This window comes from Urocitellus parryii, chromosome 15 (assembly GCF_045843805.1).
Source record: "Urocitellus parryii isolate mUroPar1 chromosome 15, mUroPar1.hap1, whole genome shotgun sequence".
In the NCBI taxonomy this organism is placed as follows: Eukaryota; Metazoa; Chordata; class Mammalia; order Rodentia; family Sciuridae; genus Urocitellus; species Urocitellus parryii.
The window spans coordinates 27,301,148-27,411,330 of NC_135545.1; the positions used below are offsets into that span (position 1 = coordinate 27,301,148).

The window sequence follows — 110,183 nt, forward strand, 5'->3', positions numbered from 1 at the left end:
AGATAGGGGAAGGTCTTATCTCTTCAGTGTTCCTGTTTACCCAGCTCTGTTGTGGGCTTGCTCCTGCCTTGTTGAAATTGCATGGGCCAATACTGATTGGATTTTATCCATATATAGAACATCAACAACTTCAGAACTCTCTGCCACATCCAGAAATCCTGTGGTAAAGTTATGTAAGAGTATTTTAAAGCATTTACTTTGGAAGGTCATTTTATAAAGAATGAATCTTTAGTTTGTGTGAGAATTCTTTTTTTTTTTTTTTTCTTTTTTCTTTTGAGACATCTGTCTCACTCTGTTTTCTGAATTGGCCTTGAACTGCCTGCCTCAGCAACCTGAGTAGCTGGAATTACAGGTGCATGCCACCACCATGCCAGGCTCCATAGTGTATATTTAGTTCAGATATTTTATCCCCTTCAAATAAAGTCTGTCCTTGTCTCTATCTTGTTAATGCTTAGATGTGAGTCTTCTGTTTTAAGTAGACTATGACACTATTAGATTGTCTGTCACCAAGATAATTCTGCTCCTTCGGATGCCTGTGCCCCAAGACTTGGAGTGTTGTAGGAGCACTGCAAAGTTGTTAGGTGACCTGAGATGTACATGGTAGTAACAAGGTCTGTGATTGTTATGGTGTTTCTTTTTTCTTCTTTTCATTTTCTTTTTTCTGTGTGTGTGTGTGCTGGGGATTGGACCCAGGGCCTCGTCCATTGCTAAGCACACACCCTCACTCTAAGCTACACCCCTATCCCTGGGGCAGCTTCTTGCTAGACCATGCCCATGTCTGTACTGAATCCATACTGAACTGTGTTCCATAGCCTACCTATTTTCAGAACCTTATTCTCCTACCCTATCCTCAATCTCATTTTGTGAGCTCTATACCTTGATAATCAACTCTTTGTTGTTGTTGTTGAGGTGGTTGTTATGCTGGGGATTGACAACACAACATGCACAGGGCTTTGTGCATGCAAGGCAAGCACTCTACCAACTGAGCTGTAATCCAAGCCCTAATAAACTCATTTTTTATCACCATGATGAATTTCTGCTGCTTGTAGCCAAAACCCTGATTAGTAAGTAGCATTCTGGAACTTTTTCAGAATACATTCATATCTTAGTCTGTTTCGTGTTGCTATGACTAAGTACCCAAGGCTGGGTAACTTTTTAAAGGAAAGATTTACTTAGGTTCAAAATTATAGTTCAGATTTGAGGGTCTGCGTCTGGTGATGGCCTTCCTGCTAGCAGAGTCCCAAGGTAAGAGACAGGGAGCAAGTCTGAATTACCTCTTCAAGGTCCCACCATCTCCTAACACTAACTTTGGGAAATTTAGTCCAATACAAATTTTGGCAGGTCAAACCACAGCTAAATCATAGCAGTCCACCTATACATACATACATTGTCATGGAAACAATGTTCTGAAAATTGGCTTTTTTTCCCCCCTTTAACAGTAATTCATGGATGTAATACACATGAGAATCATGTTTAGGTCTTAGGATGGATCTTTTTTCCTTGAACACTGGAAATTACTTCATCTCTATTTGCTATTTTGTTACATCTTAGCTTGATAAGATTGAAGTGAACTTGTTTTTCTTGGCCTGTTCTTGAGACAGCACTTTGAAACATTCTTTTGAGCCTTCCAGCAGTTTAAAGAATGGAATCTGGCTGGGCTCCATCCATTGGGCATGCCTGTGATCCCAGGAGCTCAGGAGGCTGAGACAGGAGGATCATGAGTTCAAACCCAGCCTCAGCAATTTAGCAAGGCCTTTAGTCACTCAGCGAGACCCTGTCTCTAAATAAAATACAAAAAGGGGCTGGGGATGTGGCTCACTGGCTGAGTGTACCTGAGTTCAATACCCGGTACCCAACAAAACAAAATGTCCTCTTAAAAAAAAGACAAAAAAAAAAAAAATTATACACACACACACACATCAGATTGGGGATGGAGATTACATCATAACAGAGACTGGTCCTTCTCAAAGATCACCTGGCTGGCCTCTCTTTCTCACTTCCCTTCCAGCCTCTGCCAGAGGAGGCCAGCTCCACCCCTCCACCCCCTGCTTCCCTGACCCTGCATTTCAAGGTCCCCTGGGTGCTTCCTGTGTCAGCACTTACCTGCCTTCCTTTCTGTGAATTTTTCTACATTTTGGGCTCCTCCCTCCACGAAGCTCCAGATTGGCTCTGCTGATTTCCCTTTGGGTCACACTGCGGTCCTCGGCCTGCTTCTGAACTCTTCATGTTCCCCAGAGTCCATCCTCAGGCAGGGTCCCCTTCCCTCTCACCCCACTTGTTCTCCACGGTGTCCACTCTAACGCCTGTCTTCAGGGACCTCCTACAGTCAAGGACTCCAGAGTCCATGTTCCAGCTCGGCTCCCCGGAGCACAGCACAGAAAGTCCTTCTAGGGGCTGGGCTCAGTGGTAGAGCACCTGCCAGCACTCAGAGCCCTGGGTTCCATCCTCAGCACCCCATAAAAATAAGTCAATCAAATAAAGGTATTGTGTCCATCCACAACTGAAAATATTAAAAAAAAAAAAAAAAGTCTTCCAATGCCACTGGGTTCTTATTCCGAGTTATCACAGGAATATACGTTTTTTTTTCTGAACACTTGAAAAATGCAATAGTGTATTTGCAAATTTCCTCATTCAACATTTGATTTTTTTATAAAACAAATATTGCCCCCCATTTTACCTTCTCTCCACATTGGAATAAAAATAATCTATTTTGGGTTGGGATTGCGGCTCAGTGGCAGAGTGCTTGCCTGGGTTCGATCCTCAGCGCCACATAAAAATAAATAAGATAAAGGTATCTGTGTCCATCTACAACATACACACACACACACACACACACATACATATACACATATATGTATTTGAAAAAAAAAAAAAAAGGATGATCTTTTTCAAACCAGGCATGTGGTGCATACCTGTAATCCCAGCAACTAGTGGGGCTGAGGCAGGAGGTTGGCCAAATTCGAGGCCAGCCTCAGCAACTTAGCAAGACCCTGTCTCAAAATTAAAAACTTAAAAGGGCTGGGAATGTAGCTCAATGGTAAAGAGCTCCTGAGTTCAACCTCAGTACCAAAGAAATGATGATAACCCTTTTCAACTTTTAATCCAAGTAAATCCACAATAAATTGCATATATTCATGATGTACAACATGATATTCTGAAACATGTAGAATGGTAAATTCTTTGTGGAATGGTAAATCAAGCTAATTAACATATAAATTACCTTACTCATTTCTGGTGAGAACACTTAAAATCTACTCTCTAAGCAATGTTCAAGTACATGCTATATCGCTGTTCACGGCAGTCACCATGTTGTGTAACAGACCCCGGGAACAAACCAGTAACCTTTTTGAAATAAACTTTCTTGCTTTTGCATTGTAGCTGTCAGTGGTTCCCGTTACCCACAAGATGAAGTTCAAAACCCTTCCAGGAAAATCACCTGCCATGTTGCCTGAGATAGTGCAACTACTTTTTTCTCTTTTCTTTCTCTCTCTCTCTCTCTTTTTTTTTTGGTGATGGTACTGGGGATTGAACCCAAGGATGCTCTACCACTGACCCACATTCCCAGCCGTTATTATTATTGTTGTTATTACCATTTTTTAAGGTTGTTTTTTTTTTTTTTTTTTTGAGACACAGTCTTGCTAAGTCACTCAGACTGTCCTCAAACCAGGGATCCTCCTGCCTCAGCCTCCCAAGTCCTTGGGGTTACAGGTTTATGCTACTGCCCGGCTCAGCCTTTCTCCTCCTCGGTTGTTTGAATGCCCCATGCTCCTCCACACGTGACTCCCCCCCCCCGCCTGCCTTCTTTTCCCACTTCATCTAGTTAATTCCTATTTGTCCTTCAAAATTCAGCTCAAACGGCAATTCATAAGGGAACATTCTCCAACTCCCCAGACAAGATCAGGAGTCACTGTTTTGGACACGCATAGCATCATGAGTGCATTGATGAGGACCCTGACTAAGTAGGCAAGAATGACGTGGTTCTTGTCTCTGCAGAATTCATGGCCAGTGGGAGAGACATCATCAATGTCAAATAACCAAAACAACAAATGCTACCAAGAAAGGGTCGATGCTGCTCAGGCTATAGGAGGCTTGACCCAGGCAGGGAGGTCAGGAAAGGCTTTCCCAGAGAAGTACAGAAGCAGTGGACTGAGTGAAAAGGTAGCGTTGACCTGGAGGGACTCAACAACAAATGGTGAAGGGTTAACGTGAGGGGGGACCATAAGAGGAACTGTCAAGGTTGACTCAGGTTGTGGCTCTAGGGTTCATTGGATGATGTTCCGTTTACCAAAATGAGAGTGGGGGAAGCCGGTGGGCTTCTTTTTGGTACGTAGCTGTATCCGTGATAAAAGAAAAATTCTCCTAAGGTTCATTTCAACGGCCAGAGGGAGAGGAGAGAAGAGATAAGGAAGTCAATCAGTGAACAGCTGCAGGAAATTAAAAAAAAAAAAAAAAAAAAAAAAAAAAGAATGTTTAAGTTGAAACCTGGACGTGACCTCCAGGACCACCGCTTGGTTCTGTAGAACCTTCCTGGACCTGACAGTTGACTCCTCCTTACAGTCGCCCTGCTGTCCCAGAGCTCCCCCCGTTCTTCCCCACGCCCCATGTCTAGCCAGAGCAGGGCACAGAGCTGTCCTTCCCCAGAGCTCACAGGACATGTCCTTAGCTCTGGTCCTGAGGACGTTCCGTGGTGCCCCCTCACCCTCCAGCTGGGAATCTGCAGACCCTGTCCCAGGACCTGGCCCTTTGGCTGGCTAGCCTCGGAGCACTCCATGAACCCTTTTATTCCAGAGATTCCTTCCTCCCAAGAGTTTCGGTTTAATATCAAGATGATTTGGAGGGCAAATAACAAAAAGTGCGGTTCCATGATCTTAAATTGTTAATGAATTTGTTCTCTTACAGGGAGGGAAAAAAAAGGAGAGAACTGGTTAATCTAGCGACTCACTGGTCTCACCAAGTGCGTGGATCCTCGCTGTGTTCTCCCTGGGCCTCCATTCACACACGGGCCACTCCCCTCCACGGCAGGAAGATGAGAGCAGGAACTTTTCTTTTTTCTCATTATGCCGCTCTTTCACTTTCCCCCACCTTCTGGTACTGGGGGTTAAGTCCAGAGGCGCCTTTCCATCAAACTACCTCCCCAGTCCTTTTTATTTTTATTTTGAAATTGTAAGGCTGGTCCCACTTCCGTCCTCTGGATAGCTGGGGTTACAGTAGTTTGCCACCACACCTGGCCTTGACTGTCCTTTTTTTGGTACTGGGAATTGAACTCAGGGCTGCTTAACCACTGAGCCACATCCTCAGCCCTTATTATTTTTTTATTTCCAGATAGAGTCTCACTAAGTTGCTGAGGCTGGCCTCAAATTTGCAATCTTTCTGCCTTAGCCTCCTGAATGATTGGCAAGACAGGTGTGTGCCACCATGTCCAGTCAGTAAGTGTCTTGTTAAGAACTAAATACGTTTCCTAGAATCTCTTCCAGAGAAACCACTCGGTTTTTGTCATGGTCCCTAACGTTATGTTCTATAACAAACAACCTGAATATAAAGTAGCTAACCCAATGCACATTTATTCCCCATTCAAATCACAGTCCTATGCAATTTGAGTCTCTCTTTGAAGGATCTAGGAACCTTCTTTTGCAGGCTTCTGCCACCTTGGAGTCATTCTTATAGCCTCGTGGCTGGGAAAGTAGAAGAAAGTGACTTAAGGATCTCATTCAAAATTTTGAAGCCAAGCTGGGTATGGTAGCACATGCCTATAATGCTAGAGACTCAGGAGGCTGAGGCAGGAGGATCCCAGGTTCAAGGCCAGTCTGGACAGCTTAATAAGACCCTGTCTTAAAAGAAAATTGAAACAAAAAATAGGACTGGGGTTAGAGCTCAGAGGTAGAGCACCCCTGGTCAAATCCCTAGTAACACACACACACACACTCACACACACTCACACTTGAAGCCAAGCTCCAAAGTGGCAAACACCGTTTTAGTTTACATTCTGTTGGCCAAGAACTAGCCTCTCAGCCTAACCTGACAAGAAGGGAGACCGAGAAGTGTGGTCTCAGTCTGTGCCCAAGAGGAGCAGAAAGGATTCCCCAGCAGCGGCCACTGAGCTATGCCTGGCATACCAATGGCCGGGATTAGGTCAGATACCTTTTCCTACTTCTACCACTAAAAAAGGGAGTGGGGTTACCATGACAGCATTTAGAGTCTGTGGGAGGCTAGGTCTCCCTCCTCGACTTCAACCAAACCAGGTGAGGCTGGGGATGGAGCTCAGGGTAGAATGTGGGCCAGTGGGTGCCCAGCCCAGGGTTCAGTCCCCGGCACTGCAAAAGCAGATCCCAAGAGCTCAAAGGCAGATATCGCATTGCCCCCTTTTCAGGCCTAGAGAGGATTTTGCCACTTCATCATTAATTTTTTTTGAGACAAAAAAAATTTCATTTCCATTCAAGTCCATTGATTCCTTCGCTGTATAAAATGAAAGTGAAAACCAGACGACCATCTTGACAGATGCAGAAAAAGTGTTTAACAGAGATCTAATACTCTTGGCAAACTGGTAACCAGTCTCAGCCTTCTAAAGATCTCCACAAACTCACAGCTAACTGTACGCTTACAGATGAAAGACTCGAATTAGGTCTGCCCAAGATCAGAAACAAGGAAAGGATTTCCATTCTCTCCTGGTTTATTTATTTGGACTGGGATTGAATCCAGGGTTGCTTTACCACTGAGCTACATCCCCAGACCTTTTTTTATTTTTTGTTTTGAGATAGCATTTCTCTGAGTTGCTGAGAGTCTCCCTAAATTGTTGAGGCTGGCCTCTAAGTTGGGATCCTCTTGCCTCCCAGCCTCCTGTGTTGTTGGAATTACAGGCATGCACCATTGCACCCAGCAACTCACCACTTTTATTCACTATTATAGTAGAGATCGTAATTGGTGTAATCAGGCTAAATAAATACATAACGGAGAGAGAAAAGTTCAAGGCCAGTCTGGAAAACTTAGTGAGACTCTGTGTCAAAATCAAAATATTTTTTAAAGGCCTAGGGATGTAGAGCACCCCTAGATTTGATCCTCAGTACTACAAACAGAACTACAAAACATTGTGGAAAGAAATCAAAACCTAAATAAGTGAAGAAGTATACCATGTTCATGGGTGGGAAGATGTCGGCTCTGCCCAAACTGATCTGTCTTGGGTCTTGTTGCTCTTTTTCATTGTGGGGGGTTGAACACAGGGCCTTGCCCATGTAAGTACTCTAACAATGGTCTACAGCCCTAACCCCAGATATCAACCTATAGGTTCGACACAACTCTAGGCTTTTTAGAGGAATTAACAAGTCAGACTAAACTTTACATGGAAATGCAGAAGGCATGGAATATTCAAAACGACTTTTTTTTTTCAAAACAACCTTCATTGCTTACAATACTGGGGATTTAACCCAGTGATGCTGTACCATTAAGCTATATCCCCATTCCTTTTTTTATTTTTTATGTTTTAATTTTTTGGTAGTTGTAGATGCACAGAATGCCTTTATTTATTGTTATTGTTATTTTTTTTATGTGATTCTGAGGATCGAACTCATACACGCTAGGCAAGTGCTCTGCCACTGAGCCCCAGCCCCAGCCCCCGAGTCCTTTTTAAAATACTTATTTATTTAGAGTTGCCCAGACTAGCCTCGAACTCCCAGGCAGCTGGGATTACAGGTCCATGCCACCGCAGCAGGATCAGAACAACTCTTAAAAACTAAAACAAAATCGGAAGATTCACATTGCCTGATTTTATTTTATTGATTTTATTTGTACAAAGAATCGACTTTATTGGCCATTCTGGGCTGCTCTTCTTCTTGCCCTTGCCTTTGACCTGAGGACCACAGCTGTTGTCTGATACTGAGGAGAGGAGATTTTACTGATGTCCCACAGACCAAGTCTGGGGAAGATGGAGGTGCTGACGCACACTCCGTGGATGAGTCTGGATACAGAGAAAAATGCCGATTGGGGGCAAAGACGAATCCCGGGGAAGAACTCTGGTTGGAATCCTTTGCCAGGTGAGATTCTGCAGATCATAGAAGGCAGTAATAAGGAAGACGAGCCTGTAGCCAGGCAGGCCCTCTGTGTGGTGAGTCCCCCAGTGTAGGCCTGCTGGCAGCTGAACATCTGCATTCCAGCGGGGAGTAGCAGGGACAAGAGGGAGGGAGGGAGTGGCTCCAAGGGGCCCAGACCCACCACCATCATGTCCTGCCAGCACTCCCAACAGCACCCCTGGCAAAGAAAGAGGGGAGCCTCCTCTATACCTGTTGCACGCTATGCACACGCACCCCGCTGCCTGATCTTAAAACTTACTATGAAGTGAGTGAGTCCATGTGGCATTGGCATAAGGAAAGACCCAGAGATCAATGGGACAAAATTGAGTCCAGGAGCAGACCCCTAATTATATGATCCATTGATTTTTTTTTAATTAAGGTACAAACTAATTCAATAGAAAAATAATAGTCTTTTCAAAAAATGGTGCTAAAATAACATATCTAGATGGGGAAAGACACCGACTTAAGAGTCAAGGCTTAATAAAATGAATTTTTTACATGTGTGAGGTGCTGGGAATGGAACTCAGGACCTTGCACATGCTAACCATACACTCCACCACTGAGCTACATCCCAAGCCTCTAATATTGATATGAAATTTAATATTTTTAAGCACATTCTTCAGCATACATGTTGATTTTTTTTCCCCTGTGAATATATGGTGTGTTAGCTTTCCATGCTGTGACGAAATACCCAAGAAAAGTAACTTAAAGGAGGAAAAGTTCTTTGGGCTCCCAGTTCCAGAGGTTTGACCCCATGGTCAACTGGCTCTCCTGCTTTTAGGGCTGTGGCAAGGCAGGAACGTCATGGTGGAAGGGCATGGTGGGGGGAAGCTGCCGGGAAGTACAGGAAGGAGCCTGGAACCAGATACCGCCTTCCAGTTCATCCTCCGGTAGTTCCCTGGGCCCCACCTCCATCTCAAAACAATCCCATCAAGTTACAAATCCATCAATGGATTAATCCCCACCTCTGAACACTGCTGCTTTGGGGACCGAGCCTTCCACACACAAGCCTTTGGGGGACACTCCATATCCAGACCTTAACAGTGAGAAAGAAACAAGTACAACTTGGTGCCACCAACAGTTTAACCCACGATTGCTTTGGTGCTCAAGGTACAAAACACAGACAGACAAACAAAGCCAAAACCAAAAACAGGCAAGAAGCATTTCATCGTGGCTAGGAAAATAGTCTTGACCTTGTGGGCTCCTTGAAAGGATCTGTGGTTGGGCACAGGCCACACACCTGTGATCTCAGCTACTCAGGAGGCTGAGGCAGGAGGATCTCAAGTTCAAGGCCAGCCTCAGCCACTTGGCAAGACTAGAAAAAGTAGGAAGAAGAAGGAGCATTGAGGTGAAGCCTGGAAGAAATTGAGTTTTTAATGGCCTAGAGGGAGGATGAATTTGAAAAGAAACATAAAAGAAGTAACCTGAGAAGGAGGAAGAAAAAAACACCAGTAGAGTCAGTGAAGTAAAGAAATGTTTCCAGGAGGAAGTGGCCAACAGGGTGTGCTACAGTTTGATCTGGAATGTTCCCCAGAGGCCCATGTGTGGAAGGCTGGGTCCTCCATGTGGTGCTATTGGGAGGGGATGGGACCTACTGAAGGGAAGTGTGGAGTTGCCCTTGAAGGGAATTTGGGGATCTCAGCCCCTTCCTGTCTCGGTACCGAGCCTAGCAACCTCTGAAACTGTGAGCCAAGATGAATCTTTCCTCATTTAAGTTGATTGACTCAGACGTTTTATCATAGTGACAAAAAAAAAAAAAAAAAACTAACCTTGGAATTCAGACCAAAGTTAAGAGGAGATGTGACTTGGATGTCACCAGTGATTTAGCAAGAGCTGTTTCCATGGGTGACAAGATCGTAAGTCAGATCAGAGCAAGCTGGAGTGGGTGAGGTGAGGATTTGGAATGGACGACAACAGACCCGACTTCACAAAAATTTATGAACAAGAGAAAAAGACCCTGGGCAGTCGCTGGAGGAAGGAGTCACATTGTCACTGTCCCTCTTACTGAATCGTGGAGCGAATGGGCCATGCCCTGGAGAGAGCAATGGAAAATTCCACGAGGCCTGGGTTTCCAGTGCGCGGTGTTAGATGAACAGTGGGCTGGGTGGGGAGAGGGGAGGCAAGGCCCAGCCAGACAGAACACCCCTGTAGCTGGCCCTGAGGAGCCACTCAGCCATGAATTCTTAATTTCCTTTTGAAGGAAGTTGTTGGATTTTTTTTCTTTTCCCCAAACCTCGTAGGCTGCTTACTCTTTCTGTTATTTAAAAAACATGGAGAGTTTCAAGGTCTTGGTTAATGCACATTTTATCTTTTCCCTCCTTTGAGTTAAAAGCATCCATTAGTGTAATTATCTAACCAAAAAATCATATGTCTTCATATTGGGGAAGATTCTCAAATTTTGCCCAATAAGAGATTTATTTCTTTAATTGGAACTATTTTGGGCCATTTTACTGAGCTTTTTTTTTTTTTTTTTTTTTTTTTTTTTTTCTCTTTTTGGTGAACTGAATTAACTTGAGTCTTTTTTTTTTTTTAGGCAGAGACAGAAATTACAAGCAAGTTGTTTTCACTGTTTTCCTCGATGTATTTTTATCCTCCTTAATCTTACATAGGAATAATTCTAATTATGAGAACAGAGTTGCCCTGAAATTTTAATGCTTTCAGCAACATTCATGAAAAGAACAAATTCTTTCTGATTAAGGAGCTCTTGGCTTCAATTACTTCCATTTAGCAAGCGTGAAACCAGGAAAAACACTTTGTTACTCTCCTTTGTAGAATCCAATTTTCCGAGTTTGTTTAACATAAAGATAATTAAAGTTATTTAAGTAAAATAAGAAGAAATAAAGATTCTTTGAATGAATGTTGTTGAATTAAGGGAATAACAAATTTGCTTTTAGAGCCATCAGATTTTAAATTATATATAATGGAACAGGTACGGAACATGGAGAGAGAAGATTTCACAAGACTGTTTCAATTAATTTTGACTTCTCCCTTTTTTCATTTTTTTTAGAAAAAGAGTATTCAAAGATGGAAATTAAGTTAAAAGTGATTACTGTCTTTAACACATTATACCCTTCAATGAAATCGACAACTCCACATTATGCAATGATTTTCATTAAAACTTGCACACGAGCCCAGTGGCACATGCCTGTAAGAAGCTGAGACAGGAGGATCACAAGTTCAAGGACAGCTTGAGCAGGTTAACAAGACCCTGTCTCAAAATTTAAAAAATAAATAAATAAAAATAAAAACTGCTGGGGATGAAACTCAGTGGTAGCGTGCCCCTGAGTTCAATCCCAGTGCCGCCCAAAATATTATTTTTGGTTTATCAGGATATTTTATCAGGATGTGAAATGCATTAAATTCATGTGCAATTTTTGTTTCTGTACCACAGATTGAACCCAGTGGTGCTTTACCACTGAGCCACATCCCCAGCCCCTTTTTTATATTTTATTTAGAGTCAAGGTCGCACTAAATTGCTCAGGGCCTCACTTAAGTTGCTGAGACTAGCTTTGAACTTGTGATCCTCCTGCCTCATCCTCCAAAGTTGCTGGGATGTGCCACTGCACCCACCTTGATAAACTAAGTAAAAAAAAAAATATATATATATATATATTTTAAGCCATACTAAGCAGGGCTGGAGTTGTAGCTCAGTGGTAGAGTGCTTGCCTGTCATGTGTGAGGCCCTGGGTTTGATTCTAAACACCACATATAAATAAATGAATAAAATAAAGGTCCATCAACATCTAAAAAATATTGAAAAAAGAAAAGACCATATTAAGGAATGGAAATTTTTTTTCACATTGGTCTTTGACTTTCACCTTAAATTACAAAGTAAAACAATTTCTCCAAATGTTCCAAAGATGACTTAATTTCTATGCCTCAGTTTGCTCATCTGGAAAAAGGTGATAATGACAGCACTAGGTACTTTACAGATTGCCGCAGTCTTGGCTGGGCACAAGATCACGAGCCACCACACACCTTGTAGATTCAAACAGCAATTCTTTATTCCCGAACTCACACCGGCCCTGTACAAACATGTTCTGGGGAAATCCAAGTTCTGCCCGCACAATTCACGTCCCAAAAATACTTTCTCAATTCCAAGAGAACTCAATGGGAACTCAGGCAGCAGGAACGCCCTATACCCAGCAGCAATAACCTTAAACCTGGAACTTCCCTAAACCCAAATTATCTTAAACCGGGATACTTCCTAAAACCTGCAGGATACACCTTAAACCTGGATCCACCCTGGTCCTTGAGCAGGGTCACCTTTCTCAAAGACACATGCAATGTCACAACAAATTTCCATTTAACATGGGGTACGCTGGCAAGGAAATTTCGATGCGTCATTCCTACTTGGCAATGGCCCTCAGCAACAGATTAGTTGTTGAAGATGAACTTAATATTTTTAAAATACAGATAAGTACCTCAAACATATTAAAGGCTATAGAGATATAATGCTTCTTGCATAAGTACATGTCCAAATTATTTTGTCTTTTGGACTGATAGACAATACTTTGGTGAAAATTCTAGGGAATATCTATGCACTAGATCCTAGAATTTTAACTGTTAAAGGGTAAGAAAAATAGATATACTCAGGGTTGGGGATATAGCCTAGTGGTAGAGCATATGCTTAGCTTGTGCAAGGTTCTAGGTTCCATCTCCAGGAAGAGTTAATATATTTCAAAAGAGAAATACTGCTAGACATGGTGGTGCATGCCTGTAATCCCAGCAACTGTGGAGCATGGGGGAAGAGAATTGTAAGGCTGAGGCCAATCTGGACAACCTAGGGGGACCCTGTCTCAAAATAAAGAGGGCTGGAGAGGTAGCTCAGTGGAAGAGCACTTGCCTAGCATGTGCAAGGTTCTGGGTTCCATATCCTGCACCTAAATAAATAATAATAATAGAAGTGAGAATGTAGCCCAATGGTAGAGTACCCCTGGCTTCAGACCCCATTACTGCAAAGCAACATCAAGAAGAAAAGAAATACAAATAGCCAACAAATATATGAAAAAAAAGTTCAATGTCATTAGTTACCAGGAAAATACAAATCAAAATAACAATGAGGTCTGGGGTATAACTGCTGTAGAGCACTTGCCTAGCAGGTATGAGGCCCTAGATTCAATCCCTAGAACCACAAAAAAGAGAGATATCTTTATCACAGTCAGAGGAACTGCCAAACAAGTTGGTGGCACGTAAATTAGTATAGCCATTATGGAGAACAGTGTAGAGTTTCCTCAAAAAGCTAGAACAGCAGTAGGACCCAGCAAACTCTTTGGTATACTTGAAATCAGTACCAAAGAGATACCTGCATATCCATGTTTACTGGGACATGATTCATAACACCCAAGGCATGGAATCCGCTTAGGTGCCCATCAACAGATAAATGGATAAAGAAAATGTGTGTATCCACAGTGGAATAGTGTTATTATTATTCAGCCACAGAGAAGAATAAAATCCTATCATTTGCAGCAAAATGAATGAAATTAGAGTGAAATTAGTGAAATAAGCAAAAGATAGCCAAGTACCACTGCTCGGTCATATGTGGAAGCTAAGAAACATCAACCTGGATATGCAGAGTGGTTGTTAAAGGTTGGAAAGGGGCAAGGGGAGGGTGGATAACAGGAGGGCAGATTTGATCAGTGACTTCCATATGGTTAAAATTGAAACATCACACTGAATCCCAGCACCTCAGGAGGTAGAGGAGGGAGGATTGCAAATTCAAGGCCAGGCTCAGCAACTAAGCGACACCGTATCTCAAAATAAAAAATCAAAAGGGCTGAGGATGTAGTTCAATGGTAGAGCATCCCTAAGTTCAATCACTAGTCCTTCCAAAAAAAAGAAAAAGAAATATCATGAACCCTATTAATATGTACAATTAATACATGTTAATAAAAATAAACTATTTTAGGGGTGGGGTTATAGCTTAGTGGTATAGCACTTGCCTCGCATGTGTGAGGCACTGGTTTCGATCCTCAGCACCACATATAAATAAATCAGAGAAAGGTATTGTGCCCATCTACAACTAAAAACATTATTTAAAAAAAATCTTTAAATTAAAAAAATAAACTATTTAAAAAGGAATATATATATATATATATATATATATATATATATATATAAAATGTCCATTTAGCAGAGAGACTTCCCATACCCCTCATCTAAAATAGCTATTCAATTGGGCACAGTGGTGCATGCCTATAATCCCAGTGGCTTGGGAGGATGTGGCTCAATGGTTAAGCACCCCTGGGTTCAATCCCTGGTACCCCCAAAAAAGCTATACAGAGCCAGGATAGCTCAGGGGTAGAGTGCTAGCCTTGGGTTCCAAGACCAGCACTGCAAAAGAAAAAGCCAAAACAAATAAACAGCTATGCACACTCTGCACCCCCTTATTTTAGTCCATATCACCATTTGACATACATTGATTTAGAATGTTACATTTCCAATTCCATAAATTGGTGCAGATTCCTTCTCTTTACATTTGAAAGGAAAATAAGAACCAGAAACCTAAGAAACTGAGACACTCCCCCCCACCCCCCAGTGTTCTTGATTTTCTCACTGTTTTAAAGAAAGTTCTAGAAAGAACAGGGCATCTGGAAGCCGTGTGTTATTTAGCACTCACTCCTTTCCTGCTTTCCAGGGACTTGCCGACGAAACCAGAGGCCAGGCCCTTCTGTGTTTTGGGACGACATGGGCATCACATAAGTTCTGGAGGACATAGGAGAAAAGCAGCAGCTAAGCTATTTCAAAGTTGTCAGAAGCGAGACGTGGTAGATGCTATCAGAGTCTTGCTGGCCACCCTCATTCTTAGAACTTGGACCTTTATTTTATTTATTTATTTACATGCGTGCTGAGGATCGAACCTAGTGCCTCACACATGCACGGCAAGCGCTCTACCACTGAGCCCCAGCCCCAGCCCCAGCCCTTCCTCCTTCCTACTACTTGGGGAATACCACTTGGACCTCCAGCTGCCAACCCCCCTACTTCCTTGCCTGAGGACTTTCTTTGGACCCAGATGGTCTTTTTTCCCAGGATGACAGGTTAGAAGTACAGGGAATGGATAAAACTAACCTCTCCTTCTTCCATCAGCAAGAGAGGGTGTCTAAATACCAGAACTTTAGTCCCCTGGATAGGATGACTTTGGGGTGCATGTTCTACCTTGGCACCCAGAGTTCTCCCATGGGATCATGTTGTAGTAATGCAGAAGTACGTGTGAGGCACTGATTTCTTTATTTTATTTTTTTATTTTTTTTTAGTTGTCAATGAACCTTTATTTTATTTATTTATATGTGGTGCCGAGACGAACTCACCGCCTCACAGGTTAGGCAAGGGCTCTTCCACTGGGCTACAACTCCAGCCCCAAACACCCTTGATTAATGCCTTTCCTTCCCTGTCTTGCCCTCTCTCTGAGGGTATTTCCAGGGATCACCTCGCACATAAACTGGTTGCTCTTGAACCCTTGCTCACTGACCGGTCATCCAAAGCAGCACAAGACATATTTGAGTTGTATTTAAATTGTGCTTTAAGAGGGTGTGTAAGAAATAAATATTTGGAAATCCAGACACTTACATTCTGGGTGACAGTTCCATATATTAGTCACACCTGTAAAGCAGTGCTTGTCAATACAAAGAGTGTTTGTCTGAGATTTCTTGCTTTGGAATAGAAGATAATTCTTGTTTCTATTTATCAAACTCATTTCCTTCTACAGAACCAGAAATTATTTGTCAGACCAAATTTCTGTTTGATGGAAATTAATTGGATCCTGGATTTAATTCTATTTAGATGTATTTAAGATTAGAACAACACAGTCCTTTGAATTGAAAAAATATATATACATTAAAAATGCCAGTGGGAAAATACACTGTCCCTCCCCCACTCCTGCCACAAAAGTCATTGCCGATTACACGGTAAAGAAATTCAAAAGAGAAACCTTTCGCCCTAAAAATCAAAATTGCTGGTATGTTCTGAGATCCAAAAAACGAACTTGAAGGCTAATCTGTGAGTCGTGCTCTCAGAGTGTGTGGCTGGAAATACTCCAAACCACAGATGAAAAGCCAATGGTCGATTCTTGCCTAACAGGAATGACATAAAATGAGATACTGAAAAATCAGAGTAGTACTCTCTAGTTTGAAAAAAAAAAAAATTCATTTTCACCCAGGAAAGACAGGTATAAAAAATATAGGAAGTTGCTTATCCACACGGTGCCTCCATTTCTGCGTCTGGGGTTGAGGGGTGGGTGCAGAGGGCAGGAATCACCACTGTGTTAGCTTTTCATCCCTGGGACCTAAGCACCTGGCAAGATCAATGCAAAGAAGGAAAGACTTCTGGGGGCCCGTGGTTTCTGAGATCTCAGTTCATGGTCGACTGGCTCCATTACTTTGGGCGGGAGGTAAGGCAGAACATCATGGCAGGACAAAGCTGATGACCTCATGGTAGCCGGGGAGAAGAGGCAGAAACAGGAGGGGATGGGGGACGAGAAACACCTTCCCAGGGCTCGCCCCTGGTAGCCTACTTCCTCCTACCATGCCCTACCGCCTACAGTTCCGGCCACCTTGGGAGCCCATTCATTGATATCCACGGACGAGGTCAGAGCCATCGTTACCCCATCACTTCCTCGAAGCCCCACTTCTGAACATGGCTACATTGGGGACCAAGCCTCCAACACATGAGTCTTTGGGGGACATTTCAGATCCAAACCCAAACAACTAACATCATGATTCCTTGGATGGGCATTGAGGATTCATACATTTAAAGCAATGAAAATAAAGTTATTAAAAGACCTATTTTTAACAGGTAAAAATCATTTGAGCTTCTATAAGAATTTCCCGACAGCAGTGTTTATAATAGTGAAAGACTGCAAACATGTTCATCTACAGAGGTGTGGTTAAGTCGCTACCATATGGTGTCATGATGGAGTTCTGCTGGAGTTAAAGGAAGAAAATAGCTCTGTGCATGCTCACATGGAGAGATCTCTAAGGGATTGTTTGGAGATCAAACCCCAGAGTCTCGTGCATGCTAAGCACACACTCTACCACTCAGCCACATGACCAGACCCGTTAAGATGGCTTAGCGAAAAGAAAATTGCAGAACAAGAGGCGTTTTTTAAAAAGATACGTGTATGGCTGGGTGCAGTGGCACACACTGTTATCTCAGCAGCTCAGGAAGCTGCAAGGAGGATGGTGAGTTCAAAGCCAGCCTCAGCAAAAGCAAGGTGCTAAGGAATTCAATGAGACCCTGTCTCTAAATAAAATGCAAAATAGGGTTGGGAATGTGACTCAGTGGTGAAATGCCTCTGAGTTCAATCCCTGGTACCCTCTCCCAAAAAGAAAGATCCCTGGTACCCCCTCCCAAAAAGAAAGATACATGATATCTTTCTTTTGGGGAGGGGGTACCAGGGATTGAACTCAGGGGCATTTGATAAAAAAAGATACATTCTTTTTTTGTTACAATATATGCAACATAAAAGTTACCATTTTAAACTTTTTTTTTTTTTAATTCAATACTGAAGATAAGTCTAGGGCCTCCTAAATGCTAGGCAAATGCTGTACAACTGAACTAGACTCCCAGCCCAATATTTTCTATTCTTTTATGATAGTTATCCAGTAGTGGGCTTTTAATAAACAAACAAGTAAACATCTCTAAAATCAGGATAATTGCTACTTATTGCATTGAGTTTTGCCTAAGGATATTAAGGTTATCAAGAGACTACATATGTCCTCTTGAGATACAGTGTTTCAGCTTAATTCAACAGCGAGAACATTGGAGGGTCTATTTTATATGGGCATCTAACAGATCCAAGGCAAAATATATTGTTAAACCCAAATTACTGCTTTAATGAAGATAAATAATACCAATGGTCAATGAGAGACTTATTAAAAGAAAGTTCAAGATCCTGTCCTATGTGGTCTCATTCATGACATGTAATTATGTTTAAACACAATAGAGAGGTAATATCCATTCTCAAAAAAATTAAATGTAGAATTCCCATATGATCCAGAAATTCCATTCCCAGGTATGGACCCAAAAGAATGAAAAGACAGGTATTCACATAAAAACTCACACAGAAATGTTCACAGCAACTGGGCATGGTGGTGCATACCTGTAATCCCAGCAATTTGTAAGGCTCAGGCAGGAGGATTGCAAATTCAAGGCCAGCTTCAATAACTTAGCAAGGCCCTGAGTAACTTAGAGAGACCCTGTCTCAAATTTTTTAAAAAAGGGTTGAGAATGCAGCTCAGTGGTAAAGCACCTTTGGGTTCAATTCCTAGTAACTAACACACACACACACACACACACACACACACACACACACACACAGAGTATTTTTTACAAGTACTGTCATAAAAATAATACCTACACACACACATGGGGGTGGGCAAAATTATAGTACAGAGGGTATAAGAAACAAATCCTTTCCCATGATCCAAATCTACCCCTTCAAGGTAATGAGTGCCATTGTGTGTGTGTATTATTTCAGAAAATGTTGGTGCTTAAGATTTTATTATGATTATTACAGAAATTGGATCATAGTGCACATGCTTCCTTACACCTTGCTTTCTTCACTTGAAGTATTTCAGCAAGTTCTTCATATCAGCGTGCTGAGTGCTGGCTGGTTCACAGCAGTGGTAGTTCTTTGTTGATTGAATGGGACTTAATTTGCATAACTGGTCCCCTCTCGATGGATGCTGAGGTTGTTTCTAGTCCCTGGTTGTTGCAGACAACGTGACTTGAGGCATTCTTATTTAAAGATTTTTGTGCATATATACAAACATACATGTAGGATAAATTCCTAAAACTTGATTTACTGGTTTTATGAATAAAACTGTGTCCTTCCCAAATTCATCGGTTGAAGTCCTAACCCTCAATGTATTTGGAAATAGGGTCTTTAGGGGAATTTTTTTTTTTTTTTTTTTGTACCAAGTGCACTTAACCACTGAGCCACATTCCCAGCCCTCTTTTCTATTTTTTTTTTAGAGACAGGATCTCACTGAGTTGCTTAAGGTCTGGCTAAGTTGCTGAGGCTGGCTTTGAACTAGAAATCTCCTGCCTCGGCCTCCTGAGCTGTGGGGATTACAGGTGTGCAGCACAGCATGGGGGATTGGGGCTGGGGATTAAGGTCCTAAAGGTGGCCCCTAATCTGATAGGACTGGGGACTCATATCACAAGAAGAGGATGAGACACCAGATCTCTCTTTCTCTGCATGTGCACAGAGGTCACAATGAGTCACCAGGACACAATGAGCCCATAGCCATCTACAGGGTAGGAAAAGGCCTCATTAGCCACCAACCCTGATGGCACCTTCATCTTGGCCTTCCAGCCTCCAGAACTATGAGAAAATAAATTTCTTTTGGTTAAGTCACCCAGGCTGTGGTATTCAGTTAGGGAAGCCTGAGCAGGCTAATATATTTGGTCAAAGCAAATACACATTTTTTTTCCTTTTTTTTTTTTTTTTAAATTCGTGCATTATAGTTGTATACAATGATGTGATTTGTTGTTACATATTCGTACATGCACATATATGACAACATAATTTGGTCACTATCTTTCCCCAGCATTTCCCCCACTGTCTCCCCTCCTCCCTCCTACCAGTCCCCTCCTCTATACTGATCTCCCTTCAATTTTCATAAGATTCCCCCAATTTTTTCCTTTTCTTCTCTAGCTTTCACATATGAGAGAAAAACATATGACATTTGACTTTCTGATTTTGGTTATTTTATTTAACATAATGTTCTAAGGTTTCATCCATTTTCCTGCAAATAACATTATTTATGATTGAATGCAACTTCATTGTGTATTGTGTTCATTCGTATATACCAAGTTTTCTTTATCCATTCATCCAACAATGGATACCTTGGCTGGTTTCATATTTGGGCTATTGTGAATTGTGCTGCTATAAACATGGGTATGCATGTATCACTGTATTTTGCTGACTTAAATTCATTTTTTTTCTCTTTCTTTCTTTCTTTCTTTTTTTTTTTTTTTGTACCAGGAATTGAACGTAGGTGCTCTCAACCACTGAGCCACATCCCCAGCCCATTTTTTACTTTTTATTTTGAGACAAGATCTCCCTAAGTTGCTTAGGGCCTTGCTAAATTGCTAAGGCTGGCTTTGAACTGCTTCAGCCTCCAGAGCCACTGGGATTACAGGCATGCGCCACAATGCCTGGCTGACTTTAATTCATTAGAATAAATACCGAGGAGAAGCATAGCTGGGTCATATGGTGGTTCCTAGTCTTTTGAAGACCCTCCATACTGATCTCCTTAGTGGTTGTACTAATAGGACGTGCACATTTATTTTGATTGCATCAAAATATTACCCCGAATCTTTTGTTCCACTTTTCCTTCCCCACAGAGCAAACAAGACTCTTCTCTCCCATCCCTTCACATCCCTTCATCTTTGACATCTGCTAGACACAAAAAAGGTATTTAATTTTAACATAGTCTTGATGTTAAGCTTTTCCTGAATGTTTATGTGAAATTTAATGAGGAATTCTTTTGTTTTTGAGTTTATTTTGGTGGTGCTAGGGATCAAACCCAGGACCTCACACATGCTAGGCAAGCACTACACTGCTGAGCTACATTCCCAGTCCATAATGAATGAATTCTCTATTGCTCCTCTCTGTTCCTGGAAGTCTCCTGTGTGCTATTACATGAGAGCTTGTCTCATTCCACAGGGGCATTTCAAATAACTTTCTTATTCACTTCTTTCATATTTCATTGGTTGGAATGGCTATAAAAGAAATAAAGGTAAGAGAACATTATTTTGGGGTCTCATATTTGGTGGCAAGATATTTAATTCACAGTCACTTGGGAAAATGAACTATAAGTTATATAATATCATCAATAAGCATAAGCTTACATGGGTGTCAAATTTTCTCAAGTGCCTGATCAGAGTGTGAGACAGATTTGAACAGTTTCAGGACAGAAGTTACTACATGTGTCTCTATCGTTGTTAGAAAGATTGGGAGAGATGTCCAATATTTGTTCTTTGACATGTGTTGAGCTAGATTCTTCCTGATCATTTTTCCTTTGTCCTTCTCATCACTTGGGAGTCAGAGAGAATCTCACCAGGACACTCTGCTCCAAGGGGCTGCAGGTTTCCCATTAAGAAATGCATCCTTCAGGACCCTCCTGCCAGAGCTCCAATTCCAGCCCATAGAAAAGGAATTTGACCATAATTACATATTGACTAGTACACACCTGTTGAACATTGGACCCTAACTGAGGCCACTTTGTACCCCAATGTTAAATATTAGTAGAATGAATGAATGAATGAATGAGAAACTCAGCTATTTAGTCAAGTATCCAGATGTTTCTTGGAAAAGATGTTATTTTGACCAAGAGGCCAAGCCCAGCTTTTGGTCTTCAGAGGGTTCAAAGTCATGACCTTGTAGCTACATGCAAGATGTGTTGCTTGAACAGATTGAACAATAAAATAGATGTAGCCATACTGTCACTTGTGAGAAATTGTAGTTTTACTTACTTATACACACACACACACACACACACACACACACACGAGAGAGAGAGAGAGAGAGAGAGAGAGAGAGAGAGAGAGAGATTTAAGAAGCTATTCAGAGATATTTTACAACTCACTGTTTTTTAGTCATCAATTCATAAATATTGGTTAATCATTGAACAGTAATTATGCTTGTGTGTTTTCAGATCCAGTTTTAGAACTTTGAACAAAATCAATAAGATTTTTTTTGTGTGTGTGTGGTCAAGGTTCCTCACTAATTAATTACTGAGGGTAAATAAGTAATTAATGAGGGAACTTGGTTCCCTCCCCCCTCAGAACAATATCTAGAGAATATTCTACTTGCTGTGTCTCGAATACCCTCTCCTACCCTAAGAGAACTATTTTTTGTCATGTCTTAGGTTGGTTACATAGGCTAATTTCAAAACAGATTAGGGGTTAGCCATTTTGAACAGCTGCTATTTCTGGCCCAAGTGGTGCCCCTTCCCAGGGCAGGGCTCTGGGCCGTACCCTCTAGCTCACTTTCTCTTGCTATCTTGCTATGAATGTGTTCTGTCCATTTGCCCTCTGCATGAAAATTTTCTTTTGGGTTTTTTTTTCACATCAATCAAACAAATATAATAATTGCCCCCTACCCTGATTATTTGGACCATACTTTTCAAAGCTTACTATGAGGCCATCTCAAAATTTCTAGGTAAATCCATAACTTGTATCATTCAAATGAAATGTCTGCTATGCTGGTTACACAACAGCAGGGGACTGCCTGGCACCCTCTATTTAGCATTTTAGGCCTGGATAGGCCCTGTGGCTTGGCTTTACCCATATCTGGAAACGAAATTTGCCTTTCTGCTTCTCTGCAAGGTAGTCGGAAGCATTACGTGCAGGTGGATGAGTACAGTCTGACTCTGCCTGTGGCTATTCTTTTATTAAAGATGCTCACCACAAAACATCCTGGGGGATTTGGTAGAAGTGACCAAAGACCAGGATGCTTTTTGGAAGGCAAAGACAGAGGACTGAGGAAAGCAGAAAGAGCCGAAGAATGATTTCATTAGGAAGTCTTAAAAGTTTGAAGTTAGGGGCTCGGGATGTGGCTCAAGCGGTAGCGCGCTCGCCTGGCATGCATGCGGCCCGGGTTCGATCCTCAGCACCACATACAAACAAAGATATTGTGTCCTCCGAAAACTAAGAAATAAATACATTAAAAAAAAATTCTCTCTCTCTCTCTCTTTAAAAAACAAAAGTTTGAAGTTAGGGGACTACTTTGTTTTGGTGTTTTGTGTTTTGGTGTATTCTAGAGAGATTCTGCATTTACGCAGACACACACACACACAAATATAATAACATTATAACAGTTGTCTACTTTGTTTGCTCTATTTGCTTTTCCATAATAATACATTCATTCAACAAATATTTATTGAACTGCTAATGTGCTGGATTCTATTCTAAGTACTTAGGATAAAACTAAGGACAAAATGTGCTAGTTTTCCATGGCTGTATAACATATTACCATAAATTTAGTGATGTGAAACAAAACAAAAGTTTTTTTTTTTTCCCTCTTCCTAATGTTGGGGATTGAACCCAGAGCCTCAAGCAAGCTAGGCAATCCTCTTATTTCTGGGCTACATCCCCAGCCATCTCTCTGATATTGTGGGTCAAGAGTTGGGGACTCTGTTGCACTGAGTTATAGTAACATTATAACAGTGTTATAATGTTACTGTGTGTGTGTGTGTGTGTGTGTGTGTGTGTGTGTGTGTGTGTGTCTCAGGTTCTCACTGGGCTAAGCTCCACATGTCAGCAGGACTTCCCACTCATCTGGATGCCCAGTTGGAGACAAATCTGCTTAGGAGCCACTCCAGCTGCTGGAGGATTGTCTCCTGGTGGTGAGAGACTGACAGTTCTGGTTTTTAACCAGCTGTTGGCCAGATCTGAAGCCTCAGTCCCCAGCGGCTGCCTTTGGGCAGGTCACAAATGGAGCTCATTTCTTCCAGGCCAGAAAGAAGTTAGAGTAAATCTGCCATCAAGATGGAATCTTCCACACACAACACAGTCATGGGAATGAGAGCCCATCCCTTGGCCACAGGTCCCACCCACCCTGAAGGAGAGGGAATGGCATAAAGATGGTCACTGGGGAGTGGAATCATGGGAGACCGTCTCAGAGTCACGGCAAACCAAGGCCCTCTTGCCTTGGAGCTCCCATTTCCAGGGGGAGCAGGGGCAGCAAATGAATAGACAAATACTAGTCTGTCGGGTTCTGGAAATAAGTGCTGAAGCAGAAGGGTGAAGTTGGATAAATGCAGCAGAAAAGACAGAGTCAGAAAGGCCTCTCGGGACGGCAGCATTGGAGCAGAGACCCAAAGGAAATGAGGGGCCTGCACAGAGTTGGGAGAAGGGTGTTCTAACAGACAAGAAGAAGCACACAGGCCCTGCCTGTGAGCACACGGGAAAGTTCTAGAACAGTGAGGGGACCCGGATGCCCAGAGCACAGAGGTCACGTAGCAGGATACAAGGCCACACAGGAGACAGGATGGAACCAGGTAGGGCCTTGGGGATATGTTAATGATCTCGAGTGTGAGGCAGAGTCACTAGGAAATTTAAGGCATAGGAGAAAAATGGTTTGGCTTACCTTTTCAAAGGGTCACCTTGTGGCTGGATGGGAATAACTAGAAGGGAGGCTTGGGGGGAAGCAGGGTGGCCAGTCCTAAAATCTCAGCAAGAAACTATGGTGTTTTGAGCCCAAATGGTGCATTTGCTGGGAAGAAGGTGACTGTCACCCAAAGGCAGCTCGGAGCCCCAGTGGTGGGATGGACATGTGGCGGGAAGGAAGGAGAAAGTTCAAGTTGATGTCAAGGAGTCTGGCCTCAGCCACTTGAAGAATGGAATCACCATGTAGTGAGATGTGGAAGACAATGAGGGGAAGGGGTTTGGGGGACAAAAAGAAATCTAGAGTTTGATTTTATTATACACTTTAAGATAGTGACATGTTCAAATTGGTGGTTTGGGAAATCTAGCCTGGTGCTGGAACGAGGATTTGCAGTGTGGATGGTCCTTGACCAACAGATGGACAGGTCTGTGGTGGCCTAGGCGAGGACTGAGCAGGCAGGGAGGGCAGGGTGGGCAGTGAGTAGGTTTACTATATGTTCTGGAGGCACGTTGGGGACAGGCTGGGGATGGTGTGAATGTGGGAGGAGCAGGAAGATAATAATTGACTTAATAAAATAGAAATAAGGAAAGAAAATATAAATGGAAAATCCAGGTGTGATGGTGCACAGCTCAGTCTCAGAGACTCAGGAAGATGAGTTGGGAGGATCACTTGAACTTGACTAGGTGAGACCCCCATCTCAAAACAAGGGGAGACAAGACACAGTAATAAGAAGACTGTGTGTCATACATGGGATTGGGAAGTCGATTTTTCATGACCCAGTAACTCGTCTTTGAGAAGAAGGTTTGCCCTGCATTTCAAGCGATGTAGGCCTTAGCAAGAGAACCTCCTGGGGTAAAACTCAGAGGAGCCTTCATCTTTATAAATGGAATTTTGCTGCTTGGATTATTGAATGACAGGTGACATAGCAGTTGTCCATGAGCACCTTCTAAGGCAAGGCCACCTTGTCTGGGGTATTCTCCAGCCTCCAGTCTGCAAGCCAGGGATGTGTTTGAAAGATAAAATAGTAAAATGCACCACTTTCAGGGGTGGGGTCTTGGTGGGGTTTCTGAGTTTTTTCTCCAGTGTGGCTGCCAGGGACCATCACTACTTTGTAGGCACTGCTTAAGGACCCTGCTTCCTTCTTAACAATAAAGTTGGGGGCTGGGAGCTGGGTGCAGTAGAACATGCCTAGAATCCCACCAGACTCGGGAGGCTGAGAAAGGAGGGCCACAAGTTCAAGGTCAACCTCGGCAAATAACCAGACACGGTTTCAAAATAAAAAAATAAAAAGGGCTGGATATGTAGCTTAGTGGTAGGGTGCATTTTAGCATGAGCCAGGCCTGGGTTTGATCTCCAAAAATGATGGTAGAGGGAGTCCCCTTAACAGCTTTATGGAAACATGAATCTGAAAAATGCCTGGACTTTTATAGATTGGCCAAAATTATTAGACAATGTGCTCCTTCTTCAGTCTAACTTGCTTTTTCCCCCTCCCCTTCGGTCATTAGTCTGGGCTAGCTATTTTGTGGGACATATGATACCCACCATGTTCAAGTTCTATACAAATACCAGTCAAAACAGAGATTATGCAGAAAAGGCAAATCTAGAGAAGGTAAATTGTGGCTTCCTGGGGCTGGGGTTGGGAAAAGTGATTGACTGCATGTGTGCCTTAAAGATCTTTTGGGGGATGGAAGTATTCTAAACTTGGATGGTGGTTATGGTTGCACAATCCTGTACGTTCACTAAAAATCATTGAATGGTATGCTCCAAATGGGTGAATTTTATAGTATATAAATTAGACTTTCACTGAAGTGTTTATTTAAGTTTTTAAAATTTTGGTGCCGGGGATTGAAACCAGGGCATCACGCATGCGAAGCTTATGCTCCACCACTGAGTTATGTCCTCAGACCCAATAAAGCCTTTTTACAAAATTTGAAATTGATAAATAATGATTATATTTACCTATGGGTCCTAATGTCATATTTTGATACATTCATAATGAAATTACTGAATCAAGTTATTAACGTATCCATTACCTCACATACCCAATCCAGGGCCTCATGCAAGCAAGACAAGCACCCTGGCACTGGGCCACATCCACAGAACCTTGTTAAATTTTATTTTGAGACAGGATCTCACTAAATTGTCCAGGCTGGCCTTGAACTTTTGATCCTCCTAACATCAGCCGCTGAGATTACAAGCCTTTGCCTATAGAGTGAACATTTAGTCCACTCCCTTAGCAATTTTGAAATACCTATTACATTGTTATTAGCTGTATTTACCATAGTGTTCAATAGATCTCAAAAACTTTTGTCTCCTATCTAATTGGAATTTATTCCCTTTGAAATTTATTTCCCCAATTCTCCTGCCAATAAAGCACTTCACACACACACACACACACACACACACACACACACACACACACACAGTATTAGGATTTTCCAGAGAAATAGAATCAATAAGATCTCTATTATTATCTATGATTTATTATAAGGAATTGGCTCAGAAGCTTGTGGTGGCTGAGAAGCCCCCCAATCTGCCCAAACTGCAAGATGGAGACCCAGGAAAGCCAGTCTTGTATTCCTGTGAATCTGAGGGCTGGTGTTCCTAGTTCAGGTCTGGAAAAGTCTGACGTCCCAGCTCAGGCAGTCGGGCAGAGAGCAACTTTCCCCTTCCTCAGCTAATTTTGTTCTATTCAGGCCCTCTGTGATTTGGTTGGTGGGATTGGGTGATGCCCACTCATACTGGGGGAATCAATCTGTTTTACTCAGTCACTGATTCCAACGCTAATCTCTTTCAGAAGCAGCCGGCCAGGCACACCCAGCAATCATGTTTAATCTGGGCACCCTGCGTCCCAATCAAGTTGACACATAAAATTAATCATCCCAGGTTCACCCCTTTCAAATAGGACTTTGGCCCATCTCCTTAAACCATGCTTAATCTCTAAATAAAGGCAATAACAAGGCTATAATTCTGCTTAACATGATTCACTTATTCTGCGTAGCACTGAAAATTCACTAACCCCTTTCCCAGGAGAGATGTGTGTCTCCCTGCACCCCTATACCTCCATGAGGAAAAGGCTTGCTTCCCAGTGTCAGGAGGTATCGGAGCCTTTAGGAGGTGGGACCTACTACTGGGAGGTCTTTAGGTCATGGGGGGATGAATCTTTGAAGAGGATTTTGGTGGTGGTGAGGACTACGGATTGAACTCGGGGGTACTCGACCACTGAACCCCATCCCCAGCCCTATTTTGTGTTTTATTTAGAGACAGGGTCTCAAGGAGCTGCTTAGCACCTTGCTTTTGCTGAGGCTGGCTTTGAACTTGTGATCCTCCTGCCTCAGCCTCCTGAGCTGCTGGGATTACAGGCCTGCGTCACCTAACCTGGCCCTGAGTGTTTTTTTTTTGTTTTGTTTTTTTTTAATATTTTGTTTTTTAGTTGTAGTTGGACATAATACCTTTATTTTATTTATTTTTATGTGGTGCTGAGGATCAAACCTAGGGCCTCGCACGTTTTTAGGTGAGCACTCTACCCCCGAGCCACATCCCCAGTCCATCCGTCTCTGAGTGGTATTGATCCACCATGTATTCCCACCATGATGTGCTGTCTCACCACAGGTTAAACAGGGCCAACCCATCACAGACGGAAACCTCTGAAACTAAAACAAACTGATTCTCTTTGTAAGTTAATCTTCTCAGGTATTTATTATGATAGAAACCTGAATGACAAAGTCCTTGAGTGATATTTACTCTTCTCCTTGATAGTCCATAACTTAGATGCTGTGACGTAAAACTGACACTCAGAATCTATGATATAAGGTCAACATACCTTCTGGTGCATGATCAAGGGAAAGGAGAGTAAAAGAAACACACACTCACACACATATTCATAACAAAATAAGGAGGAAATATTCATGGACATTGTGCTCTTCATGTCCTTGGCTGGCCTGTGGCCATGGCTAGTATTTACAACTTCCTTCTTCACTACCCATTCTGTGTCCCCTTTGCCTTCAGCTGGCACTCAGCAGGTCTGGGTTCTTCACTTGGTATGGTGAGCCACACCTTCATTCCTAAGGTGTCTGGGCCCTCAGTGGCCCTTCCGGCATTAGGTAGTTGCATTTTTTTTCCCTACTGAATCTAATCACAAGGTGTGATGTTAATAACAATGATGATGGTGACGATGATGATAAATGCCCTCAGGGACCTCTTGTATTGCAAACATTCTCTTCCTTACCTCCGCTGTAGGAGAAGTCCAAGTTCCCTTTACCATACGGACCGTTGGGGAGCATTCAGAGTCCTAGTCCAAGTTTCCCTTGGTATTCAGGATCAATCACTCCAACTATTACAGAATTCCCTCCTATGTCTTTTGACTCAGGGGATTGAGGAGCCCCAGAGGGCTGGGCGTCAAGCTTGATTTCAAGTTCAATAGAATGAATCATCATTGCGTCTCTGGATGGACGGATTCCTCTCTCTGGAACTAAAATCTCTAGGCCATCAGGGCATAAGATTTTTGGGGAAAGGAAGCAAAATTTTACTAGTGAGTCACTGGGGCAGCAATGAGTGATGCCATTCCCATTTGCACCTCTGGATTCCTGTACCTCTGAACCCCATATGCAGCCTTTTGGAGAACTTTGCCGCAGCTCTGCAAGGCACTGCTGCATGTCATATATGGTGCCACAACTGAATGTTCAAAAGGCCATTTCCCACTGTTCTAACAAACCAGCAGCTGCAGAATGGTGGGAGCATGGTAAGATCCGGGAGTTCCATGAGCAGGGGCCCATTGCTGAACTTCTTTTGCTACAATCTGAGCTCCTTGGTCAGAAGCAAAGCTGAGGGGAGTACAGTGAGTGACAGTGGATAAGACGTTCTACAAGGCCACAGGATGGTGGTTTGCAGGGAAGGTGAATTCATATAGATTCTACAGTAAGAATCTATTATAGTAAGAACAAAACGCTGCCCCTTTCACAATAGAAATAGTCCATTGTAATCAACTGGCTGCTGAGTAGCTGGCTGATTACCCTAGGGAATATCAGCATCTCAGTGTTGGTCTCCACTACTTGCAGACTGAGGGCTCACCAGTGGCCATAGCTGGGTCTGCCATAGTGAGTGGATCTTGTTAATAGAAATGGGTGTGGGGGGGAAGGCATTTGCCAGCTTAACGGCCACAAACCAGGTTCAAGGGGATGTTTCAAGCAATGAAATCACACCTGGTTCAGCAGCTGCAATTAGAGTCACCTCCTGGTTAAGCATAGAACAGTCTGCTGTCTTTCTTCAAGATCCATCTATCTCTGCACAGGCCAAATAGACATATTGAATGGGGATGTGGTTAGAACTGCCACTTCTGCATCCTTCAAGTCTTTGATGGCAGCACTAATCTCTGCAACTCTTCCAGGAATGTGCTCTTTTTGGTTTACTATTCTCCTAGTTTGAGATATTTCTGGTTGGGTTCTGCTTGATCTTTCCCATCATAATAACCCTCTCCCCACAGACACAGGAGTCAATATGTGGATTCTGCTTGGTGTTGAGTATATCTATTCAAATTATGCATTCTAGAACTGGGAAAATAATGAGATGGATTTGAGAGCCAATTGGGTGCTTACCTGGCCCTGGTAAGCTTCTACTTGGTGGGCCACAGTGAGGTTTGTATGTGTTTTTATTTTGAAGGTTTTTTTTTTTCCTCTTTGTGGTACTGGGGATTGAACCCAAGGATGTTCTACCACTGAGCTACATCCTGAGCCCTTTTTTATTTTATTTGGACAGGACATAGTACCCCCCTAAATTGCTGAGGCTAGATTCAAAGTTGTGATCCTCCTGCCTCAGCCTCCTAAGTTGCTGGGATTATAGGCATGTGCCACTGAACAGGGCTTTGTTTTGAGTTTAAATGCACTTAATTTTTAGAAAGCCTACATGACCTATCTCTTTTTCTTAAAAACAAATAAACAAACAAAACACACACACACACAAAAAAAAAAATAAAAATAAACCTCACTAGGTGCAGTGGCACAGGCCTATAATCCTAAATTCAAGTTTGTCTTTGCCTGACTTCATGTCATCTTTGATGTACTCCTCATCAAAGGCTGCTTTTGTGAAGCTGTTTTTTTTTTTTTTTTTTTCCTAAGTTCTGGTTCAGGGTTTCAGCACCAGTGATGACCGTGCTTTCAGTACTTTCTTCCCTGGGGCCTTCAGAGGTTGCTCTTCCACCAATGAGCAAGTCACCAATGTTACCCTCTGTCCTACCAAACATCTTGTCCTCCACCTGCAGGCCCAACCTGTGATCTCCCAGATCTTGTAAACGTCTGAGAACATTTCATCATGGTTGATGAGGTCCAGATAGATAATCATGAAGATGGATCGAGGGGGCTGCCCGCAGTGCTCTCTAGAACCCAGACTCCAACATTGGAGCAAGTATAGTGTAGCAGGAGCAGTGCCCAAGGAGGATGGAGAGGGCAGAAAAGCCACAGTAATATTTTGGCATCTGGAATAGTGTCAGCAGATAGCCCGTTTCAGAACTTCCTGGAAGATCTGATTGTTTCCTTTTCCCCAGTGTACTGGTGCCCTGGTAGAGGATCATAGGTCCCTTTGAGGAAGACTAGGAAAAAAAATTAACACGACACATTTTTTTTTTTATTAAGCATACTGGTGTCTTTCCATAAGGGGACCAGGATTCCCTTCCATCAAGGGGCTCTGAGTCTGTAAACACGCTGAAGTCTAGGAATTCATTGAGGGGCTAAGCCAGTGTTTTGACTGAGATTAGATTTCCGTTTACTTGAACTGAAACTTTTCTGCTTACACAGATCCAGTAAGAATATGGAAGCATCCTTTCTATCTCTCTTCTCTGAACACTGCGATCGACTAGCCAGCACCAAAGGCCTGCATTAATCAGACTGTTCTGATTGCTGCCTTGATTCTGTTGGCCACTCTAGTAACTGTGCCCACCTTGCCTTGGTTGGCTGAATGCCAAAACTTGACCCCCCCACCCCGGCAGGGGTAAGATCCAATTATTCCCACTGCCTTTAAGCTTCCATATTCTGGGACCATAATTCTCATTTGGCCTGGTCTACAGAGAAGAGCAATCAGAGAGTTCTTCAAGGGTGCTGGGGCCACCTCGAAAATTTATTTCTCACAGTATTGGTGAAAGGTATGTGTTTTGGAAGTTCTTAGTGTAGGTGAGTAGGTTTTAAATGACAAATCCACTCTAAAGTCCAGTCTCTCTAAGCTTTCGAATCCCCCCTACGTTACACCAAGACAGGTCATTTCCATTTTGCTCAGTCTGCGGCTAGAGATGGAGTTCAGTGGTAGAGCACTTGTTAACATGCATGAAGCCCTGTGTTCAATCCCCAGCACAGACAGACACACACACACACACACACACACACACACACACACACACACACTAAAAAAAGCTCCACATAAATCAATTTACTCAAGTTGGGCCACAGTTTGGTCCATGTTTAAGCCAACCAATGAAACTAGCAAACTCAGAGCACTTTCAAACTCCTTAAGCTGCGACATCAAAGGCAGACTCAGCAGGGGCCCCTGCCAATCAATCCAGGCTGCTTTGCCTTTAGTTCTTTCCACCATTATATCAAATCCTTAAAATCCATTCCCTTACACACTCCTCAATTTCTGTCTTTATAACTTAGAAAACTCAAGTGGTTCTTTTGGAATGTAGCACACCTCCTTCCGGGCCACGCTTGTACTTCACCTTTAGGGGCCTTCTGGGACTTGAGTCTAGTTATCGGCCTAGAAGCAAAGAGTGGAGGTGGGGGTGGGTCCTGAGGAGAACCATCATGTCTTCTAAGGCCACTGCCTCCAGGGAGGCCATCAGAGTCTCCTCAGGCTAGGCACAGTTAATTCTTAATCTGGGGGGACAGGGGTCATGGAGGGATCCATCAATACACTGGGGTGGAGATGTTTCTTCCACTTGACACAGAAGGCCTCTTCCACTGTCATGAAGATTCATTGGGATTGAGGATCCTAAGGCCCCTCATCAGGGCCTTCCTACACAAACCCTTTCCAGTTTACAGCATCTTATTCATTCCAAATCAACAACTTCACTTTAACAGTAGACACCCTATGAGGCTGGGAATTCAGTCTGCCTGTAGTTCAGCCAGTGACAGGATGAGTTTCTGCATGTGACCTTCAGGAATCTCAGCTCTATGGCTACAGGAGATAAGGGTCTCCTTCGGGGAACACACAGAAACTCTAAGTCATTTATGCGTCCCTTGAGCTGTTGATTTGAATCCTTGACCCTATCCTTCCTCCTTCTCTTCCCCCCACTCTGTGTGGTACTGGGGATTAAACCCAGAACTTCGTACATGCCATGCAAATGTTCTTGCATCACCCAGCCCAACAACCAGAGGGCCTGAGTAGAACAAAACAAACTGAGGAAGGGGAAATTTGCTCTCTGCCCGACTGCTTGAGCTGGGACATCAGACTTCTCCTACTCTGGACTGGGACTTATCTCACTAGCCCTGAGATTCACAGGATTACAAAACCAGCTTTCCTGGGTCTCCAGCCTGCAGGTGGCAGATTGGAGGAGGATTTCTCAGCCTCTACAAGTGCGTGAGCCAATTCCTTTATAAACCTTTAATGTTTAATAAATATTCTTTAATAAAGGTTATATTCCTGGAATATATCCTATTATGCTTTTCTGCGCCCTAATAGATTTTGGTCCTGAGAGTTACCTCCCCAGTCCTTTTAAAATTTTATTTTAAGACATAGAGTCTTACTAAGTTACCCAGGCTGGCCTTGAACTTTTTTTTATTATTATTATTTTTAGAGAGAGAGAGAGAGAGAGAGAGAGAGAGAGAGAATTTTTAACATTTTTTTTTTTTTAGTTTTCGGCGGACACAACATCTTTGTATGTGGTGCTGAGGATTGAACCCGGGCCACACGCATGCCAGGTGAGCGCGCTACCGCTTGAGCCACATCCCCAGCCCCTGGCCTTGAACTTTTGATCCTCCTGCCTCAGTCTCCTAAGTAGCTGGGATTATAGATATACATCATTACAACTGGCAAACTCACCCGTTTCTTTCTTTTTAAATATGTATATATATTTTTTAGTTGTAGACAGACACAATATTTTTATTTTATTTATTTATTTTATGTGGTGCTGAAGACCAAACCCAGTGCATCATACATGCTAGGCAAGCACTCTACCACTGGGCTACAACCCCAGCCCCCATCCAGGGGGCCTTATGTCACTTTGTCCAGTGACATTAGGAGCAATTTCATTATATTCATTAAGTTTCCAAAAATGATTAAAAGTATCATATATGCAGTCACTCAGCTTTTTGCTTCTCATGAGTATTTGATTAGGAGTATCCAAAGCAGACATTCTTTGATTCTTTATTGCCAGATCACTCCATGGACTATCAGAGCTCTCCTTGCCACTAGAAATAGAGATGTTAGCATCTTTATATCTAATCGGATTAGAAAGCTAATTCCCAAAACACCGAAACCAATGTAAAAAACTCATCCATAACATTCTGCTCCTCCAGAACCACTCTCAGGACCAAAATCTATTAGGGTTCTCCAGAAAGGCATAATAGAATATATTCCAGGAATATAACCTTTATTAAAAAATATTTATTAGGGGCTGGGATGTGGCTCAAGCGGTAGCTGGCTCACCTGGCATGCGTGCGCCCTGGGTTCAATCCTCAACACCACATACAAACAAAGATGTTGTGTCTGCCGAAAACTAAAAAAAAAAATAAGTACTAAAAAATTAAAAAAATATATTAAAAAAAGAATATTTATTAAATATTAAAGGTTTACGATGGAACTGGCTCAAGCACTTGTAGAGGCCGAGAAATCTCCCAATTTGCCACCTGCAGGCTGGAGACCCAGGAAAGCTGGTTGTTATTCCTGTGAATCTCAGGGCTGATGAGATAAGTCCCAGTCCAGAGCAGGAGAAGTCTGATGTCTCAGCTCAAGCATTCAGGTAGAGAGCAAATTTCCCCTTCTTCAGCTTATTCTCTTCAGACCCTCTGTGAATTGGTTGTTGGGATTGGGTGATGCCCACCTGCTTTACTCAGTCACTGATTCAAACGCTAATCTCATTCAGAAGCAGCCGGCCAGGCACACCCAGAAATCATGTTTAATCTGAGCACCCTGCGTCCCAGTCAAGTTGACACATAAAATTAATCATCACTCACATATATACACACACCAAAGACCTCAGAGAGGCATACAACCTGAACGATTTTGTTTGTAGGACAGTGGAAATGGAAGAAAAAAAAAAAACAACACAATCTTCAACTTTGCTTATGATTTCAAAGGCTCATTGAAAAGATTTCTATAGTTGGAATCCTCTATGCATATATGAAAATAACATGGTGTAAAGATGTATATTTTGGGCAAAAAGGGGAAAGTTTGCAAATGGGGCCTATGTCCAAGATTATTAATACCTGAAGCAAATGCTTCATAACCTAAATACTGAAGGTGTAATTATCATGTAACTATTGGTCATGGTAATCATAAACTCCAGAGTGGACTAATTTAATCACACACTGTTGAAGACTTAGTTACAATGACAATTATTAATGATATTACTACCATATGGTAGTTTGTATATACAATTCCCTTTCTTTTTATTCAATTTAATAAATCAATAAAAACATTTAAATTTTGGTGATTCTTGGATAATTTTCTTTCCATTTCTCCACCCATTTATTTTTCCCTAGAGAACTTTGGTGTTTCAGTAAATCTCCAAGTTAAGACCATCAATTCAACATTTTCCCCTTCAGAAACAAGAATATTGAGAATGAATAGGGCACCAGATTATGGGAGAAAGTGCTATTGTTTTTGACTCATCAGTTTAATGCAGATGGTTCTGAAAAAATGTAATAAATGTCTGTTTTTTTTTTGTTTAAAATAGTGATAGGAAAAAAGTTGAGTAATTAAAGTTGATTACTGAAATTAGTGTAGTCTAGCTCCTTGGAGGCGGCAGTAGATTACCCCAAGGCAGAGCACTGCAGATTGGCTGGGGAAAGTGAATATATTTTTGTATATGAAATTACCCATGTGTTTTCCTTCGGGTTGGATTGTTAAAGAAGCTTCCAGAATATTTACTTTGTGATTCTATACCATGACACAAGTCAACACTCAACCATACTGCTGTATCATTTTGCACACAAAGCATATTCCTGCCTCAGGGCCTTTGGACTTGCTACCCCCTCTAATAGATCATTCCTTAGATGGTAAAGGCTCTTCCCTTGCTTAAATCCCTGCTCAAATATCACTTCCTCAGAGCAGCCTTCCTTGATTAGCCCTCCTAAAAATAGCCTATGGTCACTATCCCTTTAGCCTGCTTTCCTTTTCTCACAGCGTTCATCACTGTCTGACTTTATACTCTCACCTTACACACTGGAATACAAGGTCCTTGAAGGCAGGAACTTATCAGGATTGCTCATTGCTATATCCTCAGAATCTGGCATATAATAATTGCTCAAGACATATTTGTTGAATTAATTGAATTAGTACAATTTCAGATTAAATATTTACCTCTTTTTGCCTCCCCAACCAGACAGTAAATTCATGGAATGCAGCCAAATGCCCCAGTTGATTATTTACCTCCTCTAAAGCAATTAGCTCAGCCTGGCATGGATGATATTCATTCAACCAAAATTTGCTGAATACCTTGAAACATGGCTAAGTTACAGGGAGAGTTAACGAGTCAGCTTCTCCTGCTGCTGAATGAAAATACAGTTAAGTCTTGCCTTTCAGGCCACATTTTAGTTTACAAAGTACTTTTATATAGGTTATCTCCTTTGATCTTTGTGGAGGGCGGTTCTGGGGACGGACTCCAGGGTCTGGTCCATACTGGGCAAGCACTCTACCAGATGCTATACCCCTTAGACCTCATTCGATTGTTTTGCCAAACTTTGGTAGTTCTTAATAATGCCCTTAAATATAACAAATGCCAATTTCTGGCATGTACTATGAATAATCTTGAACACTCTGTTTTAGTGGCATATAATGTATTCTTGGACATTTGGAGAAATGATGTACCTGTATTTTGACATTTGTATGTGCATGAAGTGAATATTTAGAAGAGTGTTTAACAAAGTCTTCAGAATGGGTATTTCTGGATAGTGGGACTTTTGGTAATGATTGTTTTCTTGGTTTTATTTTGCTGGGGGGGGGGGGTTGAAACCAGGGTGCTTAATCACTGAGCCAAACTCCCAGCCCTTTTTTAGTACTTAGAGACAGGGTCTCACTGAGTTGCTTAGGGTCTTGCTAATTTGCTGATGCTGGCTTTAAACTCACAATCCTCCTGCCTCAACCTCCAGAGCTGCTAGGATTATAGGGGTGCACTACTGCACCTGGCTTGGCTTGCTTTTTTTTTTTTTTTTAATTTTCTTTTATAGGTGATAGGAATTGAACCCAGGGCCTGGTGAATGCTAGGCAAGTACTTTACTCTCAGTTTTTTATTTAAAAATTTAAACAAATTTGAAGGCATCAAATGAAATCTATTTGTATACCACGTTTTATTTTTGTTCACTAATGTGAATGGCATAAAAAATAATCATTACTTATTTTCCTGGCTTATGTAAATCTTAGCATATAGCAAATTTCACTCTGAGCAAACTTTTAATACTAATTTCTAGCAAAGCAATAACAACAAATAAAACGAACCAGCATTCTGAAAGTCTTTCTTGTGTATGTTTGTATTTATGGCCATGATATTCTTTTAGCAAGAAAAAGGGTAGAGCGATGCTTCATTCTTTGATAAATAGTTTTTCATTCTTTGCCAAAAACACTTTCCAGGATATTGAGCTCCCAAAACAGAAGGCTGAAATCAGGTGTCAGGAACTTGTTCTGTAATTTGCACCAACCTTAAAGGTCACACATTGGATGCGCTTATTCTTTTTTCCTCATGATGAACTGGAAATACTGAAAATTCTCTTTTTCTGCAGGGTGTGGTGGCGCCAAGTCTGTAATACTAGGGATTTTGGAGACTGAAGCATCTCAACTTTGAGGCCAGTCTCAGCAACTTAGCGAGGCCCTAAGCAACTTAGTGAGACCCTGTCTCAAATTTTTAAAAAATAAAACGAAAAGGGATGGGATGTAGCTCGGTGGTAAAGTGCACCAGCGTTAAATTCCCAGTTTGGAAAAAAAAAATTCCTTTTCTCTTTTTTTTGCCCTACACGGATTTTTCCTTTCGGAAAAGTCTCTAAATGAGGATATATATAATATGGTCTTCATTTTAGGATTCAAAGGTTTTGGAAACCGTTTGAGTGTAAGATTTCCGTTAAGAAACTGAACTGGAAGGATTTTCTCAGGCTGTTGGTGCACCCAGGGCAGCTCCAGTTTCTTCACAGGCTGAGCAGTCATGTGCCGGTGCATCTGTGCGCGCACATGTGTAAAGGGGGTTTTCACTTAAGGTTCGTGACCTCCCCCAACCGGAACGAAGATGTGCGTCCGTCCACCTTTGCGTTTGGGAGCCGGTTTCTCCGTCTCGGGTGGGGTGAGGGGATCCATCCTCGGCCAAGGCCTGCGGCTCACGCACCCTGGCCAGCGCGCAGCAGGGCGGGGCGCGGGGAGCCTCCGGGAACCGGCGCGGCTCGCGGGCACACTGCGGCCACGCGGGCCGGGAGGGCGAGTGGCGGCAATTTGTCCTCCCCCTTGGGGGTGTGTCCCCACGCCACCGGAAAAAGTGTTTTAGGAAACGAGCTGGGGGTGAGTTGCCGGCAGACCCCCGGAGTCCCCGAGGCCGCGGGGTGGGGGAGGGGACCGGGGCGGGGCGGCGCCTCCCAGAGTCCCTTCCCCAGAGGAGCCGGCGGCGACCTCGCGCGGCCTCCCCAGTCTCAGCGACCAGGAAGCGGAGGCCGGGCGGTAGCGCGCGCCTCGGAGGGGCCCGGACGCCAGGTACGCTGGCCCCCGCCGCGGCCGGCTCGGGGACGGTTGGCCAGGGCAGTTGCGGCCCCCGTCGCGCCGCGCCGCGGCCTCTGTGACGCACGGCGCGGCCCCGGGGGTGCGGGGCTGGCGGGCGGCGGGGGCGGGGCGAGCGCGGGCGGCGGGCGGGGCGGGGCGGAGCGAGCGGGGCGGAGCCGGCGGAGGCCCCGCCCCGGGGCCGGAGGAGCGAGGACGCTACCGAGCAGGCGCGTCCCGCCGCCGCTGCCGCCGCCGCTGCCGCCGTCGCTCGCCCTTCTCCGGAGCTGCCGCCACCGCCGCCATTTGCACGGGGACCCCAGTGACAGGGGCTCGGCGGAGGGGCGGAGGGAGGGGGGGAGGGCCCGCGGAGCCCCCGAGGGCGGGAGCGACGCCGCCGGCGCCGTCCCGGCTCCCTGCGCGACCGCGCCGCCCGCGGCGGGCCCCGAGCAGCAGCAGCGGCAGCAGCGGCAGCAGCAGCGGCAGCCGAGGCCGGGCGTGCGCCTGAGGCGGCGGCGGCGGCGGCGGCGGCCCTGCGGGCGGCCAGGAGGGGCGGGGGCAGCGGCCGCCGCCGTTTGATGGATCCGAGGATCGCCTGGTTCCAGCCAGAGCAGCTCGGACCGTCCAACAGTCTGTGGATGCAGATCTGGGAGACGACCCAGGGGCTGAGGAACCTCTACTTCAACCACCACTGTCACAGCAGCGGCGGCGCGAGCGGCGGCGGCGGCGGCAGCAGCACGGCCACCGGCGGGAGCGGCAGCAGCACCGGCAGCCCCGGCGGCGCGGCCCCGGCTCCGGCCCCGGCCGGCATGTACCGCTCCGGGGAGCGCCTGCTGGGCGGCCACGCGCTGCCCGCGGAGCAGCGGGACTTCCTGCCCCTAGAGACGACCAACAACAACAACAACCACCACCAGCCGGCGGCCTGGGCCCGCCGGGCTGCCGCGGGCCCCTCGGCGTCCTCGTCCCCCTCGGCGTCCTCGTCCCCGCACCCCTCGGCCGCCGTCCCTGCCGCCGAGCCCGCGGACCCGGCCTCGGGCAGCAGCAACAAGAGGAAGCGCGACAACAAGGCCAGCACCTACGGACTCAACTACAGCCTGCTGCAGCCCAGTGGAGGGCGGGCCGCGGGGGGCGGCCGGGTGGACGGCGGCGGGGGCGTGTACAGCGGGACCCCGTGGAAGCGGAGGAACTACAACCAGGGAGTCGTGGGGTGAGTACTGGCCCTGCGGCCTGCTGGCCTGGCCCGTGCACACGCGCAGCCGGGCACACGCCCACAGAGAGGGTGGGGGAGCCCCAGAGAGGCCACCCCCACGGCCTGCCTCGGCTGCTGCTCCACGCGGGGCGGGGGGAGAGACTGTGGCCCAGACCCCCATCCCGCAGCCATCCATACCTCCCCCCAGCCCTCTCTAGCCGTCCAGCCTTGTGGACCTCCTCTGAGCCATCCACAGCCTCCCCTCACCTTCCTTAGTCATCCACACCTCCCTCCCCTCCCTCCTAACCGTCCACACCTTCCCTGAGCCCCCTTTATCCATCGCTTGGGCCCTCCCCTTAGTCCCACCTTCTGTCCCCTAAGCCCCCCTCCAGCCCTCCACACCTTTGTCCCCACCATCATACTCCGAGATCCCTTAGCACGGTCCTATCATTCATTCCCTGAAAACATAACTGCGTTGGTGTCTTTCGATGGTTTAGGACCTGGAGGTGCTTTCCTTGCCAAGAATAGAAACATCCAGAATGCTCCTCCCCTCCCCCAATCCCAGACAGGAATCGTGTCAGCCCTGAAAGGCATTGCCTACTTTTGACCCTTTGGCCCATCTTTTAATTTTATTTAAAAAAAAAAATTTCCGGTTTTAAGGATGCCCTGTCTTTGGGGAGGGAGGGCTGAGGTGACAGCTAACTTTAGGCTAGTAGAGGTGGTAGCTCTTCTGAGGCCCTGATAGAACTTTCCAGGAGTTCATGGTCCGGGGCTCGGCTTCTCACTGTAAAGTTGTCATCTTGGCAGAGGGAGCCAGTGCTTTTCATTCTAGGGGGTAACTTTATGCTAATGGGTGAATGTTGCACCACTAGTGACTTTCTGTTTAAAGTTCAGCTCTTACAAAATGGAATCTTACCTGACCCCTGGTGAATTATGTACATAAGCCTGGAATGTTTCCATCTAGATTTCCCTTCTGGAAGAGCTCTTGTGCTGGAAAAGGTTACTGAGTCATTTTTCTTTTGTAAAATAAAGGTTTTGGACTGTGTGTGTGTGTGTGTGTGTGTGTGTGAGTGAGTATGGGGGGGGGGAGGAGACTGAGTATAGAAAACCAGCTTTCAAATTGCTTTTCATTTTTCAGGTCCTGTTTTACATTGAGGCTAGCGTACACAAATGAAATCACCAATTAGTAATCCCGAGTGAACCTTTTCTTAGATTCACCCATTCAGATCAGCCCTGTTTGGCAAGGAGAGACAGATCTGTGTACCTTTTTGAAGGTCTGGGTAAAATGAGTTGGTGGGTTCCATCTGCTTCTAGTGGGTTGGTGTCTGCTATATGCTACTATTACTACTCCCACCTTTTATGGAAAATGCAGTCATGCGCTTTAGGACTTCTGCTGGGGTATATGTCAAATCTGCCCTCACTTTCCAGAGGGGAATCCTTTAGGGTTGAGTCCTTTGTTGCTAAGCTTCAAGGGCGCTCTCCATGGTCATCACATTTTATTAAAGGCTTGTGGTTCCATCCTGTTAGCATTTCCAAGTTTAAGCATAAAGTTGTGGTTTAGTGACAAGCAAATTGATATTGAGGGGTTCTGGTAGTTTCGTTTTACAGGAATAAGCTCCAGTTAAGTAATCACTGTCAACCAAAACCTTGAAGTTCCCTAATTGCATTTTACTGAAGTCTCTTATATATGTTTTTAGAAAAGGTATATTATAAATCCGAAGTCCTGCCACCTCTTTTTTTTTTTTTTTGGTTAAATCAGAAATTGTTTTCCCCTCTACTTGCTATTTAATGTAAAGGATACTGCAAAAGGTTCACATTTGAACTTTGTAGAAGCAAAGTGTTCTTGTTCCTGATTCAAATATTATATTGCTCTCAAAGGGATTAGGAGAGGAATTTTCATTTCCCAGCGGGATTACTGTTTAAAAACTGATTGTAAAATTGTTTTAAAACAGCTTATCACTTCCTCCGACTTTCCACTTTTTTGCCCCTTCCTTTTAAGAGTGTCAGCAGTTAAAAATTTTTCAAATGTTCAATTCTGAGACCTTCCTGTTTTGAAAGATATATTAAACAGTTCTGAATAGTGTTTGTGTAAGAGTGTCTGGTTGCTTGATAATTTTTGATCTGTGGATAAGTTTTGATTTGTGGATCTTTATTTCTTTTAAGGAAGTTTTGCTGTTTTTAATACAGGTATGTACAAAGTCTGGAATCAGTGTACCTCAGTATTCACTATTCTGAGATTAAATATAGTAAAACTGTTACCAACATTTTCTGCATTCTTAGAATGTGACTGCTACTTTGCTAGTAGATTAATAAATTGTGCTGGTTCCTGGCTTCTGGCTTGGCTATTTAGATAGGAACATGAGATATCCTGGGTGCCCCCTCTTCCTCTCAGTGTGAAAAGTGGATTGTAATTCTGGGATAGTGTGTACTGCTCTTTTATATCTTGGTTTCTCAACATCAGCCAAACTGGTTGACTTATTTCCTGGACACTCCTTTGAGCTACAGTTCAAATCCTGGCTTTTTCCAATGCCCAAGTTGTTGCTGTTTGGTCCTCAGAACTCTTGTGCTTGGTTCATGTTCTTAGTAGAGCAAATGTCTGTTAGCTTCCTTTTATAAGCGTGCTCTCTCTTACCTATTGGGGGATGGAAATATCTTTAACGTAGCATAAAATATTTGGATTTCAGCGTAGTCTTTCAAAATGAAACTCCCCTGGGCGCATTTACCATCTTGGCCTTTGTCCCTGTGTAACCATAGGCCCATGGAGTTTATTTTCTTTTCTTTATCTTTTTATTCCTTCCAACATTGCTTCCATTTATCCGTTTTCTTCGACTTCAGGTTTCATTCCCCTTGAGAGCTGGCTGTAGTATAGGATGTAGTCCACCAGCTCTTTCTGCTTGTCAGTGAAAATGAGCCATAAGCCCTTTTCTTTTCGAAGATTTAATCGTTGATCACCATGGAGAAAGAAGGGATAGCAGAAAGTTGCAAACACAGAGAATTTACTGATATCCAGAGCCCTTAGTCCCGAGCCTGAGTGTCCAGAAACTTCTTGTGTAAGGCGCTTGGTGCTTGTCCAAGTTCGTGAGAACAGGTTTGTGTTGGCTACACTGTGAGATCTGTAGGTGGTTTGTCAAGGCTTGGATGACTTGTTCACAGTAATGGCTTGGAATGTGAATTTGTTTGAGGGGACATCAAGGAGACCCCATTGGGAAACTTAATTTTTCTCCCCAGTGCTAGGGGTTGAATCCAGGGCCTTGGACATGATAATGCTAGATAAATGTTCTACTTCTGAGCTGTACCCCTAGCCCTGGGAAATTTAAGTTTAATGACTAATTTCTTGAACTAGGCTGGTAGGAATTGGGGGATGGAAGGATGAATGAATGCGAGAAGTTTTTACAAGATAAGGATGAATCTTCCCTTGGTGATTTTAATGATCTATAGCTTTGAACTTGAGTGACTGGGGAAATGTTTGTGTTATTGAAAATAGGGGCTGGAAGGACTGTTGGTTTGGGGCAGAAGGTTCGGTGGTGTTTGGGTGGAAAACTGAGCAGGGGCTGAGAATCGCGGTGAGTGCTGCGCTCTGTGCTGCAGTGGACAGTGTTGTCCCACGTGTGCCGTTCTCCTAGTACTCGTGGTTCACTCGATCACAGTAAACCCGAGGTGCCGATGGCTCACTTTGGCACTGGCATTAATGGCTTATTTCTATATAATGTCATCAGGGGATTGGTGTTATTGTTGGGCTTCACAGCAATCAGGCAGATTAAGTAGGAAAGAATTTAGAGAGACCTGGTGTTTGTGTTAGGTTTAAATTATGTGCATTTGCATATGTAGCTCATAGTAATTCTTTACTGAACTGGGACCTTCAGGTTATTGACTGATTTATGTAGAGGTGTATTTTAAAGAAGGTATTAGGGTGTAGAGTCTACACTTACAGTGTAATATGTATCTGAGAATTTCCTCAAATCCGGCACACTGTTTTCAACTAACTGTTACTTTCATGCCACAGCTTGCCTCTTCCACCACTATCTGTCACCAGTGACCCTGTTACTGTCAAGAGTCATTGGCATTTCATTGTATGGACTCTTTTTTTTCCATCCCCATTACGTTTTTGGCCATTGAAAAGCCAAAGGAAACAGCGACTAGAGCTTTTTGGAGTCCACCCCTGTTCACACAGGTTTAGGACATTGCAGGAGAGAGAAGATGTGAAAGGGTACTAGGGAGTCCGAGGCAGGGAGGACTTGTGTGCTTGAACAGTTCTGATCCTAGGTGCTCAGTGCCCCACATTTCAACTCCTTCCACAAAACTGCTGCCAGAGGGCCTAGTGTTCGGAGTTCAGAGGGCCCGTAGGAAGGGGCTCCCTTGCTGATGCTGGACTGGTCAGATGGTTGTCTTACTTATTGGTTCTCACATTATCTGTGTGTCACAGGAATGGTGTAGACATGGATTGCAATGAATGGTTAGGTATTCTTATACCTGTTGAAGCTGAGAAAAATTAAAAGCAATTTTCCTGTGGGAAGTAGAAAAGCGGGGTGATGTATGCTTTCACACAGCTTTCTATTCTCTGTTCTTTTGACTCAGTTAGAGTAACATTTAGTGGAAGAAACTATTTCAAGATCACACCCACGGCACTAGAGACTATATTAACCACTTATACACACAGGTACAAAGTATTCTTGATGGGGCTGTAGATGCTGCTTTGAAGAACCAGGGTCCAGTTGCCAGCAGCTGGTCTTTGCTCTTCCCTTCAGAGCTGATAGGACAGCTCTGTAGAGAGCTGGACAGCCTCCTAGCTGCTCAGAGGCTGGCTGGCAGAATGTCCTTTCCACCCCCAGATATTTGCTAGAGACTCAGTTGCTGTAAAGACCAGAAAGTCTTCAAATTTGTTTTACTATTTTTAAGATGACACATAATTATTTTTTAAAATAAGTGATTATAGATTGAAGTTGAAGATGGCCTTGAGCTAGATTTTTCATTTTTGCAACCACACAGTAGATAATACATTTAATTCTGATAAAATTACTTGATGATGCAAAAGACTTTCATATACTCGGAAGCTTGGCCACATGGAAATTAGAGGTAAAGATTTTAGGAAAAAATTAAATGTGGAGCCATGCATGTTCCACTGGTTTCTTATTCACTTGGATAATTTCAAGTCTGAAAAAAATCTTAAAATTGTGCCTAGAGATTTTGTACAGTAAATGGTAACTAAGCTTAGGAATTCTAGCTCAAGTCTTGCCTTCTTCTGAAATATGTATTTAGTGCAGAATCCTTTGCTTCCAGGTCAGTTGATTTAATAAAAGTAATCAGTAAAATGGAAACTTTATTACCATGTTTCAAATACTGTGCTAAATCTTTTCCATTTGTTATAATTAATCTCTTTATACACAGCTCCATCTATTCTTTTTTCACTTTTTATTTTGAAATAATTTATAGATTTATAGGAAGTTGCAAAAACTAATATAGATAGCTCTCATATTTCCTTCGCTCAGTTTCCCCTACTGGTAATATCTGACATAACTCTTTCCTTCAGAGCTGATAGGACAGCTCTGTAGAGAGCTGGACAGCTGTTTTTTTCACAAAGAAACAGAAAATTGACATTGTTACAATCCATAGCCTATTTTAATTAAAAAAAAAATTAAGTTGTTGATAGGCCTTTATTTTATTTATTTATTTTTATGTGGTACTGAGGATTGAACCCAGTGCCTCATACATGCTGAGCACAGTCTCACCCCTCCATAGCCTGTTTTAGATTTCACCGGTTTCACATGTACTTATTGTGTGTGTGTGTGTGTGTGTGTGTGTGTAGTTCTGTATGATTTTCTCACATGTATAGATTCATGTAACTGCTTCCAACTGTCAAGATATAGGACTGGATTGGTTTTGGTGCTCTCACTGCTGTGACCTGAATTCATTTCTCCATGAGGGAAACAACAGTATCAAAAAAGAATGTGAAACTATTCCATCACCTTAAGGCTCCCTGGTATTGCCCCTTTGAAGTCACACACACACACCCTTCCTTCTCAAACTTAACCACTGGCAACCACTGATCTGTTCCCGGTATCTGTAATTTTGCCATTTTGAGAACACTATAAAAATCATAAAGTATGTAACTTTGTCTTTTCCCTTTCACTGTAATTCCTTTGAGAGTCATGGGAATTGTTTCATGAACGAATAGTTTATTGCCTACTTTGTTTAACCATTCACCTGCTGAGAGACATTCCAGAAAGATGGTTTCTAATTTTTGACTATTAAAATTAAAGCTGCTGTGAACATTGATGTACACAGTCTTATGTGAAATAGTTTTAATTTTTGAGAGAGAAGGTCCAGAAGTGCCAAATAAGTACATATTTTGTTTTTAAAGAAATTGCTAATCATTTTCTAGAGTAGCTGTATTATGTTATGTTCCTACCAGCAGTGTACATAAAAGAAATCCAGAGTCTCTGTATCCTCTCCAGCATTTGGTGTTATCACTCTTCATATTAACATTTTCATAAATAATCCCACCTAATTCTAATAATCGCAGTGCTGAGGGTTGAACCCCGGCCTTGTTCATTGTAGGCAAACATTCTACCACTGAGCTATATACTCAAACTTCCACCTAATTTTAATCATAATTAATTTTTATTTAAAAAACTAATGATATCTTTTCCACTTAGAAATCTCCAAGTAAAATTGTGACTGAAAAGGCCTCAGTTGGCTGGAGGTAGAGCTCCAGTGGTAGATGCTTGCCTTCTGCACACAGATCCCAGCACCTAAACAGCAACCACAGCAACAAAACCCCTCAGTGTACAAGTTTTACTTTGGTTTTATTCTTAGTAGTATCATTTAAAATTTGTCTTTAAAGTTCTTTTTAGTGTTTGTTTCTTTTTTTTATTTTTTTAGACAGGGTCTCTGTCTGTCCCCAAGCTGGTCTTGAATTTGTAGGCATAAGTGATTTTCCTGCCTCAGCCTCCCGTGTAGCTGGGATATGAGCCTGCGCCAGCCTGCCATGCTGGTGAACGGTTTTTGCAGTATTGGTATATCAGCAGACTGTGTAAATGCGTACTTCAGATCTATCCTAGGATAAATTTTTATCTGAAGTACTTTCTGGATTAAGAGTTGGGACTTGGCCCATTATTTTTCCCTTACAGGCCATGTGTAGACAGTTTTGATTCTGTCAAAATGAAATTTTTTCTTTAGCATCATCAATCATCGTAAATTAATTAGTTTGTGTTCTTTCTGTTCTGTGAATTGAATCCAGGGGCACTCTACCACTATAACATATGTATAGCCCTTATCATTTTTTAATTGGGAGTCGGGGTCCTGCTAAATTGCGCAGGCTGGCCTTGAACTTGAGATCCTCCTGCCTTATCCTGAGTAGCTGGGATTGCAGGCTTGTGCCACCATACCTGGTCAAATGGATTCTTTCACTGATATTTAAACCTTTTAATCTGTAGGTTTATCTGGCATCTGCCCCCCCCCCCATTAAAGTTATTTGTTGAATTAGGTTGTTTTTTCCTATAGATTTTCTAGTTCTTGGATTTTGCTGAGTGTATTCCCATGGCTGTCAGTTTAATATGTTCTTTTGGCCCCTTTATTTTCTGTAAATTTGTAACTAGAGCTAGAGACTTGTGTAGATTTTCTTTCTTTTTTTCTTTTTCAAGAACAGTTCTTAGGTTGTGTGATGTGTGCTCTGAAAAGACCCATAGTGTCAGAATGTTTTTTTTTTTAATGAAATGAATAATTAATGATTATTGCCTATATTTATTAATTTATTGGGATGGTAATTTGTTCTAATTCTCTTGATCCTTTTTTTAATTGTTAGCTGTAATGCTTTCAAAAGGATAAATTTTCCCTTGTTAGTTTTGGTTATCATGAGGGTATAGTTTTTTTGTTTTTTTTTTTAAAGCAGTACTGAGGCTAAGACTCAGGACCTGGTGCATGCTAGACCAACACTCTGCCACTGAGCTACATCCCCCCCAGCCAAGAGTACAGTTCTTAGGAGGGAAAGCAAGCTAATAGTAAGAATTGGCTTTGGTAATGAGCTGTTGTCCCCAGGAGGAGAAACAAGGTGGGCCACAGGAAGCAGAAGTGGGCTTTGGGATGACTGGTGCTGTTGTTTAAAGGGGAGTTCATTCCCCTTGTGGTGAACTCCGAGTTCTGGTAATGGCTGGGAGTGTCAGGGGAGTCCTTTGCTACAGCCATACACTGGCCTTTGCCTTCAGCCTGTTTTAAATGAAGGAAGCCACAGCAGACCTATGACCCCTGAGCCTCTGTTCAGGAGACAAAGTTCACACAGCTTTAGCTCAGTGGCCAGGAATAATGCATTGATTTCTTCTTGAAATTAAACTTAGATTGTGTTTCTTCTTCTGTGCTAATGTTTGTGACCTTAGTAGGAATCTTTCCCGCCTTCAGGTGAATAAACCACATAGCCTCAAAGGAAAATTTCCTACTCAGAGTAAATTTGTCAAATGCTCCCCCCATATAAATATTTATTTTAAAGGCCACTGTTTACTTAACAGAAGCTGTGGGGCAAGCATGGTGGCTGTGTAAAGGCGGCTCCAGGAAGGTATGCAGAGCTGGCCGCCTGGTGTGGGTTGGCTTGGGCTTCCCTTGGGGGTTGTGGCAGCCCCTTCTGGGGAAGACAGCAGGCAGCATCTCTGAGAAAGGGCACAATGGGCATGTGAAAGGACTTTTCTATTCTCAAGACACCCCTCCTCCATTTCCCCTTCCCAAGGCATTTAATAGTTTTTTTTTTCTTAGTACTAAGTTTCAGGTTTATGGAAATATTGAGCAGAAAATATCAATTTTCAAAGGCCCTTCCCCCTAGTTTCCACTGCTATTATGAAGTAGGGTGGAACATTAGTTAAAATTGATGAGCCAAATAGTGACACATTAATATTCACTAAAGTCAGTAATTTTACATTAGGATTCTCTCTTTGATGTTACAGATTCTCTGGGTTTTGGCAATGTTTGGAATCTGACAGTATGTAGCCTTTTAAGATTGGTTTCTTTCACTTTGCAGCATGCATTTAAGATTCTACAGTGCCTTTCGCTGGCTTGATAGCTCATTTCTTTTTAGTGCTGAGTAATATTCCATTGTAAGGATGTACCAATTTGTTTATCCATTCACCTACTGAAGGACATCTTGGTTGCTTCCGAGTTTTGGCAGTTGTGCATAAAGCTGCTATAAACAACTGTGTGTAGGTTTTTGTATGATCACATTTTTAGCTCCTTTGGGTAAATACCAAGGAGCTTGATTGTTGGATTGTATAGTAAGAGTATGTTTAGTTTTGTAAGGCTGAACCATTTTTCATTCCCACTAGCAGAAAATGAGATTTCCTGTTACTCAGCATCTTCCCTAGCATTCCTGGTGTCAATGTTTTGGCTTTTTGCCATTCTAGTAGATGTGTGGTGGTGGTGTTTTAATGTATAATTCTCTAGTGACGTGTCTGCTAGGGTTTGAATGTGTCCCCCATATGTTCATGTGTTAGAAACTTAGTCCCCAGTGCATCAGTGTTGAGATATGGGACATTTAAGAGATGATCAGGTCATGAGGACTCTGCCTTCTTGAATAGATTGACATTGTCATCTACAGTTGTCTTGAGAGTGGGTTTCTTACACAATCATACTAGACCCCTCTTGCCTTTCTCACAGTCTTACCAGGTAGTGCTTTCCTATTTGGGGGAACAAGAAGACTCTCATTAGATAAGTCCTCTGGATCTTGAGTCTTCCAATTTCCAGAACTGTGAGTGAAGTAAATTTCTACTGTTTATACTTCTGTTACAGTCCCATAAAATATGAACTAAGCTTCTTTGTTTTGTTTAGTTGGTAATGGGGATTGAACCCAGGGGTGCTTAACCACTGAGCCATATCCTCAGCCCTTTTTTATATCTCATTTAGAGACAGGGTCTCATCAAGTTGGTTAGGGCCTCGCTAAGTCACTGAGACTGGCTTTGAACTTGGAATCCTCCTGCCTCAACCTCCATGCCTTGGGGATTACAGGTGTGTGCCTCTGCCCAGCAAGACAGCATCTTTAAATCTGCTTTTTGCTCTGTATGCATTGGTTAAGTGTCTATTTTGATATTTTGACCATAATCTAATTGGATTGTTTTCTTACTGTTGATTTGTGTGTGTGTGTGTGTGTGTGTGTGTGTGTGTGTGCACGTGCACCCGCGCTGGGGATTGAACTCAGGGCCTTTTGCATGAGAGACGAGCACTCTACCAACTAAGCTATATTCCCAACCTCTTACTATTGATTTTTAGGAGTTCTTTGTATTAAAAATTGTTCTTGGTATTAAACTCTTATTTAATACCAAGTATCTTTTTTTTTTTTAAAGAGAGAGTGAGAGAGAATTTTTTTTTTTTGAGAGTGAGAGAGGAGAGAGAGAGAGAGAGAGAGGGAGAGAGAGAGAGAGAGAGAGAATTTTTTTTTTAATATTTATTTTTTAGTTCTCGGCGGACACAACATCTTTGTTGGTATGTGGTGCTGAGGATCGAACCCGGGCCGCACGCATGCCAGGCGAGCGTGCCACCGCTGAGCCACATCTCCAGCCCCAATACCAAGTATCTTAAAATTTACTATGTATTTATAGTTACTTATTATTACCATAAGTTTTTTTAAGTATAAGGATATATTTTTAAGTCAAAGTATACAACAAATAAAACCTTCAGAAAAAGATCTTCTCATCAAAATCAAATAATTAAAAAATATATTCCTTTAATCATTGTAAAGTTCTTAAAATAGAAGAAATCTGTAAGAAAGTCTAGTAGACCAGATGCTGTGTTAGGATCTATTAGTTCTGCTTTCAGTTCATCACAACCCAGTTGCCTGCCACTCATGCCACAGTCACCTCTACTGCCTCCACCACCATGGTCCTAGCCACCCAAGCCGTCAGGAGTACCGTTTCCTCCACTGTGACTGTTCCTGATTCTCCCACAAATCCATATCCTGATCATTCATTCCATCTCTGCCACAGCCTGCCATTCCAGAACTTCCCATTCCAGAGCTGCCCTGGGAGGGGAGTTGAAGAAGAGTTCAGTGTATCGCTCTTACGTATAGACGCGTATCTTCATGTGTCACTCTGTTTGCTTCTCCTGTTGCTCTGCCATCAGCTCAATATCACTATGAACTCATATTGGGTTTAGTATTGAGAAGAATCATCAGCAATGCCATCTTCAGTTGCAGGAAAAGGCAACCCTTTTGTGTACAAAATGATATCATGAAAACCTGAACTTGCTCAGCAGCTCCACCATAGCTGTGACCTCCCATACCTCTTCCATCTCATTCAGTCATTGAAGCCATCAGAGCCGCAGCCCTAATTATGATAGCTACCATCGTACCCGTCACCTCCTCGTCGCAGTCTTTCACACATACCTCCATGCTCAGCTCCATAAGAACCCCCTCTTACTCCTTTTGGCCTGTCACATGATTCCAGTGGCTCTTTGGCAGTCTTCTTGGTGGACCATGAAATCCTTTGATTTCACTTCTGCTATTTCTGAAGATTTCTGTACCCCGTGTCCTTTTCTTGTGTTTCCCCGGAGCATGTTCTGCGATCTCCTGTGAAGCAGACTGCACGAAGGCCTCTGCTGGGCTTCTCCCTGGTCGTCCATCACCAGTGTTATCCCCATTTGGCATAATTTTCAAACCTTGACAAAATGGAACTATTATCCTTTTCCTCTTTTTGCTGCAACCCAATAGTAGCCTGCAAAGTCTTCCTGTTGTGTTGCACAGCATCGTTTGGACCATTCTGTTTCATCTCAATACCATTGATTTAAACGCCCCTTTTACTTCAGATACCTGTCAGGCTGTGGAGGCTGTGGTGACACCAACTCGGTGCTCACGGTTCCAGTGGGAGGAGGGAGAAGTCGTTGCTTCTCACAAGAGTGTTTCCACCTGTCTTTGGCGGTGGTAGCTGCTAAGGTCCAGAAGTTTTTTTGTTGATCCTTTCTACATAGGCATCATTATCATCAAGAAGATTTGATTTCTTCCTTCCCAATTTGTTTGTCTTTTCTTTTTCTTATTTCATTAGCTTAGGACTTCTGGTATGCTGTTGACTAAGAGTGGTGAGAACGGACATCTTTCCTTGTTCTTAATCTTTTTTTTTTTTTTTTTTTGGTGGTGCTGGGGATTGAACCCAGGGCCTTGTGCATGTGAGGCAAGCACACTACCAACTGAGCTATATCCCCAGCCCTGTTCTTAATCTTAATGGTGGGAAAACGTAAATTTTCACCATTAAGCCTGATGTTAATTGTAGGATTTTTGTAGATGTCCTTTTTCAAGTTGAAGAACTTCTCCCCTATTTCTAGTTCACTGGGAGTTTTTGTCATGAAGGGGTCTTGGAGTTCATAAAAATTTATTTTGCATGTGTTGATATGATTGATCATAGGGTTTATTTTCTTTTCTTGGTATAATAGATTATATTATTCTTGAATTTTGAACCAGGTTTACATACCTGGAGTAATTCCACTTGGTCATGGTTTATAATTCTTTTTGTACATTGTTGGATTCAATTTGCCTAGTATTTTGTTCAGAATTTATGTAGCTATATTCAGGAGAGATTTTGGTCTATAGTTTTCCTTGTTTTTCTGGTTCTTTCCATCTGGTTTATGGGTAGGGTGATGCTAGCTTTATAGAATGAGTTAGCAAGTGTTCTCTCTGCTAAATTTGGAGAGAACTGAGATAATTTCTAACTTAAAAAGTTTGGTAGATTCATCAGTGAAGCCATCTGGGCCTGGTACTTTCTGCTGTAGAAGTTTGTTAATTATTGATTGAGTTTCCTTATTAGATAGTTAGGTCTATTGAGATGCCTTTCCTTCTTGTCTAAGTTTTGGTTTGTTGTGTTTTTCAAGGAGTTGGTCCATTTCATCTAGGTTATCAAATTCGTGGGCAGAGAATCCTTGGTAACATTCCTTTATACATTCTCTTTTAATGTCCAGAGAATCACTAGTGATTACCCTTGTTTCATTTCTGCTATTAGTAATTTGTCTTCTCTCTTTTATCTTTATCACTTTTGTTGATCTTTTCCAAGAACCAGCTTTTGGTTTTATTGGTTTTTCTCTGTTGATTTTTAGTTTTCAATTTCATTGATTTCTGCTCTAATTTTATTTTCTTCTGTTTACTGTGGATTTAATTTGTTCATCTCTTCTTAGTTTCTTAAAGTGGAAGCTTAGATTATTGATTTATAGATCTTTATTCTTTCCTGATGTTTGTATCCAGTGCTATCAGTTTTTCTGTAAGAACTTTCCCAGCATCCCACACGTTTTGAAGAGTTGTGTTTTCATCTTCATTTTAGACATACTCTTGTGACTTTTTGAACCCATCTACTGTGTAGCAGTGTGTTGTTTGATCTTTAGTATGTATTTTGGGATTTTTCGGCTTTCTTTCTGTTACTGGATTTGACTTTAATTCTCTGTGTCCTGAGAGCAGACATTTTATTATTTTTATTTTAAAAACTTTGCTAAGGTATGTGGCTGAAAATGTATGTGTGTATATGTATATCTCTGTGTGTGTGTGTATATTTATATATATATACATATATATATATATATAAATAAATAAATATATATATATGAAATGCTAATGCTAAAAGGTTCTCTCATCTTTATTATATGTGACTTCACAATACCAGATTGCTTAAAACAGACAGAGTGAGGCATCCTTAGTGTCCATCAATAGATGTATTGATAACCAGAATGTCCTCTACACATGCAAAGCCTTATTTAACTTTAAAAAGGAAGGAAATTCTGGCACATGCTGCAACATGGGTGAATCTTGAAATCATGCCAGTGAAGAAGGGTTACAAAGTTCGGAAGATGGACAGTGGTAATAGTTGAACACCAAGATGAATGTACTTAATGCCATATAATCATATACTTAAAAATGGTTAAAATGGTAAATTTTATGTAATATATATTTTTATCACAATTTATTTATTTGATACTGGGGACTTAACTTAGGGCACTTAACCACGAACCACATCCCATACCTTTTTATTTTTATTTATTTTGAGACAGGGTCTTGCTAAGTTGCTGAGGGAAAAAGTTTTGTAAACCAGAGTGGTGCTGGGCAAGGGGGCACATGCCTGTAATTCTAGCAGCTCAGGAAGCTGAGGCAGGAGGATCGCGAGTTCAAAGCCAGCCTCAGAAAAAGCAAGGTGCTAAGCAACTCAGTGAGACCTTGTCTCTAAATAAAATACAAAATAAGGCTGGGGATGTGGATTAGTGATTGAGTGCCCCTGAGTTCAATATCTGGTACCTGCCCCCTCAAAACAAAGACAAAAACAAAAAAACCCAGAGTGGTATCAACTGTGAAAAGGTTTCAAGAGTTATTTTAATGATTTACCTTATTCTGGATGTTTATACTATTTTTTGGAACTTAAGTGACCAGTTTAATTTTCATCAGTGATTGGCCTGATAAAACATAATACATTTTCAGGGTCTGGTGGTGCATGTGTACCTGTAACACCAGCTACTTGGGAGGCTGAAGTAGGAGGATGCAAGGTGGAGGCCAGCCTCAGCAATTTAGCAAGTCCTGAAACAACTTAACAAGACCCAGTCTTAAAACCTGAAAAGGGCTGAGGATGTAGCTCAGTAGTAGAGAGCCCCTGAGCTCATTCCCCAGTAGTATGAGCATATATATATTATATTTAGGGTTTTTTAAAAAAGTTTGAAGAGTAAAATTTTTGTGTAAAATCAGCATGAAATTCTGTGTTTATGATAAATCTGATACTTGTAGAAGACATATATGCATTCCTTTTAAGATCATGCTGCTTATCCACTTGACTGATTTGTAGTCATAGAGTAGAACCCTTATGGGGTTTGAGGACCTTCAGAGGCCAGAGGACCCCAGTCCTTGGTTTTGAAAATTGATAACTTTGTTGGGGATGTAACTCGTGGTAGAGCATTTGCCTACCATGCGTGACACCCTGGGTCTATCCCCAGCATTGCCAAAAGAAAAAAGGAAAGAAAAAAATTATCAATCAACCAGCCTCAGCAAAGTTAAATCACTTTATTACTAAGTTCCACAACTATCTTTTCCTACAGCCAGGGCCGCTTAGCCCTAATCTCTAACAGGTCCCAGTGCTCCACCAGAATCGGGTTTTGTCAGGCTAAGCCTGTGATACCAAATAAAACTAGGGATTGGTATTTAACCTCATCTCTTTCTGTGCCCACTGTCTCCCGCAGTCCATGCAGATAATGGTGCTCTGCTTAATGGGCTTGGTGAGTGATTTCCAGATCAGTTACTTCCACCGCAGTGGCTATCTCGGGAAGTGAAGAAAATTTGATGATGGAACCCATGCATGGAGTCACTGACTGCATGGACCTGTACAGGATGGTGGTTCTCATGTTTTTTAAAAATAATAATCATACTAAGCCCAATGGAGGATTGTTCTCAAATGATCTCTTAAAGTTTGGGTTTCTGAACTGGCCCATTAACAGGAACACCTGGGAGTTCAGGTAGCTCAGGTCCCGCTTGTGGAGGGGTGTCGACTCTGGGAGGGAGATGAGATGCTGGGAGTCTTTAAAAATGATTGCAAGAGACAGTCACTCATTTTTATATATGTAATAATTAAAACCAGATGGGCACGGGGGCTTGTGGGCAACAGACATTATTTTAATGAAGTGAAGTTTTGACTCAGGCTTTTATAATACTGTCGTTTTTTTGGATTAAAATTTAAAATATCTAAATAAATAAAAAATATTAAAAATGCTTATGAAGAATTTGAGGTTTTAATATGTAAGATTTTTTTAAAGAAAATTTGGTCTTGCATTAAAAGTGCTGGAGGTTTTTTATTTTTGGACTAGATTTGTTTTTCAGCAAGACAGTATTGATATTGGTCACAGAGGGGGGTGTGTTTGTATATTTCAGTGTGAAGACAGTATGCCCTGAATGCCCTTTATCAATCTGACTGAAACCACCCACACTAATGGATTCAAATTCCCTTAATGGAATATTAGATAAATTGCCTATAATTTATGATCCAGAGATTTTTCTTAAAATTTAGAAAAGGAAAGCATTAATTTATCATCCTCATAAAAACTTTAAACAATATGGAAAAGGTAGGAGTCTCATGTAACCACCATTTTTAGTCCCAGCCTGGGATGTAGTAATTGTATTGGGTTCAGAAGATCCTTTTTCTACCACGTAAGACTGACCAAAGAAAATGCATATTATTTTATGTTTTGTATCAGTGCTATTATAATACATATTTTGTTTTTCACTTGTACTTTCCACATAACGTATCTTGGGAATTTGTTCATGGAGTTTATGTAGTGCTACATGGACTTCAGTGGTTTGGTTGTGTTAGTAGCCCCCCCTCGTTTGTGGGGGATATGTTCCAAGACCCCCCGTGTGTATCTGAGCCTACTATCTAGTCATTTACCTTACACTGTTTTTCCCTAAAACCTGTGATAAAAGTTTATAAGTTAGTCATAGTAAAAAATAATCAAACAGCAGCCAATTTTTCAGTCCCAAACTATTCCTGAATCTGAATTCCTGTCACCAAGCCTTACTTTTGCAGTAAATGGATTGGTGTCACTTGTCTCAAGGGATCCCTTGCCAAAATTCTTGTATAGTCTCAGTACTTTCTGGTTTAACACATTACCATCATGTTTTCTGTTCATGTCTTCTGCCCACAAATTTTGTGCCTTTTCCCTTTTTTTTGGTATCTGAATTGAATCCAGGGGTGCTCAACCTCTGGGCCACATTCCCAGCCCTTTTATTTTTACCTTTTCCATCGTAACTAAGCACTTATCACACACTATATCAATAACTTTTGCAGTTTGAGGTGCAATAGCAAAACCAGCATGAATTTCTTTTTCCTTCTTCACAATTTCACAGATTTGTTCTTAGAGTAGGTCTGAGCAACCTCAGAATATAATTTTTTTTTCCTTAAGGACTTTCACCTTGTCATTCAAAGGAAGCTTGTTTTGGTATTTCTGTGACATGTCTAAATTGCAGCATCACTATTCTTGCCCTTTATAGCCATTAAGTAAAATAAGGGTTCCTTGATCACAAGCAGTTGGGACAGTGAATCTGATAGCCAGGACGGCCAGTGTGAGTGACTGATGGGAGGGAGAGTGGGCAGTACCTAGTGAGGGTGCGCTGCACTGAGGGTTGGTACACTGCCCACCCCCTCCCCTATGGAGAGGGACAGTATGTGATTGCCTCTTGCTACTCAGAATGCTGTGTAATTTAAAAGTTATAAGTAGTTTATTTCTGGAATTTTTTCATTTAGTTTCAAACTGCAGTTGACCATGGGGAACTGAAATTACTGAAATAAAAACTTTTTAAAAAAGGCTAACATTTTTAGTTTTATCCATTAAACAGTTGGCAACCTGTAAAATGGAAATCTCAGCCAGGGGCAAGACTATACCATACTTTTTTTCTTTTTAACTTGGGATTGAACTCAGGAGTGCTTAACCAGAGAGCCACATCCCTAGCCCCCTTTTTCTCTCTTTTTTAAAAAAAAAATTAATATTTTTTAAAATTTTGAGTCCGTCTCGCTAAGTTGCTGAGGCTGGCCTCAAACTTGAGATCCTCCTGCTCAGTCTCTCTAGTCACTGGGATTATAGGCATCTACAACTACTCCCCCGCTATCCCATACCTTTTAAAGCCATCCTCCTACTGGTGAACACAAAGGTGGTTTTTCATATTTCCTAATCCAGTGCTGCAGTGCCGGTTCTTGTATATGCCTCCCTGCGCATGTGTGCTGTGCTCACTGAACAGGGGATATGTGTTGAATGTTTGGCAAATCCTTCCGGATTGTCCTCCAGCCAGCCTGTGCTGCAGGGTAGATGGAGGTGAGGCAGGCTCTCAGAATTTGCTGGACTCTGTTGATCTTGTAAATATTTGTTAAGACACAAAGTAGCAGAGTATGTGTCACTTTTTTTCTTTCAGTTGTCATTAATGTGAGGAATATTTCTGGGTGGGCTGAGCTGACCTTAAGTGTCTGTAGGCCCAGTGACAGTGTGCTAGGTGCTGACTTGGAAACATTTATAAAAAATGTTGAGTTCTCTTAGTGATGAGAAAAGGATCACGGTAGTTAGAATCAAGTGTATCAAAACATTGACAGACATTAAGAGGAAATTTGATGTGTTCTTCATTTTCTTTGACCTTCACTTTTCATATGTATTAGAAATTTTCGGTTATGTATTTAAATTTTTTTCTTGTATATTTGTTCAGCTTGACTATAAAAATAACACCAAAAAAAGCCAAGGATTTCAAAGAACCTCTTCATTATAAAGCATCAACTACTTTGTCTTCATAAACTCTTAATATTTGTATCAGTGTAAAAGATCACTTAAAAAATAGTTTTGAAGATGTTAGGAGGACTACTACTTGAATATCTGCTACTTCAAACCCATGGATAGGTAGAGAGCAGAAAAGGAGACGACAGAAAGAATTTTCATTATCATGAAAGTTTTCAATGCTTCCCTCATTTCACACTCTGCCTTGTCTTTTCTGTGTATCTACGTGGTCTGCATGTGAAGTTTTTTTTTTTTGTGGGGGGTGTGTGTGTTTTCCTATACAAATATACTGTGCTTTACTTGAGCATTTCCCTACTGTTGGACATGTAAATTGCTTTTTTGTTGTTGTTGCATATTGTAAAAAAAAAGCCAGTATCTCCATCTGTTGCTCACAATAAGATGGCTGGGTTTCTTATTATATGTTGCTAGAAAGATTTTGAAGGTTAGCAGCAAAGGAGGGAAACCTAACACTTTACTCCCTTGGCCCCTCTTTGCCTCCCACGTAGATCAGGTTTTTATCATTTTACTTATTTTTTTCCTGGTATAGTAGCTGTGAGTTTTTTGGCTTATGAGTTTGTTGATGTATGTGTTGAGGTATGTGTGAATGAGTTAGCTGTACAGTTGATTCTACTTTGACATTTCTCTAGTGTTTTAGTTCCCGCCCCCCCCCCCATTCTGCCTAATCATTTTCTTACCTCAAAATGAAGTAATTGTGTACTTGGCACCACTAAATTAGAAAATTGTCTGTCCTTGGCTAAAAGATCTCAAGCATAGGAACTGGATAGGATAAGAGGAGGGGAGAGTAGCTCAGTGGTAGAGCCCTTGCCTAGCATGCACAAGACCTAAGTTCCATCCCAGCTCCAAAAAAAAAATGAAATTTTTGCTTGAGGGGGGAAAAAAAAAGGTGAGGGATTCAGCAATTCAGTTGTGTCTTCTATTGAGAAGAACCTGGCATAAAGTAAAACAAGCGCTCTAAGTAAGGGTGAATATAAGGACATGTAATGTGAGCTCCTTAGTAAGGAAATTAATGATGAAAAGGGTCTTTGGAGCTGTGTGTATTAACACACAGATTAACCTGTAAAAGCAGTAGTGCCCAAGAGAATTGGGCAGATGTAGATTCATGGATTCTCTAGTGACATGTGGAAAGGTGTTGGGATTGTACCATGAAATACTTGAATTAAAACTCTTTTAATATTAAACTGGGTATGGTGACACATGCCTGTAATCCCAGCCATTTGGGAGCCTGAGGCAGTAGGATTGCAAGTTCAAGGCTATCCCAGCAATTTAGTGAGACCCTTTCTCAAAATAAAAAATAAAAAGGGCTGGGGATGTGGCTCTGTTGTTATAAAAAAACAAAAACAAAAAAACCTCCCTCTTTTAATACTACATATAAACGGTGACCCTGGGATTCCTAGATACCCTGTAGGTCCTAATACAAAAACAACTAGCAAGTGTTTTCAGTATTCAAAAAGGGAAACAATTTGCCTGTTAACTGAAATATCAAATTGCTGTTAGGGGTTTATGTAAGTCATTAATTCCTCTGCTGTACAAGTCTTCTTTTTATTGATATTAGAGTCTCCTTGTTCTCTTATTTTGTTTTATGGTCGCAGCTAAGGTGGAAGTTCAAGTACAGTCTGTTTAGTGGCTTTAATAACTTTCCTTCCTTAAAAAAATTTTTTTAAATAATATCATGGAAATATAATTCACCCGTTTAAAATGTACAGTTCCATTGGTTTTAAAAATATTCATAGAGTTGTATAGCCATCACCAGAATAATTTTTGGAACATTTTCATCATCCCAAAATAAAACAGCATTCACTCCCCATTTCTCCCCAGCCCTCAGCTGAGGGTGCCACCAGTCTGCTTTTTGTCTCCATGGATTTGATGGTTCTGGACATTTCATATTAGTGGAGTCATAGATTATGTGGCCCTTTGTGTCTGCCTTCCTCTGTATACAGTAACGTCTTCAAGGTTCATCTGTGTTGTAGCACATATCAATCCTTCATCCTTTATGTGCTTGAATCATATTCCATTGTATCGACATGCTGTTTTTTGTTTATCCGTTCATCGGTTGATAAATTGTTTTAAATTTTTGAGTATTATGAACAGTGTTACTGTGGACATTTATGTTTTTGTGTTGAGTATACATTTTGAGTTTCTTGAGTAGATGTGTAGGAATATTTCTGGTTTGGGGTCTCTGTGGTGTTCTGAGCCCAGTGTACTCTCACATTAATAAGGGGGAAAAGGGACAGAGAGAGGGAGTGACTGAGACAGAGATAGACACAGAGAGACTGAAAGTAGCTCTAGGGTAGTTTTCACCTCGTGAATTACATCTTTAGTCTGAGAGTAACTAACAAAGCAATAAGCTTCAAGTTGCAGTTGCTTCCAAGTCCCTGGCTCTTATAGGAATTTTTGTATTTTATTAATGACAGTTTTCAGTTACTTACAATGATTATCAACCAATCTTATCTATACTGTTAGCCTGGTATGGATTTACTTATATATCGATAGAAAATGTGGGGATTAATGTTTATTTTACTTAGAAATTTGGAAGCAAGCAAAAACCATAGTAGCAGTAGTTTAGAGGAAGGGATGAGTGTGGCTAGTAAATTGTGATTGGCAATTAGATTCCTGTTGATGGCATCTCAGGTCTGTGGAATGGGAAGGGCAGGGAAGTCCAAGATGCTCTTTTTGATTTTGTGATCTTAGTGTTTGAACCCAGAGGTGCTTTGTCACTGAGCTACATTCTCAGACTTTAATTCTTTATTTTGAGACAGTGTCTTGCTAAATGCTTAAGGCCTCCCTAGGTTGCCCCGGCTGGTCTCAAACTTGTAATCCTCCTAGCTCAGCCTCCTGAGTTGCTCGGATTATAGGTGTGCACCACTGTGCCTGGTTCCAAGGTACTCTAACTGGAACATTCTGGAATATTGCCCAGTGTCTTTTCACTCATTGTGTAGAGTGACTGAGGAAAGTTTGAATTCCTAATTATGGCAACTTTTGATTTTTTAAGCATTTCAGATTTTATTTTCTTAAATATTTCAGATGTGGAGATGATAAAGAGTAATATCTGAACCTCTTGATTTAACAAATTTAAGTTCCCTTTTCTTTTCCTCCCCCATCTTGACTCTTCTCTAAGGGGATACAACTGTACAGATACACTTGCACACTCTTTGATACACTGATGTTTAGCCCTTCCTTTTTTAGAGGTGACTCCCTCCTGCAAGGAAGATTTGTGTCTTTTCCATCCATGTTTATATGCTGTGATCTGTGTTTATGCCTTCATTAGCATATGTACCATTATCTGTCTTATTATGCACTACATATACACTACATTATGGTTTAACTTTTTTTGTGTGTGTGTGGTGATGGGGGTTTTGCTTAGTTGTCCAGGCTGGCCTTGAACTCAAGATTCTCCTGTCTTAGCCTCTCTGAATTGGGATTATAGGCATGTGCTCTGCATATGTTTAACTTTTTGAGGAACTTGCCTGTTTTCTATCATGGCTAAACCATTTTACATACTCAAACACTCAAAGTTTGAGGGTTTCAGTTTCTCCCCATCCTCACCAGCACTATATATTTTCCTGTTTTTGAATGTAGCAATCCATGTCGAGTACCATGGTGCATTCCTATAAATCCCAGCTACTCCGCAGGCTGAGGCAGGAAGATCACAAGTTCCAGGCCAGCTTGGGCAATTTAGTGAGCTTGTCTCAAAATAAGAAAAGGGATGGAAATGTAGCTTAGTGGTAGAGCACCCCTGGTTCAATGCTCAATACCATAAAAAAATAAGATAAATAAATGAATGTTGTAGCAATCCTAGTGGGTATAAAGTGATATCAGAGTATGGTTTCTGTTTTTCTGTTTTTTTGTTGTTTTTTTTTTGTACCAGGGATTGAACCCAGGGACACTTAACCACTGTGCCACATCCCCAGCCCTATTTTGTATTTTTTATTTAGAGAAAGGGTCTCACTGAGTGGCTTAGTGCCTCGCCATTGCTGAGGTTGGCTCAGCCACCTGAGCTGCTGGGATTACCGGTGTGCACCAGCAAGCCTGGCTCAGAGTGTGGTTTTGATTTTCATTTCTCTAATGATTCTGTTTGTTGAGTATCTTTTCATGTGCTTATTGGCCATTTGCATAATTTTGGAGAAATGTCTTTTCAAATCTTTTGCCCATTTTTAAATTGAGGGTTTTGTTTTGGTCGTTGTTGAGTCATAGGAGTTTTTCAGGAGTTCTTTATGTATTCTGGATATTATCCCTTATCAGCTGAGGGAGGCCTTCTTCATGGATGTGAACTCTTTTGTAACACCCAGATCAAATCATACGATTTGCAATTATTTTCTCTCATTCTGTGGATTATTTGTTTTCATTGGTAGTGCACTTTGATGATCAAAAATTTCCAATTTTAAGTCCAGTTTATTTTTTCTTTTTTGTTACGTGTGCATTTGGTGTCATCTGAGAAATTATTGCCAAGTAGAGTGATATGTGAGGTTTTTCCTTAGTGTTTTCTTCCCTGAGATTTATAGTTCTAACTCTTGAGTTCAGGTCTTTAATTCATTTTGAGTTAACTGTTATACATGGGAAATCAAGGGTCCAGTTTTATTCTGTTGTAAGTGGATATCCAGTTTGCCCAGGAATAAATATTGAACAGATTGTCCTTTCCTACTGTGAATGGTCTTGTTACTCTTATTTTTTATTGTAATGTTACTTTAGAATGCATAAAAATATAAACTTCTTATGTTTTAAGATTATAAAAGAAAACAAGTGTATAAATTAAATACAGATAAAATGACAGACTCACTAAAATTAAAATTATGTAATTTTATGGAGCAGATGATTTTTCATTCGCAATGCCACTCTTGAGGTATCGCTTGCCCTGGCTGGCGTGGGGGCTTGGGGATGCCTCCGTTACCTTGCCAGGCTAACTTCCCTTCTCTCTGTTTTCTGAAAACCAGACACGGCAGGTATGCCCTCTGCCCTTTACATGGCATGTGGGCCTATATATGGGGTGGTCCACTGCCTTACTCTGTTCTCAACCAGCTCCATTAAAATCCTATTGTTTAGCCTTGGCCTGGTGGTAAACGCATCAGTGCGTGTGGGCTGGGAAACCCCCTGGCAGCTCTGGGTTTCCAAGGAAGCATCTGGGCGATCCAGAACAGGCTTATGCTAGTGTTTTAAATGTAATTTTGAAATGAAAACACACTTTAAGAATTCTCATAGTGAGTGGATGGACCTGAAGTGTCTGCAGAGTAGTTTGAGACATTGCTTTATGTCATGTGCTGTTTATACGTTTAATTTCTCTCCCAAGTTTAAACAGTTAATAGAGATGCTGACATTTTAGTTTGGCAGGAGGAGCTAGTTGTGCTTTTTTTTCCCCCCAACCCTTTGCTTTTCCCACAGTGACCTTTGACAGGGCACCTCACTGTTGCTGCTCCCTGAGTGATGGTAGTGGGGAGTCCTGTTGCACCTGGTGACCCATCTTTACCTTGACTCCAGTGTAACTTCAGCTTTTCTCCTGCATGTTTATAACTTGTATCTTACTGCTTTTTCCATTGAATACAACCAAACTAAAAGCTTACATTTTCAATTTTAGACACGATGTTTGTATTTAAGAATGATTTTACTGACAGGATTCTGCAAGTTGGCTTTTACTACATTGGTTTTTTTTTTTTTTTTTTTTTAATGTGGTTTTCATGACCCTGGAGTATCTTGTCTTCTCACAGTTAAATTCTCAACAGAGTTGTCCCTATTTAAAGTGTGAGGCTGTGCCAATTTGGTCTTAAAATATTGGAAGCAAGTTATGCTGAGATAAAGCTGCAAAGAAAGAGCCTTCATGTTCCGTTGATTATAAATGCTCTTGGCACTTGTTTCTTCTACTTGAAGATGGCTTCTTCTAAAGCATTTTTTGAAAAAAACAGTTTCTCAGGTCTTCAGACAGGTCTGGGGGCAGATGTGGAAACAGAAAACCTGAGGCTCTTGGAATGGTATGTTTCTCTCGCTCCTTTCTTTCTTTCCTACTGGGAATTGAACTTAGTGCCTCACACGCGCTGGGCAAGTGCTCTACCACTGAGCTACACCCTCAGTCTGTTTTTAACATTTTAATTTGAGACAGGGTCTAGCTGAGTTACCCAGTCTGGCCTTGAACTTGCAATCCTCCTACCTCAGCCTCCCAACTAGCCAGAATTACTGTTGTGTGCTACCTTGCCAGCTGAGGGAGGCCTTTTTCATGGATGTGAACTCTTTTGTAACACCCAGATCAAATCATTGTTTACCTTGTATGCGTGACATGAAGTAGTGCCTTAATCTAATTTCAGGAAATGGTTTAATATTTCTATTACATTTTTAAAAATTAAGTAATAACCACAGCATCATATTTATTGAGCAGATGGTATTTTTGGTATTTCTTTTCACCTAACTAAGAATATGAGTGTGAAATAACATATTTCTATGATTGATAGTAGGACAAGATTTTAAAAATTTTCATAGTGAGAATTCTTCAGTGATCCCTGCAGATTAGCCACCTGATATGTGACTGTTAACTGCCGGTGGCGGTGGCTGCTACTGCTGCTGCTGCTTCGAATTTTTAATGCTTTTTTTTTTATTGTGATAAAATATGCAAAACATAAAATTACTCTTGTGACCATTTTAAAGTGTACAGTTGGGGACATTAAGTACAGTCACAGTGTCGTGCAACCATTGCCACTAATTCCAGAACATTTTATCTCTAAATAGAACTCCTGCACCCATTGAGCAGTTAGTTTTTCCCCAGTAGGCCCCTCCCCAGCCCTTGGCAACCAATAATCTACTTTCTGTCTCTGTGGATTTGCCTGTTCTGCATATTTCATGTAAATGGAATTACATAACATGTGGTCTATTGTGTCTGTGCCGTCTTTCTGTTTTAAAGATTAATCCAGGGCTAGGAATGAAGCTCAGTAGTAGAGCAGCTGCCTGGCGTGCGTAAGGACCTGGGTCCATCTCCAGCACCATACACTTAAAAAAAAAATTATCCATGTTGTAGCTACATCAGCACTTTATTCTTTTTATATTCATTGTATGGATATACCACAATATCATGTCTTTTGCTTTTTCATTTTAGTTTGGTTTTCATTTTAGTTTGATTATGTATTGCATAACACTGCATGCCACGTAATATATCACATAACTTTCTAGCAGGGGTAGATGACCACAACTAAGTTTTTTCCCTCGATCAGGAAAATGCTTCTGTAATCAGTTTTCTCCAAACCCTTTGATATATAATAATGATTAACTCCAGATATGTGCCTGTTTCTTTCTATCAAACTCTACTCAGGGAAAATAGGCAACCCTTTTTCCTTTTCCCTATTAGAGAACTTGTGGATGGATGTAGGCAGTGGCCACTCCAGGGATAACCAAGCACAGACCCGTGATGCTGAGTCCTGAAAGAATCTTGAACCACATTTCTGCATGGTTACCTAAACCAAAACCACAGCTACTCCTTAACGCTGCTTAGAAATGACTGGGAAAAACGCCTTTGGGACAGGAGTTCCCTATGTTTCTCTTTGCTAGCAAAACAATAAACCTGTTTCCTTTTTCTCAAAACTGAGTTGTCATTATTGGATTGGCATTGGGAACAAAGTCCAAGCTTTTGGCAACAAATTTGGCACCCCAGATGGGCCTGAGAGCAGCCTGCACTCCAGCTTTCTTCAGCAGGCCTGGCTCTCCAAGGAACCTACCTTCCCTGCTGAGGATGCAAGGTGGCTGGCGAACTTGGTGAGAGCCAGCTGCAGGAGAGTTAGGAGCCAGGTTGCTCCATCGTGGTCCACTTTGAGAAAAAGGAAACTGGACTCAGGAAAGTCATGACAACTTAAGCCATTTGCATGACCCTTGCCCATGTATGCCTCATCTAGTTACCTGCCATCTGCAGCTGTGGACCTCTGGCCTGCTCCGCTGCTAAATGTGCACACCCTACCCGATACAGAACAAGCACTTTGGGTCACTTCTCCCAACTTCACCCCCTTTCAGCAGGAAGCAGTTTGGAGATGTCATGGCCCATTTTTTCCATAGAAATGGAATGTGGAAATTGACAGTGGTCCACTTGATGCTTTGAACATAACCCTTGCTGCAACTTATTTTTAAAGTGGACACGTTTCTTTCTCTTCCTCTCTCCCTTCTCCTCCATAATCTCTCCCCCTATTAATGAATCTTGAACGACATTTCTCCCTCCCTAATCTCCCCTTCCCTAATCTCAGGGGAAACAGGATTGCCTTTCTTCCCCATGTTAGGCAGCTTATCTGTCCTTGAGTACACACCTACCATAGACTTTGGGGATGGTACCAGAAGACCTCAAGTGAACCACAACTCTAGCAGAGAACATGTAGAATGTAGCCTTTGGATCACCTCCTTAAAAGCCCGCTGTTCCTGTTGACGGACAGAATCACAGCCTTTGGGACAGGATCCTCTGTGTTTCTCCTTGGCTACCAAAGCAATAAACCTTCTGTTTTCTTTTTCTCAAAAAAAAAGAAAAAAAAAAAGTGACTTGAGTTCAGCTCCTTTCCCAGAAAACCCATTACCTCATTTTATTAATGACAAATCTTTTGGGTAACCATGTATTAAAATTGTTACGAAATATACGCAACATAAGATTTACTATCTTTAGCCATAAGTTTGTTCAGTTTGGCATTAAATACATTCACATGGTTGTTACCATCATCCTTTTGCACAAGTTTTTTTCTTCTTAACTAAAACTCTGTATTGGTTAAACACTCACTGCCATTTTCCCCACCCTGTTCCTGTTAGCCACCATTCTACATTGTCTTTATGACAGAGATTTCACTACTCTAGGGACCCCATGTAAACGGGATCAAAAGGTATTTGTCCTTTTGTAACTGGCTTATTTCACTTAGCATAATGTCCTCAAGATTCTCAGACTTGTCAGAATTTCCTTCCTTTTTAAGGCTAAATAATATTCCATTGTATCTGAATATCACATTTTTTTCTCCATTTATCTTTGCATTGATACCTAGGAGGTTCCACACCATGACTGATGCTGCTGTGAATGTAGGTGTACAGTTATCTGAGACCCTGCTTTTAATTCTTACCCAGAAGTGGAATCGATGGATCTTATAGTGATTGTCTGTCTCTCTGTCTCTCTCTGTCTCTCTCTCTCTCTCCCCACCTCCATTTTTTATTTTTATTTTTTGATGAACTGCCACACTTCTTTCCACCAGTGGTTATCCCACTTGACAGTCCCACAAGCAAAGGACAAGGATTCCAGTTTTGCCACATCCTTGCCAACATTTGTTATTTTCTTTTTCCCCCATAGGAGCCATCCTAATGGCTACTTTGATTTACTTGTTTATTTTTTGTGATATTAGGAATTGAACCCAGGGGCATTCTTCAAATGAGCTGCATCCTCAGCTCTTTTTATTTATTTTTTTATTTTGTGGCAGGATCTTACCAAGTTGCCCAAGCAGGCCTCAGACTTGAGATCCTCCTGCCTCAGCCTCCCAAATCATTGATATTACAGGTGTGTGCCACGATGCCCAATCTAATGGCTACTTTTTAAATGGATTTAAAATCTTAACGTATAACTAAATTTTAACTAAAAGCTTGATTAACACAAAGCCTTTGTAAAATATCAATAGTATAACGCGTTGTGGTGCATGCCCGTAATGCCAGCAACTTGGGAAACAGAGGCAGGAAGATGGCAAGTTTGAGACCGTCCTTACCAATTTAATGAGACCCTGTCTTGAGAAAGAGAGAGGAAGGAAGGGAGGGAGGGAGGGAAAGAAGAAAAGAACAAAGGAATGAATGAGCTAGGGATGTAGCTCAGTGTCAAAGCACCATTCTTAATTAACACTTTAATGTGAACTGGGATGGAAGTGTGGAGGATATTGAGGAGATAAGGTTACTACTACAGTACTTACCAAAACTATAAACCTCTTCTACAGTTTTTTTACCCCCAAATAATAGGCAGTCAGAAAACTAAGTGACATCATTTGGTAGACTTTATCAAGTTACCTTCCCTCCCCACCCCCCAGTACTGGGGATTGAATTCAGGGGTGCTCTACCACTGAGTTACATCCCCAGCCCTGTTATTTTCTTTTTTGGGGGTGGGGGCGTGTACTGGGGACACTTAACCACTGAGCCACATCCTCAGCCCTATTTTGTATTTTATTTAGTGACAGGGTCTCACTGAGTTGCTTAGCTCCTCGCCATTGCTGAGCCTGGCCGTCAATCCTGACTCAGCCTCTCGTGCCTCTGGGATCACAGGTGTGTGCCCCTCGCCCAGCCCTAGCCCTTTTCTTTATATTGTATTTTGAGCCAGGGTCTCACTAAGTGTCTCGGCTGGCCTTGAACTGGCCGTCTTCCTCCCTTAGCTAGGATTGCCGGGCTTACAGAAACATGTCTTGGTGCCCAGCTTCAAGTTACTTTTCTCTGTTGTACTAGGGATTGAGTCTGAGGGCACTTCCCACTGAATTACTTCCCTAGTCTTTTTATATTTTTAATTATGTGATAGAGTCTTAGGGTCATGCTGAATTGCTGGTGGTCTCTCTAAGTTTCTGAGGCTGCCTTGGAACTTGCTGGGATTATAGGTGTTCCCCACCACACCCAGCTTGGAATTACTCTTGAATGTTATGGAATCTGTAAGAATGGGTCAGCAGACTTTCCCTATAAAGATAGTAATATTTTAAGCTCAGTTGGTCCTTTGGTTTTGTTTCAGCCACTCAACCCTGCTGTCGTAACATGCAAAAGCAGTCACTGACATTATCAAATGAGGGAGGCTCTAGTCCAATAAAAATTATTTATGTACACTGCACTGAGTTGTATATAATTTTCATGTGTCCCCAGTATAATTTTCTTTTGACTTCTTTTCAACCATTTAAAAAAGACAAAAACACTCTTAGCTTGTGGTTATATGAAAACTGGCCTTGTTTTTACCTTTTGAATATGTCTGCTGACCTTTGGTATAGAGGAATCAGTGGATGTTGGTGGTGTGGCACCATGTGGTACTTGTTATTTTTTGAAACACTTTGTTAACTTTTTGGTTTTGGCAAAGGGTAAAAGAGTCAGGCTGGTGCAGAGGAATGACAAGCCCAAAGGAGTACATCTTGGAATCTCAGATGGGACACGTGTCTGATGTAATAAAGATCGAGTGACTGGACCAGGGCCTGGCACGGTTCTTACCATGCCATCACCTTCCGTCAGAGTTCACGGGAACGTAGGTAACAAGGAGGAGTGGAGGGATTTCTGAACGTATAAGGAGGATGGTTGGTGCCACCATACTAAGTGACTGTTTTAGAGAAATGACTCCTGTCATTGCTCTTTGTGTGTGAGTTCAAGGCAACTGAAGCCTGAGAGTAAGGTGGGCACTTGCAAGTACGTTGGCCCATGCATTGTGTTGGTGCTTTGCAGAACTCTGGAGTGGACTTTTAACATCCCTGTTTTACAGATGAAGGGAATGAGAATGAGGAAAGTTGGTGTCTTACTGTTTTGTACTGCTGTAACAGATGAGGTAATTTACAGAGGAGATTTGTTTCTTGCAGCTCTGAAGGCTGAGAAGTCCAAAGTCAAAGGGCCTATATATCTGGTGAATGCCTTTTTGCTGTGTCATCCCATGGGGGAAGGCAGAAGGGCAAGAGAGCAAGCATGAGAGCCCTTGTATTATGCGCCCTCGCCAGGATTGTCCTTAGTGCCCGTTCACTGCATTCGTGGCATTTGCTAGCCTGCTTCTCCAAATTCTTCCAGCCTCTACCCACTACCCAGTTTCAAAGCTACTTCAGCATTTTGACATGTTTGTTAATAGCAACAACTCCACTCTCAGTACCAAAATTTTATTAGTCAGGTTCTCCAGTGAGGCAGAACTGATAGGCTGTAGTTAGAGAAATAGACAAGAAAGTATTTCTGCAGAGAACTGGTGCATGTGATATTGGAGGCTGACAGGCTGTCTACATGTTGGAAACCCTGGGATGCTGGTATTGTTAACTCCCTTCAGTCCAAGTCTGGATTTTTCAGAACCAAAAGCCAGTAGTAGCGTAACTTTTGGTCTGAGACCAAAGGCCTGAGAACTCAGGGGGCTGCTGAGTTTAAAGGCCAAAGAGCCTGGGGTTCTGTGATCAGGCAGAGACTTCTGTGGTCCTAGTGGTTGCTGTGTTCAAGTGAGAAGATCTGATTTCAGATTTGGTACTGTCATTGGTTTTCTGGACGTTAGAGAAATGCATTAGTCTCCATTAAAAAAATCTTACGATTAGAGGACAGGTGCCGGTGTCGCACACCTGAAATCCCAACATCGCAGGAGACTGACGCAGGAGGATTATTGAGAGTTCAGAACCAGCCTCAGCAATGGCGAGGTGCTAAGCAACTCAGTGAAACCCTGTTTCTAAAGAAAATTACAAAAGTAGGGTTGGGGATGTGGCATAGTGGTTGAGTGCTCCTGAGTTCAATCCCTGGTACCAAACCAAACCAAACCAAACCAAACCCTTATAACTAATTAGAAATTAACTCTGCCTAATCTACCTTGTAGTATTATTGTGGATCCTTGAATCAGAGAACAGGTCAGAGTTCTTTGAAAAATATGAATACCATCCAAATTTAGATGCTTTGTCCAAAAGCGAGGTTCCTCCAAAGCACAGATAAGAAAGTGTAAGAAAGTGCCCATGTCACATCAATATAATTTTCAAAGTCTAGCATTGAACTGTGAACTTGGTTCTTTTGGAAAAACCCTTAGGCTCTCAGTGGTTTGACTGTTCTTTAGTGACAATAGTAAGTTGAATAGAAACTGGATGAGGGACAGGGAGGAAGTCAGAATGATACACTAAGAGTAAGCCAATAACAGAGCCCAAATTCAGACTCTTAAGTTGCTCTGATGGGCTGGGGGTGTGGCTTGGTGACAGAGCGCTTGGCTTGCACATGTGAGGCACTGGGTTCGATCCTCAGCACCACATAAAAATGAATAAACAAAATAAAGATAATTGCGTCCATCTATAACTAAAAAATAGTTTAAAAAAAAAAGTTGCTCTGAATGATACTGGATGGTTATGGGTATGTATAATGATGGCCCTGAGTTATGAAAATAGAAAGAAGGCTTTAAATTATGTCTGGTGCAATATTATAGCATATATTTATCATTATTAAAATTTTAGCATGTACAAAGCAGAGTTTTGCAATACTTACATTTTTCATTTTATGTTAGTAACTAACGAACTTAGACAAATATAGGTTGTCTTCAAAATGATCAAAATGTTTGTGATGTCTTCCAAAAACATGAATATATGTGTACACACACAACACATATACACATATTAAGACATAAATATCTATTTTAAAATTTGGTGGGCTGTCTATTAGGTCTCTTACTTTGTCCATGGGTCTTAAAGATCTTAGACTACTGGGGGAATAAGACACTTTAGTGGGAGTCTATAGAAAAGGTTCATGAGTAAGCATTATTTTGATAAAGTGCTATTAAGTTGCTTACTATAGACACAGTAGAAATTGCTTAGAATAGTACTCATTCCAGGACTTATTTTGGAGTGAAAGAAATAGTTTGTTTAGTGCTTCACAGTATATCTCACATAGATGTGCTTCCCTGGTTTCTGTAGACAGCACATTGAAGAGAAGTTAGGTGGTAAAGGAAACAGAAGTGTCAAAGATAAATTTGGTCTGAGAGATTTAACAAGGAGAAACAACACAGCCCAGATGATTTTTGTAAACACAGAATTATAGGAAATCTTATTAAATCTTACGCATATCCAAATGTCATCCTGTGATCTGCTGTTGGTTGAGCAATGGAAGTATCAGATATATTGATTTTATTTTGTTTTATTTGCTATTTGTTGGGTTAAGAATATTACATAATTGGGAATATCAGGAAAAAAGGATTATATTTTAGTATACTGGGTTGGTTTGACTGTAAACACTTTTGTCATTACCATAATATTAGTGGCTTATTTGTGAAATTTGGTTAGGAGAAAGCCACTTTAGAGAGTTGTAGATTTTAGTTTCTTTATTGACATTATCATCATCATTGCTTTATTCTGCAAAAATTGGAACAGGTGCTTGTTGAAAATAGTTATTGAGTGCAGTCTTAAAATGAAATTTGTCTGTAAAAAAGTATAACTTCAGTAAACTAGGAAAAAAGGTTCCAGGCTTCTATTTTTATAGCTCCTGGTCAGAGAAGAAAGGGACCTTCCTTACTGTCAGTATGTAAAAACCTCAGGAAGACACCGGGTGGGCTGCTGAGCCCTGTGCCCATCTCTGTGTCAGGACCACGGGGACACTGCTTTAACTGGTGGCCACCCATGCCTGCTCCCCTCCAGGACTGACAGCGGGCTTTATAGTAGGGACACATGGAATGGTAGGGACCAAAACTGTTCCCTCTGTTAAACAATTTGGCCATAGGATCCTGGAGGGGAGGAGGGGACTGGCTCCGGGGCAGACTGGAACAGCAAGTATGTCCTCTGTCATTGAGAAGAGAATAGACTATTCAGTAAAGGGGGCTGGATACTTTCTTCAATGTTTGGAAAAAAAAACAGTTGAAGTAGTTTCTCTGTATCTGTGGTTTTGCTTTCTACTGCCAACCAAGATCTGAAAAATATTACATGGAAAATTCTAGAAACAAGTCATAAGTTTTAAATCCTGTGTTGTTCTGAGTGGCATGAAATCTCACACTGGCCTGGCAGGACTTGAATCATCCATTTGTCCAGCCTATTGGTGCTGTATACTCTACACACCCCTTGGTCGCTCAGGCTGTCTTGTCTGGGTTACAGAATCACAGAATCTTCCTGATGCTGTGTTCAAGTAAGTAAACCCTGATTTTGCTTACTAATGGCCGCAAAGGCAGTAGGAATGATGCTGTCAATTTGGATTTGCTGAAGAGAAGTTTAGTGGTAAAGTACTAAACTTTTAAGTGAAAAGATCAAAGTGTAGTGTGATATTTTGAGACAGAGAGAAATACCACACTCACATAACCTTTACTACAGTATATTGTTATAATTGTTCAGTTGTTATTGTTTTAATCTGTTGTTCTGCTTAATTTGTAATATCATAGCCATGTATGTATGGGAAAAAAACATAGTATCACAGCTATGTATGTGTAGGAGAAAACATAGTATCTACGGGATTCAATACAGTCCATTCTTTGAGGCCTCTGTTGGGGGCCTTGGAATGGATTCCCCATGGATAAGGGAGAGGACTATAACACACCCCTGCCTCTTACCATATTTGGTTAAATAGCAAATGAATAAGTGACAGTTCACTAGGAAAGAGTAAACAACTAGAAGAAAATGCAGTCAGGTGTTTTTTAAAAAATATTTTTTACAGACTTTATATTTTAGAACTGTTTTAGGTTCATAGCAAAATTGAGTAGAAGGTACAGGTTTTCCCCCAAGGACATCTTGCCCCAGTGGTACATTTGTTACAATTAGTCTATAATGACACATTATCAAATGTCCATATTTACATTAAGGTTTACTCAGTGTACTGCTCTGTGAGATTTGATCAATCTGTAATGGCATGCACCCATTATCACAGTATCACACCGAGTAGCGCTGCCTCCCAAGCCTGGGCACCCACTGATCTCTTTAAGGTCACCAGTTTTGCTTTTTCCATGCTGTCACGTATGTAGCCTTTTCAAATTGCTTCTTTGCATTTAAGATTCTTCACTGCCTTTTCCTGGATTGATAGCTTGTTTCTTTTTAGAAACAAGTAAGGATGTACCAGTTTGTTTATCCACTCACCTACTGAAGGACATCTTGGTTGCTTCCAAGTTTTGGCAATTATGCATAAAGCTGCTGTAAATATCCATGGTAAGGTTTTTGTATGTATGTATTTTCAGCTCCTTTGGGTAAATACCGAGGAGCATGATTACTGGTCTTTATGGTGAGGTGTGTTTAGTGTTGGTGTTTTGTTGTTGTTGTTTGTTTTTCTTGCTGTGCTGGGGATGGAACCCAGGACCTCTCACATGCTGGGCAAACACTTTGCCACTGACCTGCAGCCTAGGCTTGTATGTTTAGTTTTGTAAGAAACTACAAAAACTCTTCCAAAGTGGCCATACCATTTTGCATTCCCACTAGCAGAAAATGAGATTTCCTGTTGCCCCACGTCTTCCCTCAACATTTGGTATCGTCAGTGTCTTGGATTTTGTCCATTCTAATAGGTGTGTAGTAATGTATCACTTTTTAAATTTGCAATTCCCTAATGACATATGATGTTGAACATCTTTTTAATATACTTACTTACCATCTTCCCTGGTCAGGTATCTGTTTAGGTCTTTTGCCTGTTTTCTAAATGGGTTGTTTGTTTGCTTATTGAGTTTTAAGTGTTTGGTGTGTATTTTGAATATTAGCCTTTTGCAAATGTTTTCTCCCCAGTCTGTGGCTTTTCTTCTCATCCTCTTGATACTCAGATGGTTTTTTCTATCTCATTTTTTAAAGCTTTTTGAAATATATAGGGAGACTTAAAAGCAGAGCTTGCAGACTAATGGCCTGATGGCTTGATCAAACCTGCACATGCATTAAGTTTTATATTTCTAACTTTCAGAATGACATTTTTGTTAATCATTAGCAGTAGCTGACATTTCCTGAGGGCTTACTCTGTGCTAAGTAAACAGTAAAGCCTGTGCTAAGCCCTTTCCACGCTCCTGTTGAATCCCTGCAGAAACCTTCCAAGGTGGCATTGTCGCTGTCCTAAGTGTACAGTTGGAAACAGACTTTGGTAGGTGAAGGACTGGCCCCAGTATGCCCAGGTAACAGGAGCGAAAAATAGATGTGATTCCAGATCATAGTTTTTAAACAACTGTATTTCAGCACAATGTTTATTGAAATGACTTGAAACAGAAAGCATACAAATGTCCAGTAAACATGGGTACAGTAGCACACACCTGTAATCCCAATGGCTCTGGAGTGTGAAGTAGGAGGATTGCAAGTTCAAAGCCAGCCTTAGCAACTTGGTGAGACTTTGTCTAAAATATATTTAAAAAAAAGAAAAGAGGGCTGGGGATGTTGCTCTGTGGTTAAGCACCTCTGGGTTCAATCCCTGGTACCAAATAAATAAATAAAAATAAAACCCCCTCTTCATTGGTATGGAGGTTGGAGAAGGATTTTTATCATTTTTGGTGGAGTGCATTTTGAGAATATTTTTCAAAAGTATTAATTGTTCATATCCTTTCCATAGGGGTTTTACTTTTTGGCATTGAATCCAGGGGTGCCCTCAACCACTGAGCTACACCCCCAGCCCTTTTTATTTTGCTATAGAGTCTTGCTAAGATACCTTGGTTGTCCTTGAGCTTGCCATCCATCCTCCTGCCTCTGGCTCTGGAGCTGAGATTAAAGGTGTATATTACTATAAGTGGCCAGGGATTGAACTTCTGAGAATTTATTTTTAGGAAAAAATTAGAGTTGATTACATATACATGTGCTCAGTAGTGAAAATTAGAAGCAGCCTAAGTTATGGTATATTCATATTCTAGAATAATGTACAATCATTAAGAATTCATTTTTATCATATCAGATGCCATGAATAGTGATATGTTCTGTGTTTTTCCACTGACTAAAATGATACCTATAGCAAAGCAGTTTGTTTCAGGTCTTTGGCCTAGAGTCACTACTGGCTGTATTTTGCTGTTACAAGGAGCGGGATATATAGGTGATTTTTCTTTTTCTTATGTGTTTTTGCATACTTCTAAATTTACATTTTTCTTTTAATGTTTTTGTAAATGTAGAAAAAGCGTAGGACCTCATTAAAGTCAACATGGCTTTATGCACTTCGTTTTTGATGTATGTGAAAATGTATTCTTTGTGAATCAGTTTGTTTTGTTTTTTTGCTTAAGGTCTTAAATAATCCTTAGGTAATACCAGCACTTATCCAAAAGATCTCTACAGTACAGAAAAAGAAAGTAAATTGTGACAACCTTTCTCCAAGGTAAATGAAACTGTTCCAGTTTCATATCCATGATAATCACTATTAATAGTTAAAGAATTTAAATATGCATTGGGAGCTTGCCCTATTTAATATAAATTATTTATTAAACAAATAACCACATTTAATGTTTTGGACATTGGGAGTTTCATAGGTAGGCTTTCTATAGGTGAAACCCCCCCTGCTTCTTTATCACTACCCTTACCTGGGAAGATGTGGCAACATGTTAATTGTAAATTTAGAATAGTGCCTGTTCTTAAATCCCAACCTCTCCACCAAAGACAAATAAAAAGTATGTGATATTAGAATCGAGTGAATTAAATATATTGGTATTTTGTTATTATAGTTAAGAATATAATAGTTCTTATAGGATGAATTATTTATTCTTACTGGTATTTGGACCTTATCGGTAAGAAAGAGATTCAGCCTGTGTGTATGTGTGTGTGTGTGTGTGTGTGTGTGTGTGTGTATTTGTGTTTCTTTAGCTCAACAAATATACGAGGGCCTTCCACTCGAGGAATAAATTCATTAACTAAGCTCCCACCAACACCCAAGATAGCTGATCTTAGTTGGGGAGGATTACCAGCCATTCTTCTTTAGGCTTCTTAACTTCACCCAGATTTGGTTAGGTCTACTCGGAGTGGTCGGGAAGTTGTTCAGAATTTTTCCTTGAAGGGGAAAGAATTATTGAATACAAGTAGATAAAGTAACTCTTTGGTAATGATTTCTTTTCTTTTTCTCCCTTTACCTTATCTTGTAATTGGTGGAAAGCAATGGCAGGGTCGGTGCTGACAGTGGCCAGGGAAAGAAGCCAAATGGGGAAGGGACAGAGACGTCGTCAGCTGAAAACCTTCCTTCTGGAGCTCTCAGTGGTAGAGCTCTTGCCTAGCATGTGTGAGGCCCTGGGTTGGATCCCTAGTACCAAAACAAAAACAAGACAAAACAAATCCATCCCTCTGAGCCGTTGGTCTAAAAAATAAGGTCCAGAAATGGAGGACAACCAGCGATGTCATGTGAAAAAGAATGTTCTAAGTTTCTAGGAAAGCACATATGAATACCTCTTAAAAGGAGGGAAAAAATGAAAATGTTGTAGTCTAGAACACGGAGATCACTCTACATTCTCTGTGCTTTTGTTCCCATGTTCTGTTGTAGGAGCGGTTTACAAAGCAAACATGACATTCTTTGAAGATGAATAGCCATGGTATAGCATTTATAAAAGATATGTGTGCTCTCTCCTTTTAAGGAATTTTACATTGTCAATCATATATTTTTGCTTCCCTTGTTTTTTGTTTTCAATCTTAGAGGAGATGGTGAGAGGTATTCAGGAGCGTAAGTTTCTTGTGCCTGAGTAGAAGAGGAGGAAGGGCTTGTTCCTTTCAGCTTTGGTATTGGTGATCTTCCCATTTAGTTAGGCATGACTTTGGTCACGTGACCTCATATTCTTATCAATTCTTTAGAAAATTGGACACATCATAGAAACTTTTTATAAAGCCTTTTGAGGGGTAGTTCCGTGGTAGAATGCATGCTTAGCATCCCTAACACCAAAAGAAAAGGGAGGAGTATTTTGGTTTTAAAAAATTACATGTTGCCAGGCACATTGATTTGGTAGGCGAGGCAGGAGGATTGCAGATCTGTGGCCAGCTTGAACAATTTAGCAAGACCCTGAGAAAATTTAAAAAACAGTGGTAGAGTGCCTCCTTAGCTGTTAAGGCTCTACGTGGTACTCCGGCCAGATTGGCCCCTCCCTTATGATCTGTTAGTGCTGCCCCACCACCTATGCATTACCTTGGATCCTGGAGGTCAGTCATCTCCCTTTTGTGACCATGTGGACACATCCCCAGGGCATGGATGAATGTTGCCTTCCTGAGGGAGTGGCTCTGGGCTCTGCACAGTAGGCCCTTACACTCCACGGGTTTTGTTTGGCCGTCTCTGAAGTCATTTTTCCCCTGAGATTTCTGGTTGTGGGGTGGGGGTTGGGTCCTGGTAAGCCATGGGGCTGCCTTTGCAGCAGCTTTTCTAAAAAGATCTGGCATGTTCCAGCACAGTTCTGTGGGACTGCACTGGGAGAAGGGAGGGCACAGTGCTCCTGTAGAGTGTGGAAGCGACACAGTGGTGGAAGGTGACCTTGATGGTCACACATGGAGTTGGCCTGTAGAAACGGAGGCAAGTGGCTGACCACTCGTGTGGAGGCTGCCACAGTGTCCTCGGGGTTGAGTGGGGAGGACCTGAGTCAAGCTGAGTGGGGCCAGGGTGGAAGTCTTTGGTTTTGTTTTTCAGTAGAAGCATTTGGAGACTAGTTAGCTCCAGAAGATAAAGAAGGGTGAGCGGGGAAGACTCTGAAGTTTTCATTTGGGGAAACAATAATTCATAGAGGAAAGTGTGATCCTAGGGGTAGGATGGAAGAAAGACAAGGAGTTTCATTTGGTCTGTTGGGTTTGAAGTGACAGCTCAGTGGAAGTATCTAGCTGGTTGCTGAAAGTAGAGGAGCTGATGTGTGAGTGACTTTCTTTGTTTAACTTGAATTCTGGAGCCTTCTGAAGTTGTCACTCAGCTTTCCCTCATCCCCCTAGGGTTTGAGTTGCTTCTCCTGGTGACTCGTGTATGAGAAAAATCAAGCAGTACAAAAGGGTGAGTCCCTGCCACTTCAGACCTCAGTCCCACCTCAGAGGAAGGTACTGCTAGCAGCTTTTGTCTATTCTGGAAATTCTTGCATATACATACACACTTGAGGATAGAAATCCCTGGAAAGAATGAGTCAGGCATTAACGGAAACTCACCGTGTGCCCTGCAGTCCGGCATACAGTGGCTCCTCAGGTGCAGGTCTGTGCGCCAGTGCTGTGTGCCCAGGTCCCCAGGTATCCACCCTGCTCAGGCTGAGCATAGAATCCCTTCAATGCCCCATGCTCCCAGTTGTGAATTCTGTAACTTTTTAGTATGGAAGACTGGATTATTAAGAATAATTTGAAACACATACAAAAAATATTTAAAAAATGAGTTTTTTCTCCTTAAAATGTTATTTTCTTTAATGAATATTTTTTTTTTCGCTATGAAGATCTATTTTTTTTAAGATAACGATGGTCATTAATATCTTCATTTTTAGAATGTGGTTTACATTTTAAGAAGCAAATCTTGTCCCTCCGCAGTCAAACTCTGGATTTAACCACTGTTAATAGTTTGGAACGTAGAGCGGTTCTCTTGAGGCAGAGGGCTGCACTCACACAGGGGTGCTTGTGCACACAGTGGGTTTTTTTTTTTATCTTTGTTTTATTTATTTATTTTTGTGTGGTCTGAGAATCAAACCCAGTGCCTCACATGTGCTAGGCAAGTGCTCTACCACTGAGCCCTGGACCCACACACAGTGGTTTTCACTGTAGAAGACAACAGAGCTCATGGCCATGGTCTCCCTAAGCAGATGAAAAGCAGACAGACTAATGCATGCTGGTGGTTAAAAAGAAAAAAAAAAAAAAAAAAAGTGGTAATGGTATAGAAAGGTAGAACGTTAAATCTCCCTAACTTCCCAGTTCCACGGTTTGTGATATGAATAGAAAGACACCGTGTCTCCCTTCTTGTGTGTTTGTCTCTCTCTCTAATGCACATGTCCTGCTAAACATACCTTTATTGTACTCTTTATTTTTAATTTAGCATCATCTAGATCTTTGTCCACTCCTGGAGCTTTACTTCATTCTTTTTCAGGGATTACTGGCTGTGAAGAGAAGGTCACTAAGTGCTTTTGTGATCATTTAATTGGATCCCATCGACGGACATTGGTGCTGTTTCTAAATATTTTAGTATTTACAAATAATAAACGCTGTGGTGGACGTTCTTATACAGTTATCCTTGTTCCTTCGTGGAGATGTTTCTGGAAGATCTGGTATTTGTTCTTTTTTAGCATAAGCACCTCTGGAGAGGTCATGGTAATTACACTGCCATACGAAGTATGTGACTGCCTTTTCCATGTGTCCTTTTCAAAATTGGGTATTATTACCATACAGGTTTCTTTTCAGGGCCGGTGGGGAGTTGTCTTGTTGACAGTCATTGAGTAGAACTTTGTCAGTGTCAGGGTTCCCCTGAGCTTCATGTTGATAATTAAAGGGGGCTTTTTTTAGTTAAATGCCTGGAAAATTTAACAGTGATGTGGCAGTGGCCTTGGGCAGGTTGCGGGCTGAGCAGAGTTCCTCCAGCAGCAGGGTGGCCAGCGCCTGAGTAGATGCTTGGAGGAGCACCCACCAGAATGCAGCCGCAGAGGGGCCCTGGCCGGTCCTCTGGGAGGCAGGGGCGCTTCGCTGGGCTCTGGTGCTGTGGGCCAGCAGCTCCTGGGCAGCTCCCGCCCACCCTGGGCTGCCCAGCTGCATCCTGAAGTGTGAAGCGGGTTCTTCCCTTTTATACGAAAGACATTAGCCTTTGAGGGCCATTCTTGACTTCCTCCCCTCCTCATGTGCCTTCGAAAACGCATTTCAACCTCAGAAGGCTAGCATTTCTACCTCTGTAGTAGAGCTCTCCTCCAAACAAAAGTGATTTTTTTTTCACATCTCTATTTTGACCAAAATTGTCCGTGAGTTGCACTTTTATAAATACGGGAACTATGTTTTGGCATCTCCTCATCACATTAATCTTGAAAATAATGTACTTTTTTTATTATCACTTTGCCTTACACAGCAGCAGTGTGTTTTCTTGCTTTTCCTTTTTAAGAGAAAATACTGATATCCAAACAAAGGATATTCATATAGAAAAAACAAACCCAGTTTCTCCTGTACTTCACAGTAGCCAGATGTGGGGGTCTCCCACTGGACCAAGCAAGCCTCAGCTCTGCACCCGGCCACTAGCTGGGGGTCCTCTCATTCAGTCAGTCCTAACTGCTTCCCTGGAGACTCCGCACATGCTCGTTGCAGGCTCTACGTGGGCTTATCGGCCTCTGACATTCGCCTCTCAATTGGGGTCACTGTAGTAGCTTCCTTAGGTCAGTTCATTTGGTAGAGCAGCTCATAGAAACTCAGGGAAGCGCGCTCACTGGTTTATTTTATAAAGGATATTTCAAAGGGTACAAATAAATAACCAGGTGATGAGATCCATCAGGTGAGGTCTGGGTTTCCAGTGCAGGAGCTTCTGTCCCTGTGGAACTGGGAGTTGTCATTTTCCCCGCACATGGGTGTGTTTTGTGTACCTTTGTGGAAGTTCACGTGTGTGTGTGTCCGTCTGTCTGCAGACTCTCTGAACCCAGTCCTTTTAGGTTTTTATGGATGCTTGATTAAATCACTGGCCATTGGTGATCATCTCAACCTTCAGTTCCTCTCCCCATCCCTTGAGGAAAGTGGGTGGGGCTGGAAGTCCCAACTCTAACTCTGTAACCCTGCCTTAGTCCTTCTGGTGACCAGCCTCAATCCTAAAGCTACCTAGGTGCCACCAACCATCAGTCAGCTCACTAGCATATTAAAAAACTGTGCTTTAGAGATTCCAAGGATTTTAGGAGTTGTATACCAGGAAGGGGGGGGCACGTTTGTTCAGCTCACAGAAGAACAGTATTTTAAAACTTTGTATGAGAAACCAGGAAGCTGAGTGTGTGCTGCTCAGTACTTGCTGTTAGAAGTAACAAGGTGCCACAAGAAATCAAACACTTGCTCCGAAGTGGGTGGGCAAGACAAAGCCTGGCAGAAGGGCGGCTCCAGAACCTGGCCAGCAGGTGCTCCTGGGCGAGAGGTCCTCTGCTTATATCTCCGCTTTTATCTCTAACCTAACACAGGGCTGCCCTTCACTCTGATTGGAGGAGTTCGGGGTTACAATCTAGGCAATTGGCTAATTTTAGAATTAGGGCGGGCAAAAGGGAAAGGCTACAGTTGGATCCAATTAAGGCTGAATACTAGATTCTGAAAATGAACCACCAGAATTTCTGTTTTTCACACTATTTTAATAATTAATCTTACTGAGTTTTGATCCAAACATAGGAAAAAGTGAAGGTTTCTCTTTGTAGTTAGATGATTACAGAGGCTTAAAGTTGCATTAACGTGAAAGCAAGCTTACAAAGTGTCTTTAGTTTCCTCCCTTTGTTCAGGCATTTCTGCACTTGAAGGTCTACCAGGGGTAAAAGGGGCATTGAAAAACAATTGAGTTCCTACCGCATTTTTTTAAACACTTTTTTACCCAGTCCATGGAACCCCACAGAAATTTTAAAAATCAGTACTGGAAGTTGATTACCTACATGGACCAAGATTTCTTTCTTTCTTTTTTTAGTTCACTACTGGGGATTGAACCCACAGGCACTTTACTGCTGAGCCGTATCCCCAGCCCTTTTTATTTTATTTTTAATTTTTTTAGTTTAGATAGACAAAATACCTGTATTTTATTTACTTATTTTCATGTGGTGCTGAGGATTGAACCCAGGGCCTCACAGGTGCTAGGCGAGCGCTCTGCCACTGAGCTGCAGCCCAGCCCCGCTTTTTATTTTATTATGAGACCTTCTTACCAAGCTGCTGAGTTGAACATGGGATCATCCTGCCTCAGCCTTCTGAGTTGCTGGGCATCATAGGCATGCACCCCCACATCTGGCCTAAGATTTCTTATTTATCTGAGGTACATGCCCTCCATATCTAGCCCTTTCACACATGGCTGGTTAGACATAGGGAGCAGTGAGGTGGTGATTGGTGTGGTTGGATGAATGAGGCCTGGCTGGCTTCCGCTTTCTCCTCATTCCTCCTTCCCCTTTCTAATACAGCAGGTCTTCATCAATGAAAGAAATGCAACAGCCCATAGAACCGTATTTCCTTAAATAGCAAGATGGTTGCATGGAATATTAAGTATTTAGGGTAGTCCTGTTTTAAGAGCTTATCTTATATAGTAATCAGCATGTTAATAAACCTAGAATCCTTGTGATTAGAAGCAAATATTAAGGTCTTCTCTTAACTTTCCCCCTAATTCAGAAGCCCCTTTTATGGACCTATGTTTGCTCAGGTCATCTGTTGTCCTCCCTCAGGCAGCACTGGGGACTGCACTGTCTTGTTAGTGCCTTCCGTCCTGGGCAGCCGTGGTCCCTGGAGAGCTCCCCTCCGTCTGTCGGAAACCTGCTTGTGGTGGATCAGTGCAGAATATATTCATTGCATTCTCCACAAAGTATTTAGACAGATTTTGTTTTCATTGTTGAAAGGCAAGGGTCGTATTTGACAAACCCATTTCCCCCTAAGCATTCAGTAATGTTTACAAAATGAATTATCGTGCGTTTCCTAAGACTTGAACTTAGCTGGTGTTTGGGCTAGGTACCTGTCACCTAGGTTTGAGTTAGAAAACGGACAATATAGTCAAATTTAGGTGTTTGCACTGGTTAGAATGCAGATGTTCTATAGAGGTCTTCTTAGAACTACAAGTAAACTCTGATAATTCGTAGCAAACACCTAATGAGCCAAGAAGCACCCGCCTGCTCGGCTCCGTGTCTTGGCATCGCCATCATGCTGTGCTGAAGAGAGCCCAGGCTGTGCACCTTCCTGCGACTCTTAGCTGTTGCCTGTAAGAGAATGTAATAAAACCTGGGAATTTAAACAAACACAGACCCTCAAATACTAGAAGTCTAAAGGTCCTGTGAGACCCAAAAACAGCAAGGAAAAGCAGAACTCCACTAGGGTGGCTGCTGAATTCACCCTCCGACCTCTGGAGTCCAGGTTGATGCAGAATTCCACGGCAAACAGGCAAATGCTTTCAGTACATCATTCCTTACAGCCCGAAAAGACTCCTGCCTTCCAGCCCTGCTGTACCTGAGCACACGGGGCTGCAAACACAAAATGCACAGTCACCTGTCCAGGGAACCCAGCTGCCCGCACGCAGAACTCCTGTCTACAGCTTAAGTTTTTGACTCTGTCTGGAAAAAAAAGAATAGGAAGAGGCAGGAACTGTCAATTGCTTAATCAGTCACATTTTTATAAAGTCATCAGTGTTCCATGTGTCAAGAGTCATGTCCAGCGGAGGGTGGGACACAATAGTTTTTACTTCCTCAAACCATTTTGGTCTTGCAGCTTCCTGCTCGGGAGCCGGGATGGGCCTCGGTTGCAGGCTCCAGCTCCCACCACCGGCAGGCAGCCCCGTCCTGTGTGGTGGCTCTGAGGAGGCCACGAAGGGCTTCTCTAGCATCCCTTCAGTCCACCCCCCCTCCCCAGGAGCCCCCGCAGTCCCAGCAGCTCGGGAGCAGTGCTCTTCTCCCTCTTGGCTCCGACTCCTTCCACTCATTGCCAGCCCCGTTTGCCCTTTTGTCCTGACCATTGCTTGGTTGGGCCCTGCACCTCCTGCCGCCTGTGTGTGTGATGTTTCTGCAGCCCCCTCCTCCATCCTCGGGGCCGTCCTCTTGAACCCGTCGTCACTCAGGACCTGTTCTCCTCTCCTCGCCACAGTCTCATCCCTTTGCTGATGCATGGCTGCAGAGTTGCCAGTCTGAAAACCACTGTGTTTTTGCAATCCTTCCGAGTCCCTCAGAAACACTGGAACAGCCCCCTGTGCCACAGGGAAAAGCCTGAGCCGCTGCTTTGGTTTGTTTGGGGTGCTTTAGATTGAACCCAGGGCCCTGCTGGGCGAGGCGGGCGCTCTACCCTGAGCTGCCCCCAGCGCACCAGGTGCTGTCCGGAGTCTGCCGAGCCAGAGCCTGCCCACCTGCCTTCCCAGGAGTCTCCATCCTCCCCCCACAGCCCTTGCCCTTGGCTCGCTGCCTGGAGCGTCCCCGTCTCTGGAAGCCCTGGCCCCTTCATGGGGCCATTCTTTTCAAGACACGGCTGATGTCCACTGGTTGTCATTGGATGCTTCATCCACGAGGAGACACTGTGAAAGACGAGCATGGCCGGCAGAGCAGGAGGGGCAGCCCCCAGGCAGGACACTCGCTTCCCTCCCCCAGCGTCGGCAGCTGGATGGCAAGTCACAGGCCGAGAGCAGGGCCTGCGCTGTGGTTCCCCTTCTTTAAAGTCACCAGCAGCCAGCAAGGGCTCTACACAGGGAGTTTTTATTTTATTGAATTATTTTGCCTTTTTGATTAAATTCTGTACATTTCGATTTTACCTAAGATGAGATATAACATTAAAATTAAGGTAAAAATCAATGACTGTAAGGTCATCAACTGAATTATCTTGTAAGATTTAATTAGAGAAAATTACTTAAGAAACTGTTCTCTCATTAGATTGGCCTGCTCATATTTTTTCTGCTTTTCTCTTCAGTCTGCATGAAGAAATCAGTGATTTTTATGAATACATGTCTCCAAGGCCCGAGGAGGAGAAGATGCGGATGGAGGTGGTGAGCAGGATCGAGAGTGTGATCAAGGAACTTTGGCCCAGCGCTGACGTGAGTCTCCCCCATGGGGCCCCTGGGGCGTAGGGTAGGGTCCCTGTCCTCTGGTGGAAGTTTACCTCTTGGCATCTCAGGCAAAGACCCCCACATACAGTGTGAGTGCTTTTGTAAGAGTTAAGGTCTAATTAAATTTTAAAGGCAAATAATTTTCAGCCTTTAAAATTTGGGGCTTGGTAATTATGTTCATTGACTCAGATGCCTGCCTTAATTTTTTTTCCTTTGGTGCTAGTTAGTAACTACTAAAGGAGAACTAAATTTAGGAATCATTAAGTGTAAGGAGAAGACAAGTATAACCTTATTATAGTAATTTGTTATTGCATGTGATTTATTAAAACCTCATTGCTATTTTGTTCCAACCTGCCAGTATAAACATTGTAATTGTTTATAGATGAATGAAAAGGTCATGTAGGAATTTGTCACTTGGAAGTTCTTTTTTGGGGGCAGTGCATAGCCCAGGTCTGTCCCCCCACCCCCTCATGATACTAAGGATTGAACTCAAGGAGCACTTTACCCCTGAGCTACATCACCAGCCCTTTTAATTTTTGTAAGTTTTGAGACAAGGTCTCCTTAAATTGCCCAAGCTAGCCTCCAGCCTCAGCCTCCCAAGTCTCTGGGATTACAGGCATGTGCCGCCATGCCTGGCCCTGCCTCTCTTGAAATTGGTATCTTTGTCCCACATCCGTCCCCACTCAGTGAGCAAAATATTTGCCCAGGATTTCTTCTTTACTTATTTGTGTTTTTTGTTATTGATATTAAGTTAATACTTTACTCTTTAGGACTTAAGGACTTAGTCCACAATTTTGTACCTTAAAAAAAGTGGGCTGGGATTGTGGCTCAGTGGTAGAGCGCTTGCCTCACATGTGCAAGGCACTGGGTTTGATTCTCAGCACTACATATAAATAAATGAATAAAATAAAGGCCCATCAACACTAAAAAAAATTTTTTTAAAAGTAATTTATGTTACTTTTTAAATCTAACATAAGAATCCCTTATGTTAATGTCCTTTAGCAAAACAAAAGAGTTTTAAATACAACACTGTAGGTAAAGGGAAGACACTAGTGTTTTATTGAGCAGCTACTATATGCAGCATTATTACTTCTTCTTATATGATCTGACTCTCAGCTGGGCTGATTCTGCTCCCCAGGGGCCTTTGGCAGTGTCTACACATTTTTGGTTATCACAACTTGGGAGGCACTACTGACATCTAGTGGGTAGAGACCAGAGAGGCAGCTCAATGTACCACAGCTGAGGTTGAGAAACCCTGATCTGAATTGAGCCTCATCCTTCTGAGGTGGCAGATTTTATCGTTGACATTTTGTTGTTTGAGGGTGTTGTTTTTTTTTTTTAACCCCCACTTCTGTACTGGGGATCTCACCCAGGGCCTTACACATGCTAGGCAAGCACTCTACCACTGAGCTACACACCCAGCCCTTTTTAAAGTTTTATTTTGAGACAGGGTCTTGCTAAGTTGCCTAGCTTGACCTCAAACTTTTGGGCCTCCTGCTTTTGCCTCCTAAGTACCTAGGATTACAGGTGTGCACCACTATGCCTAGCCCTTTTCATTTATTTACTTATTTAATTTTTTCCCCCCCAGAGAGGAACATGAGGCTGTGGCTGGCTTCCCAGGTCTATCTCGCGTCAGAGGCAGAGCTTCTTTTCCCCTCGTTTATCCTGTGTTGCAGTTCTATGCATATGTATACCTGCCTGAGTTCCACCATTCTCCATAAGTTGAGATAGAATGCGCCCAGGTTTTCTGCCACAGCGCTGATTTTTCTCTGTGGAGAGGTCTATAAGCCAGTGCTTGTCTTGTACTTGGAGTAGTCTGACTAATAGTGATCTATGAGAAAACTCCTGCTTAGAGAACAAAAATTAAGGATTTGTGATTGTACTTGAATTATAAGGGAACATAGTGACCTGAATATTGCTTTTGAAATATTTGGTCTATATGTTTCATATTTGAACCTGATATATTTAAATTGTATTCTGAATGTCTGCCTGTGAGGTACAGAATCCCTACTTTTTGAAGTGTGGTTAGAAAAAAATGCTCTTGTAGTACTAAAAAGTTCCAGTAGAGGGTAGCCAAGACCTGCACAACTCCACAACTTGGTGCCATAGCTGATACCTTAATGTACTTCTTTTTCTGTTCCAGGTCCAGATATTTGGAAGTTTTAAAACTGGCCTGTATTTACCTACTAGGTTAGTACGTTTGTGAAGCTTTCAAGGGATTATACATTTTTATAGAGTATGTGAATTTTGTCTATTGCATGTGTGAGAATAGAACAAGACAGTGAGATATATGAAATAGAAATTCATTTACCTGAATTTGCATTACCTTAAAGTAGAATGTTACTTCAGATCATCTTATCCAGACTGAAATGATGCAGAGAAATGTAAAAGGGAACATGTAGCAGTAGAATCAGTTAGTTACTAGTTTTAGAAATTGACTACCCTGCAGAGAATTGCCCAGCCCCAGGACCTCTCCACTGTAGTGTCATGATTAGAGCGTGGAACTGGATATACTATGTGAGGTCTCTCTTTTTTCAGTGAAGAAATCATGCAGCTAGATGTGGTTTCAGCATCCTGACCCAGACAACGAGGCTACAAAACTCTGAGGAAGTCTTGGCCCCTTTAGGACCCTTGTTCCATTTCAGTCTGTTCTAAGGAGGGCTCTCTTGACTCGTAGCCTGGAGGACCCCTTTTTGAGAATGGTGATATTTCTCTGAAGCAGTGCGTCCTTGCTCTCTTAAGAATTAAAAGACATGGTCTTTACAAAGGAAAACATTCTATAGTGTTGTGTGTCTGGGGATTGAACCCATGAGCACCCTACCACCGAGTCACGTCTCCAACTCTTTCTACTTTATTTTGAGACAGGGTCTTGCTAAATTGCCCAGGCTGGCTTCAGACTTGCAGTTCTCCTGCTTCGGCCTCCCAGGTAGCTGGGTTTATAGGAGTAGGCCGCTGCACCTGGCTATTCCATTGTGTCTTTTGATTGAGCTTGATTTGGTTCACTTTCTCCCAACTCTTAAAATGTGCTAAAGTGGGAATATCCTAGCCGTCTTCATTCTTTCCAATGCTGTCCTTGCCCTACACAAGCTGTATGTAAAACATTCAAATTCAAGGTCTTTAGTATTTTTCCTTATTTAAGCTCTATGCTTCAGCAAAAGCCAAAAAGTCATTCTAAAAAAATTATTAAATTTTAGGAATAGGTAGTACATTTCATAATTCAGATTTAGAAAAGGCACACTCCTGCTCCTGCCCAGGTTCTCTTTTGGAACATCCCTGATACCAGTTTCTTAAATGCCCTTCCAGAGATATTTGTGTCTTTACACAAACAGTACAAGCCAGACACTGCTCTTCAACTTGTATGTTGTTCTTATTTATTTTGGGCGTACTGGGGATTGAACTCAGGGGCACTCAACCACTGAGCCTCATCCCCAGCCCTATTTTGTATTTCATTTAGAGACAGAGGCTCATGAGTTGCTTAGGGCCTCACTTTTGCTGAGGCCGCCTTTGAACTTGTGACCCTCCTTTCTCAGCGTCTCAAGCTGCTGGGATTATAGGCACGCGCCACCATGCCTGGCTTCATTTAATATGTTTTAAGTCACAGTTAATCTCATCTAGATAGCTAAGTCTTTAGGGCCAGAAACCTTTATAAAAAAGAAACATTAACCAGCATTTTTGAAGTTTTACTTCTTTCAAAATCACCGTTTCCTGAGGCCTGTGTTCTGTGCAGTGACTGAGAAAAGGAAGTTGTTAAAAATCATCAACCTTCTCTGAAACCCATCATCGCCATCCTTGGTCTTCATTGGGCAGAAAGGGACAAGGTTTCCACTGTACCACCTTGAAGTCTAGGAGTGTGATCTGATATAAAACAGGTGCTGTTTCTTGCTTCCTCAACTCTGTCGCATGTGTTCTCTATGTTTAGTGACATCGATCTTGTGGTGTTTGGGAAGTGGGAAAACCTACCCCTCTGGACCCTGGAGGAAGCCCTTCGGAAACACAAAGTTGCAGATGAGGATTCGGTGAAAGTTCTAGACAAAGCGACTGTAAGTTCTTCACACCTCTGTTTGTTGACATGAAGCTTCAGTGTTTGTGAACACAGTTGGACTGTGAGTCAGTGGTTTTTTGATTTTTTGAATGTCTTGCTGCTTGTACATGAACAGTGTTCTGTTTGTGAAACAAGTTACCGTACTCTGGCTACGCATTTAAGAAATAACCCAACGTTTTCATACATAATACTATAGAGGTTTTTTTTAAGTATAATAAAAATGTGGATTTCTGTTAAGCAGTTTATAGTCACACAGATGTTGCCATTCTATTGTGTCGTTGAAAAATGTATATGCTTGATGTTTTCTAAGTCAGATTATATATATCTGTTAGAATTTTTGGTTTTTTTAATTTTTGGAGGGTTTTGCCTACTAGGTTTTCTTTGACCATAGTTTTCATTGAAAAAGTTAATTTGGAGACCCAATTCTGTACACAAGTTTGCTGGCCCAAGTTTTCTCTTTTGCAGTACTGGGGAGTAAATCCAAGGATGCTCTATCTCTGAGCTACACCCCCAGACTGACTTGAATTTGTAGTCCTCCTGCCTCAGCCTCTGAGTTTGCTGGGCCGGGCCCAAGTTTTCTAATGCATGGTGAAAACGGTATTATTTTGAGAGCTCATAATACCTCACATAAATCATCTGATCAGTTTTTATTTGAGAGTAATCCTTACATTTTATATTCTTTTCCTGTTAGGTGGCTTTTTGGGCTATTTGTGTATGACTGAAGAACCTAGTGGTTTTCTGATGAGAAATAGTTTGGTGATATGAAATGTTTGGATAATTTTTAATCTTATAGTTAGTTGGAAATTGTTCTCCAAAGTATATATAATATTGAGATTTTATATGATTTCAAAATTCTCAGTGCAACTATATGCCAGTTAATATAACTATACGAATTGATGTGATATTAGGCATAATGGCACATACCTGTAATTCCAGCTGCTCAGGAGACTGAGGCAGGAACATCAAAAGTTTGAGGCCAGGCTGGGTAGCTTAGTAAGACCCTGTCTCATAATAAAATGTAAAAAAAAGGCTAGGGATGTAGCTCTGCGGTAGAAGACGTGCCTAGCCTGTGCAAAGCTCTGGGTTCAATTGCCAGTAGCTGAGGCAAGAGGGTTGTAAGTTCAATGCAAGCCTGACTATCTTATCCCATCTCAAAATACAATTTAGAAAAAGGGGTTGGGCTCAGTAGTAGAGTGACCCTGGCTTTACCCCCCCCCCCAGTACCATACACACAAAATAGGTGTATCTCAAAAATAATCACTGTTGTACACCTTAAATATATGCAATAAATAATAAATTAATAACTAAAGTTGTTTGGATACCAAAACACATTCTTAATACATATATTGTATAAGTTAATTGCTGAATATATACTGTAAAGTATCTGTAGAAGTTAATTGTGGTACATAGTATTCAGAACACTCAGTGTTTTGTGTCTTTTTGAGAAGGTTAGACACCAACCATTCCCTGGTTTTGTCTTTTAATTTGGGTCTAGAATTTCAACCTCTGCTTGTTCTCTTTCCAGGTACCTATTATTAAATTAACAGATTCTTTTACTGAAGTGAAAGTTGATATCAGCTTTAATGTCCAGAATGGCGTGAGAGCAGCAGACCTCATCAAAGATTTTACCAAGGTCAGAGGCTCTGTCGTGTCTGTATGATGAAACTGTCAGGAAATGTAAATGTAATTTTTTCTGTTGTGGTTGTGGTTGTATTCTGCTGTTCTTTGCCAAACCCCCAGCCCCCGCCCCGCCATTTCTGGGAGTGGCCGCCGGCCCCAGCATGCTAGGTGAGTGCTACTCTTAGCCCAGCCAAGCTGTTTTTATGTGTGTGTTGCTGACAAATGTTTTTCCCTTTTCTGTGTACCTGTTTTGCTTTCCCTGAATCTGCTTGTGATGATCTGTAATTATAATGTGACCTCAAGTAAGAATTAAGGGTTTAGAATGCTTTTGAAGAAATACTATGCTCTGGATCCTTACGCATAGGAACGTGAGGGCTGAGATCATGCTGCATGATTGACGGCTGTCAGTTTTTAATCTCAGGTTTTAGATTAAGAACCTCCCTAGGGAGTCTTTTCTCTGTTTTAATTTCCAAGTCACCTCTAAGGTGGTGCCTACAGTTTTCCTTACTTTATCTTGAAGTAATTATAACTTGTTCGTGTTTTGTTATCTTCTTTCAAAATAGGGAAGAATTTGCAACATTGTCCTCAGAACATTTTATATACTTAGCCATCAGCTGGAAACTTTATAAACCTGGATCTACCCTGATGTCAACCATAATGTTTACAAATGCTTATTTCTCTCTCTCTCTCTCTCTCTCTCTCTCTCTCTCTCTCTCTCTCTCTCCCTCTCCCTCTCCCTCTCCCTCTCCCTCTCCCTCTCCCTCTCCCTCTCCCTCTCCCTCTCCCTCTCCCTCTCCCTCTTTCCTTCTTATTTTGTGGTACTGAGACTTTAACTAAATTACTGAGTCTGACTTCGAACTTGTGATTTTCCTGCCGTAGCCTCCCAAGTCATTGGGATTTTGATTTATTTCTCCATGTTTTTGTTCTTCTTTTTCATACTTGCTATTTGATGATTTGGAAAAGTATAAACTTTTAACTTTCTTAAGGAAAGTTGAAAGTCCATAACAAATATGAAAGTAAAGCTGGGCGAGACATCTCACCTATAATCCCAGCAATTTGAGAGGCTAAGACAGGAGATTCGATAAGTTCAAGACCAGCCTCCACAACTTAGTGAGACCTTGTCTCAAAATAAAAAGGACCAAAAAAAAAAAAAAAAAAAAAAGGCAAAAATAAAACAAAAAGGACTGGGGATATAGCTCTGTAATTTAGCACCCTGAGTTTATTTCCCATACCAAAAACAAGAACCCAAAGCAAAAAACAAAGAATAAAGAAGGGGTTAGAAATCTCTCTAATAGGAATGGCATCTTTCCATATGTTTGGCCTGCTTTATTGCCCTCGGTGTCCCAGGCGAGGGCCTGGCTTGTAGAGAGCATTGTATAGTACGTGAGCCAAAGACGGACTCTCTGCTGTACATCTTCACCAGCTCTCGCGTGCCCGTTCCCTGTGGTGTGGAAAGGAGAGCTCACTGGCCACAGGGAAACAGCAGGCAAGACTGTTCATGCTCTAGGATTGTAACAGAATGATTTTTTATTTTTTATTTTTTTTGAGAGAGAGAGAGAGAGAGAGAATTTCAATATTTATTTTTTAGTTCTCGGCGGACACAACATCTTTGTTTGTATGTGGTGAACCCGGGCCGCACACATGCCAGGCGAGCATGCTACCGCTTGAGCACATCCCAGTCCCTAACAGAATAATTTTAAGGACCTTTAAACCGCCATAGATGGTTTCAAAGTAGTTCTTAGAAAAGTAGTTCTTTCAAATTCCACTGATTTGGTGCTTTAAGATGTCGAGAGACTTTGTTCTTGTACTATTTCTGTTATGTGTTCACAAATGAATATTATGCTCATGGTCATAGTGAGCATCATCAAATGTATACTGTTAGTGTTTCCATCCTTAGTGGGTACATGGGTGCCATTATTTATGTTACTGTGTTTTAGTTTTTAATGGCTTACTTTTTAAAAAAATTGCTTAGCTTTAAAACAGAAACTTAAGTATATTGTATATCTCTACCAAATTTTATAATGTAAGGACCAGTTTATGCCCCTGCTAGTTGCCAAGAGCTATTACGGATACAGAATTCATTGAAAATATTATTTTATTTATTTTTCAGAAATATCCTGTATTGCCATACTTGGTTTTAGTATTGAAACAATTCTTATTACAGAGGGACCTTAATGAAGTATTTACAGGTGGAATTGGTTCTTATAGTCTCTTTTTAATGGCAGTCAGTTTCCTTCAGGTAAGTCACATGGGTGTGCTGTACGAGTGTACAAATAAAAATAAATAAGTCAGCTGAGAAGACATTTCAGGAAAAAATTTAAATCAAGCTTTATTTGAATGCTTTTCTTGATTACTTATGACTTTTCCCTTAAACTGGACCTTTTATAATTTAGTAGATAAGTATTTAAAAATTCCCGGGGAGAGTATTTGTGGTTTTCAATCCCAGATGTTGCAGTATTTGCCGTGCAGAGGTGTAGTCTGGTTCTGTAACTGCAAACAATAGGACACATGCCCAAAACAAGGATGTCTCCCAAGCCCCTGATCTAGTTTAGCTGGGGTGGAGACCTGCTCTGTGGGTGGATGAGTTAGAGCTGCATCGGGTGCGTCTGTGTGGTGCTGCTGCCAGCCGCAGGCTCTGCTGTGAGTCAGGGTGACCTCCCCGATGTGGGGAGGGGCACGCAGCCTTGTCAGCCTCCTGGGGCAGAATTCAGCCTGGCAAATTGTACCCCACCAGTTTTGCGCCCATGGGATTGTTTTATAGGTTGTCTGTGACAGCAGTTCAGCCATTTATTACTGTATTTGTTGACTTTTATGTTAAACCCAAATTATAATGATACTGCTTACAGAAATTAGGATGTCAACCCCTCCCTGATAATTGAGAGAAGATTCAAAATAATTTCTTCCTTTTTTTTTTTTTTCTTTTTTTAGTTACATCCTAGGGAAGATGCTTGCATCCCCAATACAAACTATGGTGTTCTCTTAATAGAATTTTTTGAATTATATGGACGACACTTCAATTATTTAAAGACTGGCATCCGGATAAAGGATGGTGGTTCATATGTGGCCAAAGATGAAGTACAGAAAAATATGCTGGATGGCTACCGGCCATCAATGCTTTATATTGAAGACCCTTTACAACCAGGTATTGAAATTAGGTAAATTTGTGGGTGTTCAGAGAGAGGGCGTTGTCAGGCATTGTGTGCTTTTAGCCTTTCTGTGGATGCCAAATGCAGGATGACGTCTGTTGTCATTTTTTTCTCCAAAATATTTTATCAGCAAACGTACTGAAATAGAACACCCCCTAGTGAAGCACCTTGCAGACTTCAGATGACTGGGGATGGAATCCTTTTGACCCTTGAAACCCAGGGCCTGTAGGGGTTCCCTGTCGGTAGGGGTGTGCAGCTCTGGTTTGGCAGCCATGTTTCCTTTTCCTGGTTCTTCCTGCTGGTGACTGCAGCAGCTGTCGGCCAGGACAGTAAGGACATGAGCTTGGTGGTAGTACACCTCCAGACTCATGGTTCAGGGAGACTGTCTTTTGGACTACTGCTTTTTCTCTTCAGTTTTGCGTAATCCCCTATGCTTTTTCCAGTTTTGCGTTGGCTTAAAAGTGAACAAAAAATAATTGGTTATATTTGTTTGCTTTTATCTTATTTTTTCTAGGCAATATCTTTTCCTGATGCAATTGTAAAATATTTAGATTCTGCATTATTGGATTTTAGTGGAAGTGCTTTTAGTCATTTGCTTGAATTTGCAACTTTGAATATATGAGTCAGGAAAAGGAATGAAGAGCTACTATAATTGCCTAAGAGCCCTTTTATGGTTTATTGAGGTGTTCTATGAACATTAATAGTTCTATGTGTTTGTTTATTGAGGAAATACGGAATGGGACCCTTCTCCTCACAAAGTAAGCTGGGCATGGTGGCGCATGCCTATAATACCAGCGACTCTGGAGGCTGAGGCAGGAGGATAGCAAATTCAAAGCCAGCCTCAGCAATTTATTGAGGCCCTAGGACCTTAGTGAGACCCTGTTTCAAAATGAAAAATAAAAAGGGCTGGAGATGTGGCTCAGTGGTTAAACACCCCTGGTTTCCTTCCCTTTTACCAAAAAAACAAAAAACAAAAAACGTTTTTTTGGTTTTTTTTTTCCCCCAGTAAGACAGATCTTCCTTTTTAGGACCTCACAATTTAGCATGAGAAATATGTGCATAGTTAGTAAAACCCCCAAACCCACAAGTATTTCTGTTTTAGCTTGGTTTCACTCCTAGGGGAGAATAGGCAGCTTTTTCTTTTGCTTGCATTACTCTTTGCAGGTGTGAGAGGAGAGTCCTTCTTGGACACTTTATACATCATGATAAAGGACAGACTCCGTGTTCAGAGATTGGGGAACTATGGGAGCAACTGACAACTCGGTTTCTGGGTGGAGTTGTGTAGCTGGATAACTCTTGCCCTTGCCCTCCCAAAAGTAGGCGTGTCGACATTGATGCACATGAAGCAGTAGTCAAGCTTACTACTTCTCATATACATTTCTTTTAAAGGTAATGATGTTGGAAGGAGTTCGTATGGGGCCATGCAAGTGAAACAGGCCTTTGATTATGCCTACGTTGTTTTGAGTCATGCTGTATCGCCAATAGCAAAGTACTATCCTAACAACGAAACAGAGAGGTAAAAGTTTAACTCAGATCAGCCCATTGTGTCAAAATTGGTTGTGACTTCTTATTTTCAAATTAATGTACCCCCCTTCTTTTTTTCAAACACATGCAGCATATTAGGTAGAATAATTAGAGTAACGGATGAAGTCGCCACATACAGAGATTGGATATCAAAACAGTGGGGCTTGCAGAACAGGCCTGAGCCTTCCTGTAATGGTAAGAATGTTTTCATTGATTGATTGACTGAGTCTTAGAGGTTTTTCTGTGTTGTGTGTTTTTAATGGGAAGAAACGTTTTCCAATCTTTTGCCACTCTTTCAGGAAATGGTGTTACCTTGATAGTAGATACTCAGCAGTTAGATAAATGTAATAATAATCTGTCTGAAGAAAATGAAGCCCTTGGAAAATGTAGAAGTAAAACTTCGGAATCTCTTAGTAAACACTCTTCAAACTCTTCATCAGGTCCAGTGTCCTCCTCTTCTGCCACGCAGTCCAGCTCTAGTGACGTTGTAAGTATAAAAGATTTGGCCCTTGGAAACTTCAGTGCTTACATGTTCTCTGACATCGGGTTCCTGCTGACCAGAGGGCTAAGGCTGCTTCCTTTTCTGTTACTGGGAAATTTTAGCAACTTTCACACTTAACCTTTTTCTCAACCTTTTTTATACATAGAACAATAGAGAATTTTAGTGAAGTCTCTGTATCCACCACTAGATTCTACCATTAACATTTGGGGAGCAAGCATTGTGGATTATTGAACTCAAGGGCACTAGACCACTGAGCCACATCCCAGCCCTATTTTTTATATTATTTAGAGACAGGATCTCATTGAGTTTATTAGCACCTCACTTTTGCTGAGGCTGGCTTTGAACTCGCAATCCTCCTGCCTCAGCCTCCCAAGCCACTGGGATTACAGGTGTGCGCCACCACACCCGGCAGATTCCACCATTAACATCTGACTTGTAATCATAGACCTACATCCATCCATCCTGCTATCCACTAATTGGTCTTATTCTTTGATCTATCTGAAAGCAGATTACAGGCCTCTGTATACTTCTTTCAAACTTCTGTAATGTATATTTATTAACTAGACTTAAATATTTGTTGTAGTTTTTTCTTTTGCTATAAAATTGACATAAAGGGAATCCTAATTGCACTGAATTTTTATCAAATGCATTCACATTTGTAACCCTAAATACTAACAAGGTATAAAATGTTGCCACCACCCCAGGGAGACACTTGCTAATCAGCCCGCAGTCCTACCCTCAGAGAGAACCACTACTATGGTTTTTCTAATACCATAAATTAGTTTTGCTTGTTCCATAATTTCATATAAATGAAATCATGCAACATACACTCTTTTTTGTAAGGCTTCTTTCATGTAGAATAATGTTTTTGAGCTTCCTGATTGGGTTTTTAAAGGAGGAGATATGATTTACACTTCTTAAATTTTACCATTTAAAATTAAATGGATAAATTCAACGTTTTTAAATATATTCACAATGTTATACAGCCATCACCAGTCTCCAGTTGAAGAATATTTTCTTCACCCCAGAAAGAACCTCTGTACTATTGGTAGTTCCTCCTAATTCCTCTTTCCCAGGCTCTAATATTTTATCTCTGTCCTGATTGACTTTTAAGTGTCAATTACATCAAAGTTAATTTTCTTTATCAAGGTGAATTTAAATTTACTTCACATTTAAAATGGACTTACCTATTATTTGAATTTTGATATTATTAGGAGTGTGGAAAAAAAGAAATGTAAAAACGTAGGGGACGTTAATTTTATGTTGTGACCGATGACCACATGTCTTCATGGAGACCTACCTGTTTGTGTGCAGAATCTCTGTGCCTTGCTAGATCCCAGAGCAGTGCTCTGGAGGGCAGAATGCTGAGCTAGACACCTCAGACACGGGCATGAGGGGATTGAGGACAGGAGAGAGACCACCTTGAGATGGAGCGTTAGGGACTGAGACACCGTGACTGAAATGCTGGGCAGTGTTCCAGGGTGAAGGGCAAGACAGTCCAGACCCAGTCAGTCCAGATCAGACGGGGCTGAGCCTGCTCCTGTGGTAGGGCTGCACCCCCAGCACATTGGGTTGGAGGAATCTGTCTTCACGGACTCTCAGTTCACCATCTTGTTTTTAATTGAAGATATTGAACCAGAACTGGGACCTAGGTCCCTTGCTCCTTACCATGCTCTTTCCAGGGTACCATGACACATTTTCTGTAGGTAAAAACCCACTCAGATCGTGACCTCTGTGAGCTCCTTCACAGACTGTTAACAAATCTGATGTGAGCAGTGAACTTGACGATGAAGGAAGCCCTGTGGTAAACTGAGTCTCTTTAAAATATCAGGAGGAAAACTTAATCACTTCATTTTACAAAACTTTTTACAAAACTTACAAGTTCCTCATTGTACCTCCTTAACTCCCGAATGTTTCAGTTTATTCTGATGAGTACTCAGCTGAAATTGTTCTCATTTCTGAATATTGAATACGTAAATTACTATTTCATCACATTATAACCTGTGTGGCTTGTGTTAGGATTCTGATGCGACACCATGCAAAACCCCGAAACAGCTGCTTTGCCGGCCATCTACTGGGAACCGAGTAGGGTCACAAGATGTGACCTTGGAGTCCTCTCAGGCAGTTGGGAAAATGCAGAGCACCCAAACCACTAACACATCCAACAGTACCAACAAATCCCAGGTGTGTGGAATTTGTGTTTTCAATTGTTCGTGTCCAAATAGTTAGAATTTCTTTTGTGTGAATAATGGTTATCCTGGGTTTGAAACTCTGGGTTAAAGAGAAAACCTGTTTTGTTCTAAGAGATTCCAAAGCATGGTGGTATTTCTAGTAATGGTTCATTCTGAGTCCATTTATGAGATATTGTAGCATCCATCTTGGTGGGAACCTAGTAACTGGTCCCTAAGACATTTCTAGCCAACCCACCTTATTACAGTTTCAGCATAAAAAAAAAATTGCATCAAGGCTGGGGGAGGTAGCTCAGTGGTAAAGTATGTGCTTAAGCATTCTTGAAGCCCTGGGTTCCACTCCCTACTCCACCCACAACCGCCCCCCAAAACGCACATACACACACACACACACACACACATACACACACAGAGGATCAAGTTACAGAAAGGTTTTAGTTGTACTTGAAATTAAACTACACCCAAACAGTTTTGGTGTGGCTCCATGGCAGTGGTGTGCATACCTGGGGGTGACGTAGCCTTTGATAATGTTCGGCACCCACATCAAGCAGCTGTGAGGCATAAGGGTCAGCTGACTGAAATAGGCCACCGAGATGCTGTAAGTTTTTGGTTGCCTATAATTATTATTAACCATGAGTAATGAGTCTGAGTGAGGGAGAATGCAAGCCATTGGTATTGGGCTCTGGTCCAAGGCCCTCTTACCCTCTCTCAGTACAGCTGGAACCCAGGGGATAGGCCTCTTGGTAGCAGAGATCACTGGCTTGTCAGTCACCTCCTGTCTGATTAGACCTGCTAAATCCACTTAACGCCACAGCCTGAACCACACGCACCAAACCCAAGCTCATTGAGTCAACAGCAGTAAGGTGACAGGGCTGATAGAGAAAGTCACAGGTAAGGAGAGCAGGAAGGGAGTGGCTGCCATGCTGATGTCCCCAGTCGGCCTGTGCAGTTGTGCCTGTCCAGGGCCACCTTCCAGTACTACCCCCTAGAGTGTGGCATGTGACCTGGCAGGTTCCTTGAGAAAACACTGTCGGGAAGACGAGATAGTGGCCTAGCATTTCAGTATTTCCATTTTAAAAATAATGTAAGAGTTTTAGAGCTCAAAGGAGTTAGCCCCTGTGGTCAGCCCTCTCCTTCTGCCTGCTAGCTAAGTCAGTGGTCAGCATGGTCACCCTAGTCAACCAGTTTCTAGTGCGGAGGGCACCCTCAGGATGCAGGTTTGCTGACCCACAACACTGATGTCTCTTTGACCGCTTTCTTTTTCTGCAGCATGGATCAGCAAGGCTCTTCCGTTCTTCCAGCAAAGGCTTCCAAGGTACAACTCAAACAAGCCATGGTTCCTTGATGACAAACAAACAGCATCAAGGCAAATCCAATAATCAGTATTACCATGGCAAAAAGAGGAAACACAAGAGGGACGCGCCCGTCTCAGACCTTTGTAGATAGTCGGCGCTGTGCGATGGACTGTCTTCTGTGTGCAATGATCTCATGCTCAGGACAGTTGCATAGGGACTCCTGGGAGACTCAGGAGCCTCACACTGTTCAGACATTGATTTAGCAACTGCGTTTTTTCCCAGCTCGCCACGGAATGGATCATGAAGACTGACAACTGCAAAAACAAAAGCAAGCAAAAAAAGGGGAAAAAAAAAAGGCTGCTTATTTGATAAGTCATATGCTACAACAGGGTCATTTTAAGATTTAAAGCTTGAATGTAAAATAAATATATTTCTCATTGGCTTTATGCAGAGTTATAGGGAATAGTATTCAGTGTGGGTAGGGTGATAGAAACAGAAAACAATGTCAGAGGATGGGTGGGAAGGCAAACAAAGTATCTTATAGGAAGTCCAGATTCCAAAGGGGAAAGTGATCTGTGCATGTTTTTTTTTTTAATATTTTTGCATATATTTACCATTTTATTGTGTGTGTATATATAGAAGACCATATAGGAAATTGATATTTGTAATAGTGGATTTGTTAATACTTTTTACATAACATTACTGTTTGAATTGTAAACAGATTTCTTCTCAGGATTAGTTTGAAGAATAATCTGAATTGTCATCTTGACATCCATATATAGGGAAGTGATTAGTTCTATTACTCAGTTTGTTTTCCTCAGCATTGAAAATGACTTAATAGAACCCTTGTGACCTGCTGCGAAATTTTTTCCTCTCTAAAGAAAAGGTTTATGGTGGCAAATGATGTTTATTTTATTTTGTAAAAAAAAGAAAAAAGAAAAAAAATGTACTATGTACTTTTGTGTAAACACTGAAAAATCTCTAGTCATCTCTGAGAATTGCAACTGTTTTCTATAGTGCTGTCATTTTGGGCAATTGGCAATTACATGACTTTGTGTTTGTTTCCTTTGCAGTCTTTCTATCTCTCTCTCTTTCCTCCCCTGCCCTCCCCACTTCTTCCTAGTAGGAAACAGGGCCGCTCGTCTGCCTCGCTCCTGTCGCATCGAACCTCGAGCTCCACAGACTTTGCATGCTGGCCCTCTGACCCTGTGTGCTCCGTGTGCTTGCGTTCCTCATCTCTTATTCTTTTAAACTCATGCTTAACTACTGTGGGAGAGAATAACTGTAAACAGCTTTAATTAAATCATACTTATAAAAAACTATTTTCTTATACTCCACTTTATGCTTTTGGTATTGTCGATCTTTAAAAATTAAATGGTCTTTGATAATGGATCTATTTTGTATTGCCTTATTAAGACCAAATACTTCTTGTCATCCCATTCTTTATCCTCTCCTTTCATGGAATTGTTATCTTTAATTAAAACTTTTTTAAACATTGGCTTGTTTTAAATCATACTGTAAATTTTGGTTGTGGTCAGCTTTTGAGTGCAAATGAGATGTATAATTCTGTTATTCATCACCTGTTGGGTTTGGAACTCAGTTGGGGATATTAATATAATAGAATGTAAGTGACATTTCTGAAAATGTTTTCTTCCAAGGCGAAAGCTCTTCTGTTAGCATCAGTGTGCGTGGCTCTATTAAATACGGCCATTTCAGAGAAGAGATTCTTTTATATATATATATACATATAAAGTACTATTGGCTTTTAGGAATTTCTTTTATATACATTTATGAAATATTGAAGACCAATCAGACCATTAATGGACACTTAGTGCAACTTTTTATAAAGAAAAAATAATGCTAAAGTAAGACCAAAACTGATGTCATCACTGAAATTAACAATTTTCAATATGTTCGTATTTTAATTCACAAAGGAAAAATATGTTCCAAAACTGGAAACTCATAGTACTTGTGTAAACTGTGGAAGATTTTAAATGTGATGTTATTTTGACAATGTTTTAAATTTTAGAATCACATTTTATTCTGATCTGAATTTTTATCAAGATGTCGAGCTTTTGTTTTTTGAAACTAGTTTGTCATAACATATTGTGCATAATCACAGTATTTATTTTGTAGGACTATTGTGAATGTGTAGACTTATGTTTACCGCTAAGGGAACAATTATTTATAAAATAATATTAAATCCAGTATTAGCTGCCTATTTCAGACACTTAATACTTGCAGAGATCCTTGTTACATTTACCACACTGAAGTCTTTTTTTTTTTTTTTTTTTTTTTTTAAGAATCACCCTCATTGTTGAAAGTAAATGTACTTGTAGGGTGCGACTATTAGTGTTCCAATAAGCATGTGATTATATTAAGGTGGTGGTAGCGGGAAGATAATCTTGATTCCATTGGGAATCTTAGGTTTTCGTAAATTTATTGGGAAAATAGTTTTTCCTGTACTGCTGAAGTTTCTTTTTGGTAAACAGTATCTTTCTAAAAGAAAAAAGCATGAAGGAGAAATTGAGGTGTGTATACATTTCCTCAAATGACCAGCATTGTATTCGTGAATACTGTGTATCTTGAATGAGCAGTGTGGAAACTGTTCATTTTTCAATCTGAAGTAAAATACTTTCAAGAACTTTTAGTTTGCCTGCTCATTTGTTTTGTACATTTCATCTCTGTATTTGACTCCTGTCTTATTTCTTTTGAGTTTTAACGCTTTTCGACAAAGATCTTGTGATATTATCAGAAATGTGTCATGTAACTATTACAGTCCATCCATATCCATGCATCATAACCCTCCTTTGCCTAGTACTTGTAGAAGCGGACTTCACAAATTCTACCTCAAGGTTTCTCTGGAGGTCACGAATGTGTACTCAGTCCTAAGAGACGTGTAAAGACTGGTCTGTAGAGGCGCTGATGGGTCTGAGGGGTGTCAGTTCAAAACCTGAGTTTCTGATGCTGAAGGTAATGCACTTCCCCTCCAGCTCTCAGTCTGTGGTGGTGCCTGGTCTTTGCTCTGGTTGGCAGTGTTGCCCTTGTGCTGAGTCTGGCTTCCACCTGTAGAATCTGCGGTCTTTACACGTGGGGCCTCTGGTCTTCAGGTGATCCTGCTCCGTTTTTGTCCTATTTTGAGTATGTTTACCTTTACTTGTATTTTGAGCCTCATCTGAGGGTATTTGATTTGGCTCCTCTCATTCCTGGGTAATGTCTCCACAGGGCAGAACATGGGCTCTGGAGTCTTGTAGCACCATGTGTTTTCTTGGCATTTCCTCCCCCGTGTAGGGGTAAGTGTGAATTGTGTTTGCCTAAACCTGTGGACTGGTGTTTGGGGTTTTCAAAGATAATAGGCATGTCAGAGGACAGTATGAGAGAGTGAAGCACAGGAACTGTGGCTGTGGCTGGTTTTCATTGAATGGACTTCCCCAAGGACAGGAGATGTGTTACCAGTTTGTTCTGTAGCAACTCTAGAAATGCCCGTTACAGGGTCTAATGGTAAGTTTTGCTGGTATTTGTATTGCTCATGACTATATTGGCTCAGGATTACTTTAATATTGATCTCCAGGTCAAAACTGATGGATTCCTTTAATTCTAGCATGTTGTTGATTTCATGTTTAAGTCACTTTAAGACTGTTTCAAGGGAATTGCTGCTTCACAATTAATTTTTCAAAGATTAAATGGTAAACTGTTAAAGAAGAAAGTCCCAGTTCTGCTGTGATGGATATTGAAATGTTAATGATCAGATGGATTTATTCTTATCCATCTGTTCTTAGTCTCCTGGCTAATGAAACTGTTTCAATAGGTAGAGAGCAACATCTACAGACAGTATTTTGTGAGGATTCTATAAAAGGCTCTATTAAACTTAATTGAGTAGGAAAGTTATGTTTAATAGTTACTCTTTATAGTAATTTTCATCAGTGGTATAGTTCATCTAGTGAAATGTTTAATGTACTATTAAATTGGGATCAAAGATTTGTGTATGCAGTTCCTTGGAAGTTTTCATCTTGCCTTTTCTAAACCACGAGACTAGCTGCCTGCTATTTTGTCAAAACATTTAAGGGTGGATTAAATGGTAAAGAGCACATTTAATATGCTCCTTGATCCTTCGCATAGTTCAGAAAAAAGCCAGATTTCACTGTGGAATTTTTTCGCCTGGCTTGAGAACTTGACATACCCCAATGCTTTTTTTCTTGACCCTCTCATGGGCTGTCTTGACCCCTCACATTAAGCAACTTGGTTTTTTGTTTAGCGTGGATCAAAAAATAATTGAGCTAAATATGTGTACAAATGGTTGACAAAATTATTAGCCAGGAAAAATTGCTTTAGAAGCCTGCCGAGCTATAGTATTCGGGATTAAATATTGAAGGACAGTCTTGTTAACAAATACTAGTTAACACTGTTTTACTGTATCCTGGGGGTGAGGGGATTGCTGTTGTATTTAAATGTGTGCTTGGTCTTGACATTTTCTACTTCGTGTTTAACCTAACCCATGGTCTGCTAGCCTGAGAGAAAGAGGTGGAAGCAGACAGATGGAGATAGTGCATCCGCTTTAGTTATTTTAAGTTGGAGGCGTCTCCGGGGTTTCCTGAGCAGACATGTTGACCATATCAGTAAGAACAGACGATAACGTGGACATCAGATATTCACTCAGCTGGGTGTCTTGGTGGAAGTTTGTATTGGTATCTGCACGTCATGTTTATTTATACATTTTAACTTGAACCTTTGGAGTTTGGGGACCCTTAACTGCCTTTCCCTGCCTAGACTTCTGTGAAGTTTGATAATGGGGACGGTCTCTGCCAAGGACACAGTCTGGAGGATTTTTTTTTTTTTTCCTTAGCGACTTTGTTTTATCTTCAAGATGGTATGGAAACAAAACACAAATAGTACCACTGAGAGGTGATGGAGCAAACCAAGCTGGTCTTGACCTGAGTGTTGGGACCGGCGGTGAGGTCCAGGAGGACTTGAGGAAGCAGTCTCTAAAGCCAGTACTGGTGAAGGGTACTTGCTTCCCAGAGTTTAGTCACCCATCTCTTTGAAGGAGAGCAGGATGACGGCTTGTCAGCCACATTCTTTGAGTTTAAATTCATCTTCACCTTTCAATTTGGGATCCGTGCTATTCATAGTTGTTCCATAGGTCATTTCATTGGTACCTTTTATGTGTAATTATAGTTTATCATAATATTGTTTATCCCTAAACTTAATTTGGAGATCCTGATTTTTATATAGTGAAATTTGCAGAAGCTAATTTTTCTTTTGAAGGCCTGCTGTTGTACAGATGTTCATACCTTACGGACTAGCAAACAGCACTATCTTAAACCTACGCATTAAAGGTGAAAAGTGAGGTAGCTGCTGTAGTTTCTGGACATAAAGTGAGAAGGGCTATTGGCATAAACATTTTTTTAGTGCTACATACAATAGATAAGTGTATATAGAAAGTTTGGTGAAGTCAGTGTTTTTAATAACCTTTTATTTATTTCCTTCCTTGATTAGCATTGCCTTCTGTGTTAAGAAATTCGGATTCCTGTGAGGTGCTGGAGGTTTGAATCATCTCGAAACCTTTCCAGTCTTGTCCAGTTACCGCTGCAGAGGCACTAAGGAGTTTACCAGAGAGAGAGATTTGATACAAATGATTTATGAAATCTCGACATTTCCTGAGGTCATATCACTGGGCACCAGTTCTGAAAACTATGAATGAATTGCACACCTGGAAGCTTTTTTGTATAAGCTAACTACAGTGTCTTCAAAGATGTCAATTGTTTGCCTTGAAATTTTTATAAATTGCATTTCTATGCACATCTGACCCCCACCCCCATGCCTACCATTGGGTTTATTATTCATAACCTGCAATTTAATAAAGGCTTTGTGCTTTCATTTATCTTCAGAACCTCTCGTATGAGCCTTTATATAAAACCCAAATGGCTTTTTTCTTTTTTTTTTTTTTTGTAATTCAGCCCTTTCAGAAGTAGAGGTTTTCTTGTGTATATAGTATTTCTGTGGGTCCCCTAAAGATCTCAAGCCTGGTTTTCATCCTCATGAAGTGAAGAGCTACTTCAGAATGCTGTTTTCCTGCTGCCTTGTCCTAGACCGAAACCACTTTGGTCTCCTCACAGCCATAGATGCTGACCCCACAGAATTTGGTTATTTGAAAATGCCAACCCACATATATATGTTTAGTTGTCAGTGGACCTTTATTTATTTATATGCGGTGCTGAGGATCGAACCCAGTGCCTCACACAACGCTAGGCAAGCGCTCAGCCACTGAGCCATGACCCAGCCCAGCAGCCCAGTTTATCCTTGCTTTCATGCGAGGCTCTGTGCCTGCTGCACCAGGAAACTGATCACTTCAACCTTGGGTTGTTGGAGCAACAAGCTGCCCAGACTGCATAGCATAGTGGAGACGGTTCTTTGCAACAAGAGAAGCGGGGTTAAGAACAAGACTTAACCACTGAAAGCAGGTTTTCAGAATACCAAAGGGAGAAGAATCAGTAGTCCTCTGCCTGGGACCCCTCAGAGTGGTGGAATACTGAAAGGTGAGCCTCCAGGTTGTCCACTTAGGAGGAAGTCGCTCAGTAGCACACAGAGAACTAACTGCCCACTCCAGGTCTAGTTTTCCTCTCTCTCGAACATCAAACTGGAAGTGCTCCCAGAATCCCGGAAATCATTCGCTCCTTTTCAGTAACATCCCAGAAGTTCCTTGCATAGTAGGTGACAGGGACAGTTTTGTCCATCTGGTTAGATCTAGTGAGTCTATGATCCATTGTGAAGAAATGTAAATAATAGATAAATGTCTAAAAAGAATTCAGTTGCCTTAAACTTCCCAATTCTACTTAAGGCCCCAGAGTCAGGCATTTTTATATTTTGCAATGTATCCTTTGTGTGTGTGTGTGTGTGTGTGTGTGTGTGTGCGCGCGCGCGCGCGCGCGCGCGCGTGCGCACATATAAGTTTTTGGGGTGAGGGTGCATTTTCCCCTCTGTCATGAAGTAGTAATCTGCAAATCCAGACATAGAAAGAGGTCTTCCGATGTCAGTACACCACCCATCTGTTCCCTTTCTGTTATGATGACTTTGCTTGCAGGTTGCTTTGGGAAATTTACATGTCAGATCCCCAAGATGAATAAACTAATGAACTTCTGTGAAATGGCCAGTAGTTGTCGGTCACCTTAGTTGTCTAATCCCACCTTAGATTGGGATTTTATAAAACATTGCCATATGATGGAATTTTCTTCTGAATCAAGTTTACTAAGAAAAAAATTCCCCCTAGTTTTACATTCTTTTGGGTGAACATCATGAGTTTTTTCAGAAGTGTTTCCTCTTTTAATTTTATTTGCTAGAAGTTCAGTGTTGCAATGTGCTCATCTGAGACAGTGCCCTGTTTTTCTATATTTCCACTTTTTAGAAAACTTTGCCCTTGGCAAAACTGATGAAAAAATATCCATTACTTTGACTGCTTTCCATCACCCACCCATTAAAAACTCAATCTTTTTTAAGACCCTCTGGTAACTGCAGCAGCAACCTTTAAAACGCCTAAAACAGAGTTATCTGACTTTAAGTGGAAGGGACCACATGGTGAGTAGAGCGAGCTGGGGCCCTGGGGGGAAGGTGAGTTGCTTAGGGTAGAGAAGGCCTCCGGTTTTGTTGGGGAAATCTGATGGAAAAAGTTGTTAAGAGGATGAAAGCTAGCTGTGGGGAAGCCAGACAGCCATCTCTCCAAGCCTTAGCACAGCAGTATTTTTTAAAGATGTTTTCCTTGGAATAACTTTGTTAGGTTCTCGTGTGATTATAGAATTTCTGCTGTAATTGGCATTTAGAAGTCTATTATGAAATGTTCTAGAGTTACCACTTTAGCTTAGGAATGCAACTTCTTTGACTTTTTTTTTTCTTTTTTGCAATATTGGGAATGGAACTCGGGGGTTCCGTACCACTGAGCTACATCCCCAGCCCTTTTTATTTTTTATTTTGAGACAGGGTCTTGCTACATTGCCGGGGCTGACCTTGCACTTGTGCTCCTCCTGCCTCAGTTTCCCAAGTAACGGGGATTATAGGCATGGCCACTGTGCCAGGCTTCTTTTGACTTGTAAGTTGGGAACATTTCACCTTTTTACATAAAACACTTAATATTTCTTTCTTGTTTAGGAAAACCATTTAAAAGTCTAAATAAACTAGCAATCTGAAATAATCCATTTGGGATGAAGCAAAAGTGGGCAGGGGGGGTTGGAAATTTGATTCAAAATATTTTTATTGTAAGTTGACTAATTGTATGTGTGTGGCTTTTTGTTTGTTTGTTTTGTGGTACCGGGATTGAAGTCAGGAGCCTGCACGTGTGAGGCAAGCATTCTACCCCTGAGCTACATCCTCAGCTCCTTTTAGTTTTCCTTTTATGTATTATTTATTGTTCCGGGGACTGAACCCAGGGCTTGCACTCGAGTGCTCTGCTACTGAGCTGCCTCCCCAGGCCACTGCTGCCTTTCATTCATCTTTGAATTTTTGAAGCAGGGCCCTGTCAGATTGCTGACGCTGACCTCTAACTTGCAATCCCCCTGCGCTGGGTCCCTGGGATTACAAGCACTTGCCCCTGCATCTTGCTTGTGTGTGTGTGTGTGTGTGTGTGTGTGTGTTTAAGGCAAGTAACCGACTCCTGTTTTGAAGATGTGGAATTAAAATTTTGCTCAATAGGATCCATCCAAAGCCTACATACACGAATAGAGAGAAAGCTTTTCATGTTTAAAGTCAACACTGAAACAAAGGGAGAGGCTTATTGAAAGTATAAATTGGACTGTTTACATGTCAGCTTTTTTAAAGAGTTATCGGTCAATTTAGGTTGCAAACCATTTTGCACTTATATCACTCAGTGAGTAGCTTCATGCATATGGCTTTGCATGAGCATACTCAAAGCAGTCTTAAGGTGCATAATACCATGAGTCTTTATTTTTCAAAACTTATTTCAAGCCTGGCATAGTGACTCACACCTGTAATCCCAAAGATTCAGGAGGCAGAAGCAGGAGAATCACAAGTTTGAAGACAGCCTTAGTAACTTAGCAAGACCCTGTCTCCAAAGATTAAAAAAAAAGGGATGGGGATACAATTCAGTGGTAAAGCCCCCCTGGGGTTCAATGCCCAGTACCACCAGAATGGTGGCAAACACCTGTAATCCTAGCTACTTGGGACACTGAGGCTCCTGAGGGTTGCAAGTTAGAGGCCAGCCTCAACAATTTATCAAGATCCCGTCTCAGAAAGGTCTGGAAATGTGGTTTAGAGTGCCCTTGGGTTCAATCCTCAGTACTACAAGAAGAAGGAAAAAAAAATTTTTTTCCCAAGAAAAATGTGCTGTCACAGACCAAGTTTACATACTCAAGCTATCTCTCCCCGGAGATGGGCAGAGATGAAAGGTGACACTGGACAAAGCCTGCCAGAGCCCGTGTGTTGGAGACACAAGCAGGTAGAGGTGGGCCTGGAGTTGGGCTGGGCCCAACCAAGAGAGTGAAAAGCAGGGTGAGTTTTCAGTTTTGCCCTAAATTTAAAGCCAAATGGTTCTAAAAGCTTCCCCCCAACCCCCAGGCCCTTTCCGCACACTCTCCTCTTGAGACAGCCACTTTCATCTTTTGGTGGGATTTTTGTTTGGACGGTGTGTTTGTGTGTGTGTGTGTGTGTGTGTGTGTGTGTGTGTGTGTGTGTGTGGAGGGGGGAGTGTTGACCTCCATGTTTCTAAATAACATACCTTTATTGCACCTTTTGATTTTTAGTTCTGGAAATTACATGTTGACTTCCCACCACCTCTAAACTCCTCCTTATCCCAGCCTCCCAACAGTTATTCTGAATTTTGTTTAGTACAAAATCCAGTGTTGACATTGTCATGCTGTGTGAATATCATTTTTGTCAAATAAACTATATGATAAAATTATTTTCTTTATTTTTGGCAGTGGTGAGTGAACCTGAGGCTTGATGCTTACAAAGCACATGATTTACCACTGTGCCACACCCCCAGCCTGATTTTTTTTTTTTCTGAACAGGTTTTTTTGTTTTTCTTGGAGTTTGTGTTTGTTTTTGTTTTTCATGCAGTTTACTAATTCATCCCAAACTCTGCCAGTGTTTTAAGCCCTGCAAGTTCTCATCTGCATCAGGTATTTGAGCACATTCATCTTGCCAGAGGTGTCTGTCCTATAGCTTCTGACCAGCTGTGCTTGGTGTGCCAGCATCATCCTGTCCCCTCTCCACCTTCGCCAGGGGGCCTCCTTCATCCATCCATGTTGCGGCTCTTTTTCTCTGTGTCCTGTGTTTCCCTCTTTCTTGATAAACACTCTCCTTTCACTGGTGCATGTCCCCTAGTAGCCTCTTGGAGAACAGTGCACAGGCTATAAACATCTGAAAATGTGTTCTTCATCTGGGCTCAAGGATAGTTTAGCTGGATATAGAATTCTGGGTTGGAAAACATTTTCCTTCAGAATTTGAAAGTATGGCTTCATCCCTCCCAGGGCTGTTGGCAGAAGTCTAAAGCTGTCTGTGACTTTTCTTCCCTCTCTTAAAACTTTTATGATCTTCTCTTTGTTCCCAGTGTTCTGAAATGTTGTGGAAATCAGGTTTTCATTTATTATACTGGGTACTTGAGGATATGGGTGCATTTGATCCTGTGACACCTTCTTCAGTAACTGAGACATCTTGAACTCCTATTTACTTCCCTCCCTTCTGTTTTCTAAGGCACTCCACAGTTATTTAGACATTGGGTCTCTTGGACAGAATCTCTAGTTTTCTTATCTTCCCTATTTTTCACCTCTGACTTTCTGTTCAACTTTCCAACCCTCCTGTGAATTTTGCAGTTCTGCTATTTTGTTCCTCCTTTCCAAGTTTTCCACCCCCAGATGTCCCTAGTTTAAAAAAAAAAAATCCAGTGGCTTGTGCCTGTAATCCTAGCAACGTGGGAGGCTGAGGCAGGAGGATCACAAATTTGAGGCCAACTTCAGCAACTCAGTGAGACCCTGTCTCAAAAAATAAAAAGGGTTGGGGATGTAGTTCAGTGGTGAAGCACCTCTAGGTTTAATTCCGGGAACCAAAACCAAAAATATGGTTTCAATATATTTTTGGAGTTTCTGAGGATGTGAATGATACCATTTTGTTATCAAAAGTCTTTTGTCTGCCTGCTGTTCGCTCTTTCATTGTTTTGAACTCTTTGGGTTTAGAGGCTTTCCTTGGATTTCTGGTTGCCT

General features: G+C 41.8%; 1 protein-coding gene and 2 pseudogenes across 2 annotated transcripts; 1 reads left to right on the top strand and 2 right to left on the bottom strand.

Annotated features, from left to right (window-relative positions):
• Positions 1 to 38,605: 38,605 nt before the first annotated feature.
• Positions 38,606 to 100,472, top strand: Tent4b (terminal nucleotidyltransferase 4B). Of its 2 annotated transcripts, none has more exons than XM_026392285.2 (12): positions 38,606 to 39,253; positions 84,526 to 84,649; positions 86,805 to 86,851; positions 88,581 to 88,701; positions 90,229 to 90,336; positions 92,434 to 92,562; positions 93,252 to 93,465; positions 94,859 to 94,985; positions 95,085 to 95,188; positions 95,293 to 95,480; positions 97,515 to 97,679; positions 98,954 to 100,472. In XM_026392285.2, the coding sequence occupies exons 1-12, from the start codon at positions 38,625 to 38,627 to the stop codon at positions 99,128 to 99,130; spliced, it is 2,133 nt and encodes a 710-aa protein (XP_026248070.2). In that variant the 5' UTR covers positions 38,606 to 38,624; the 3' UTR covers positions 99,131 to 100,472. The 2 variants fall into 2 exon arrangements, with proteins under 2 accessions (XP_026248070.2, XP_026248071.2); XM_026392286.2 differs by having other exon boundaries at positions 95,434 to 95,480.
• Positions 48,863 to 50,586, bottom strand: LOC113185224 (heterogeneous nuclear ribonucleoprotein H3 pseudogene; annotated as a pseudogene).
• LOC113185237 (NADH dehydrogenase [ubiquinone] 1 alpha subcomplex subunit 1 pseudogene) lies at positions 64,624 to 64,894 on the bottom strand (annotated as a pseudogene).
• Positions 100,473 to 110,183: the final 9,711 nt, after the last annotated feature.

Excerpts from the sequence above, each read along its gene's own strand:
- Tent4b (XM_026392285.2), top strand. The coding sequence starts at position 38,625 with ATGGATCCGAGGATCGCCTGGTTCCAGCCAGAGCAGCTCGGACCGTCC. Across the intron at positions 39,254-84,525 it reads TACAACCAGGGAGTCGTGGG|TCTGCATGAAGAAATCAGTG; the intron begins GTGAGTACTGGC and ends TTTTCTCTTCAG. Across the intron at positions 94,986-95,084 it reads CCTAACAACGAAACAGAGAG|CATATTAGGTAGAATAATTA; the intron begins GTAAAAGTTTAA and ends AAACACATGCAG.